At 38.4% G+C, this 144,179-nt stretch overlaps 3 protein-coding genes and 2 long non-coding RNA genes across 5 annotated transcripts; 3 read left to right on the forward strand and 2 right to left on the reverse strand.

Annotated features, from left to right (window-relative positions):
- Positions 1-3,229: 3,229 nt before the first annotated feature.
- On the reverse strand, positions 3,230-4,481 carry LOC109404581 (uncharacterized). Its single transcript, XM_019677480.3, has one exon. The coding sequence runs from the start codon at positions 4,444-4,446 to the stop codon at positions 3,574-3,576; it is 873 nt and encodes a 290-aa protein (XP_019533025.3). The 5' UTR covers positions 4,447-4,481; the 3' UTR covers positions 3,230-3,573.
- Positions 4,482-10,339: 5,858 nt separating this feature from the next.
- Positions 10,340-12,793, forward strand: LOC134287797 (uncharacterized). Its single transcript, XM_062850724.1, has 2 exons — positions 10,340-11,197; positions 11,521-12,793. The coding sequence occupies exons 1-2, from the start codon at positions 10,340-10,342 to the stop codon at positions 12,490-12,492; spliced, it is 1,830 nt and encodes a 609-aa protein (XP_062706708.1). The 3' UTR covers positions 12,493-12,793.
- Positions 12,794-16,795: 4,002 nt separating this feature from the next.
- LOC109398599 (uncharacterized) lies at positions 16,796-26,796 on the forward strand. The gene has a single exon (XM_019670988.3). It carries the CDS (start codon positions 16,820-16,822, stop codon positions 26,696-26,698), a length of 9,879 nt encoding a protein of 3,292 aa, XP_019526533.3. The 5' UTR covers positions 16,796-16,819; the 3' UTR covers positions 26,699-26,796.
- A 10,531-nt stretch (positions 26,797-37,327) lies between these two features.
- On the forward strand, positions 37,328-39,237 carry LOC134287793 (uncharacterized). Its single transcript, XR_009997551.1, has 2 exons — positions 37,328-38,781; positions 38,841-39,237. It is a non-coding gene; the product is annotated as an uncharacterized LOC134287793 (long non-coding RNA).
- A 17,367-nt stretch (positions 39,238-56,604) lies between these two features.
- Positions 56,605-74,491, reverse strand: LOC134287800 (uncharacterized). The gene is made up of 2 exons (XR_009997554.1): positions 64,127-74,491; positions 56,605-59,563 (listed from the first exon to the last, which is right to left on the reverse strand). It is a non-coding gene; the product is annotated as an uncharacterized LOC134287800 (long non-coding RNA).
- Between the last annotated feature and the right edge of the window lie 69,688 nt (positions 74,492-144,179).

Below are 144,179 nucleotides of genomic sequence, written 5' to 3' on the forward strand. Positions count from 1 at the left end.
CCTCCAGTGATAGTGACGGTGAAGCAATATCAGTAGTCAACTAATATGACTGTTAGTGCGCAGATCTGGTTCCAGGGAGTTTCAGGAGCGTTCCATGGGGTTACCATGGGTTTTAAAGGCTATCCAAGAGGTTTCCCGTTGCGTTCCTGGAGTTCTAGTGCGGTATCAGGGCTTTCAGGGGGTCTCGGGAGCATTTCAGGGGTGTTCAGTGGGGTCTCAGAGGGCTTCATGGGCGTGACATGGGATTTGAGGGGGTTCCAGAGGTGTTCTAGGCGATCTCAGAGAGTTTCATGGGCGTCCCATGGGATTTCAGGGAGTTTCAGAGGCGTTCCTGGGATGTTCCAAAAGGTTTTAGAGGGTTTCCGGAGCGTTTCAGTAGTTTTAAAGGGGTTTAAGGAGTGTTCCAAGGCTGTTCCAGAAGCCTCAGGGGGTCTCAGGAACGTCCTAGGAGAACTTTGAAACTCTAGGAACCCTCTTAAAATTTTCAGGGAGTCTCAGGTATCCAATGTGATATCAGGGTGCGTCATGGTTGGTCCATGAGATATCAGAAAGTTTCAGAGGCGTTCCAGGAGAGTTCCAAATGATTTAAGAGGGTTTCAGGTGCGTTTTAAGGGATTTCAAGAGCGTTCCAGGGCTTTTATAGAAACATCATGGAATGAGAATCTTCTAGACGTTGCAGGCGTTTCAAGGGATTTCGAAGTCGTTCCAGGGACTTTCAAGGAGATTCAGGGACGTTTTATGGTGTTTCTGAGGCATTCCATGTGTGTTCTAAGGGTTTTCAAGAGCATTCCTGGAAATATATTCCTGATACCACCTGAAACCCTAAAACGCCTTGTAACTCCTTTCATAACTACCTAAAACTTCTTTGACAATTCCCTAAACCCCCTAATTCTCCCGGCAAGCACCCGGAACCTGAAAGCCCCTGAAAAACCTCGATATGCTTTAAACTCCTGAAACATCTCTGTAGCCCCCCTTAGAAGCATCAAAGAACCTTCGCGAAATTATCCGAAACCTTTCTGAAACTCCCACGGAGCTTGAAAATGTAAATCTGACAAATTTGTAACAAATAAGCTAGTTTAAGCAAGACGTTCATGTGATATTTTTCTAGAATAATGCTCGAAAATACAAATGAAAACAAAAGCTTCAGTACTAACCGTTCAACAATTGGCACGTTATAGGGTTTAACGCCTATTTTATGTAAGCTTTCATTTATCTTCTGTCGAACTTACCTACTTAACAAAAATGCGAAGCATCGGCATTCAATCAATCTTGAATTCAACCCTGTTTTGACGATACACTTCAATCAATTATTCCCGCTCAAGTAACAGCGATCACACAGTAATCACCGTTATAAAAGATTTCTTTCTTCGTTTTTGCACTAGTAGTGCAAGCCAATCGAAACAATGAGTCCCCTTATCATTCTGCTGTTGCTCACAGCTCAATGGCCGGAACGAGCTCGGTCCAATACTGTCGTCCGCTTGGAGGATTTGCCATCGCCGACCTGTTTCACCATCAAAACCTTCCTACACCGGTACATCGTGGATTCGGCGAAGTTCTGGCGCAACGATCCCAAAAAGCGACGGGTGTTCCGATACAACACCCTGTCGCGATACATGCCAGACGCAGCCATGTGGGAAGCCACGACTGTCGATCCTCAGGCGCACGGAATCCACCTGATGAACATTCGCACCACATCGTTCATGTATGCCAGCTCGAACGCTGACAGCCTGAGTGCCAGCTGCCGGAACGTGTTCCTGAGGAGCGATGCCAGAGAGACACAGGGTGAAGCGTCTCGGTTTTTGTTCCACTACAACAGTACCACGCAGGCCTATCGGATACAGAATTTGGCCACCAAAGAGTATCTGCAGAACCTACCTTCGGCTTTCCAGAATAATCTAGCTGTTGTGTGTCTGGACCGAAGGGGTGGAGTGGAGCAGGGAGCCGAAGAAAACTACGATTTTTGGCTCAATTCTTGTGACGATGAGTATTTCGAGAACAAGAAGATAACGGCGGCAATAAATAGTAACTATGGCTTGATGTGATCTGCAATGCGGGGTTTCGTATCGTAATCATTTATTTAACTGTAATGGCTGTTGCTTTTATGTCCAAAGAAAAAGTCGTAGATTGAAGCTTAGACTACTTGCTGATATCACAGCGTCCCACGGCTGGATCGCGCCCCGAGTTTAGGTTAGTCGCGAAGGATAGTAATATGTAAATGTTCTCACTAACCTATAGAACTGGAAACGTGTGCTGAAAAGGTTTAGGAATCCCTACTATATCATATTTGATAACACTAGTTTACAGCATTTCTCCTTTCCCTTGTCCTTTCCTCTTTTTGGCGTAATATCACAACTGGGACAAACTCTGCTTCTTAGCTTAGTGTGCTATGAGCATTTCACAGTCAATAACTGACAGTTTGCCAAGGTACTTCATCTGCCAAAGACAAGTTAACATGTGCATATCGTGTGACAGGCATTCTATGCCTGAGGAAGTCAAGCAAATTTCCTTTACGAAAAGTTCCTGGACCGATCGGGAATCAAAACCGTTACTCTCAGCATGGTCTTGCTGAATATCTGTGTTATTACCGCATGGGCTTCTGAAACTCGGTAAGTCATGTTTAGCGTACAATCATGCCTTGAGTTTGAAAACGTGATGAAAAAATACGATAGAGCAGCCATTTCTCCGATTTCTTATACAATGCTGGCGATTTGCAAACGATTTTTGTTTTATTTTTAAGCAAAATTTGATTGATTGGTTTAGCTTTATTATAGAGACTTTCAGCCCTTTGCAAAATTTATCCATCAACCATTCATGCATTCATTCTCCGTAACCTTTGCTTCGATTATGTTGAAATTTTCTATGCAACTCGTCAATATCTTATATTTTTTTAATATACACTACCCGTCATAAGTACGGACTCACAAAAAGTATTGCAACAATATTGCATCACCCTGACTCACCTCGGTATCTCCAAAACCTGAGGACTTACAAAGATGCTGTCTTCAGTAAAGTTATTCAGGAGCCCAAAAGCAACAACTTTTCTGAAGGCGGCATTTTTGTAACTGATCTTGTTTTAGAGATATCGAGGTGAGTCAGGGTGATGCAATATTGTTGCAATACTTTTTGTGAGTCCGTACTTATGACGGGTAGTGTACGTTGAAAAAGACTTTTCAAGTTGTGTTTGCAGTAGAAAAGCTGAAAATAAATAGATGAAAGAGAAGGTATTTTTTTGTATTTTGAATTTACTACTTTAGCTTTCAAATATATTTGACATGACGTTCAGAACTTATTACACTCTGTTAAATAATAGTTGTCTAGATTGTCCTGGTTGATGATTTCCACAACATCCAATAAAACAAGTTTCGTAAATGTGGTCTTAACTAGGTATATGTATTTTCTTTTTTACATTTTTTTAATTAAATTTAATTTTAATGTATTCATACATTCTATATGTACCAAGATGTATTGTGGGTGAAACATCCTTCGTGAACTGAATTATTCTAGCACATATTTCACGTGTTGGTGTAGATTTGAAGAACTACATATCATTTACTTTATAGATATCCTTTTTACTCATTGCACCTCACTTTTGAATTTCCTCAACAATTGTTGCGCACGCCGCGTATTTTCATCATCCGCTTTCGTCATAGCCATCAAATGTAACAAAAATCTTCGCCCACTAGTACCTCCAAGCTGATTATTTTTCTTTATCAGTGGATAAAGAACTTCATATCCGACAATTGGTTCGTAATTGAGATCAACTGCTTCCAAAAAGTCCAACACCAGCTCCGCATTTTGCGGTTCGTCTTCAAAAACATCCGTCACAATTGGATCGTATGCACGGTCACCCAGAGTCACAAACTCGTTCACAGCATCCTTGATTCTTCTAGCTCGTACGTTTGCGATAACCAGCCGCACCGAACACGACCGTATCTTGGCGCGTTCCTCTTCCAGCTGGGCCAGATAGTCGTCCACTTGGGACTTGAAGCCTTGCATGTTGGTGCGTAGTCTTTCCACTTCACCTTTGTACTTCTCCTCGACATCCCGCTTCAAGTTATCCACCCTTCGCAGCAAACGTTGAATATCACCCTGGTAGCGGGCCTTTGCAAGGTCGTACTGGCCTTGACTCATTTTGTTCCGGTCGATAGATTTATAGCTTTCGAGGATATTCGTCACAGTGTCTCTGAACTGTCCCAATTGTTTGGAACACCGATCACGGTTAGCCGCCTCCTCGTCGAATCCTGAACGAATATCCACTTTGACACTTTCTAACAGTGCCGTGTTCAGGTTTGTGGTGATCCGGATCAGTTCCTCCACTTCTTGGTGCGATACGGTACATGATGGTAGTGCTCTGAACTGCTGACGTTTGACCCGATGAATAAACGGAACTCCAGTGGAGAAATGAGTAACTAAGAAAAGTACAAGTATGGAGTAATTTGAATGCATCTTCTCTCATGGAGCACTTGAGTATGACTAAATGCATCAACGACTACAACTATATAAAGATGAACATTTAGTTGTGAGATAATGCTATCGCTTCGTCGATGAAAGTAATACATTAATTATCACCAGTGAAACAGTATTGTATTCACAAATGAAATATACAGGGTGTTAGGTTCCTGAGTGCAATTTTTTTAAAGGGTGATAGAGGACCATAAATGGTGAAAAAAATTGTTCTACGCATATGGTCAAATCTCAACCGTTACCTAAGTTATTGAACTCCCCATGTTTTTTACTCTTATTTCCTTAACTGGCTATAACTTGAAAATGGTCAAACTTATCGCATGTTTTTTACCCTTATTCGAAAGTTTATTGAATTTTCTACCAAGTGGCATTTTTTAACCGATCGGTTTAGTTAAATAACTAAGTTTTCTAGAGCAAATAGCCTAAAAGTTGTGTGTTTTAATTTGTTTTTGTCAATTATCTTTGATAAATGCGTAATAATTTAAAATTCTTTCTTTGGCAAAGTTGTGGCCTCTGATCCGCTCGCTCTACAATTCGCTCTTTGACATCAAACTTCTATCTCTTATCATTTTCTTGCAATTTCGATTTAAACGTCGCATTTCAGATCATAAATTTGCAATCGTCATGGTAAGCACTTTTTTGCGCACTGTGCCGAACATTTAAATCAAAATTGTAAGAAAACGATAAGAGTTAGAAGTTTGGCATCATAGAACGAATTGTAGAGTGGAACAGGGGCCACAAATTTGCCAAAAAAAGAATTTTAAATTATTACGCATGTTTCAAAGATAATTGACATAAACAAATTAAAACACACTATTTTTAGCTATTTTGCTCAAGAAAACTTAGCTATTTAACTAAACAAATCGGTTCAAAGATGCCATTTGATAGAAAATTCAATAATCTTTCGAATAAGGGTAAAAAAACTGCGATAAGTTTGACCATTTTCAAGTTATAGCCAGTTAAGGCAATAAGAGTAAAAAACATGGGGTGTTCAATAACTACGTAACGGTTGAGATTTGACCATATGCGTAAAACATTTTTTTCACCATTTATGGTCCTCTATCACCCTTTAAAAAGTTTGCACTCAGGAACCTAACACCCTGTATAATATAAAATCATTGTTAAGAAGCAATATATTTTATAAGCCTGCTAGCTGGATGAATTCAGAAGAAACATTTTATGTTTCAATAGGTCACATCAGCTCCCGGCACGCCGTCAGCAGGGAATTCCCCATAGTGCGTGATAAACGCTACTCCTAAAGTAAAAAAAATCGAGTGAGGTTGTGGGGTGAATTCAAATATGTTTTTATTCTTTCTGTTCTCTGGCCTGATCTTGCTATAGTTACACGTCTACCTTCTTAGCAATATGGGTCCTTTCGAAAATAGCATTGTTTTTGTTTATGTCGAATGGGGATTTTTCAGTTTATTATTTGTAGTTATCTCATTTTGTGGCTTTTCAGTCTGATTGAAAGATCATAACAATGTGTTCTCTCATACCGACGTTTTGATGATCTAAATATTCAAGTATCTTACGTTTTTTTTTAACTCTTATGACTTATCATTAGTTGTTTTCGTAAGTAAATACAGCTCTGAGGCCATCGTATGCTTCATAAAACGTGCTCTTTGTACCACTGACTGCGTTGGAAGTCGCTGTCCTGAGTATCATCACACGGACAATACTCTCCTTTCCGTGGTGGAGCTTGGTGATCCCCCCATCAGCCAGTTTGTTGGCGGAACGTTGTCCGCCTCGATAGCGACCGGCTGGTTGCAAACTTTAGTTGAGCGAGACAGCAGTTTCATGACTCTGGGTACAAGCGGGACAAGATCTGCTGCAGGTGTTTCTTAGTTCAGTGGTCCTGGCGGGTGTTGCCGGTCTGCGATGATCTTGAGCAAGTAAGTTATTGTCGACTTACTACGGCCACACAGAGGCCTCCTTAGTGTGGTGCTCTAGCTGAACATTAGGAAACTTCGCATGTAGTGGCGTTCTTAATTTCAACGATCCTTCGACGGCAGGCAACGAGCCGACGAAAAACAACTAGAAACGCAACTGACAGGTTTTTAACTGGCTCTAGAATGGCCTCGTAGACTTTGGTAGAACCACGGTTGCGAATTGCTGATTTTACGTAGAACGATCCACAGTAAATAGTTGGCCTCACATACGGAAAACGGGCGCATCGGCGCAAAGACCGGCTGTGCTCTGCTGGACTAGAGTGGGCTTGGATCGTAAATATGTGTGGCATTGATGAAAGACGGACTTTACTAGATCTCTGCCGCCAAGGATCCAAAGTTCTTGCGGAGAGTGACGATTTAGCAGAAGATGCGGCCCAGCGTGCAGCAGGCTTACGTGTAAACTGATAACCTGCAGAGCAGACAGTAAACCTTTGGCGGACAGAACGAGCGGATGTTTATTGGCGATAGATTAAGCGAAGGGTATCGTATTCGTCGATGAAAGGTTTCGGCCTTTTGAGTGATGACTGGGCCACGTGAAGATGGTGTCGCTATTAGCTAGGTCCGAGAGAAAATGTTCAGCGTATTGGAGCCCAGCGGTGGTAAGTGCTGAAACAGCTGTAAGTTGTGATCGGTTGCTGATCCGTAATACAGCGGTGTCTGATCCGTAACAGCGCAGTTGTACGCGATCTCTTAGTTGTTGCAGAATGGCGACTGCACAATGCTACTATTATTTGCGCGGCATTCGTCACAACTGGGAGTTTGCGTCCTTCCTCGAACGCCATGGGAGAGATTGCTTGGTCATTGATAGTCTGGGGCCACTAGTCCGGAACCAGGGAGAGCCATGACAAGGCCTTGCTACCAATGAGGTGAATTAAGGATGTCTGTTGGGTTTAGTTCGAGAGAAATATAATCTGCAGGACGTCAGCGATAATATACATCTGGATCTTCTGGACAGAGTTCTAGTCTGACGTTGGAATGGGGTGTAGTGTGTAGACAACAGAGCAACCTTAGATGTCGGTATCAGGAGAAGAGATTAAATACCGTCGAAGCCATGCCAAAAAGCACCAGACTCCATACCTAACGGAGGATGCATCGGCGAAGAAATGGTGCTGAATACTGTTGTTGCCGCCCCGGGATTTTTTTCTTGGATCAGCATGTCGGTTTAGATTTGTTTTGTTTTTTTTATGTTCCTCAGTTGCGTTTCTTCAAAGCGCTAATTGAGGATGAATTTTAATTTTTGGATCTTCTTCATTGACACACCATTTACCGTGCTGTGAAGATCCATTCTGAATGTCATTGTATTTGGAATACTGGAGAATAATAGAGTCCTGGGTTCAATCACTGGCTCGTCCCTTTCTCAATACTCTCTTCTATACATATACATCTCAAGTAGGGTTTGTGTGCCATCAGTAATCTCATGCTCCCAATTTCATCCTATTCGAAAACAAGCGATTACGGCACCGATTGATTCCGTTCTTTTTGTTTTCATGCGTGCTCACTTCTAACAAAAAATACAAAAATAAGAAACAAAACAAACGGTGCGTAAATCCTTTGATTTTCGTAGGATGAAAATGGGAGCCACATGCTTAATAAGGGAACCAATACCCTATAAATGTACGTTTAAAGCCTTCACTAGAGCAAGAAACGGATTAAAAAAAGCCGTTTCCCTTCCTCACAACTTTCATAACACAGTATAAATTATTATATAATGCCTACAAGTTATGAAACCAAACGAACTGTGCCGCTTCACAATAATCTTCATTTTAAGTGTGGCATCCACGCATCAATGCGTGAACCACTATGGCAAAAATAAACATTTCCCAACAACACTACGTCATCCGCATGAACTTATGCAGGTGCAGTGAACTCCGCGGTTTGTTGGCAACAAGCGATTGTAATAATCACTACCCTCCCCAACCCCACATTGACCTGCACCCGTAGCAGGTGCTATTGCCGCCTAAAAATAGAAGACCATCAATACTCGCACACTGAAGATGCTTGTTCTTCCCAAATAGCTATCTCACTGGTTCATTGTGTAAGCGGTCAATAATTTTTTTAGAATGGTCGTGTCAGTTCTGCATGCTGAAGTTTACCTTCATCCATTCCCTCTGACTAAGAAGCTTTGCATGAGTTTATTTTAATTTTATTTCACCCAATTCACAGTCTTCTGACAGCAATTCCACGTAATACCATATATCCCTCTCGTGACGAACCAGCACAATTGTGTTGTTCAGCAACAACAGATTTACATAATTTTTTTATCTGTTTAATTATTGTTTTATGTAATGTATATTGTTCTAATAATTGACCTTTTGTTTGTGTGCAAACAAACTTTTGTATAAATGTTGCATGTGAGATTTGCCACAACAATGTAAAAAAAAAGTGAACAAAATCCATAAAAAATGAAAAACTTTTATCTGTAAATTTTTTTATTTCTGAATTTTCTAGGTTGGCAAAGCTAGAAATCGAAAGATAAAGAGTAGGTCTTCCAAATGGGGAAGAAAAAGTGATGTTTTGCAAGAAATTCTAAGAGTTGTGTAGAGCCAAACTTTAGCCTTTTCTATCTAAATTTCACAATAGATGTATCTGTTGGAAACCTCAACAGGAAATACGTTTATTGTTCGGTTTATTTACCGCATGATGAACCATCCCCTACGGATGCTTTCAAGCAAGTCATTGCATACTGCACTTCAAAAGGCCTTCCGCTAATTGTTGGTAGTGATGCTAATGCTCACCATATAATCTGGGGCAGCTCAGACATCAATTTGAGAGGCTCCAGTTTGATGGAAAACTTAAGTAGTACAGATCTTGGATTACTTAACATAGGCAACCGCCCAACCTTCATGGTATCTGGTAGAGAGGAAATGTTAGACATAACGCTTTGCTCTAGCAGAATTAGTCATGAGCTGACCAATTGGCATGTGTCAGATGAAGAATCTTTATCTGACCATCGTTACATCTTGTTTGAACATGTGAATGTTACTTCGCAAACTTTGCGTTTCAGGAATCCCCGGTCAACCAACTGGGATCTCTTTACCGATTTGGTTGCAGCCAAATTTCATGGATACTCACCATCAATTGACACTCCAAGTGATTTAGATGATGCCGTTGATACTACAACGGCCTTCATCATGGAAGCTTTTGAAGAAGCCTGCCCTCTGCGGTCTGTGAAGACCACAAGAGGAACCCCTTGGTGGAACTCCGATCTGGCGAAGCTCAGGAAACAATGTAGAAAGAGTTGGAACAGACGACGTTCGGCTGGATCGGAGGCTTTCAGGTCGGCTCGCAAGGCCTACCAGAAAGCTCTTCGGTCTGCTGAACGATCCGGCTGGAAAAACCTTTGTACACATGTTTCCAGTCTGAGTGAAGCCAGTCGATTGAACAAAATCCTTGCGAAATCTAAGGATTTTCAAGTGAACGAACTTCGTTTGCCAAATGGTGATTTCACTTCCAGATTTATCCTATGGGATGGGATTTATCCTATTTTGTTTCAGAAGGGATTTGATCATTTCAAACATGTTTTGAAACAACTACTTGTTTGCAGTTTTGCTACAGGGTATATTCCCAAATCCTGGCGGGATATTACTGTGAAGTTTATTCCGAAAGTGGGTCGCGCGTCGTATGAAGAAGCAAAGAGCTTCAGACCTATCAGTTTGACCTCTTTTCTTCTGAAATGCTTAGAACGCATAGTCGATCATCACATCCGTGATGTTCATCTGGCCAATGTGCCTCTTCATGTGAACCAACATGCTTACCAATCTGGAAAGTCCACTGTGACTCTTTTACACAAAGTTGTTTACGATATCGAGAAGGCATTCGCTCAAAAGCAATCATGCTTGGGTGTTTTCTTAGATATCGAGGGTGCCTTTGACAACGTGCCTTTCGATGCCATATTGGAAGCCGCACGGGGTCATGGTATATCTCCAATGATTTCCAATTGGATTCACCAAATGCTCAAAAACCGACATCTCTTCTCGACATTGCGTCAAGCGGCGATTAGGAAATTGTGTGTTTGTGGATGCCCCCAAGGGGGAGTCTTATCACCACTTTTATGGAATCTCGTAGCAGATACGCTATTGAGGCAACTCAATAATAGCGGTTTTCTTACTTATGGTTTTGCCGACGACTACCTAACATTGTTAGTCGGTATGTGCATCAGCACCCTTTTCGACCTGATGCAAAACGCTCTTCAGGTAGTTGAGGGTTGGTGTCGCCAATATGGCCTTTCGGTAAATCCGAGTAAAACATCTATTGTTCTTTTCACGGAAAAGCGAAACCGTAATGGTGTTCGAACTTTACGTCTCTTTGATTCTGAAATCAATGTGACTGAACAGGTAAAGTACGTTGGAGTCATTCTTGATTCCAAGCTTTCCTGGACACCTCATGTTGAGTTCAGAATCAAGAAAGCTTGTATGGCCTTCGGGCAATGCCGGCGAACCTTTGGTACAACTTGGGGTCTAAAACCCAAGTATATCAAATGGATCTACACAACTGTTGTTCGGCCAATATTGGCCTATGGATGTCTTGTGTGGTGGCAAAAGGGCGAAGTGAGAACGGTCCAATCAAAGTTAGGCCATCTCCAAAGGATGTGCTTAATGGCGATGTCTGGAGCGTTCTCTTCAACTCCCACGGCAGCGCTCGAAGTTCTCTTTGACGTTGCCCCACTACACATTCATCTCAAACAAGAAGCACTTTCTTGCACTTACCGCCTATGGGTACTCGGTTTACTAGAGGAAACTCCTGTGAACCGCAGTTCAACACACACCTCGTTGTTTCCACTTTTGGTGATGTTGACGCGCCAGTGAATACTGGTCACCTTAGTTGAGTGAAATCGTTGAATGAATAGGAAGAAGATAGAGAGTAAAGTCAAAAGAATAAGGATTGGCAAAGGTGAATAAAGTTAGAAGTTATTTTCGGTTATTAAACGGTTTGAAACCAAAATCAAAGTGTATAACGGCACTGATAATTGTAAGTAGGATAAAATAATCAATTCGAATATGTTTTATAATAAAGAATTTTCTAGTTCAAGCTGATCATCAAATAAAACGTCTTTCGATCTGCTTTGAAACCCAGTGGCCGGCTTGAGAAGGTTGAACCATCTCAACAGGTGAATTGGGACAAAGTTGTCCTTGCTCCAAGTGATCTTACAATTGCTTGTAATTTTCCATATAGGACATTTTCCACGAAATTCCCTTCCCGGGAAGAGTGGACATCTGGTTATCAGGAGAGAAGTATTTCAGACGGCATCGTATGTTACACTGATGGCTCCCTTCTCGAAGGTCGAGCAGGTGCTGGTGTTTATTCTCGTGAGCTAAGGCTGTATCAGTCTTATTCACTTGGCAGACACTGCACCGTTTTTCAGGCCGAAATCTTTGCTCTTATGTGCGGAGTGCAATCAGCACTTCAGCAGCACGTAATGGGCAAAGTAATATACTTCTGTTCAGATAGCCAGGCTGCTATTAAAGCACTTGCTTCGGCCAACTCCAGGTCGAAGATAGTTATCGCTTGTCGAACTCAAATTGAGGAGCTGAATTCAGCAAACGCTGTTCACCTTGTATGGGTACCTGGCCATTCTTCCATCGCTGGAAATGAATTGGCTGATGAGTTAGCTCGCACTGGAGCATCACATGACTTCATTGGCCCTGAGCCAGCTATTCCGGTATCCAAGTGTTGGGTGAAGCTTCAGATTGACACCTGGGCTGCCACTCAGCACAAACAATACTGGAATAGTTTGGAGTCATGTCGTCAAACAAAATTGTATTGTACTGAGCCATCTCTAGGGGTGGCAAAGTATCTAACAAATCTGTCAAAGCAGAATTGCAGCATGCTGGTCAAAGCATTGACTGGCCACTGCCGACTCAGTTATCACATGGCGAATATTCAGCAAGCTGATTCATTTGCATGTGATAGCTGTGAATCCGATTATGGAACTTCGTATCATTTAATATGTAACTGTCCAGTTTTTGCGCAATTGCGTTTCCGAGTACTCGGGAAACACTTATTAAGTGAAACTGACTTCAGAAACCTGAATCTTCAGGACGTTCTGTTGTTCTTGACCCGCTGTGGTAAAGAGCTATAGGCTCTCTTTACGCTTTATGCATTATCACAGTGCCCTTCTCAGGGCGCTGTTCGAACCCATTGTGGCACGCTTATGCGTTATTACAGTGTCCTTTTCAGGACGCTATGTGAACCCATTGTGGTACGCTCTTGCGAGTATGACGATCCTATTCCCTTACCTGTCCTTTCCCATGTCCTATCCTTTTTCCTTCCCTTCTCCGTCAGGTAAATGATGAATAGGCTCGTGTTCATGGCGATGGCACAAATTTCCCGAATGGAGGAGAACGTGCCTCTAGAGCCGACCTACTGATACCTGATACCTGATGTATGGGATACAGATTTTTTTTAAAGAATTTTGTATGGGATACAGATTTTCTAAAATACTCATTCAATAAAACATCTGGCAGCCCTGTATGTGACATATAACTGCAGTATACCAAAGTTATGTATCATACCTGAGTTTGATATTCTAAAACTATTTTCTGCTGTTCGGGTGGAGTACTAAATCGTTGAACCCACATTGTTGGTTTGCAGAGTGCAATACCTGGGATTGACATGAGGTTTGATCTACTTCTGGAGTCAGCCTTCAGGGCAAGGTATTTTGGAGTACATAGAATACCTTGTCCTTCAGCAGACGTTATATTATTATCCCTTTGCATTTTGTATTACAATCTTTTTGCAACTGAATCGAACTGAAGGGCGCAATCGAATCAACACTCAAACGTTTTCGGGAGGATAATTTGATTCAGTGTACAAGAACGGGAATCATAGCCTCAAAGACAGTTAAATTTTCATTTGCATTGTAAATAATCACTACGAACACAAAATAAACTTAACTCTGGGAAACACTTTTTTTACTAAATCATTCATGATTGTTTCTGATCGTAGTAAGCTTTGCTCGGGAGTGGACGCGTTTTCGTGACAGCAGAATTTTTCGCGAAAATATGAAAGAATTGAAATTACTTGAACTGAAAAAGATACCTATACAAATGGAATCTGTAATAATTCCGAAATGTGCTTTTTTTTCAGTGAGATCAAATGTTACAGATAAAATCATAAAAGGACATGTGTTCTGTTTTTTATGGCTTCCGCGTTTATTATTGATCCGGCCGGTTAGAGAGCAATATTTTTGGTGGTGCTACGCCATCCGGCAAAGAAGAAAATTGTTACTCCAAGAAGTGATTCTGCCGGGTGAATTTTGAAAAGAGTTTGGATTATAATAGTATTAATAAGTTTCTCTTTCCATTTATGCGGCAGTGGTATGAAGTGATTTTTTTTTCTTTACAATTTGGCTGGTGGTGCTGCGGTTTGATGCCAAGCTAATATTTTTTCGCGTACGAAAGTGGTCCTGTTCCGTGTATTATTTTATGGTGTAGATGGGTCTATCGCAATTTGTGTTGGTTTCACCGGATCCCTGTAAACTGAATACTGATGAGAGTTTGAGTGCAAAGGGACTTCAAAGTGGTCATTTTTGGTTAATGAGAGAAATCGGCCACCCACAAAAGTGTTTTGAATGAGTTTAAATAAGGTGAAATTGCTAAAGTGTGGTGCTGATGCTGATTCTATCTGAAGCAGCTTAAAAAACCTTGCCGCATTTCCGAGGATAATCCCACCGATTGTCCGTGATAAAAGGATAATTCTCAGGGCTTCAATAAGAATCAATATGGTGAGATCTTTCTGATTTATTTTTATTTATACCCATATCAGTAACATCCAAGTATTATAGGTAAATTATTATTTGGGGAGGTTTGGATACCATAACTTTTGATCTCGTTTCAGAGAGCGGGTAAAGGCGTTTAAGCCTAGGCTTGAGAGCCAGGGCATACGGGGTAAATACCGTTGTCCCATCCCAGGATTCCCAAGGACATGGAGTGACATTAACATTCTTAGCATAGTCACTCCCAACGATGCGGTGCATTATTATCACTTTTCAAGAAACGGTTGGTACGAGATGTCCCCGTTTTCTGATTTCAATAACAATAACAACGCTGCACAGTAGGCCTGGCCGCTTTAATGCTTGTAATGCATCTCTGATGCACTGCAACCATTAATAATGACAACAAAAATGATAGGACTAGTCGATCCTATCATTTTCCAGGATTCTTTCAATGAATGGCTGTGTGTGTGTAGACTAGACTAGACTAGACTAAATCATTCATGATTGTTTCTGTCATCGAAAATGTTCGAGAAGAGAAAACCTGTACATAATTTACCATTTGGTCACAGTGATTTTTTAGATTAAAAAAAAAAACAATAAAGTGTAATTGTGTACGTATATAGGGTATAGTACCATTTGGGCAGGTGTATCTATTTTGGGCACTTGCCGTTATAACTAAGTCAATTTCAAACCGATTGATTTGAATTTTTGTATAGAGTTAGTCTCGTATAGTGTCTAACTCTATACAAAAATTCAAATCATTCGGTTTGGAATTGACTTAGCTATAGCGGCAAGTGCCCAAAATAGGTACACCTGCCCAAATGGTACAAGACCCTATTACCAACATATTAGCATTTCTGGAGCTCGATTTGAATAGGTCGTATGTGCTTTTGTCGATGTAAAATTCGATCAGTTTATTTTAGTCATTGTAGCAATATGGCAGAGATTTCGCAAACTTTTAATGATGGAACAGAAAGCTTGTTTTGTGAGGATTCTGCTGTATGTATCAACTTTGCTCAATTTCAACGGTTTTCGCTATAATAAGCGAATCAAACTGATCGAATTTTTAATCGACAAAAGCACATACGACCTATTCAAATCGAGCTCCAGATTTAACGAAGCGTAAGAATGATAAAAATGACAGAAAATTAAATGACAAGATTTCAATTTGAAAATGCATGTAGTGAATTGTGAACAACAAAACAGACGGGCTTGGTGGTCTAGTGGCTACCGCTTCTGATTCGTATGCAGAAGGTCCTGGGTTAAATCCCTGGCCCGTTACATTCCTTCTACATTGCATCTTTCTGTGTACTTTCTCCTTCCAGTCAACATATACAACTCATGTACATACATTCATATCTGAAGCTCGGTTTGAATAGGTCGTATGTGCTTTCGTCGATATAAAATTCGATCAGTTGGATTCGCTTCTTATGGCGGAAACTGTTGAAATTTAACAAAATTAATACATACAAGCGATTCCTTACAAAACAGGCTTTCGGTTTAATCATTAAAAGCCACTGAAATATCATCCATATTTCTACTATTGCTAAAATAAACTGATCGAATTTTATATCGACGACCACATACAACCTATTCAAATCGACCTCCAGATATGTTCGTTCATAGCCATCGCTAGAACCAGAAACAGGTGAAAAAAAAATCCGTTTCCCTTCCTTTCAACTTTCACTGCACAACAGTATCTATCAGATAACGCCTACGAGTAATGCAATCATGCGAACTGTGCCGCACACCTTCAAAAAAAAAATTAAAAAAAAACACAGTTCTATCACTTTACGCCTGGTATCCACTCATCAATGTGTAAGCCCTCTGCCAACCATATCTTACCAACACTCTGACGCAGAGGTATATTCGGTCTGCAATCATCATTTCCTTCCCCTTCCCCAATTGACCTGCAACCTGACGTGGCAGGCGCCATTGTAGCTCACACACCTAAGATGCCTGCTAATCCCTGACAGATATCTCATTGGTTCCTTGTGTGAGTATAGCTGGACCGGCGATACTGGAGTAGCACCTACGGACGGTCAATAATGCTCATGCTCAAGCTCAGTGAATTGTGAACAACAAAAGAGGAATGTCAATTTTCACAGCGGATGTTTAGTTTTTAACACTCTGACCAACAGATACACCGAGAAAAAAATCTACTCAGTGGCTGAGTACTAAGAAATCGAAAAATCCTTTGTTTTCTTACTCAGTTTCTGTTAAAAGTGGGACAACCCATTGCCAATGGGTTGTCCCACATTTGGCCGAAACAGAGTAAGAAAACAAAGTTTTTTTTTTAGATTTCTGAGTAACACTAACTTAGCCACTGAGTAGAAATTTTTCTCGGTGTATTATTTATAGGCAAAAGTCTCCGTAGCTGCCGGATCATCGACCTTATACCGTAGAATAACCCTATTGTTACCAAGTCGTGGAGTACTGGTTTGTTATGAAATATGTAATATCTATTGACAGTTTGATGTTTACTCGATCCTAATGAATAATTATAAACGCTTCGATTTATTTACTGTGGAAACGTTGTACAGCTGTGTATTATTGTCTTATAGTACCATGATAAATGGGTGTATCCTCGGGATATATCAATCAGGTTGCAATTGTTCCTATAAAAACTCAGCTCCAGTCGACTAGAATTCAGTCTTGTTTAGAAAACTTTCCGGTTTTAATAAACGAGAAAATGCAAACCACTACGGAAATCGTCGCCGATGCCGAACAGCAGCCCAAAGTGTTGGAGAAGGCCGTTTTGGAATTTCGGAACTCTTCGACTCTCGTGGAAGAGCTTCAGGGCCCGATTGAGGCGGTTCTTGTGCCGAACGGGTCAACTTCCGGTCAATCGATGGTTGGTGTGAAGTACAAGCGGCATTTGTTGGTTTATCGTTTCGACGACGATAGAAACAGATTGACTTTGTTGGACGGAAAGTACGACGTGTTCGATACGGAAACTGAACGCCGATTGTGGTGGTTGACGGAGAAAAGATTTATCGGGGTGCAGAATGGAACGTGGGTCGACGTTTATCGGGTGAATGAGCGGATTGATTTTTTGAATCGTGTGAACGGAGCTGTTTACTTGGGACATTTCTTGAAGGATTCGGAGCTAGGCGCGCTGGTTCGAGATGAAAATGAGTGGAGGTTTATGTCGTTCAATGGATCGACGTGGAATAATCAGACCGTTGAGTTTCTACCAGAAATGAATGAAAGGAAAGTTGAAATTCAAGTGATTAGTGATTTTGACGATGGTAAAAACGTATTTGTGATTAGAAGCAATGAAGATCTAGGCATTTATGAAATCAAGGAGTCGAAGAAACTTGAACGCATTGTAAAGTGTCAGCACATCCAGCTTCCGGAAGATGCCGAGTATGACCGTATCGCGTTCGCTAACTTTTCCGATGCCAAGTTTAAGGACATACTACACTTCAACACAACAGGATTGAACGTGTACCGTTTTAATGACACTACGGGGGGTTATGAACCACATTTGTTCAGCACCATGTTCTCAAAGTATCGCAATTGGAATACTGATCTTGTAAACTCTATGATTGTGCATGATACGGATGGTGATCAACGTGACGAACTACTGTTCACTACACCAGCTGGATTCCAAGTGTTCAGAGCAGTTCAAAGAGAGGACGATTTTTATCTGGAGGAGGTATTGCTGAAAAGTGATAATAATAAGCACCGTTTTATGAATTTGATGGCTGTTTTACCGAACGGTAAAAATGGAATACAGCGCGTGATTTTTCACGATGGCAACAAGCTTCTACTAACGGACGTTGGCAAGGATATTATGACAATAACGTTTCCGCAGGACGTCAAGCCGAAGGAGATTTCGCCGAAAATCACATTGATAACACCGGCTGTGCAGTACTCACGATGGTTGCACGAACATCTGGATCTGTCGGAGCTGCTGCAGCCGCTAAACTCTCTGACGGGGAAAGTGGAACTGTCCATTCCGTTGGTACAGGTGGATAATCCCTTCGGGATCAGTGTACGGAAGTATTTTCAATATCGGGATGTCCCCGGAGATGACTGTTTGGCGCGAGGCTGGACATTTCCGTTGGATTACATCGTAGTGGATACAGTGGGCAGCATTTTTGAACAAGATTTCCGGTATTCAATTGTGAGAAAGAACTACAGAATTTCTTTGTTTCCGAGTTTTGAACAATCTACCGAAGACAAGGTTGTCTTCGAAGTTCAGCCAGAATTGGAACTGACATACTTCAAGAACGACCAGAAATGGGTAATGGAGGACAAGGAGGAATCGATCAAGTATATATTTGGAAATTTTGATTCTACAAAAGGATTAAGATATGCGGAACAGGATTCTGAAAGGAAGTTTCCCATTGAATGGTATTTGGTACGAGAGGAAGATGCCACAGGCAGTTTTGTGAACTATCTGTATGATTTGGAAAACAACAGCGCAAAACTGACGAGCATTACCACTGATCAGGATGCGACTGTGAAATTTGTTTATAACAAAGGAAAAATGCAGAGTTTTGCAATTCAGACGCAATTTTATAAACAAGTGGTTACTCTGGAAATGACGAACGATAATGATAAATTCTATTTAACTGGCATTAAACAGGACAACTATCCACTATTCGAATTCAAATATGAATCTGATAAAATGACAGAAATTATCTATCCCAATGGTTTGAAATCAACCTTAGAGTATGGAACAGTTATCACAGAATCTGAAAAACGTAACGAACTAGAATTACCTAGTGAAGATTTCACTATTGCTTACGGACCAGATTACAGCGTTATTGCTATTGCCCATCCTGATAAGAAGCACGCGCAAATCAGTGTACGTGATGTACTCAGAGGATCACATACAATCAAGACATTCAACACCACGTTATTTAATAACGAAGAACCCTTCAAAGGCTATCAAGTCGTCATCCAGGAAAAACTATTCGGAATAATTAGATCGTTCAAATTGACAAAGATTTTGGATTTCTTCCAGTTCAGTAAGGATAACTGGAACATAACTCAACATAATTTAACAGCTGATGCGATAATTACAAGCAATGTAAACTCAATTTATATCGCTGATGCTGGATCACTGCAGATCATAAAAATAGGCGCCAACGACACTCTGGTCTCCCACGTTCAAAACATTACCAGCAATTTTGTTATTCGTGCTACCAACCGGGGACTTTTGCTTTACGACGACCAAAAATTTGTTCTGCAATACACTCCCAACCGCCAGTATCTGAAAGGATTATTCAGCAACTATGACAGCAACTACATCAAAGAGACGATTGCCACGGTGAATCGTTTTGAAATGTCGGAAGATGCCAAAGCTGATCTGATACGGGCCCTGAAGCTCAATATGATTCAGATGTACGGAAAATTTATCATACTACGAGCCTTGGAAATAAAGCACGGGGTTTTAAAAGTACTTCTCAGACTGAAAATATTGGACGAGAAAAATGAGATAAAAGATAGTGATCGATATAGAATTGACATTCAGAACGTGGAGGAAATGAAACGGAATGTGAAATCGAAGGCCAACGATTCTTGCAATTTGCGATACATATTGTACTTGGAGAAGTACGCCATCAATATCGACTGTACCGGACCTACTGTAGATGGCTACGAAAACGCGTTGCAAAGCGAGCTAAAATCGATCGCCAAAGATCAACAAAAAGTTCAAAAAGCCATGGGAACGATCATAAATTTTAGCAATAATATGGCAACCTTAGAAAAGGAGATTCTGGACGCGAATCCTGTTGCTTTTGACGTATCACTGTTGGGTATATCCATCGATGAGAAAGGTGTTAAGACCGGAGGAAAAGTCATTAGCTACAATGGTACGGCATGGAGTCAAAGCGATCAAAATTCGGATTTGGATTTGGTCTTGCGAGATAAATTAAGGCTTGTGAAAAAGGCGGGCGAAGCATGCAAGATCTACAACGATACTGAGGTCATCCATGATTCGAAAACTACTGATTTCGGATCCGTAAAGCTGGTTTGGCCACTGTATTTCGCATCACAGGCTAAGGAAGGTCCATTATTGTACTTTTTCGACGAGAACAAACAAGTGCAATTGAATGAAACTGAAAAGTTAAGTCTCCTCAGTAATAATGTGGCAATAGTTACAACAACTGACAACAACACTAAACTGTCGATGTTACCAGTGAAATCCATGCTAGAATCAGACATAGCTGTTTTGACCAAACAAACATTGCAACTGAGTCCTGGAGTTCGGCGTGTTACCACCTACGAGAATGGCGGAGTAGAACTGGATGGTCTTTCGAATGCATACGTTTTCACCAACAGCAAAATACTTCCAGGCGGTAACAAGAACAAATATGGCTGGTACCAGCACAGTTACGATCTGAAAACCAGACAACTACAACGCAGTGTACGGGACAGTGAAGGGAAGTTGATCAAATATATAGATCCAATCGTCGACGAAGAGCAAGAAAAACTCAACTCTACTACGGTTATTACTGATAAGGCTGGTCGTTTGCCTATTGTAGACGTTGCTCCCATGAACGTGCTTGATGGCGATTACTCGTACTATGGATTTGAGCAATACGAACGAACATCATTTAATAATACGGTTCGTTGGACGTTTGACGATAAAAAAGTAAAAACTGAAGGAGGAAATCGATTTCTTCAACTGGAAACTGGAGATTCTTTCGAAGGAGTTCTTCACATAAGAAGTGCTAATGAAAAGTATCTGTTTTCGTGTTTGCTGAAGACAGAAGACATCGGAAAAATGAGTGAACTAGTTACCATCGTAAATATCAAGCAAGAAGATAAAGAAATGCTTCAAGTTGGAGAACCCATAGTTCAGCACTCAATTGCAGCACGCTGGCATTACGTCGAGCTGAATATAACTACGACGAACCTTTTGAATCCCACATTGGTAACCGTCAAAATATCTCCCAAATCCGGAAAATCCCTCATTCTTGACCACGTGAGATTTTCTCCCATGAACGTCGACTTCCGGGCCTACGCCTACCGTCAACCATTCTGGGGAGTCAGCAGAGTGATGCACAACAGTGGACTGATGACCCAGTATCTGCTGGATTCGCACGGTAATCGTGTCGTGTACGTGTCGGAGTTAGGGAAAGTTACGGACTTCTTGACCTACTCTAAGTCATACAACATCCGAGGCTCGGACAAGTTTCCCCATGTCATGGAGGTGAGACCTAGCAATGGGGAAATCGAATGCTTCAACGATCCGAAGAGTTGGACCCCTGACATTGATAAGCAGAAATGGAGTATGGAAAGGGGAACTTTAATGCACAGTTCGGACACGACAGACACAATTAAAAGAGCTTTATTGTCAAATTATGATTCATTCGTTGTCAGATTCGTATACAACTTGAATTCTAAAGATGCTGTGATCAAGGTCATAGTTAACGATATGACTCTTGATGTTGTATGCAAGCCGTCTCAAGGCACCTGCGCAAACAAGGGAAATATTTCTGATTATGGTGAAATCGTCGTATTCATATCGAAATCGCACCGAGCAGTATGGTTTGAGGGCAGTCTCGTCTCCGAAACATCGCACCACTTGCCTAAATTTGAAAATATTGGCTTCACAATATCCGGTTCGGTGACGATCAACGAAATGCTTGTGCTGTATGACCCTTCAATGAAAATCACCTACTACAACCGGCTGGGATTACCCAGGCAAACTCTTACGATGCAAGACGAGAAGTTCGTGAGGATTAAGGAAGTTCTGTATGATGAAATCGATCGATCTATCGTTACCACAAAATGGACCACCGTGGAGAAGAAAGATAATTTATTTTTCGATTTCCACGATAACTTCATCGAAATTGTGGAGTCTAAGCGGTTGACTGGGCTCGTCAACGATTTGAATAAAAATTGCGAAGGATACCCGTATTTCCGAAAGGACTATGCAGACAACCCCATCACAGAGGAAGTAACAATTTCCATGCCAGGGAAAACATTCTCGGAAGATAGCAAATATTCCAGACAACTGGCGAGGCGGTCTAAGTATCAAGCGTTGGATAAACTTTTCCCTGCAGAAGATGGTTTCACGCAAATGGTGGAAATCAGACAGAACAAGACCTACCATATTGTTGTTAACGATGCTAAGAACAAAAAGGTGGCATACTTTATCGCAGCTGCTGGTACCGATCCACGAATAACTACTTACGAATACGACGACGGGGGTAACCTTGTTCTGGAATTGCCTCCTGTGTATCACAACGTTACAACTACATTGAACCAAACGTTTGCCTTTTGGGGTAGAAACTTGTCGGAAACAGAGTTGCGTTTGCAGTCGGATTGGGGCATTCGATATTCGTATAACAGTGAGGGACAGATCCTAAGCAAAACCACACCTGATTCCGGTACACAACACTACTTCTATGATGGCAACGTTGTTAGATTTCTGGTTCACACGGATAAAGAAAACAAAACGGATAAAACTGTGTTCTACTCGTATGGATCAGCTGGACAAATTGTAAGGGAAGCCATAGTAGATATCCCACCCACGGAGTTCAACCAATACCTCGGTGGCAGTACAATGATACCCAATTCAACTAACTTCGTAGAATTCTACCATGGAGAATATGATGAATCTCCTACTGTGAGACACAGATCACAACAGTCGATCAGACGTATTGGTGATAAGCAAATGATGGAGAGTTTGATCAACGATAACGCCAACCGAATCGTAAAAAAGATATTCATCGTACCGGCGCTGAACACTTCTTACGCAATCGACTATGAATATCTTAACGATAAGCTCTCCATGATCCGGTATCCGATCGGCGTAAATGGAACCGATTTCAAAGTCAAGTACACCTACAACAACGCTGGGGATATGATCACCATTGGAACCGTAGATGACCCAGAGAAGTTCGTCAAACTCCAGTATAATGCAGACAGCTTAGTGCAAGAAATGCAGTTCGAACCAGGTTCCCCTTATACCTACAAACGCGAGTACGGTTACAATGAACCGGGCTATCTGAACCGGATCGCTGACATGTTTTTAGAGGAAACCGTCAGCTACCTGGAAGCAGACGGATACGGCAATGCATTTTCCATGATTTTCGAAGGCTTGATTTCCAGAACCACTTTCAACGCTACTTGGTTTGAGCGGAGTAATCCAGCTTTGTCGAGACTCCAGTTAAATGATATGCATCCGATCAACAGAACACTTACCGCGTTTTGTATCAAAAGTCTGCAATCGGAAGGATACTTCGACAAGAGTTCCCATCCATTGAAATCGTTTTACCCCGAATTGGATGATTCAATTAGTGAAAAATGCCGAACCAAGCAGTTTCGTTCTGCGTTCCATGCACATGAGTTTCCCCAGTATTACGGCCACTCGTACGATTATGATAGTCACGAACAAATGATAAGAGCTAAATACTTCCAATCTCCAACCGAAGCTTCGTGGAAACCATTCAAGGAAACGAGTTTTATGCCAATTGATGGCATTGATAGTACCGCATCAAAGGAAATTTGGAACATTCTTCTGAGAAATAATTTCATATCAAGAAATTGTTATAATGTTGGAATTTGTGCGGGATTACCGGGTAATAATTCCTTGCTTAAATCAGACGTACCGAATGAATCGTACGCTCAAGCCTTAATGCTAAATGCTATATCTACAGAGAAAACATTGTCCGATACAGTTTTTGAACGTAAATGCTTAAAGTGGTTTGAAAGTAGAACAAGGAAACCGCTTCACAATTGCACTACTTTGAAGGATATTTTTGAATCCCGTAACATTATAGGTGAGAATACCAATCAAACACAAAATGCTTTGAATAACGATTTCCGAGCACAACTCCACAAATATACCCGGTTTATTCCTCACATTGTCAGAAAACTCCACAAGCACTTTGCCACTCACCTCGGAAAATCACCGGCTGATGTACTGTCATGTAGTTTTGACGCCAACGGAAATCATCGGTTGTTCAGAAAGGGCGCCGTTCGGTATTCTTTTGAGTATACCAATGGGACCAACCAAATCCACACCATCACCAAGAGTGACAATGATGAACCGGACGCTCCAGCCAAAATATACAAAATGAAGCATAATAGTGAAGGAAGCGTCATCGTAGCCCAGCATAAGAATATAAGCAAGATTGAGTATGACCCTTTGCTGAACAGACCGACCATTATACACATGGACAATGGACGAAAGTTGAAGTTCGAGTATGACGTACGAGGCGAACGAACGTTCAAACAAGTCATAGAAAAAGATAACCACGTAAGTAAAGAAAAGTACTACATCAGAGACTTGAACAGGAATGTGCTGGTAGATGTTCAGCTAGCCTACGTGGCCAAAAATAAGGTACCGGATATCCAGATAACCAGCTACGTCTACTCCGATCGAGGCCTCATCGGGTTCGTAAGAAATGACGAATTCTACAGTGTGTTCACCGATCACGAAGGCTCAACGAGGTTGGTGATCAAAAATGGTGAAGTCAAAGCTGCATACGACTATCTGCCGTTTGGAATCATTTTCCGAAAAGCCGAGCGGGACTTGGATGGTGCAATTTCCTACCTGTACACTGGCCAAGAGTGGGACGAGGAAACCGGTCTCTACAACTACCACACCCGATTGTATGACCCGGAAATCGGACGCTTCTATCAGGTTGATCCAAAGAGTCAATATGCTAGTCCTTATCTCTACGCGGGGAACAGCCCTCTGGGTTTGGTAGATCCAGATGGTCAGTTCTTCATGACGTTGATCGCAATCGCGTTGGCAGTCGTAGGAGCATATCTGGGAGCTGCGGCAGCAAACGGATCATGGAATCCAGCGGAATGGAACTGGAGGAGTGTAAATACGTGGTTGGGATTGTTTGCAGGAGCATTAACGGGAGCCACGCTACCATCTACTGCTATTTCAACATTCACTTATCTCACGGCAACCCTCGGACTCAGCGTGAGTACATCTCTAAGCGTTATGATCGGTAGTGGCATTGGACTTTCTTATTTCACCATGGCTGCAGCGAACAATGATTGGAATCCCGACCATTGGGATATGAAGTCGCCTGCCACGTGGAATGCCTTCTTCGCTGGCGTTGCTACGAGCATAAGTGTCATAACGAATCCACACAACTTGGTTACCTCGTATGCCGCCATCACCTCTACGGTTGGAAAAGGGCTATTCATAGCTGGAAAGTTAATTCTAACAACAGGATTTGCCTATATGCTAGGAGTGATCCAGCAGAAAGGAGAATTTGATCCTTCCAAATGGGATTTCACAAAACCAGGATTGTATATGTCTTTATTCAGTGGTTCAATACAGGCTACGTCAACAGTCAAATTTATTAGCAATTTGCCGGAAAACTTTAAATCAGTTGTTAAAAAGATCAGCAATTTATTGAACAACAAACAATTGAGTGTAGTGCTCTCGAAGTTCAAGCAGCATCTGGGCAGTGACTTTTCAAAACAGCTTATGAGCGCCGCTCACTATCTAAACACATACAGTGGGAATCTGAAAACCGTTGGTCAAGGCACATTTAATGTTTTTCTTTACACAACGGTTTCATCATTAAGAATTTCCACAATTGTTGACAAAGACAAAGTCCCGGAGTTTGGTGTCGCAATGGAAATTATCAAACAGATACAAAAAGTTGTTTCGATTTCCGATTACATGGCGAATAATTTGGATCTCATTGTGCGTGTCAAAGCAGTGTCGGATGCCCACCGCAAAACTCGGAGTATAACGGTGGAATCAGAACAAAACAGCACTTCATCGGGGGCATCAAGTTTCTCTCGCTCATTTCTAGACTTCATCCGCTTCCGCTTCGGAATACCTAATCCGCCAATAATTCCAAGTTCAACAGAAGTGAACCCTTATTCTTCTGAAACAAAAACATCAACGGGCAAAGTTTTTACAATATCCAACTGCTTCCGAATGTATGATTCCACCACCAACAAACCATTCATCAAATGCTATGGTCACCGATCCATCACTTCAATACACTCCAAATTATCCCACGGTGGTGGAATCACTGGAGATAGCTTCCAGAGCTGTTACCCAATCAGTTACCACCACATTCCGAGTGTTTCCTGCGATGGATCACAATCTACAATGTTGTTCTCCGGCTACGACGCACCCCGACTGTTCGACTACACTGACGGATGGATTCTGTTGGCTCGTGTTATGCCGACTGCAATCAAGAGCATCGTTTCCGGTGTACGAAGTGTTTTCACCGGTGGTGATCGAACTCCATCAAGAGCTTCCGCATCGGAAGCGGAACTAGCTTCGCTGATCAATGATTTAGCAGGATTGAATAGTTGGATGACGTTGTGCAACAATTCCGGATGGGCGACGAAAGCTGTTGACGAGCTGAACAAAGACATTCGGGAATTTTTGAGTGAGTCAACGAGAAACCACCACACGTATTGGATGTTAAAGGAAAGAATAGCGGTACTGCGGGAAGATGTTTTGGAGGAAACTGTATTTGCACAGAATGGGGGTCAGATTGGCGTTAACCTGGATGTGCCAATGATGCGGATGCTGGAAATGTCGCAGTCAAGAGATATTCAAGGTCCGAAGCAACAATCATTACAGTATGCTAACGTTGGCCTCCTAAAATAACCGATGAAGCTCTATAGAATACAGGATAACAAAAGAGCTCTTATTACGGATAGAGTAAGACTTAGTTCAATATTGTTTGTATACTTGCTCATAGAGAATGTAGCATATGTGATATTTCAATATTAGTTTAAAGTGCTTCGTAAATTTATAAATTAATGTAGTTTATTATACATCTTTTTATTATTTTCATTATTATGGTCTTCTTATTTTAAAAAATGTGCAACTAGAAGTTCAACATCTTACCTTGAAGAACTTTTCTTTTTTCGGCTTCTCTACCTTTTATGATATCGAACTAATGAACCCAGAAACAGTATGAACATCTAGCAAACATTTTGGCAATCTTCAGAAATTTTCTCCTTTGTTCCCCTAGTTAGGGACTACACAACATCGCTCATTTCTAGCAACATACTTATTGGTTTCCCGGGAAGATTTACGGCCAATTCTTTTAGAAAAATTTTCCCAATATTATATCGCGAAAATAATCACGCTCAAAACTACCATCCATATAGAGAACAATTATTGTTCTCTATATGGATGGTAGCTTTGAGCGTGATTATTTTCGCGATATATTAGTTGATAAGTTTCTGGTAAGATCCTTGATCAAAAACAAAAATCAGCAATTCAAATTATTCCTTAACAGACTTACACTGGTGCATAATGGATCGGGCAAAAGCAGATTTTCATATAAAATTGCCAAGTTTGAGATGCTGTAACTATGGTTTGCTTTGATGGATTGAGCTCAATTTGGGCACCAATGTAACAAATAAATTGGAACCTTATAAATGCACATTTTATTTTCCGTATCGGGCCCCACGTCAAGGAACTAGATACGAAAAATAAAATGGAACATTATAAATGCACAAAACACAAACATGCAACACATAACATAAATTATGCCCAGTCATTCATGTGGATGACGAAGTCCGAACCCAGGATGACGAGGTTTCATTATTGTTCTTGGTCCATCAGTCAATCCTGTAATCTTTTTTTTTTCTGGCTGGTTGCCTTTAGTTCACAGCGAAAGTTGCTTGCATAGCTTGTGTCTAGGAGTTTCTAATCCTAAGGGGGCATCCTGATTCGGGCAACGACATAAGACCGTCTATAATTTGATGTCCGTGTAAGGGTACGGCTTGCGTGTTTTGTACTGGATCGCTCCTGAAATGTTTGCAGCGCTACAAATGCACATTAAATTTAGGGACAGTTTCACAAGCGGGAGTATAAAATACGATACGAAAATTCAAACGTAACACACTCCATGCAACAATCGAAGAATTTTCCATGAATTGCATTCTCCAATTCATGGAAAATTCTTAAAATTATATTACAAATGTAACAACTACTTTATAAAACGTAACAACTACCTTACAAACGTAACAACCTCAGTGTCGAATTAATGATCTTTGGATTATCGAGCCACATTTTACACTTAACACCGAACACTACTTATGAACAAGCTGATTAATTTAACATGAAATTCTAACTCACCTCCGTGTTTGTTGAAATGCACTCATATCAAATCGCATTATGTCAACAGAAACGATTCTAACTTATACGAGTTTGTATGCACACTTTAACGAGTTTATACATTTATCCGATTCCACTAGTACACTAATGCGAGTTAAACTGACATAATAAGAAAAGTATCAAGTGGAGTCGTAAAGTCATGACAGTACGCATTTTTTTCGATTTCATCTGGCACTTCGCGAAACACACGATTTTGCGAATAAGTAAAGGTCTTCGTAATAAAACATCAAAATATCCTTTACTACGATGTAGCAATACCCTGTAAAAGTTGATTTGTATTCTTATATTCCTTTATCAGATACATCGCAATAAATTCAAAAAATCGCATCATACGCGATTAAAATTGTCCCTCCGTCGTACATACACGATCAAAACTTTGGGGTCACCCCCTTAAAAATATGCTATTTTTTCGGCCCATATCTGCGCCAATTTGCGTCCGATTTCAAAACCCTAGATCTCATTCAAAAGATAATGTCAAAGAAACTTTGAACATGATTTAAATTAAACCTTTTCAAAAATGTTTGAATGTAAACTTAACCGAACTGCCCATGTTCGCATAGTTGACGTAATCACCATTGCCAATGTCAGCATACTCAAGTTAATATCCAATACGAGTGCATATTTCTGACCAGTTTGATCACCTGGAGTACGAGATTCAACCGTGAGTAAGATGTCAACGTTGAGAAAATTTAGAACTTCGTATTATTCATTGTTAAAATTGCAAAAGTGTGTGGAAAACTGCAGTGGCGCTTACGTCGACTACGCGAATATGGGCAGCGAAAGTTGCCAAATTTTCTAAAAAATTAATATAAACTTACGGCAGTGTCGCTGGAAATTGGGTTGACCAAATTTTATGATGAGAGTGGTAATATAACCTCATATTTCCTATTAACTTTCAGCTGCTTTTTACCGAACTTAGTTAAACAAAAGTTTTGGGTCACCCCTCAAAATGGTGTATCGGCCCAAAGTCACTATCGTAAAACATGGAAAAGTGAGTAAAAAGAAAATCGAGTTAAGTACTGTTCCTTTTATTTCCACTAAGAATTTGCATCCTTTGACAGATACGTATTTCGACCTCAACTGTAAGGTCATCTTCAGTGTCTTGTGCTCGACTCCAAGTACAAGACACTGAAGACGACCTTACAGTTGAGGTGGAAAGTCAAAGGATGCAAATTCTTAGTGGAATTGAAAGGAACAGTACTTAACCCAATTTTCTTTTTACTTACAGGTATTCCACTAACAAGCCAAGGTTCATGGTTCACCATGGATAAGTGATTTGTTGATATCTATGTCATCTTCTATTCAATTTCAATTTTTCTTGGCTTATTTGAAACATAATGATTGATATTTACTGCATAGACATCCCAAGAACAACTCTCAGAAATCCCGAAAGAACATCGAACAAATCTCGGAAAGAACTTCTTATCAGATTAAATGCGTATAAACCTCTGGATGTAAATTTGCGAATCCAAAGTTGGTTTAACTAAAATTTTTAATAAAATCATGAAGAGAAACTGCAAAAAAATAAAAGAAAAAATTGCGATAGCTTTTGGAAAGAATTCAAGGAAAAACATTGCCAAACCATCAGCACAGGGAACAGACATCCCAAGTAACAATCCTAATTCTATTTGGTTTTATTTGTTTTTATGATAGTTTTATCGGAACATTGCATATTCTAGTTGATCTTATCGGAGTTTCAGCTGAGCATAACTATTCTTCATCAATATGTGGTTTTAAAAACACCTCCAAGAATACTTGAGGTTCAGTTCATAAAACCATAAACACAACAAGAACTGTTGAACTTATTTTCAGTTTTATAAGGTTCTTGTAGTTATCTTCAATCATCCGTTCTTGATCAAGAGCAACTGTTCTCGCAAGAGAACAGTTTGGTACATGAAAAATACAAGAAAAAACTCAAGCATCAGATTTTGATTCTCACCGTTCCATTATTGCTGCCAATCAAGAACACTTACCCGGAAACCCAACCGCGACACGGTGCAGTGCCAAGTTCCTCCGGTTGCAGCATCCGAAATGAGGTTGATTTGGTCATCCAGGACGTCGATTCCCTTGTAATCGGGAGTCAAATAATCGACCTGCAAAATCACTTACCTGTTGGAAATGCTGACCGGAGGAATAAGGCGCTGCACCACATCAAGGGCGGTTCCCGAAAAAAGGTCTGCCTGGTTGGCAACGGTACCGGGGATGATTAAATTTATCGCACGAAGTTCACAAAATCCACCGCGGTGCGATAATTTATTATTTGTTTACAATTTGGCGCACATGATTTATGACGTTCTCGGCGGAGTTTGCATAAACCTACATCAAGAACGTTATAAACCTGAGTACTCTTGAATAATACTTCTTACCCTTGCATAAGATGAAATAAATTTAAGACGTTCTTGATGGAGAACAACCAGGCTGCACTGAGAACATTATAAATCCTAGTATTCTTGTGTTATGCTTTTAGCTCTGGCATGAGTTGAAAGAAATTTAAGACGATCTTATGGTGATGATGATTAAAACCATCGATGATGGACTGACCACCGGCCTAGATTTCAATGGAAGCCATGTTGAGAAAACTCATGAGCAATGTTCGCATGACAAGGAATAATATTTTTAAATATTTTATTAGTGCGTAATAATGGAAGCGCGTTACAATTTTTGGAAGTATCTTGCAACATATATACGATGAATTTTGCTTGGCATTTGGCATCCTTGCTACATCCCGGAAATATTTCTAATTTGTGTGATAAATTAATCCCGATTACAATAATGTGTCATTTTCATTGTGTTTTAATTTCAATTTAATTCACCAAACTTTTCTGTCGACATAAAAGCTGCATCAACAACAACACTGACAAATTTATTATCGTTTTATCGTGCACTTGAAGAATTCTACAAGGAGAGAGCAATTCGCCTTGAGGACAACTTGGGAAGTACAACAAGTTTTAAGAGAAATTTGAAAACAACTCTCCAAGAGCATCTTAGGATGGGCCTCTTTGATCTTATGGCGGGTTTATGGTTGAGTTGATGTCGTGTTGTAGAGCAATTTGGTTTATGCATGGTTTTAAAGAACAGGTGTTGAAGAATACTTCAAAAGCATTATAAAATTAATTTTGTTACTTGGGATCCAAGTTTAGATTAGTGAGCGAGGAATCATAGGGTTTATGGAATTACTTATTGGACTCTTGTTTTTGTTGAATTAAACATGCATAATCTTTCCCGGAAAACCCCATGAAATTTTATTTTGTCGTATGTTACACCGTGGTTACGTACTCCGCGTCGTTCAGATGCGCATCAAAATGCTGCTCAGGTCACCCTTGAGAGTATCTCAACCGGAATGTGCTAGGTAACCAGTGCTGAAAATTTTATTCCGTCCTATCTAAATTCAACCACCTATAGCTCATTTTAGAAGCTGAACCTGAGAATATGGTATGCGAAAAACTTGGGCGGCTAGACCAGTTCTGCAAGAAAATTACGGAAAAAACGCTATTTTTCGAATATTTAAGGTAAATGTCACGGACTATCTTTGAAATATGCCAAATTATATTCACCGTGAATATCACTGGCATTTTTTGAAGGTAGTTCGTGACATTTACCTTAAATATTCGAAAAATAGAGGTTTTTCCGTGACTTTCTTACAGAACTAGTCTAGCCGCACAAGTTTTTCGTATACCATATTCTCAGGTTCAGCTTCTAAAATGACCTGTAGGTGATTGAATTTAGATATGATGAAATGAATTTTTCAGCACTGGTGCTCAAGGATGTTTTCACTCAGTTCAAAACCCGATCAGTAATCACTCTTTCCCCACTCAATCAACACCCACAGCAAAGGGCCTGGTATAGGTATACCTCGATTTAGTGGACATTTCAGTTTTTGAAATGTCTATAAAATCGAATTTTACATAAAATCGAAACAAAATATTTTATTTTATTTTTATTTAATTTTTTTACTAAAATGTACCAAAATATATAAAAACTGCATGGAAATTGAGTTTTCGATAAAAGGCTCGGAGTTTTTGGCATATATGAGTAATTCTCGCTAAATAACGAATACACCACTATCTCGATATTTTTTTTACGATCAAAATCTTTTGTCTCCAAAACTATGTATGGTTGATTGAGAAGCCAACATTTTGAGCAATGAACATATGGACGCTATTGGCATAAATGTCCCAAAAAAAATCGAAAATACATTCAGGGATTCATTTGAAAATGTCTCTGAGGATTTATTTACCCTGGAATTTGATTACGAATTGCTTCATAAATTCTCCAGGGATTCAATCTGAAATTCCTCAAGCGATTTCTTCGGAAATTTAGAGATTCGTGACAAGCACTTGATAGAGCATGGTTACTGGTTGTGCTGTATTTGACGAACGATCTTTCTGTATGAGTAGTGTAGGTTTGTGCCACTATCTACTCGGTCGCCTTTTGTGGCAATTCTGAGGCGTTAAATAAACCTAAGGGAATCCAGAATTTTCGGCCTCCGAAGTTCCCACCTCAAATCATCAGCTGATTGAATACTAAAAAAATACCATTAAAAAAAATGTACATAAAATCGAGGTAAAATGTACATAAAATCGAAGTACATAAAATCGAGGGTCTATATAATCGAGGGTCCACTAAATCGAGGTATACCTGTATCACATATACGTTTGAAAACTGGCACAGTAAATTCTTTAAGAATTTATCGAAAATTTCCCATGTGTTCCTTTATAAGAGTCACAAAGAATTATTTAACGAAATATGACAAGAACTGCTTCACCAATTCCTACATGATTTTTCACAAATCATTTCAGAGACTGTTTGAGAAATTCGTCCAGGGATTATTTCAGAAATTCCTCTAGTTATTCATCCATAAATTTCTCTAGGCATTCGTTCGGAGAATCTTTTGGATATTTCTTTAGAAGATCCTCCAAAAATTTCTTCAGAAATTCTTGTTGAACTTCTTTGTATTTTTGTTTGCGGAACTTGTCCGAGTACTCGGCCAAAAAATCATTCACGGACTCTTTCAAAAAATCTTCCCTTGATTCATTTGGAAATTTTCTTCAGAGATTTGTTTAGAAACTCATTCTATTCTTTAAATATTACAAAGCATTCTTCCAAAGCATATTTCATTATTTACTTCTGAAATTCCTCAAATTTTTTCTCCAAAAAAATATTCATGAATTTGAGTAGAAATTCCTGCAGGGATTCTTACAAAAATGCTTTCAGAGATTCCTTCAGAAATATCTTTAGACATTTGTTCAGAAATTTCTCCTGAGATTCTTTCAGCAATGCCTTCAGAAACTATTTTTCAGAAAATGTTTCAAGAGTTCCTTCAAAAATTTGAACTGTGGGGGGGGCTACTTTGGGAATTCTTCCAAGGATTCCACCAAAAATTCCCACAGCAACTCCCAATTTATATAGAAATTCCACTAGTCACCAGTGATTTCTCCAGAAGTTTCAGAATGAGTTATGTATGATTTTTTTTAGGAATTCCTCCAGGGATTTCTTCAGAAAATCCTTCAGAGATTTACCTTTTTTCATCGAGTCTTTTTAAGATTTTATTCTAGAAACTACCCCAGAAAATTTCCCAACACTTTTGTTTTAAATTCGACTAATAATTTCTTTAAAAATATCTACAGATTTTCTTCCAGAGATTTCTTTACAAATTTCTCCATTATTTTAAGAAAAAAACTTTCACAGATTTTTCAATAATTCTTTCATGGACCGTGGTGAAATCCATCCTAGGATTCGTTTAAAATCTTTCACTAGTTCCTGAAAAAATCTTTGGAAACTGCTCATAGATTTACTTCAAAAATTCATCCAGGAAATCTGAAAGAAATTCAGTTAGATTTTTTTTTCTCTGAATCTTCTAGGGAATCCTCTAGACTTTAAAATATTATTTAGAAATTTCTCCAAGTACTCCTTAAGAAACTTTTGCACGGATAGCTTCAATAAATCTTGGATAGATTCTTACATAAATTCATCTACGATTTTTTTTTGGGATTTCTTTAAAAGTGATTCCTTCAGAATTTTTTCGGAGCATTCATCTAGAAAACCATCCTTGAAGTTTCTCCAAAATATTCCATGAACTTTTTTTAAAATATGATTCACGGATACATTGAGAATCGAGACCTAAAACTTCTTAAAAATTTTCTCAGAAGCTTTCGAAAGAACTGTCTCCAAGGATTGCTTTAGAAATTCTACAAGAGATTATTATTGTTAAGGACTACCAAATTTATTCACATAACTTTAGATATTGCTTTAAGACATTTCATTTCCAGAAATTGCTCCAAGGATTTCTTAAGAAGATCTTAGGAAATCCTCCAAGGATTGCTTCAGATTTTTTTTTTACATATTTTGCAGATCTCCACAGAGGATTGCTATGGAAAGGCTGGGATTTCTTAAAAGTTATTCCATAGATTCTTTTAGAACTTGCTTCAGCAGATCCTTCAAGAGTTGCTCAAGGAATATAATACAATTCTCGGTGAGGAAGTCATAAAAATGTTATAAAAAGTTTGTAAAAAAACTTTGAGGGAAAGTCTGGCGAATGAGCAGTTTGCATGCATCCGCCAAAAATGTTGTCATTACTAAGGGATCCGTAAAAAATATAGCCAGAAAAACACCCTATATATTCCGCTAGGGATATTTATAAAAAAAATGAAGTCAGAAAGGGAAGTTTGAGATTACGGTAAATATATAGAACAAAGTATGCCATAAGGTATGTTTTGGCGCTAATATGGGTGCTCCACAAACAATTTATTGATATTAAGTGCTCCGCGTGTCAAAAGGCTGAAAACCCCTGCATTATAAACTTTCGTGATACAAACTGCAAGTTTTTAAGCTGATTGAATACTAAAAAAATACCATTAAAAAAAATGTACATAAAATCGAGGTAAAATGTACATAAAATCGAAGTACATAAAATCGAGGGTCTATATAATCGAGGGTCCACTAAATCGAGGTATACCTGTATCACATATACGTTTGAAAACTGGCACAGTAACTCAAAATCTGAATGAATACTGAGTGATCTTGCACTGCTGTCATTTAAACAAATGTTCATCATCGCATGTATTTGTAATGAACTGATAGAATCGTCTCTGCCAATCGGTAGTTCATTATCACTTTCCGATCCGATTGCGCCTTTCATGTTTTGTGTCTTGATCGAATCAATTTCTATCGCAGTTTGATAATTTTCGGAAGCTCAGTTTGCATCTGTTTGTCGACCGATTTTCAAAATAAAAACATTAATCAACTGGAAATACACACTGTATCTCATAATTGATCAGGCAAACGCCGATTTTTAATCAAAATTGTCAACTATGGGACGGGGGGGTCTGGTCAATGTCTACTGTCCTTACAAATTTCGAAAATTTTGTATGGACGAAAGTCTACGAGGGGGGACGGGGGGGTCTGAGATTGCCAAAATTGAGTCTACGTAGTTTATGGACAGCGCCCTTAATATTGCATAAAGTTAGTATTGAAGTAAGTCATTTGAACAGTAACCGACAAATCGTTTCACTTATGTTTGCTTCTAGTCATCTTAAAACGATTTCAGTCAGCCAGCGCAACCATCTAACAGGAAGCGATTCCTTGCCATTTGACAAAAAAATGTCACTTAAATGACTAGCTGAGCACGGAGCACCAACATTCCGCCACACTGAAAAATGATCGGAAGTCGGGTCATTTTTTAACGAATGCTGGGCCACTGCTGGACGCACATCGGATAACGGTTGGGACTATGTTGGGTTTGACGTCATCAATGATGACGAAACCAGAACATATGCTTGCTAGCTGGGGCAATTAAATGATACCTATGTGCCGGTCGTCAGTCATCGGAGAACCCTGACTGCTGCTTGGGTTGGTGTAAATGTAATGATCAGAGGTCAGTCAATTATCCTGATTGTAAATGGAAAACGCTTGATTCGTTCGTGTGGAAAAGTGTACTAATTTATGATTTAGTATTTGGCTTTTGGGACGCATTCGGGATTCGAGTGGTTTCCAGGGACTTTTGGGGAAGGAAATGCTGCTGATATATTAGAGGACAATTAGAGGACAAATGGTGGACTTGCATGAACATGCAGTGAAAACCTCTTATTTAAACGAACATTTTTCACGCCTTTTATTACATTATTGGAAATCCAACTGGTTACACCTACACTTATGCAGAAATAGAGTGCTTTGGGAGCAACAGGAAGAAACGTGAAAAAATGCCTGTCGATTGCTGCCTAATGCTACATCAACAAGAACTTGTGGAAGAAACTGATTCGATCAAAATGAACGCACTCAGCAATCTTCTGCGAAAACTATCGCCAAGTGATTGAGCACCGCAATGTTTACAACCGACTTCGATCAATGCGTGAGAGAATCACGGCCTTGCTGCCCGACTGTCCATTCGGTTGGTGAGGCTGAATGAACTTAGCCATTAAACGTGTAAACTTGTTCATTTCCCGAGTGGCAGTGTATGTAGGCTGTACCAACACACCGGTCGAAACGGTTGTTTCAAACAGAGAGAAAATATCAGTTTCTCTCACTGATTCTCTCGGAACTCAACAACACTGCTGGTGCTATAACTCTCAAAAGAGATTAGCTAAGGTCCATTTCAGTAGCGTTTAAATAATCTCGGGGAGAATAGATTAAAGATATTATAAGAAACCCAACTACCACATCTGAGGCCAACAGAAGGCGCGAGAAATTTGACTAGAATTTCATCAAAAATCTTCTTCTCTATGGAACGTGATCCAAAGATCTGTTGAAAATTCTTCAGGTTTGAAAGAACCCACTGAGCACTTGATACACACTGTAAATAAAAACATAAATAGGTCAAAAACTTGCCAGAAATTCAAGCATAACACCGTGAAAGTTACTAAACAGCTAGAGAAAAGTCACCTGTATGTGATACGTTTCATCTGTTATATTTTTGAAGAGTTTTTGCCTGGTACATATATTTTCAACCTAGCTTATTTTTATCATCAACAGTACTGAGCAAAAATTGTACTACACTCAAATTAATCGACTGATAAATTCTATGTGCACTAACCACATAGATTGCTGTCGGAGGAGAAAATTATCGGTTTATGTGCAGACAATGAAAATTATATGTTAGAGAGAGATCGTAGTAGTCGGTGGTGACGAACGGAAGTGTTTTTGCTTTTGGCAGTTTTTTTTTCTCGTTGAAAATTTTGAGATTCCGCTGAGGATTCGACGGGTGTTACGCTTCGCAAGTGAAACTTTTATCATGGAATAGCTGCTCAGAGGCTTATTTTTAAGATCGCGAGTGTGTGACCAGTGGAATATAGCGAAAAAAAATGAAAGTCAAGACGATAGCTGTGAAAAGAAAATGAAGTGTTGTGTTGGTTAGAAAGATAAAATTCCTGCCGAAGAATGTGAGGATCGAATAACAATGAATCGAAATTGGTCACGGAATATGGAAAAAGTTGAAGATCAATCAAGGAAGAAAAGTTATTGGCTCAGAAGAGATCAGAAATTGGATCATTGCCAGCGACACAAAGGGAAAGTCGCAAGGCACAATATTTATATTCTTGACAGTTTCAAACTGAAAAAAAAACAGCCTGCTGGGATTTTCAAGTGATGTATTCCGGTTCAGTCGTTAATTTCAAAATTAAAACGGAATAAAGTGCAGTAAAAAGCAAGCGAAACATTGAATTGAAAGCACGTGACAACGGCATTGTGTAGAGAATTTTGTGCACCGGAACGTTCTGGAGCATGTGTTGTTAGTGCTTCATTTGGAGTTTGACTGATCGATCATGGCATCCATTTCATTATCGATGAATGGAACATTCGAATATATGAATTTGGTGAGTTCGTTCTGATTTATATTGTGTAGTTATCTATATCACAATCACGATTGTTATGTGGATTTCTTTTGGATTATTTTCCATATTGTCATTTTTTATTATACGTACCTACATACTTGGGGAAGGGATCATTCTACTTTCTGTCTCGTTTCAGAGAGCGAGTAATGGCGCTTAAGCATAGGCTTTCGAGCCTGGACATAAGGCTGAAATTCATTTGTCCCATCCCAGGAAGAAGAGCATCGACGGAGTGACATTAACTTTCTTAGCAAAGTCACTTCCAACGTATTTATTGTACATTTAAACTACATACTGTACTGAGCGGTTGGTACGAGATGTCCCCGTTCTGTAATTTTATTGTATCAATAACGCTGCACAGTAGGCCTGGCCACTTCAATTCTTGTATTACATCTTTGATGTGCTGCAAGCATTGATAATGACAAGAAAAATGATAGAAGTAGTCGATTCTATCATTTTCCAGGATTCTTTCAATGAATGGCTGTGTTTGTGTAGACTAGACTAGACTAGACTAGACAATGAAAATTATATGTTAGACAGTTAACCTACATTATTCAAAGAATACAATCAAAGTGCAGCAGCATAGCAAGCAATAGCTCTGTGTATACGAATTTTCAAAACAAAAAGAGAGATAGACGGCCATTCCGAACTATCCGCCGAGCAACTCGCTTTGTGTATAAAAGTTGTTTCAAGTGAATTATATTCAGCGGTCAAGCTAATTCAATTGGAAATTGTAAGGTAAGATAAACGTCCTTTATAATGTGAAGTAAAGTAACGCGTAGTTTATTCCTTTATAGCATCGTCGTCACTGTTCCGCGGTCGAGAAGAGGAACCCGTTGATCTTGTCGTTGCAGCATCCGGATGATATTATAACTGGGAAAGAATTGTTGGCAGGATCACTGCCTGGACCTGGACTAATCTGCAGTGCCCGATCAGACGATATAGCACTTCCGATCCCACTTCCCCGAAACAGCAACAGCATTCGAGGCTCATTCCGGATTGCCATTACCATAAGCTGGAAAGTGTCGAACTGGAACAAGGGGAACAAGCGCAAGTGGCGCAAGCATACTGGAAATTCCACCACATCAACATTAGTATCCGATGCTGCAGGAATTGGACAAGTCCGCAACGTGAATATTCCATTTTCTCTGTATACAATAATAAATTCCTCGTTTATTTCTATTTTGAAATCAATCCCGTGTGTTATTAATTTCATTATTTATTATTATAGTAGCCAGGCTCCATGCTATTGAAAACCAATTGCTTGGTTATTACAAAACAAAAGCGCCGCATATAGAATCTATCTTGATTGAGTCGGCAAAGGTTCGATAGCGGTGCACATATTTTTCAAGAGAAAAAGCAACTGGTTACAATCTAAGTGCAGAACTTTTAAATTCAATATGCATTTTTTTCTGAGTGTAGGTTTTTAAAACGAAACTTACCTTGTCATCGATTGCTTTTCAATCCTGTCATATATAAATGGGCTTGTTTCATTTGTTGAATAAAACAACGGAACAATTTTAGAATATTTATTTTAATTTCTGTTCTTTATCGATGCAATTATGTAATGACTTTTACCACATTTGTCAGCATAATTAGGTCGGAACAAATCTCATTTTCTTCTTTTCTCACTTTCCGCGTTGACTCGTCGAGGGGGGGGGGGAGATACATAATAAATGTATTTGATGGAAAATTACCCAAACAATTAGACAAAAGCGTCAGTTTCCTCGGATTTGTTAAGACACTTTCTAGACGACACTTATTTTACTTGAAAATTGTTAAAGTTCTTCAATAACTTATTTGTGTCCCCCTCAAAATGTCGAATTCCGACAAAAAAATTTCGAGGAGGGGAGGGGTGACATAAGAGAAAAACTAACTTTGTGTCAGCCTTTTGTATAACACAACGTAACCTCAGTTTTTTTACGTCAATTCTGCTCTTCGTCGGCTCAATTCATGTTGCAAAAATTGCTTCTAGTAAGTAATTAATTTTTATTCGTTATCGTCTATGCAGAAGATGTTTCGATAAACTCGGTGTTCGAATTACATTTGTGGTTCTGATGCAATATTTATTGAACAGGGATTCAGAGGCGTTTGTCACGAAACCCTAAATATTTGTTTTGCATCTTATTTGGGTGAAAGAATCAGTGCCGTAATTGTCTGTAAAATGATTCCTAGCGAGTTGAGTTTCCACCTTTTTCTCAATTATTAAATATAAAAAATAAAACTGAATAGAGTAGTATGTATTGTGCATCATTTATAACTTAGTTTTTTATATTATCAGAATTTCAGCACCATTTCTTTATTCTCAAAATGCATCTCAATTTGGTTGAAGATTGGCCTATCTATCGAGTGTAGATTGCGTTCCTCTCCATTGTACGAATATTCACTCGACAATGTATCAAAATAGTAACTATCCTTGCGATTTCCTGTAACCAAAGACATTTCAGCAACTTCTTCTTCCAGCGCATCCATACGATCGCTCAGTTCATCTAAACACGACATGCCCGCATTCGTAGACAGTTTCCCAACATCATCCGCAATGTCCTCCCAAATATTCATCAACCATTTGTTATTCGCTTGGAGGTTGATTCTTTTTTCAATGTCTCGTAGTTTGAATTTAAGGGCATCAATTGCCTGTGGATTTGCGCGATCTTTGAGATATTGGCTACGTCTGGGCGATTGACTGAAAAACCCGAACACAGTTTGCTTGATAGATTTAACGGCGCTAGGAGTTACTAAAGCCAACATCAGCCATCCGTTGAAAACGTCTAACACGTTAATGGATTCCCTAGGGGTGAACAACAAATTTGAATTTTTACCACGGCAAACAACCGACGGTTGACCGTCATATTCTATTGGGGAACAGCTAGAGTAGGAATCTTCTGTTGCCAATTGGTCGATATTTTTGGAGAAAATTTCGTATCGAGCGTCAAAGCCGTAGCACTCAACTTTCGTGGAGCCATCTGGCATCACGAAACGGTGGCAATTGTTCAACGTAAATGTTTTTTGGAAGTTTTGTAAAGGTTTCTTACTTTCCAAATGTGTAGGTTGCTGATCGAATTGTTGAGCTGTTTTGAAGAACAGCTTGTAATACGTGAAAATGTTTTGGAACACATTGTTCAGTGTTGAAAACTGTATTGCTGCATCGGATGTTAACAAAGTTGAATGATCTTCATTGGTTTTGTAGTCGAGCAACTGTAACTGGCAACAATTAACATCTCGCTTTCGCCGTAGCCCTTCGCGGTTGTCCAGCCGCTCTACGTCTTCCAAAGCTTCGAACACTCCAGTCGTGTTTAGCTGGGTAGCGATTTTGGAAACTTCGAACAAAACTGATTGGACAGTTGAAACAGTTTTCGAAGCTGAACCGCGCTTTCCAGCAGCAATAACATGAGCCAACCCAGCGCCCTGCGGAGTCAACACTTGCTTCGACAAATCTTTCAATGTAGCTTTGATCATTTGATATAGTTCACCCGTTTCTTGGAACTGCACTCTAGCTTCAGATACTATCTTTTCGATGTTTCCTACCCTCATAGTATTGATGAGGTTTTTAAAATCTTTGATTTTTTTAGCCACCTCGGTTTGTATTTTTAGTAGATCAGGAGAGATCGACATTCCAAAACTTGCTCCCATGGTAACTTTCCAGATTGTATCCGGACTCTTCCAATTCCACTCCCAAAAATTCGCGTTCCAATCGTTTGCAGACGATCCCGAGATAATGGCAACTCCGATCGTACCAGTTGCGACAACACCAACAAACGCAAGTTTATCAGTGAAACCAACCAAAGATATAAATTTTTCGTGAACTTTTCCTATACCGAATAGTGTTACTCCCGTTAGACCACCGGAAAACAAAGAATTCCATGTGCCGGGACTGGACCAATTCCATTCGATTGGATTCCAATTTTTGTTCATCGAAGCCCCACTCAAGTAGGCAAACCCGATTGTTGTGGTGGCCATGATTCCTCCTGCGGCAACTGCAGACAAACCAGCAGTGGTCGTAAGAAATGCAAACGATGCTCCAATGGCACCCGGAGCTAAGGCTCCCGATATTCCTCCCATAAGACCACCTATCAATGCAGGTTTTAGCTTCCATTTCAGAGGGTTGAAGGAGTTGTTTGCAGCCGAGGCACCAAGATAGCTGCCAATAGCTGCGAATGCGACTATGGCCAGAAAGGCAAATTGGCCGTCGGGATCGACTAAGGATATGGGAGAATTCCCCGCGTAGACGTAAGGACTGGGATACTGCTCTTTCGGATCTATTTGATAGAATCTTCCGATTTCTGGATCATACAGACGGGCATGGAAGTTGAACAGCCCGGTCTCTTCGTCCCATTCTTGTCCCGTGTAAAGGTATGCAATCGTTCCGTCTGGATCGCTGTTATACTGCCGGAGCAGTTGTCCGTAGGGAAGATAGTCATACGCAGCCACAACTTCGCCGTTTTTCACGACGAGTCTAACGGATCCCTCGTGATCCGTAAACACACTATAGAACTGATCATTACGTATGAATCCAACAAGCTTTTCTTCAGCGTATATGTAGGCAGTACTTTTAATATAAGGTTCTTGACCTGTTTGTAAATATGTCAACTCGTAATCGGCTAAGCATCGGCCTGTCACATCACGCATGTAGTATTTTTCTTTTGTAACGCGTCCAGTTTGATCTCTGACTTGCTTAAACAGTCTCTCGCCTCGAACGTCGTAATGGAAGATCAACTTTCGTCCATCTGTCATTTTGATAACGGTAGGACGCTTCAAGAGACGATCATAGACAATTTTACTGATAGATTTGTGCGTAGCTTTTGTGACGCTCCCTTCGGAATCGTGATCCATAGAAAATTCGACTTCTTTTAAATCTTCAGAAGCTAGATTAATTACAAATATCTTTGATATTTTGTTGGTATTCTCAACGTATTCCAATCGGTATCGTTTGAATCCTGTATAGAAATGCACGTGATTGCCGTTTGGATCAATGTCGTAGGACTGCACATCTCCAGCGGAGTTACCTAAAGCGTACAGGAAATGATCATACAACACCCCTACGATATCTCCGAGATGCCGAACGTGATTTCTAAGTGCTTTTTTGAGTTCAGGATTCAAAGCGTTTATGGAACGCTCGGATCTATTTCCGACAAAATTGTTAGTTAGCAATTCTCTCCATACGGCAGCGCACAATCCTTTCCTATTCACTAAGTCATGTTGATGCCAAGTTTCACAAACTGCGTTGAATATCTGCTGGGGAACATCCTTCCGGGACTTGATTCCATTGGCAAAAAGTGTTTCCAAAGATGCTGCATTGATGTGATTTGCAATCACTGGATGAAAAATAGATTTTCCCGGAACGGCATGACATTCCTTACTATTACTGCAATCGGTTATGATGAAGCCTGCTGAATTCAACACAACCCAGATGTTTCGAGATGTAGCATCACTTATTCCTCGAATGTTCTTTGAAAACGTATACTGCGAAAGGGGTTCCAAGTTTCTCTCCTCCAAATTCTGGAAATATTTCGCTTTGATGAGCTGTTTGTGATTTTCGTAATCGTATCGATGGCCATAGAGTGTTGGAAACCCTTTTGTGACCAAAAGGGAAGCAATGCGATTGGCTCTGCTCCCTGTGTTGCAAACAAGTGGTAGTTGCAGGTCAACGGATGGATAAAACGACTTGGTTGGTTGGTCCCATTTGTCGAAATAGTTCAACTTTTGTAGACTTTCGTAACATAGCTGAGCGTATTCATTTGAAGTTTCACTGGATGTAAGGGTTTGCCACTTCAATTTGATCCGGCTGATGTCACTGAATTCATGCCATGTGGCATTGAACATTGTACAAGAGACAGTTCCGTCACCGTAAGATTGACCACCATAACTGTTGGAAGTATAATCTACTGTTTCAGATAGAAATTTATCTTTGATTGTGGATAAATATCCAGGCTCGTTGTAACCGAAAGATCGATTATAGGCAAACCTGCTTTGAGGTTCGAATTGAACTTCTTGGATGCTTCCCGTTGCGGTGTAATCCATGTTTGCAATAATACGATCACCAATTCGAACAGTTTTGATATTTCTATCCATATGATAGTCGTAAGACAGTTTCAGTTGCTTTCCTTCGGTAAAAAACGGATATTCAATGGATTTTATTTTATCATTATGATATTTGTAATTAAACGACAATGAGTTATTTTGAGATACAAAAACTTGGTTCATTATTTTCTTCTTTGAATCGAACAGTAACGCTTCCGTAACAGTTACGCCGTTTGTGACTTTTTTGGACATTTGTAGCAAGTTTCGATTTGAAGGCAGCACTTCAGTTCCTCCGTAATCAAATGCTACGTAGTTATCGGATTTTGGCATTGTTGCATTGGTTGGAAGATATTTGTACAACTCGGCTTCAGGTATATCGACTAGTCCACGCTTAAGTACTTTTCCATCGAACGTGTACGCGTAAAACGTGGTACTCTGGGCGGTAGATCCATCACTTTGAATCATAAATCGTAGCATACCTTCATCCGAGTACATGAATTCCTGTTTTCCTGAGTCAGGAGAAAGTTTTTCTATTAGATGACCATCATTATCATACCTGTAAAATTTTCCCCACTTATTTCTTAGCAATGCCTCTTCCGAATTTAGAGTGAGAGATTTGTACGGATTTGTTTGTGACAACGTTTTGGCCTTATAATGGTATGCAGGAGGCAATGAACAGAGTAAACGGTTCTGATCGTCGTACTCAAAAGTAGTCAGTCGATGATCGTGATTCATCACCTTTCCCAGCTCAGCGACTTTATTATCACGTTTGTCAAAAACCTGAACCAACAATATCCCATCAGCACTTTGTTCAAATTCATGTCTATATCCCATCCTAAGCGGAAACAAAACCTTCAGTGTGGAAATGTGATCCGTACCGAATTTGGTTGCAAACGGCCCTTGAACCGAGAAGTCCTTCCCTGGAAGCCCAGTAACCGTTTTCACTTCCAATGGATCGTTCCTGTAAGAAGTTCTCGTGAAAGGATATCCCTGGCAGTCGGGATTCATATCGTTGGCTAGACCTTCGATCTTTTGCGTGGTCAAAATGGTATCCGAGTTCGTGATAACTCCGGGATTGTAATTGAAAAAGAAATTGTAGGCTGGTTGAAGACTAATCCATTTGGTTTTTAGAACGGGTCGATCGATGGCATCGTACACAATTTGACGAATGTTAATCGTGTCCTGAGTTTTCAGAGCGATTTCTTGGGTTACGAGGCCAAGTTTGTTTAAATAGAAAACTTTGACGCTTGGATCGTACATTTGCAAGATTTCTGAAAACTCTCCCTGTCCAGCTGATATTACCTCGAACTGAGACCAATTTTGAGCTGATGAATCAATTTTCTTCTCTTCTATTAAGTGACCTTGCACCCACACGGAAATCCTGGTTGGTAACAATAACGCAGTGATTTCACCCTCGGTATTGATCACTTTTGATTCGAAGTTGTTCACTTTCAGTTTTGTAACTGTTGATTCCCGATAAATGACGACCTTCATTCTTCCCAAAGAAGCGGTGATTCTTCCGGAGCTTGTCAGTTTATACAAAAACCGGAAACTGAATGATTCAGGTCTGTATTTAAGATGCGACTTAAATACATTGCGGTTTAATGCAACAGCGGAGATTTCACTTTCCAAGGGACGCATTTCAACACGGGAAATCAGGTGACCATTTTTCCACAGAGCACAGTTCTTCGAGGCCATATTGAACACCTCTACTGCACCTTTTTCTGAAACTTTACCTATTTCGTTGCCATTTTGATCAAGCAGAACGTGTTCAAACAATCCTGAGTTCGTCAGAAATGCCTTGATTTTTCCACTGTGATGATCTAGTACATTCGCCCGGAAATTGAAGTCCAACGGGCTCAACCGAAGATGATCTACGTCCACGGAAGTAGACAGTGGATTGTGTACCTCGACTTCCAGCTTGATATTCTCATATTCAGGAATTCCGCTGAGGTAAACTTCCACGTAGTTCCAGGCACCGATTTGAGTTTTGATTTCGCCTTTGGCAACAGTTATCGCTTTCCCGTTGCGATCAACAACACTCACTCTAATTGCTTCTGAGTTGATTGTTTTTTGGTTCGCACGAATCCAGCAAGAGAAAACGAATTCCAGCCCTTGAACTTGCGGCTTGAATTGACCTCTAATAGAAGATCCCGATTTCAATAGTAGGAAATAGTTCGAATGTTCTTTCTTCACCAAGCTGCTATCAAAAACCCATCCTTTATTCGTTCCTATACGATTCGACTCGTATGGTTCAAATCCGTAATAGGACACCACTTCTTGCGAAATTCGAAAGGGCCTAAAGTCTACGATTTCGAATCTTTCGAGTCGATCAGTGAGAATGCCATCCTTATCGAAGGATCCCTTCTGATCTTCATCTTTTGCCTTGATTATCTTCACGGTGGCACCCTGTGAATTGTGAACAGTCTTCGTACTATTGCCCATGTCGACCAGATTGAAGTTATCTTCATACCAGCCATAAGTCTCGGGCTTTCCATCGGGTATTGTTTTGGATTTAGAGAAAGCGAACCCATCGGAAAAAGGTACCACTTTATCGGTATCATACTGAAAAACGGTAATTCGAACATCATTTTCGCTGTGACTCAATTGCTGTTTGGAAATTACGCTCTGACGGTAGTTAGTGAAGGACTTCATGGATCGTATGATGGTAGACTTCTGATCTTCGGTTGTTGTTACGACAGCCACAGGGTTGCTCAATCTACTGAGAAATTCACCTTCTGGAAGAAGATGTATTTTCTTGTTCTTGAAAGTGTAAATTTCCGCTGATCGGTTGTGGTTGACGCCAATGAAGGCAGGATATTGCAGTACAATGTCATTACCATCGTGGGTGTTTAAATTCCATAATAACTTGTTATCAGAAGATGCATCGTTAAGTTTGAATGTTTCATTTTTACCTAATTTGTTCAGCTGGAAAGCATTGCCGAGCTTTAGTCTGAAATCTGCCATAGTGATCGCAGATTGAGGAACTTTTTCGTTATTCCACCGGCTACCATCAAACCGGAATTTGTGAGAAGCAGCTATTATGCTGTCAGTGTTAATATGAACGCCGAATTTCGCTGGATCGATAGCAAATGGAATGCCAGCTGTCAGGTTCCTATAGATAGCATTTAAATCGTTGGTTAGTTTGTCATGACTTTCTTTACGAAACTTGTTCTTTTCCTTTTCACTGGCATAAGGATGCTTGCGAATTTCTTCTTCAATATTTCCCTTAATCTTATTAACTTCGTCCATTATTTTTCCTGTGTGCCCCTTCACTACAACTTTGAATTTGCCACCGTTCAATTCGTATCCGATTTTGAAATAGTTCTCGTCTATCGGCGGGAGCTCAAGCACATAGTTGTCCAAGTCTTCCACCAAGACCGAAACTGTTTCATCATTAGCTAATTCGTGAGATTTGTTGAATATTTTGCAATGCAGACGAAGGTACAGTTTTCTTCCTTCAAAATGTAACGATCTTATTATGATTGCATTGTGGTATGTATTCAATATTCCGTCCATGAAAATTTTCTTCAAACCATCTACAGTTTTTTCATCGGTATCGAATTGATCGAATACCGTCAAACTGGAAGCTATCAAGTTAGACCCTATCGGGATCTGCATGGTTTTCCATGTACCATCATCACTTTGGAACCCGATTGTCATACTTGTATCCTTGTAAACAACGTATGCGTAGGAAAAAGCTCTGACAATGTCCTTATCTTCGATGTTGTTCATAATCGGCTTGACATTCCAACGCCCAGCAGAATACTGCAAAACAGCCAATCGCTTTCCACTGCTCACCAAAACAAACGACTTCCCGGTCTGGAATGTGCTATCTTTTGCCAGCCGCATATAGGATGCCTCTGAGGACCACCCTTGAGACGTTTGCCGAAACATGCATGCTTCTTGATGGTTTTCGTGAGTCAATACCACAACGAAGAACTGTTCAGCCGTAAGCATCTCGAAGCTTATCACTGGTTCTTTGCCGAGTGCCGGGAACACCAGTCCGGACATTTGCGTTGTGGCCGATCCAACTACATCACGGGCCTTGATACGAACTTGGCCTTCCTCTGTTCTGTCTCCAATCAACATATAGCCGGGACCGTACGTGATATGAACCTTTGACGTGGATTCAAATCTGTTTTCTGTAAGTCTTGATTCGAATTTGTGAAAGCTGTACGAAAACTTCGAAACCAGTCCATTTGGATAGACGATTTCTGTCATTTCGTGCTTTGGGCCTCCATATTTGAATTTCAGGACCGGGATGTCTGATTGAGATATTGACATCAGATAGGATCTTCCATCTACCGTACTGTATTCAAACTGAATACTTTGGCTGTAATTTTCAGTTCGAACTTGATACCCTTTCAGAAGCTTCAACTTTTTCTCGCCATCGTAATTAAATCTTACGAAGTTACCATTGCTACTGGTGATTTTCAGTAAATCTAGTTTTTGGACGTACGGGTCGCCATTCGCAAGTTTTCCATATTCTGGTGCATAAATATATCTTAAATAATTTCCGTGCAAATCTTCACGTTTGGTCAAAAACCATGCCACCGGTTTTGCCTTAACACTAACTGAGGAGCTGTGTTCCACTGGCCATTCTTCCGAGCCAGGTTCCCACTGTATCCAGTCAACATTCTGCAGATTACCATAAACGTACTCTTCTTCCTTAGTTTTAATTTCCCACCTGTTCTGTTGTTTGTGATACTGAATTTCAACTTCAGAAGAACCCTTCAATTCGAACGAAAGAAATCCGGAAGAGGTTGCCTCAAGTTTGGGATGCAACTGAGATAGCAAACCATTTTTAATCAAATAGTAATTGTGATCGATTGGGAAAATGCTTCCCTGTCGATCAATGTAAATGCAGTCCACGGGAAGTGACCATCCGGCTCCAAGAACATTTGGTTCATCATATTCCTTATATTGGATCGATTGAGAAATTGGTATGCCAGAAGAATTTGGGACTTTGATTAGAGGAACAGCGAAATCAAGTGTTCCGAGTAAGGGATTTCTTGGATGAAGGAACTCTTTGAAATCGAGCTGATCGTGCAGATTTAGAACTGACAAAAATTCTGATGATCCTGGTAGTAGCGTGAGAGGCTTGTACGTTACATCTGTCGATGTTTCAATGTTTGATACACTATTCGCGAGCGATAACTGTTCTGAAAGCAATTCTAATCGTGACACAGTAATCCCTTGATAGTTTGCTGTCATGATCTGTCGCACACCTTTTGTCAACGGTAAAACCATAAATGCGTTTACATGCCTGTGGGGAACATCAAAGTCCTTATCGCTAACAATAACTTCCAGTATTTCTTCTTCTGAGAACTTTATCACATTTAACCCTGTTGGACCACTGAATACCATCTCATCCAAACCATCGTTGTCAATGTCATCCAGAACTACAGATCCAACATGCGTGCTCGTCCATCCTAATTTACTAGCAAACTGTCCAGCATACATGATGGGCTGAAGTTCCCTATTGTTCGACTCAAATCGGTACGCAGTCAGACCTGTTTCGTTGAAGTGCAGCACATTGTTGACGAGTCTTTCTTCCGATGAAAACTTTCCGAAGTACAACATATCACTATTCTGGCCAGAATATACCACCATGGGAGAAGTCATTAGCACTGTTATCAAATGGTTGTTATCGAATTTGAAAACACTTAATCCTTCCGCATTCCGCACTACCATTGCTTGTTGTTCCGTTGAATCCACATACGCCAATGATATATCTGTATTCAGATCTGTCCACACCTTCGGCACCCTCGGCTCACCTTGAATCTTCCAAACAGGCATCGGCGACCGTTTCAGTGCTTCTTCTTTCATCACAGCCTCCAACGATACTTTCCCCTCAGCATCACGGCTAATAACACCGATCTTGCTTGAATCGTAAAAAAAGTATCCCAACAGTAAGATGTGATCTTGCTGGCACCACCCGTACGCTTCATGATACCGGCCGTCCGTAGCCAGATGTTTCAGCTGGAACTCCTCGTCAAATTTGTAGATGTGCAGCCCAGTTTTTGTTCTGGCCACAACGAACCCATCCTGGCTTATTAACCAGGGCTCTTTCCGTAAGTCTCCGTTCCCAGAGAAAAAGGACTCCTTCTGCCACAAATACTCCCACACCTTCGTATGCGGGTTGTACTTGTAGCACAGTAGTGAGAAATCTGCTCTAATCAGCAACACCTGAGTTTCAGTTCCGTCCAGTTGAACTCTTTGCGTTTGAATTTGAACCACGTCGGCATCCAGCTGGTCCAGTAACCGTTGATCCACAATAGGTTTGTAACGCTTCATTATTAGCTCATCGAGAAAACAATAAAGCTCCTGTTTCAAGCACGGTTTGCATTAAACTGAAATTAAAATTGCTTGCATATGTGATTTTATTTAAAAATAATTCTTATCATGGGGGTTTCCCTTTGACACATGTTTGGCGTACGTACAGTGTATATGCAACAAAAAGTAATAAAAATCATCACGAGAGTGATTCTTATGGCAGGATTCTCGTTCGAAGTGATAGCTCTATCGTATTCGGGTATTCGGTCGCATTTAAGCACAGTTTTGCCATTTTTTCATATGTGATTGATAAACGCTGCACAGTGGAAAAAATAGGTATAAAACGCGAATAAATTCAATATCTCTGTTCGGAGTGGATGGATTCGAACGAATTTTTGACACAAACTGCAAAAATCACTATAGTTTTAGATAAGGAGGGTGTCGTTCGCCGCACGATGCTGGAAATCAGTGTATTGTGCTCGTTTTGCCCTTCTCTCTTACACGCCTTTTTGAGAATATCCTCATCAATGGATTACTGCACGAATTTAAGATGGTCTGCTTACTCTCACATGAAATTTGACGTTTGAGCGGTGTCGACACCGCTCAAATTTTCTGTGAGAGTAAGCAGGCCAGCTCAAATTCGTGCAGTGAACCATTCCCGACTGGCGTGCAAAATAAATGATTCATTTATTTGTTTAAATGATGTTTAAAAACTTTGCGTCCACAAATGCTGTGTTATAACTTTTCATCATTAGAATAATCCAATAATCCACAAAGGTCAAATGAAATAAACAAATTAATACAAATACAAATATAGTGTAGCTGTGTTTTGAAATTGACTGAGTTATAGCGAAAAAGTGTCCAAAATACCAGCCAATGCCCAAGTGGCTCGGTACCCTACAGGGAAATTATAAGTATTTTGTCTTCGTTCATTGACGTAGCTATCTTTTTCTTTTTTTTTACTCTCATAAACAAACGAGAAAGGAAAGGATGGAAGAGGCCCCACTGCATCCACAAATGACGTAGCATTTTTTGACCAATTTTCTACAACTCCTTCCCCGTCCCTCCTCGTAACCTATTTTCACATGTCTAATACATGACTCGTAGCAATTCCAGACATTTATAAAAAATCTGCAAACAGGAGTTTTACCTTTTCAAATTGCATATCATGTACATATGGCTTTATAAATTTCATGTTTTTTTTCAAAATTGCATTCCTTTATTTTATTATTTTCTTGTTACTGCATTTCACATGTGGGTTTTGATTTTTTTTTTAACCAACCCATATCCGCTCAGCCTCCTATTTATAGAACATACACCCCGAACGCCCAGCCAGCGTCCTATTTATAGGACAGTACTTTAGAACTAGAAGTGAATATCTTGAGAATAATACAATACTTTAGCTTACTGTCTTCGGAGAAGTTGTTTAGAAGATCCAGTACATGGCTCAATAAAGTTCAAAATTGGCCAAACATTACTGCAAAGATAAATATACGAACTACAGAATATTTGAATAGTCCGTTAAAAATGGGAACGATGCATCGTTCCATGGTAGGTGGGTAGAGTGAGACGTCTGTTTATCTGTGTTCAAATGCTTATTGGGTTTCGACTGTTATGATATAGAACTTTGGGAGATGGCTTAGCAGTCTTGGTGGGAATTAAAAACGAGTTGTTTAAATCTTTCCCGATGTTTCAATCCGTTTGGGATCTTTTTCAAGGGTTCATAAATAGTTTAATGGTCAACTTTAAAAATAATGTTGTATTGTAATAATTTAACTTTAAGTTACCGATTTGTTACTGTTTTTTTTCATCAAGATTGGTTTTGCATAACGTGAAATTGTCATATGAAAAAATGGTCTGTTTCTGGAAGAGTCAGTAGTTAATTTTAGTTTTTTGTGGTCATGATTTTCTCAGTGTGGAGCGGACCTGGTGTGATGGTTAGAACACTCAACTATCACGCCTAGGACCTGGGATCGAATCCCACTCCCGACAAACTCAAAAAATGTGAGTTCTTCCTTCGGAAGGGAAGTAAAGCGTGGGTCCCGAGATGAACTAGCCTAGGGCTAAAAATCTCGTTTATACAGATAAAAAAAAATCTCAGTGTACTCACTTCGACTTGGTCCGACTAAGTTTGGCGGTTTGTGCATCGGATAATCTGCATGTGTTAAAATGATCTGTTGTCACGGCGCCAGACGTAGAATAAAATCACGGTTCTTGTAGCAATTTCTTGTATTTACGAAAAGGCTTTAAAGCTAACAGATAATTTACTGTTATTGTTGGTCATGTTTATTATTGTCTATACTCACAATTCTGTGACTTCAGTCTATGATCTCTACGTCATCAACTGTTCTGTGATAGTACGTCTAGTCCAATTACCTAGTTCAGTAAGTTTTGAAGTCTAAGTTATAAGTTCAACTTTAGTATTTAAGTTTTACTCACAGTTTGCGTCCGTAGGAAATAGTTTAGGAATCAAAGATAGTCGTAAGTAGTTCATTAAGCTATCCTAAAATGCTTTGTATGTGTGGTTTGTATAAGAGTTATTAGTTTTCCAATTCATTTGCATCTGTAACTCACTTAATCTCACTAGTAGCAACTAATCCAATAAGAAATTATGTCTAGTTTCAATAATTTAAACAACTTTCAACAAAATTCAAGCTAATCATTTGCGTAGGCTTCGTCCACATTCACTTTCCTTTTCGCGTTGTTTTGACATGAATCTTCGTCCCTACATCATTGGAGCCGATGGATGACAAGCAATCCGTCAGATCGGCAGCATCCCTGTGGAAAATTTCTGTTGTAGTGTCGACGGATGTAACGCCTCCCGTAACATGATCATTAGTTAGATTTTTTTCAGGGAGCATCCATAAACTACGTAAAATTTTAGCCTTTTATGGGGGAGAGTCTCTGTTTTGGCTACAAATTATGTAGGGTCTTGTACCATTTGGGCAGGTGTACCTATTTTGGGCACTTGTCGCTATAACTAAGTCAATTTCATACCGAATGATTTGAATTTTTGTATAGAGTTAGGCACGCACAGAATCCTCAAATCAATCGATTTGAAATTGACTTAGTTATTGCGGCAAGTGCCCAAAATAGGTACACCTGCCCAAATGGCACAAGACCCTATTACCTATGAGATAATAATTTTCTCTTTAGATTTAATCTAATCGACACAAAATGCTACCTTATTTATGGACGCTCCCTCACTAGATGGTTCTGTAGTATGATTCGTTTGATTTGATAATATCTCAGTTCAATAGAATGATGCAATTGTGGCGTTTCCTGTAAATTACTAAAAAAAATCCTTCAATCAGCGGTGAAAAAAGCTGCTTTTGCTAATATCTCGACACAATGAAGTGATGTAAACATGGTGTCTTCAACAAAATTGTTCAGAACTATCACACTAGATGGCACTGGTGTAATTACAGATATTTTGGTCTACTACATACAAAACATCCTGCAGCAATGGATTTCATCTAGGTTTCTCACCAGGTTATATCTTGTAATTATTCCCGATAATCCTGAAGAGTTTCCTTCCAGGATTCCTCCTGAAATATAAAAAAAAACAGTATTGCAGGATTCAGGATTCTTCCCGAGATCCCTTCTAAGGATTCGTCAAAGAATTCCTTCCGCGATTCCACTCGGGGTTCACTCATTGATTTCTCTCGCGTTTCTTTCAGGAATGTCTCTGGCATTTTTCCAAGTGATCCCTTCAGCGATTTCCCTCGAGATTCCTTTCGAGATGCACCCATTGAATCTTCCTGGGATGCCTTTAGGGATTTCTCATAGGATTCCTTCAGAGTTTTGTTTAGGATTTTTTTTAATGAATTCTTTCAGGATTTGTTTCCCAGGGACTCCGTATCCATTAGGAATACCTCCCGAGATTCTTTCATTAATTCCTCCTTAAGCGGCATTCCGGAATTATTTCCGGGTTTCCTTTGTGTTTCCTCGCGAGATTCCATTATTTTTTTACCCAGGGATTCCGTCCATGGATTGTTCTCGAAATTCCATCAGTAAATTTTCAAGGATTCTTCTTAGGTTATCTCCCGGAATTCCATCAGTGATTTTATTCGAGCTTTCTTCAAGGTTTCTTTCCGGAATTCCTTCAGAACTTCTTCATTGAAGCTTCCCGGGATTTCTGTTTTGATTTCTCTCGGGTTTCCTTCAGAGATTCCTCCCAAGATTCACTCAGAAATAGATTCAAAGATTCTTCCCGGGATTCCTTCAGAAATTTCTCCCGGGATTCCTTACGCCATTCCTTTATTGATTTGTTACTGAATTCCTTTAGGGATTTCTCCCGGGATTTATTTAGAAATTATACCCAGGTTCCTGTTAAGCATTTGGGATTGTTAACACATTTCCCACCAGAATCTTTTAGGATTTTCTCCCAGTATTTTTCCCTAAAGAAAGATTTCTACTTTGATTTCTTCGGGTATTTATCTGTCAAGGATATCTTTCTGGAATTCCGTTTGAAATGTCTACCATGTTTCCTATAGGAAGGAGTTCATCCCGGGATTCCATCAGGGAATTCTTTCGGGATTCCATCAGAAATATTTTCCAGTATTCCCTCAAGGATTTCTTCCTGGATTCCTACATTTTTCCCCCGGATACTCGGGCTTCTGGGATTTATCACGGTGTTTCTTCCGGGCTTCTTTCACTGATTATTCCCGGAATGGCACCAGGGCTAACCCTTCGATTCATCCTACGTTTTCTTCCGAGAATTCTTCAGGAAGTCCTCCCAGAATTTCTTCTGGGATTTTTCCATTGATTTTCCCAATTTTTCTTTAGAGAATCAACCAGAGATTCCTTCAGGAATTTTTTAAAGGATTTTACCCAAGTTTCCTTCATAGATTTCCCCCAGGATTTCTTCCGGCATTCTTTCTGGTACTCCTCTAGAGATTCATTTAGGGATTTTTTCGGGGATTTTTTCTGGGTATCCTTTAGATTTTTTTCCCCGAGATTTCTTTAGGGACTTCTCCTAGAATTTCTTCATAGTATTCTTCAGTGATTCCTTCCGAGATTTCACTCATGATTCTTCCAGGGATTCATCCCGATTTTGTTTTACTTTAGTTTTACATTAGTTTCTCTTAGCATTCCATCATTGATTTCTTTAGGGATTTCTCTAGGGAATCCTCCAGGATTCTTCGAGATTCTCTTGGTTGGTTCTCTTGGAGATCTCTTCCGAGATTTTTTAGGAATTCGCCCAGGCTATTCAGAGGAACTCTTCTCGAGATTTTTTTCTGGGATTACTCCAACATTATTTTAGGGATTTCTTCAGAGGTTTCTATTATTCTACCATCACATTCGATCATATGTAAAATTTGAAACAAATTATTTAAACCAGTATCGTCTGTCAGAAAGATATCGATTCTCTCGTGTTCTGAATTCCTGTTCTATTCATTTATTTTTTATTATATCTAAAATTAAACAACACAATTTAAAATAATATGTATCATAGTTTTATGTCGCAATTTTCCATGAATTGTTATTTCTTTTTCATTATCTATATTATGTCGGATATCGTTATATCACCAGCACTTCAACCTCATGTCTCAGCTGTTGCAAGAAATGGAACCACGTGGAGTGCGTTCACGATTCGAGACCACTCACCGGATGCCCCAGACCAGTCTTTGCAATCCAGCAGCACTCAGTCCACAGTCATTCGTCGACTACGGTGGTGAGCGGTTCGAGTTTCTCTGGCCCCAGACGGCGGAAGGCTTTCTACGCGCGGCTGCTCTACAAAGGAATCCCGAATTTCCTCTGTTCCCGACTTGGTCTCCCTTTAGTTATCCCTGGAGTTTTGGGTAGCATTGCCATTATTGCCAGTGTTACAGTGCAGAAAAGCATAGGAAAAAAAAACATACATTCACTCTCAGGTGTACCCCCTAGAGGAAGATTGGGAGAACGCAAAAAGTGGGCGAGGAATAAGTGAGGGGTGGAACCGAGCTCGAAGGTTTATCGAAAATAAGTGAAATAGCAATCGAATCATTGGACTGTTTTCGGGATCGCCAGTTGTAGAATTTCGACGTAGACAGTTTTCTCAGCAGTGAAAAGTGAACCTTTGTAAAGCAATCTGATTGGTGGAAAGTTGTTTTGTGCCCCAGAAGGGAAAAAGATATTAGTGACAATTGTGACACAGTTCCATAGCTATAATCAAGCAAAATATCATAAGAAGACATTTTGAATTGCAAATATTATAAAAATCGAACAAGTGAAAAAGTTTCAGTGACACAATAGAGAAAAACTAGAGTTATCGATAGAGAGAAAAAAAAAACAATTAGGAAAAATCGCTTTCTTTGTGTTGGTGCAACTCCCTTCGCCGAGGTGACCAAAAGTGATTGTGGAAAAAAGCAAAACGGTATACGATAGATACCAGCCACAGCTACGGACAATATGTTGATTAAATTAGTGAAAAAGGATTTTCCGTGCTTAAAGAATGGATTTATATAACATTATCTTCGTTTGATAGAAATTTTCCGAATTTACTTCAGTAAGGTAAGTGGCCCACCCTTCTGTAGTATTGGTTTCAGTGTCCGTCCAATCAGACGTCATTTTGCAAATCTCCTAAACATGTCTGTTTTCATCTGGCATCCGTGGTGTTAAGCTGATTGATTTATAGGACGACAGAATCCATTTTAGAGCTTTCAACTCTTGTCGCAATTATTGATTCATGCCAATGATGAATCCCCTTTTTCGAAAAAGCAATTGCTAATTATACGAACCATGCCCATTAGGGTGTGACATATTTTTCGAAAATATTATTGAATTCTTCAAAATTTGAATTCTTGTCCTCTTTTGAATTTACACCATTAAATTAGCTTGTTTAATCTTTTTTCTATTCTAAGTTTTATTCTATGAAACACTTTTTTAAACTTTGAGGAACTTCTTCACTTTTGAAAAATTTGTGGTATGATCATGGCATTTCTCAAGTTTTCTTTTTATCGTATGAACCGTCATTCTTTTTTTTTTTGTACAATATTTTCTTAATCCATATTTACTCCAGGAAAAAAGTATATCCAAAATATGTCGGGTACACAGATCATTACTCAATTACCAAAAAAGCATACTTTTTACCAGAAACAACTCAAAGGAAATGTTCCAGTCCTCAAAATATTTGACAATATTACATAGAAAATATTCAAAAAAAAATCAAAGGGTTTTGCCAAGAAATATCCACGGAGGTCCGCTGTAATTTCTTCTGAAAACTTCGCCAGGCATTTTCCCAGAAATATCATCGAAATTGTATAGCGATTTACAAAAAAGGCATCCAACAAATTGCTTGCATATAATTATTTTTTTGTGTCTAAAGCTGCAACTAAGTCACTTTTCTCACAAACAAAAAAATAACTGTTTTCTCAAGAAAAAATGTGGAATTTTGCAATAATGTGCTTTGTTTCAAGTTCGCTAGAAATTTTGCCACACTTACTTCGAATGAGCAACCAACAAACTGCAGTTATAACTTGATAAGGTTTACTGAATTGGGAACGTCCATAAATTACGTCACGCAAAAATTGGTCATTTTCAACCCCCCCTCCCCCCTATGTCACACTTTTTGTATGGAACCTCTGAAAGTTTTGTATGGGTCGTCACACTTTGCTGAACCCCCCCTCCCCCCTTAAAGCGTGACGTAATTTATGGACGCTCCCATTCATGATCTTGAACTTTCAAGTAGAAAACAAGGTGGCCATGTTGGTTGTCATTTGCGGATTTCAGCAGTGATGCCCAAGCCCATAGAGCCCATGTATATCAATTTTCCTTGTGAAATTAAACAAGTTTTCAAGCTTGTATTGTGTAGGGGCTGTTTTTCCTCTCCATGTTATTTTTGATGAATGTTGTCCATGCAAAGTTTTGAAGAATTGTACCCTACCCAGAGGTTTATTATAGTCCCTAATTGAAATGAGTTTTTCTGTCCAGAACACAATAACAAGTCAAATTCAGCAACATTGATGTTTCAATTTTTTTTTTTCACGTGAAAACCCGTAGAAACGATATAGAAAATGTGATAATTGTTCTTCAGGTATTGTGTCTAAGACTTGCTAAAATATTCCTCAAAAGGATTTATGTTTCATTGATTACAGAGTAAATTTTTATACTTGAGAAAGATAAAATCATAGAGAGTTACGTTCAAACCTCATACTTATCGTGAATCAAGATGAAAAAAAAATTCCGAGATATTTTTTTTTTTCAGAATTTCAATAGGGTCCTAAAATTAAAGACGAAATCTCGCTTATATTAAATAATACGATCAAGCATGGTATTCTAATCGGAATTGTACTTTACTCGAACTTAAAAAACAAAGGAATAATGAGAAAATTCAAAATAAGTAAAATGGTAAATAGTTCTACTTTGACATTTGAGGTCAACCTTGTGTGACTGAGCTCGACATTTTTCGCATTGGGATTTCAAAAATGTTCCTATCTGACATACACGGTGAAAAAAAATCACTCAAAGTATGTGTTATAAGCTAGGGACGAGACAAAAAGCTAAAAAAATAAAAATTATATATTTTCAACTACGGTTAATAAAAACGTCAAAAAATGAGTAAATATGTACTCTTGAACCATATATTGTGGTTTAAAACAAGAATCCCGATAGGACTTTAGGAGCCTATTCAAAAGAGATTCTAATTCGATTATTCTCTCATGAGTTTGGTAGCCACATTTAATACTCTTGCATCCTATTTTAAGGTAATAGCTACATTTTAACATTTCATATATGTACCACTAAGTTTGCCTGGTGATGTGTTGTGGTCAGAAAGCCAAACGCATAAAAAAACATAAGCCGCACCCTAATGTGCATACATGTATTGCGTATTTTTCCTCGGTAATACGGACAGTGATCTCTGCTCTGCCCCTTTTCCTCTTTGTACGCATCAGCCCTCCTGCCGTAATGTATCTCTAATCTTCGTTTATGACAACAACAACAACAACAGCAGCAGCAGTAGCAGTAGCAAAATAACACAAACGAGGGACTGGACAGTGAACTGTCAACAAAATCAGCTGTCAGCAGCCAAAGCCATAACTGAGTTCCACTGGATGGGCACTCGACACTCGCAGTCAGTGGCTGAGTGAGCGAGTGGTTGTGTGTTGTTGCTCCGAGGATGGTTTGAGCTTGTGCGGGTGGTAGCATAGGCTCAGGTTGGCTGCTGGCCTTATGCTAATAATGGTGTTGGTCCGATGAAAGTAAATGTCTATCCTCTTGTAGGGAGATGAAAATTGTATTTCTGTAAAAGAAAAACATTGAAATGATTGGTATGCATGAATTTGATATGGAATAAGGCAAAATTGGCCCAAAGTTTGGATGCAGTCATAATTGATACACATTCTTCATTGAATTGTTGATATGCTCTAATTTAATTTGTGTAATGTCGATTAACTTCAAATATCAGTACATAAAATATAATATAGATAATTTTGTTGCTAAATTTCCAGTATGAAAATAGCTCATGTTAGTTTTGTGTACATTGCTCAATGATGCAGGATCTAGATTAGGGTGTTCCAAAAAGTGTCGAAGAGTCACTTGCTCACCCCTAGAGTGATAGATTAGGGTCTTAGCAACAAAAGTTCCTTACACGAAAACGATGGTTTCGAATACGATGAATATGGGAGCGTGAAATTACTGATGGCACACATACCCTACATCAGTTCATTTCAAGCAAGTTTGCTTGAAAAAGTTTCGTGCTCATATATTGACCGATTTATAGCAATTTTCCTTAAGGAGAAACTTCAGAGAATACAAACATGGCTGCCACAATGGCTGACTTGGTCCCCTACTCAAGTTTTCAAGAGCACTAATCTTGAAAATTTGTAAACAAATGCTCTCGACTTGCAAAAGCTGCCTCTTTTTGGAAGTGAGCAAAGCCAGGAAAAACAAGTGCGGCTTGGCTCGATGCTTTGTTCGTCAGATTTGTGCCTCTAAAGTTTGTTTGAAAATATGCAATGGGATTTCTTGATGTATCACCTTAACACTTATGTGGCCGGCAGGGTACCCGGGTACCTTTTTCAATTTCAAATCTCGATATTTTAATGGTTATTGAGACTAGGATGTTGGAACTCTGTTAGATCTTAGAACTCGTGAATATACATCTATTACTGGGGTTGACCAAATTTTAAAGTAAGGAGGAGCACGGGGAGGGGCTCCTGCTTTTTTTTATTACGTGGAAGGCCAGCAGGGTACCCGGGTACCCACGAAATTGAAATGATCATATCTCCGTCAATTTTTCATCGATTTTGGAAATTTTTAGCTCATTCAATTCAGAAACTCATCATCTATCGGGAAAATATTTGGTTAGACCGATCTAATCACCGTGGTTTTCGGAAAATCCATATTTTTGAGAGCATGTCCTTATACCATATTGAAACCCACATTGTTAAGGCTAGGATACCTTAAAGTGTTTATGGTCAACCATGGCCTCACGGGAAGCGTGTTCCAAAATCACAGTTTCAAAGTCAGCACGTTTTATGATTCCAGGCCAGTCAGATACAATGTGCCAAAGCAATTTTACGATGCTTGGTACCGAAATTGCTACTAACCTACCGAAAATCCCGTATATTGTATTGTATAAAAACACGGATCTGGAAATCCGGATTTTCCGGTACCTATGGTGATCGGACCGGTCTTACCAAATACGATCTCGATAGATAATGAGTTTCTGAGTTGAATGAGGCAAAAACTTTTAAAATCGGTGGAAAAATCGCTGAGATATGATCATTTCCATTTCGTGGGTACCCGGGTACCCTACCGGCCTTCTACGGGTGTTTTTTTTGCTGGCCACACTACGGTTAATTAGTTTAGGGTGTTTTTCTAGTTATATTTTTTTCAATTATAATCTCTCATCATTGGGTCTCCACTCTCCAGTTAGCCTTGTGGATAAGGCTATGAATCGCCAATCCGGAGATGGGGGGTTCAGTTCCCGTTCCGATCGGGAAAATTTTCTCGACTCCCTGGGCATAGTGTATCATTGTACTTGCCTCACAATATACAAATTCATGCAATGGCAGGCAAAGAATGCCCTTCAATTAATAACTGTGAAAGTTCTCAAAGAACACTAAGTTGAAGCAAGGCAGGTCAAGTCCCCGTGGGAACGTAGAGCCATAAAGAAAAAGAAATTTCGTAGCAGTAGTCATATTTGCTTTACAGATTAACGTTACATAAATCAACTGAGGGGGTCAGAAGCAAAAACCCACTTTCGAGTAAATGAGGTTTGAAGTTTTTCACCAATTTTTCTTCCCATACAAAATGTATAAAGTTTCAAAATCGACCTAATTTTCTACGATTTATTATAATTTTTCTAATCATCGTAAAAATAATCTTAAAAAAGTTCCCGAAAGTTTAGAATCTGAATTTTTTTACATGCTCAGCTCAAAATCAACAAAAAGGTCACTTACACCCCTTTGATCCTGGGCCCCTCAACTATGGTTACCGGCAGGCATGGCATGCTCCTCAGTTTGTGTGCAAGTGTGCGAGATTTTAATATGAAAACAAGCTGCACTGTGCACATTTTAAGTTCAGACTGCCATCCCTGGTTACCGGGCCTACTGGAAAACTGATTTATGTTGTTGTTTACTTTTTAGGATATTCCGGGTCCTCCGAACTATCCTGAAGTTTAGTCCTTGACGTCTACAGCTGTACATTAGACCTGTTCACTTTGAAACTTGTTTTCTCCGATTCTCCGTGACACATCAAATTATCAATCCAAATTCAAATACAAGTCTTCAGTCCAAAATTGAGTCAAATTGATGAAGATTTAAAGGTGTATCAAATTGATTTTGTGTTTTTTAGTCGTTTTCTCAGAAATTTACTCAGAAATTCACAAAACTGCTCCGAAAAGGTGCCGGAGATACCGTTCGGATAAAGTTAGAACAATACTATTTTTGTGTAACGAACATTTCGTCCATACATCGTTTTTGTGTAGGAATTCGTTTTCATTGATTAATTATCAAAAGTATGTCACGTTGATACTAAAAATCGCACAGAGTTACCAGCACGAATTTAAACAAAGTTACCCATGATTAAGACGTCATGCCATCGTATTCTAATGTCTTTCGATTTAAGCATCAGAAATGGTGCAGATGATAAGGCTCGAGCCTGCGGATCAGAAGGTCCCAGGTTCAAGCTCAAATACACGATAAACTTTTTTTTCTTTCTTTGTAGCAGTTAGGATGATGAATCTGTCATGACTTAAATGCAATCTCCCTAATAATAATGATCGGGACCTGCCAATTAAGCCCACTCCAGGACAAGCTAGATATTTAGTTTACTTGTTGGCAATAAATCGTGTCGACGAGATCAGCTGGGCGAAATATTGAGCATCTGTTTGATAACGATCAATTTAACTAAAACAATTCAATACGATGATAGAACTGCTTCTGGATGCAACATTTTCCAGACAACTGTGGGTGGAGCTTACTTGTATCTATCTACCCACAAATCAATACAACTAAACGATGAAGGAAAACTTCATTCTTACTATGTACTCTACGGTTTAGAAACAAGGCTCTGATGCCAAATTGCAATGAGATGCAGTGCGTAGTTTCATTAACTTGTAGCTGGATCGAGACGCAAAAAAATCCTATTCCAGGACTCGAACCTTGAATCTTCGAATCGACAAGCTCATGCTCAACCATCTGCACCAATTTGAAACTGATGCAGATGAGACAAAGAAGTGTAATGACGTTTAATCATGGGTAACTTTATAAAGTAAATAGGGGTATTCACTAAACAGATTAAATTGCTGCGTAAGCCATGATTTTCTGCTTATTTGAAATGTTTCATGATTTTACGAATGAAATAATCATAGATTGCCTTGGTGATCGCGACGTTTAATCAGTTTAAACAGTTTACGCTGTTAAGTGAATCCCCCTAATATATTTTGTGCTGGCAACTCTGTACAATTTTTAGTATCAACATGGCAAACTTTTGATAATTAGTCAATGAAAACGAATTCCATCACTAAAATGATGTATGGACCAAATGTTCGTAACACATAGGATCAATAGCTCATTAAATTAGTCACGTGAAACAATGAAAAATTACATGACTTTTTAATAAAAAATCATAAAAATATTGTATTTTTTCGTGATTTTTTAACGAAAATTGTTGAATAACTTTTAAATACGCAATTTAAACTTCGTACTGTCTTCGGCAAACTGGTAGAGTATTGTTCAAACTATATTTTGATGGTATTTTCGGTACCTTTTTGGTGCAATTTTCTGGATATTAGAATACATTTTCGAGAAAATGCTCGAAAAAACACAAAATCGATTTGATACACCTCTAAACCTTTATCAATTTGGCTTATTTTTGGACTGAAGCCTTGTTTTTGCATGTGTATCGATAATTTGATGTGACACGGGTAGGTAAAAAAGTGAACAGGTCTACTGTACATTAATTTATTTTCGCGATGAATTATTATCTGATTATAATCTATGATCCTGTTGAACTTGTACGAATCATTCAAACATTCTTTTGGGATACTCTTGAACGCTACAGTAGTTACAGTAAAGTAACGCCATCCGCTGCAGTAGTTATTTGGACTGTAAACTGTAACGTCACATATCCGACTATAATCCAAAACCCCCTTTGAATCGTTCGTCCTTTTTCAATTTTTTTTCAGGATGGTCCTACCAATCAAACTACTCCGAAGACTAGTTCTTTCGATCTACACATAACAGTGGCAGTTCTCATGAGAGTCTACATTCTAATAAACTCATGAGTTTACTGAAGTAAACATGATGAATGCAATACATCTGGCAGAATTATATGATGGGAATATTAATTTCATTACCTTCTAGTTCTGAACTCAAGGATAGCTTTGTGCTTCCCAAACTGTGCGCCGTGGCGCCCTGGTGCGCCGTGAACATTTTGCAGGTGCGCTGCAGGCCTAGAGAAAACAAAACGAAGGATTATATATTTGTTCTTGTTTAATGGAACTTGGAAGTATTGCTTCACGGCATTTTTCCAAAATGTATCCCGAACCTCGAATATACTATGGTAATATAATTTTTGGTATCCTCTTAAAACATTATCAAATTTTCAAATTTTCGGAGTTTAAACAAATTTTTGTCAAGATTTTAAAATTGATTTTTGGATTTCCAAAACTTTGGTTGAGTTTTCGATTCTACCAACAGCTTTAAATTTAACCCTTATGTGACCGACAGGGTACCCGGATACCTAGCGCCCATTTAAAAAAACACGGTGTAGAAAAAAGCTAAAAGTTTGTCGGACACATAACGGTTGAAAGTGAATATTTTTAAAGTCGTAAAAAGTTTCTTCTCTTTCTTTATGTTGTCTCCTGCTTTTGGGGACAGTTTTTTTACTAACGTCATTATCACCGAATACTTCTGCAAATTGTCGTTTTTTTTTGCAAGTAGGTCACATCTTGAAATTAATTCTTTTGAGATCTTGATGGAAAATGATGGAAAACTATGCATCTTTTAATCTCATTAAGACCCGTTCCGAAGTTCGAGGAACGCGAGATTGAGACATTTTTTTTATAAATTTTACCATCCAGTTAATCAACTTGTTCGTTCGTTGTTCCAAAATAGTCATCCAAACTTCATGCGAAAGATGGTCCTTCAAGCTTTTCTCAAGACAAAATGCTCAAACGCATGGTAATAAATGATTTGTCATCAGCCTAGTCCTCAACATCCTATTTTTGTATCTAAGTTTGTTGAAAAGTTGTTGAAAAGTCAGGTAACTTAACATCTTTTAATGTTTTGTTATTCCCGCAATCTAAGATTTTCATAAAATTATGTGGAATCATTTCAATTCACCGTGAATTTTCAAAGTATTGCAACAGTTTTACTGTTTTTGGTTGAATCATTAGAAACTAGCAGCTTGCTTTAAATGTAGAAGCTTCTGTTACATTTGTTTAATTTGTGCGAAAAAAATATGATATTTGAAATCTAACAAATATTTATGAAATCCTTTGGCATTTTTTCTTAAAAAAAACTTGTTGAGAAACTTAAATTTATCTGGATTTTGAGAAAAATGGTACTGAAAATTACCAATTTTGCATTGAAATTTTTGAACAGAAGGTTGTTCTGAAATAATGAAAAATTCTCTGTAAAAAATGTTGGTGCGCCGTGACATATTAGAAAATTTTAAAAAGCGCCGCGATAGCAAAAAGTTTGGGAACCTCTGACTTTATGAAGTTTCAGCAATTTATAATGTCACTTGAGTTTCCCGGACAGTCTTTACAACTGGTAATGTTGCGTAATAACAAAAACAGTTGTTGTTGCGGCTGCAGATCCCATGCTCTGAATTGCAGAACAATTTTGATCATCCTGAATTTCTCGATAGTACTCATAGTTTCTTTTGAAATACTATGAGCACCAATAAGCCCAGTTGACCCTGTAACATAACTCTAGGCAACCAAAAAAATATTGCCTTATCGTTGTATGTAGATTATATAAGGGGGATTTACTTAACAGCGTAAACCGCTGATTAAATACCTCCCTGATTAATCGTCGCGATCACGGCAGTCTTTGATTATTTCATTCGCATTCAAATAGCAGAAAATCATGGCTGACGCAGCAATTTATGCTGTTTAATGAATCCCTGAATTCTAAACTAAATAATAATTTAGATGACCTAGTAAAAAGTTACTATTACACCAAAAGACTTCATGATGTAAATCTCAAGAACAGTTTGAACTTCCTTAAGCATCCGAATAAAATAACTTCCACAATCTTTTGTTATTTTTATGTTTTTATACACTGTTGTACTGCCGTTCTACGCCCGATTGTCCCATGTTATATGGTAATCCCATATAACATGGGACAATTATGCGTAAAGCGGTAGTGTATGTGTTGTTGAAAAAATAATTAGACCAAAATATGACTGATGATACTCTATGAGGCTAGTGTATATTCCCAATGACTGTTGTAACCGTGAATTTTTGATAATGAGACAAAACGACTTGATATTTTTTTACACATTTTGTAGAACAAACTTGTAATGTTCATTTGGGTGGATGAAAATACTGATGAGTTGTAGATTATTCTCGGTGTTAACTCAATATTGACAAAAACTACAAATGTTACAAATATGCAGTTATGGGCAGTACAGCAAAATTATAGAAATAGGGTATGGGATCATTTGGGCAAGAAGACCTATTTTGGGCACTATTCAAGTCAATAGGACAGATCGGCGAAGTACTAGATTTGTAGTAATGAGCTAAATTTTAGTATGGTGAGAAGGTCAATTCTCCGTTTCTGCATTGAAATGGTGCAATATGCGTGGGTATTATGATTCCTTGCCTAATTTGATGCTGTTTGAGCAAAACTTTGGGTAACGGTGTTGTTGTTTTGTCCATTTCTTGCAACATAAACAACATAGTTATCCAAAGTTTTGCTCAAACAGCATCAAATTAGGCAAGGAATCATAATACCCACGCTTTTTGCTCCATTTCATTGCAGAAACGGAGAATTGACCTTCTCACCATACTAAAATTCAGCTCATTACTACAAATCTAGTACTACACCGAACGTGCCCTATTGGATCAAAATTGACCGAGTTATAGCAAGAAGTACCCAAAATAGGTCTCCCTGCCCAAATAGAATGCACCAACGGGTTTAAAATAATCGTAATATCTTATTATGTTTTTTTTTCGAGTGTTTTTACTACTGTATGAGAGATGTTTTCGAAGTTATGAAAAAAAATGAGCCAGTGAAAAAATCATGCCGATTTCTAGGAACTTACTTTCAATTCTGAGCACCCACGGTGGTGCAGAGGGCCGAATTGAAAGATCGCCATCCTGGGCGATTGCCAGCCATCGCCTTGACCTGTGGCCAGGTCAAATTTCTTGATTTCGTTGTTGAGGCTGCGCCACCATGAGCCTCTGGGTCTGCCTCTGCTGCGATGTCCTACTGGGTTCCAATCTAACGCTTGCTTGCAGATTTTGTTTCCGCCCTTGCGTATAGTAAGGCCGACCCATCTCCACTTTCGCTCCCAAATTTCTGTTGCTATCGGCTTTTGATGGCATCCACGATGTAGCTCCACGTTGGATATCCAATTGTGGGGCTACTATGCACGAATCATTATATACCGCAGGCATCTATTGATGAAGACCTGCAGCCGTTGAGTGTTCTCCACTGATACACACCAGGTTTCACTGGCGTATAGCAGCACAGATTTCACGTTCTAGTTGCAAATTGGGATTTTTTTGCGTCGACTAATCTGGTTGTTTTTCCACACATTTCTTAAACTCGCAAAAGCAGCCCTCGCCTTCTTGATCCGTGCACCTATATCGATCTTGGTGCCGCCATCGGCCGCCATTTGGCTACCAATATATTGGAAGCTTTCACCATTCTCCACTGCCTGCCCAGCTACCGTGAAACTGGAAGGGTTGACCGTGTTTACGTCCAACGATTTGGACTTGTTGACGTTGATGTTGAGACCAGCCGCCGAGAAGTGATCATCGAGCTTACTCTGCATATCAGAGCGCCGTTGTTGAGCTAAAAGAGTAACGTCATCCAGCCAGTTCGAAGACATTTAGGTGCTCCATGGTAATGAGAATGAGCTGTCACAGCAACCCACGATTTGTTTCGCGATCAATCGCTTCTACCAGGATCTCGTCGATTACGAGAATGAACAGTATCGGTGATAGGATACATCCTTGCCTCACTCCAACAACGACCCGGATGGGACCGGACAAGTACCGTTGTGCAGTACTCTGCACGAAAATGCCTTGTACTGTGCTTCAATGAGGTCGATGATTTTCTCAGGGACACCCTTGCGCCGTGGTGGGGTTACCACCTTAGGTATAGCTTCCGGTGGAAAAGCATTTCATACTTAGCCGCTGGATGCTAGAACAGACGCTGTTTGAGCCGCACCTCCTTGGTGAACAGACGCTCGGGTCGTACCTCCTTAATCTAGCTGATGTCAGAAGTGCCAAGGCTGCACCGCCATCAGAAACATGAGTTTTCACTATTTTTGTAGTTGATATCGCCGTTTGTACGTGCTTGGTTTGGCTAATGCGAATCCTTTATGTGAATGATAGAAATTTGTGTCGTTGCTTTTTTTTACTCCAGCTAGTCTGGTCTGGAGCTTGTACAGCTGAGAGTTTGGAGATGGAACGATGGTTTGCGCATGCCACCACACACATCGGCAGCTCCACAGACCGACCCATCCACCACCGACACTGCAGCAGAACCAGATGTTGATGGCGGTCTGATGTGCTTTTTCGCCGATTACTTCTTTGTGTGGCTGCTGGCATCAGGCAGACGTCTGGCTCGGGAGGCGACCAGCAACCATCACCACCATCAACCAATTCAGTCTTGCTGCATTTGAAGAGTCCAGTTATTGGTGTCTTTAGGGGAGAGGAAGGAGGTAGCTCTGATGTGTCAAGTCAACGCTCCATTCATCTCTTGCTCCAAAATGTTGTATGTATGAATAAATATCTGCAAGGTGAGATGGCTTGATCTGTCCAAGACCCTACCACTCCCCAAAAAAGTCGCACGAGATTTATTTCCATCGTTTTGCCCTGCGTGGTGTCACCGTTCCATGCTTGTGCATCAGAATAAAAGAAAGTTCCCCAACTGGTCTCTCTCGTCTCACTGATCAGCTGCATCCCACCACGAACAACGGCGTTGTTGGCTGGGTTAGATTGGGTGGGACGCTGCTAGTGCATTTTCCATCATGTTTCGCTGTACCCAGGGCGAGGCAGAGAAACAAAGAAACAAACTTTGGCACCCTTTTTTTGGGTGGGGCGTGGGGGAAACCCATCAGCAGCTCGCTGCAATTTGGTTGGGATGGGTTCGTCGATGGGAGTTCCTTTGTGCAAATTCATGCAAGAGTGGAAAATGTGTAAGTCCCTGTTCAGACACCGAGTGACTGCGACTATGGCTCTGGATTTAACTGGTGATAGGATGGCCCCCGACAACAAAGACTCACTTGGGTAAGGTAGTTTCCGCTGGCACCGAGATGGATGGTACCATGACCAAGACCATCCTCTTCATCCAATCCAAACACAGACTGACTGATGGTCACATAATATTGTTTTTTTTTCTTGTTTGCGCTCACCAGACAGGTTCAATCGCGTTGCGACTGGTTCTCGAAGCGTTCGAGCGGTTGAAAATCAGTGGACGGAAAAAAAGCGAATATTATTAACACTCCTGCGTCGATGCTATTTTTCACTTACACGAACGTCTATGCCTCAAAAAAAGTTGGAACGCTAATTTCAACCTTCTATATCTCGGCCGTTACAAGTCCGATTTCAAAAATTTTTTTAGCAATGAATTTTTTAGGATCTCTGGATGAGTATACATGTTTTGAAAATTTTCTCTGATCAAAATTCTAATTTCTGGTACTTAAAAACCCGGAGCAAGTCGTTATAAATTTCGTAAGATTTTTATGTTCGAGCAGAACTTTAAATTTATCGCGATGACCACATGATTTTTTGATGATGAATAGCCCACACGAGTGTAATAAAGCTATCAATGTGATTTAAGTGTTTATTTATCACTCAAAGCACTGCAATATATTCACAAAACTACGTATAATACAGAGAAACCCATATTTTCTTTTGTAACTTTAAATTTGTCGCAATAACCAATGTATTTTTTTATTTTAAAATGTGCGCATATACTTAAGGAAGGTATTCTCAGAACATTGTTGATACTTTTCTCTTCAAAGAACTACAACAAATTCAGAAAACTACAAATTTTTCAGGAAAAATATACAATTTCGTTATAACTTCAAACTAATCTCAAATTCCCATACGTTTTATGATTTTAAAATATTTGTGTATTTATCCAGAACAAGTTTGCTGTACATTATTGATATAAATCTGACCAAAGAACTACAAAAAAATCAGAAAACTACGATTTTTCCAGGAAATATATACAATTTTGTTATAACTTCAAACTAATCTCGAATTCCCATACATTTTATAATTTCAAAATATTTGTGTATTTATCCAGAACAAGTTCGCAGAACATTATTAACATAAATCTGGCCAAAGAACTACAAAAAATTCAGAAATTTACGATTTTTTCAGGAAAAATATACAATTTTGTTATAACTTCAAACTAATCTTGAATTGCCATGCATTTTATGATTTTAAAATATTTGTGTATTTATCCAAAACAAGTTTGCAGAACATTATTGATATAAATCTGGCAGAAGAACTACAAAAATTCAGAAAACTACGAATTTTTCAGGAAAAATATACAATTTTGTTATAATTTCAAACTAATCTCGAATTCCCATACATTTTATGATATTAAATTTTTTGCGTATTTATCCAGAGCATTTTCGCTGAACATTATTAATATAAATCTGGCCAAAGAACTACAAAAAATTCAGAAAACTACGATTTTTTCAGGAAAAAATACAATTTTGTTATAACTTCAAACTAATCTCCAACTCCCATACATTTTATGAAATTAAAATATTTGCATATTTATCCAGAACAAGTTTGCAGAACAATATTGATGTAAATCTGGCAGAAGAACTACAAAAATTAAAAAAAACTACGAATTTTACAGGAAAAAATACAATTTTGTTATAATTTCAAACTAATCTCAAATGTCCATACATATTATGATTTTAAAATATTTTTGTATTTATCCAGAACATTTTTGATACAAATCTGGTCAAAGAACTACAAAAAATTCATAAAACTACGATTTTTTTCAGGAAAAATATAAAATTTTGTAATAACTTCAAACTAATCTCGAATTCCCATACATTTTATGATTTTAAAATTTTTGCGTATTTATCCAGAACAAGTTTGCAGAACATTATTGATGTAAATCTGGCAGAAGAACTACAAAATTTCAGAAAACTACGAATTTTATAACATCTTATTGATCACAAAATCTTAGACATTTAATGATTTTAAATATTTTCGTTTGTATCCAGAACAAGTTTGTTGAACGTTGTTGATATAAATATGACTAAAATACTTCAACAAAAATCAGAAAACGTCGAGTTTTTCGGAAAAAATATATAACAATATTGTGACTTCAAATTGATCTCGATTTATTATACATTTTATGATTTGAGAATTTTGGCGTATTTATTCAAAACAAGTTTGCAGAACATCGTTCATAGCTTTCTCTTAAAAGAACTACTAAGAAAACTAGGAATTTTTCAGGAAAAATATTCAATTTTGTTATTATTTCAAATTGATGTCAAAATCCCATACGTCTTATGATTTTTAACTAATTGCGTATTTATGCAAAACAAGTTGCACAACATTGCTGATATAATTCTGCCCAACAATAATTTCAAATTGTTTTCAATATTCCATATATTGCGTATTTATCTAAAATATATTTGCAGTACATTGTAGATATTATTCGGACAAAAACACTACAAAAAATCAGGAAACTATGAATATTTCCGGATAATTTATAATTTTGTTATCACATAAGATTGATACAGGAGATACTCAAAATAACTGGGACAGGTAAAATTTTCACTTTGTTCAACTCGCTGTAACTTTTCGAAAAGGGCATCAACTATTCTCAAATTATTACTGTAAGTTCATCAACTAGCTGTGTATCAGTGGTCAAAATTTGGAAAAGATCGGACCATTTTACATAAAGCTATAAGGGTTCTAGAAAAAGGTATAATTATCCGATAGCCAACTTTGAGTTGTTATATCTCCGGATTCAATGAACCGAATGCAATGAAATTTTGATCATTTATGGCTTATATGATGACTTTTAAAAAACAATTGACTTAATTTGAAATTATTGATAAGAAAAAAAGTTATGGCGATTTAATTTTTTCCAAGTTCCAGTATAATTCTGGTCAAAGAGCTACAAAAAATCAGAAACTATGAGTTATTCAAAAAAAAATGTACAATTTTGTTATAACATCAAGTTGATCTCAATTCTTAATCCATTTTATGATATTAAAATATTTGCGTTATGCATCCAAAATTTATGATTAAAAATGCCCATTTTTCCGAAGCAAACCATTGTTGATATTATGCTGGCCAAAGCACTACAAAAATTCAGAAAAATACATTTTTTTTCCGAAGACGTAAATATTAATTATAACCAATTATAATCAATTTTAAGATTTCAATATCCCATACATATTATGATTTGAAAAAAGTTGCATATTTATACAGAACAAGTATTTTTAAAATTCGTAGCTTTATGATTTTTTTGGAGTTCTTTAGAGAGAAAACTATCAACGATGTTATGCCAACTTGTTTTGGTTAAAAACGCAAATATTTAAAATCATAAATTGTATGCGTTATGGAGATCAATTTGAAGTTACATGAAAATTGTATATTTTCCTGAAAAAAATCGTAATTTTCTGAATATCTTGTTATTTTTTTAAGAGAAAACTATCGCCAATGTTCTGCAAACTTTATCCAAAACACAAATATTTTAGAATCATAAAATGCATGAGAAATAGAAATCAATTTGAGGTTATATCAAAATTGTACATATCTGCTGAAAAAATCGTAGTTTTCTGAATTTTTGTAGTTCTTTGGCCAGATTTATACCAATAATGGTCTGCAAGCATGTTCTGGATAAATATGCAAATATTCTCAAACCATAATATGTATTGGAATTCGAGATTGGTTTGAACTTATAACTTAATTGTATATTTTTCCTGAAAAAAATCATAGTTTTCTGAAGTTTCTGTAGTTCTTTGGCCAGGTTTATATCAATAATGTCCTGCAAACTTGTTTTGGATAAATACGCAAATATTTTAAAATCATAAAATACCATCGTACTTCTTACACTTCTTACACTTTTTCGTGTTTTTTTTTTCAACTTCGAGACATTATAACTCCCAGAGTAGTGAATCGATTTCCACAATTTTTACAAATAATAATCGTAAGTATTGTTGGATGTATGCTAAATTTGAACTAAATCCATCAATTAACAAAAAAGTTCTTCATACACCAATCGGACACATCTCGGATGGGGGCTACTTTGGACATTTTTATCTATAACAAAACTGCACTTCAAATTCCAGGGTTATTTAGAAAACTACTTTGTACCAATACTGTAGTATACTATATTAGACATGATTTCAATAAATATATGCGTTTTACGATGGTTCTATGTAATTTTTGGTATTATGGGCAGCGTGATATTGCTATATAGATAGCCTGAAAAAAGGGGCCATCAATCCTTTATTTAGGAGAAACGGTCATTTATAATATAAAACGATACAAATATTCGATTGTATATGCTACGTTGATACATTTTGAATAAATTGATCAATCCTTTGAAATTTATGAACTGTAGAAACAATGCTTACAGACCAAATGTTCTGATACGTTATGTATTTTTTATTGTTTTTTTTTATGTTTTTTCGCCTCCTGACAAGCAATAAACGATCTGTCTGATGAGAAATATGAGAAATTGAAATCAATTTGAGCTTATATCAAAAATGTATATTTCTGCTAATAAAAATCGTAGTTTTCTGAATTTATAACGAAATTGTATATTTTTTCTGAAAAAATCGTAGTTTTCTGATTTTTTATAGTTCTTTGAAGAGAAAACCATCAACAATGCAAACTTGTTCTGGATAAATACACAAATATTTTAATATCATAAAATGTATGGGAGTTCGAGATTAGTTTGAAGTTTTAACGAAATTGTATATTTTTCCTGAAAAATTCGTAGTTTTCTGATTTTTTGTAGTTCTTTTGCCAGATTTACATCTATAATGTTCTGCAAACTTGTTCTGGATAAATACGCAAAAATTTTAAAATAATAAGATGTATGGGAATTTGAGATGAGTTTAAAGTTATAACAAAATTGTATATTTTTTTAAATTAAATCGTAGTTTTCTGAATTTTTTATAGTTCTTTGGCCAGATTTATATCATTTTTTTTTATCTGTATTAACGAGATTTTTAGCCCTAGGCTAGTTCATCTCGGGACCCACACTTTACTTCCCTTCCGATGGAAGAACTAACATTTGTGAGATTTTCGGGAATGGGATTCGATCCCAGGTCCTCGGCGTGATAGTCAAGTGTTCACACCAGGTCCGCTCCACATATATATCAATTTTGTTCTGGATAAATACGCAAATATTTTAAAACCATAAAATGTATGGGAGTTCGAGATTAGTTTGAAGTTATAACGGAATTGTATATTTTTCCTGAAAAATTCGTAGTTGTTTTTAATTTTCGTAGTTCTTCTGCCAGATTAACATCAATAATGTTCTGCAAATTTGTTCTGGATAAATACGCAAAAAAATTAAAATCATAAAATGTATGGAAATTCGAGATTAGTATGAAATTATAACAAAATTGTATATTTTTCCTGGAAAAATTCGTTGTTTTCTGATTTTTTGTAGTTCTTCTGCCAGAATTACGTCAATAATGTTCTGCAAACTTGTTTTGAATAAATACGCAAATATTTTAAAATCATGAAATGTATGGGAATTCAAAATTAGTTTGAAGTTATAACAAAATTGTATATTTTTCCTGAAAAATCGTAAATTTCTGAATTTTTTGTAGTTCTTTGGCCAGATTAATATCAATCATGTTCTGCAAACTTGTTCTGGATAAAAACACAAATATTTTAAAATTATAAAAGGTATGGGAATTCGAGATTAGTTTGAAGTTATAACGAAATTGTATATTTTTCCTGAAAAATTCGTAGTTTTTTTAATTTTTGTAGTTCTTCTGCCAGATTTACGTCAATAATGTTCTGCAAACTTGTTTTGGATAAATACACAAATATTTTAAAATCATAAAATGTATGGGAATTCAAGATTAGTTTGAAGTTATAACAAAATTGTATATTTTTCCTGAAAAATTCGTTGTTTTTTTGAATTTTTGTAGTCCTTCTGCCAGATTTATATCAATAATGTTCTGCAAACTTGTTTTGGATAAATACACAAATATTTTAAAATCATTAAATGTATGGGAATTCAAGATTAGTTTGAAGTTATAACAAAATTGTATATTTTTCCTGAAAAAATCGTAAATTTCTGAATTTTTTGTAGTGTTTTGGCCAGATTTATATCAATAATGTTCTGCAAACTTCTTCTGGATAAAAACACAAATATTTTAAAATTATAAAATGTATGGGAATTCGAGATTAGTTTGAAGTTATAACAAAATTGTATATTTTTCCTGAAAAATTCGTAGTTTCTTGAATTTTTGTAGTTCTTCTGCCAGATTTGAATCAATAATGTTCTGCAAACTTGTTTTGGATAAATACACAAATATTTTAAAATTATAAAATGTATGGGAATTCAAGATTAGTTTGAAGTTATAACAAAATTGTATATTTTTCCTGAAAAAATCGTAAATTTCTGAATTTTTTGTAGTGTTTTTGCCAAATTTATATCAATCATGTTCTGCAAACTTGTTCTGGATAAAAACACAAATATTTTAAAATTATAAAATGTATGGGAACTCGAGATTAGTTTGAAGTTATAACAAAATTGTATATTTTTCCTGAAAAATTCGTAGTTTTCTGAATTTTTGTAGTTCTTCTGCCAGATTTACATCAATAATTTTCTGGAAACTTGTTCTGGATAAATACGCAAATATTTTAATATCATAAAATGTATGGGAATTCGAGATTAGTTTGAAATTATAACAAAATTGTATATTTTTCCTGAAAAATTCGTAGTTTTTTGAATTTTTGTAGTTCTTCTGCCAGATTTATATCAATAATGTTCTGAAACTTGTTTTGGATAAATACACAAATATTTTAAAATCATAAAATGCATGGGAATTCGAGATTAGTTTGAAGTTATAACAAAATTGTATATTTTTCCTGAAAAATCGTAAATTTCTGAATTTTTTGTAGGTCTTTCGCCAGATTTGTATCAATAATGTTCTGCAAACTTGTTCTGGATAAATACACAAATATTTTGAAATTATAAAATGTATGGGAATTCAAGATTAGTTTGAAGTTATAACAAAATTTTATATATTTTCTGAAAAAATCGTAGTTTTCTGAATTTTTTGTAGTTCTTTGGTCAGATTTATATCAATAATGTTCTGCAAACTTGTTCTGGATAAATACACAAATATTTTAAAATCATAAAACGTATGGGAATTCGAGATTAGTTTGAAGTTATAACGAAATTGTATATTTTTCCTGAAAAATTTGTAGTTTTCTGAATTTTTTGTAGTTTTTTGAAGAGAAAAGTATCGAAAATGTTCTGAGAATACCTTCCTTAAGTATATGCGCACATTTTAAAATAAAAAAATACATTGGTCGTCGCGACAAATTTAAAGTTACAAAAGAAAATATGGGTTTCTCTGTATTATACGTAGTTTTGTGAATATATTGCAGTGCTTTGAGTGATAAATGAACACTTAAATCACATTGATAGCTTTATTACACTCGTGTGGGCTATTCGCCATCAAAAAATCATGTGGTCATCGCGATAAATTTAAAGTTCTGCTCGAACATAAAAATCTTACGAAATTTATAACGACTTGCTCCGGGTTTTTTAGTACTAGAAATTAGAATTTTGATCAGAGAAAATTTTCAAAACATGTATACTCATCCAGAGATCCTAAAAAATTCATAGCTAAAAAAATTTTTGAAATCGGACTTGTAACGGCTGAGATATAGAAGGTTGAAATTAGCGTTCCAACTTTTTTTGAGGCATCGGCGTTTGAGTGTTAAGCATCAAACTCCGCGTGTACTTTTCTTTTCTCGAGGGGGGTTTGAGTCTTGGGGTTTGGAGCGTTCGCGGGGAGAAATGTTTCGAAACTTGCTGAAGGTTCATAATGCAAGGGCTGGGAGAATCGGTAGGAAACTGCGAAATATGCTTGAAACTTCGTTTGAGTTTGTTTAATACTGTAGAGTTTCATTATAAGTATCGGGAAGTTGAGAACTAACGTTAAAGTTTGTCAAAATATCACAGAATTCTAGCATAACATGTTGTAAGTGCCCAAGTCTAAAATGTGAACAACACTTCCTCACCCACGCACAAAATCCATTTTCATATAACTTTGTTAAAAGAATTTTCAAAGGGCCTACTTAAGTAGATTCATAGTTCCGTTTGGGCTTAAGTCGATGTTGTTCTGGCCAAAGCCAGAATTTCAAATTTCTAAATTTTTGTAAGTGGCAAAAATCTAGGAGGGGGAGGGTGCCAATGAGAGTCTAATAAAGGTGGGGAAGAAGATACTTAGTGTGCGTGAGATCCGTGTCTGGTGCAAAACATGTCACTACTACAAGCAAAGCGAGCTCCCATAAGAACGCGTGTCAAATAGTGACGTCACTATTTGTGTTTACATTTTTCATTTCTTACTAACACATAGCCATCTCTTCTTCTTCCCCACCTGTAATATACTCTCATTGGGAGGGTGCTGGTGTTTTTAGATGACCCAAATCTGGTCTACGTGGTTTATGAACAGTCCCAAAGTACGAAAGTTAATCCGTAGTACATTGTTTTAGAAAGTTTGGAACAAAGCAATCAGTTTATTTTATTATTATGTTTGACTTTGGGTAAATACGTCTGCGTCGAAATGATGTTTTCATGCTGATTTAACCATGTCAGAAAATAGCGAGTAGTTAAGGATAATCGAAGCTACCTTAGATGTGGGAATAGTTATTTATGCAACAAGTTGCAAAATGATGATTTTTTCAGCACGAGTCGTACATTTATCCAACGAGGCTTGCCGAGTTGGGTAAATACGACGAGTGCTGAAAAAATCGAGTTTTGCAACGAGTGGCATACAAAGTTTTTTGTAATTACGAAAAATATCCATTTAGTGAGATCTTTTCTAGAGCTACACATGTATCAGTAGGAGCCACGTGCGCGCGCTCATGCTTGTCGGCGTAGTTTTTTGTTTTATCAGGTAGGCTCTGATGTAGTAGGCGTCAACAATGATCAAGCTCCCGTTGTCAAACAGTTTTGCGCAGGAAAAAGCAAAAGCAGATTCAGCAGCTGCCTCTACACTTGATTTGTAGTTCGAATCCGAATTGAAATCGTCCTGATTCGGATTCAAGCTGCTCAGTAGGTGTAGAAGCAGAGGCTGAATCTGCGGAAGGCATGGTGGTAAGTAAAAAGTGCGTACAAGCAAAAGTGTCGAAAAGTGCTGCTTTTCAGCACTCTTAAGAGTGCCGAAAAGTAGTACTTTTCGGCACACTTGCATTGGGGGTGAAAAGTAGGCCATTTCAGCATACTTCAGCCAACTGAAATGTTCTACTTTTCAAATCGTAATTACAAAAAAATATTTAGACTATCAATAACTAGCCGCTATAGCACTGGAAGTTAAAAAAAAATACGCAAAATTTCACTTTTCAATTTCACTCCACGACCTCACAATTGTCTGGTTTTGCGTATGCCGAAGGCAACCGCACTAAAGCAGGAGCTAGCCGAAATGTTGTTCATCACCGTTCAATTTTCACTTCGTCATATTATCGTATCGTACTGACATTCAAATCACACCCCACAAAACCTTTGTGGCACTTCAAAGTTGATTTTCACTGCTGCAGAATGCTGTTCAATTAATCAAATAAATTACTAATTTCCATCGATAAAGTGTAAAAAACTAGTTCATCGTATTTCACAATTACAGAGAAAGATTTCGTCATTACTCTCTGATAGCTTATTATTATACGAATCAAAATAAAATCTACTTTCGCGACTACTTTTACCCGCAGGCAGAGATACGCGCGAGACAGTCGCCTAAGAGATCAGACCTGTTTTCAAATATTCCATCATAGCTCTCTTTGATAATTCTTGAAAAAAGGTCGCCACGTGGACGGGTGATATGATGACTGCTGCGACTGCACGTGGCATTTGCACTGCGATTACATTTTGTCCATCATTGAGGGCCTTGGAAAGTAGTCGCCATAATTGTGTTTTTATTGCAACGCACAATATGATCTGGTGGGCAAAAATAATAATTAAAATATTTTAGTCTTTAGGTATTATAAAGCTATAAGTATCTCAATTCAAAAGCTTTTGCTCAATAGTACTATGAAAACATGATTTGATTTGGATTGCGAAGAATTTGACCAACTTTTCGAATACACAATTACGCTCGAGTAATGATTTTTGACCATCCTACGTAGTGTCACGGAAATTGAATTGGTATTGCGACCGAAAAAGAAATGGAGCAGACAGAAAAAGATCCCTGGAGACAATTATCCATGGTTGTTACAAGTTACAAGGAAATACAAGTTGTTTTACATCATTTTTTTGCAAAGTATGAAAGCTAATTAATGCATAAGTAATTTGGTATCAAACTAGTAATGAAGCATTAGGCGAGGTGAATGAATAAACTCATGGTTGACGAGTATGACGGGAATTAGATAAAAACCCTATAAATTGGGGACCCGATTTTGTCAGCCTTTTTTTAAGTAGAAAAAATAAAAGTGTTTTTCACTCAGCATTGCCATTTTATAATTAATATTAATTCAGTTGATGTCTTTAGGGGTTTTATAAAGTCATGCAATGAACAAATCTCGTGTAACGTCTGAAAACTAACACATTTATGCCGTTTTAGAGCCTAGCCCTAGCCAAATGTACTAAACCAATATCATTCTAAATTTCTGAAAGATTTTCGCTCTCTCTCTTCTTGGCGTAACTTTCCAACTGAGACACAGCCTGCTTCTCAGCTTTTATGAGAACTTTTACTATTATTAACTGAGATCCCCTACTACCAATGGATATTTTGCATATTTTTATCGTGTGGTAGCCATGAAGATATTTTATTCACAAGGTAGTTAGATAAATTTCCATTATGAAACGTTTCTGGGCCAACCGGGAATCGAATCCGCCACCCTCAGCATGGTTTTGCTGATTGCACGTGCGATTATCACATCGGCTATATGGGCTTAAAGGTTATTCTTCTCAATCTACTTTGGTACAGAACAAACAATAAACGCTGTCTGGTATTGCGATTATAAGTCTACCAATTTACATCTTTTTTCTGGCATCTCTGGGAATCCTCCAGCTTGATGGAATTGCCACAGAAATTTATTATGAAATATATGTTGTAGATTTCCTGCTTGGATTGTCGGAATTCTTCCAGGGATTTATCTATTAGAAACCCTTAAGAAATTCGAGGTGGGATTCCTCCAGCAATTCTTGCATTGATTCCTTCAAAAAGTTTAGAGCTCCGTTTTTCTTGTAGGTTTTTTGCTGGTGTTTCTTTAAGAATTCCGCCGGAAATTTCCTTCAGAAATTCTTCCAAGAAATCTTCCGATGATTCTATAACAGGCCTGGTAGCGAGTCACTATTTAGTGACTTGGTCACTATTTTTGTGCAAGTCACTATAAAGTCACTATTTTCAAGACCTTTCAACTAAAGTCACTTTTTCTGTTGAAAAGTCACTATTATCAACTATTTTCATCGCCCTGAAATCTTGCCAGTAAGTAGAACAAGAGTTGATATCTAAAATAGTGTCTAAAGCTATGTGTTTATTAATGACAATACAATGTCTAGTCCATAAAACTATACGCAAATTCATTAATCGCCTTTATAGAGTAACTTATTAGTGCATTTTTTTTTTTATATTTGAATCATGTGACTACACTTCAAACAGGAGTTTGTAGTGCTATTCTCGAAAAAAAAATCTATTTTTTTTGTCTATAAATTACTGGCAAAGTACTTTTAGGACTATTGATGAAACTCTTGGAGTTTACGTTAAAATGTTCAGTGAGCATGCTGAAAGCATTGTGCTTCTTTATGCATATGTAAGAACTTTTGTACGAATTCCTTGCAAGATCTTCCATATGATATTGTGGTACAGTTTCTGAAAAAAGTACTGACAGATTTCGTGGGCCTGATAAAATTCTATAAAAAAATAAAAAAATACAATCCTGAAAATGTGTGGTTTTTTAATCTGTTTAGAATATCTGGAATAGTTTTTTTTACAGTACTCCTCAACTATTTTTTGACAAAAAAAATACCTTTGAAAACGAAAGAATTGATGAGTCTTTCAGTATGTTTTTGTAGTCATCCTTGAGATAACTCCGAGATGATACCTCCCAAAAATCTGCAGAAAAATATTTGATTTGTTTCAGGAGACCGTAAAATAAACACTTTTTATTCAAAGAAAACTTTCTCCAGTACTTTTCCCAGAGATAAATCGACAAAGTCCTCCTAAAATTACTCTAAATTTTTTTTCCTAGGATCAACCCAAAGTCGAGAACATGGCTGTGCTGTGTCAGGCGCAATCCAGTCAACATATTTTCTCTCGTATCCAATAAGATCAGAGGAAAGGAAAGATATAACTTATTGGACCAGAAAATGTTCGTAAGGTTCAAATTTCTTGTTAACACATTTCTAGTTCAAGTTTTCCAAGGATTTCGTTAGGAAATTTCACATCCGGAACATCGCCATTCCCTCGGACACCGCCACGAAACATGAAAATTTCAAAATTTTTATTTTCACTCTTGGTAGAATGTTCTCCAGGAATTTCGGCATATAGGGTAACGGTTGAATTTTGGACCCCTAGAGGACATTGGTTTGAATTTAATTCAAAATCAAACAGATTCAGAGGGCATTTACACATAATGATGATGTTAATATGTTCGTAAAAGCCTCCACTACTGTCCATTAAAAATACTCACAAGGCTGAAAATTTGATGAAAATAACTGATTTTTGAAGCATCAGTTTTCACTGTTTTGGACACCCCAATATATTTTGGACCCTCTTCAGTATATATTTTGGACACCCGGTGTTTAAACTCGTTTGAAACTATTTTCGAAGAATTTGCCGCTTGAATATGCTGGACCACATCCTAATTACTTGATTGACAAAGGCTGATTAGACGAACTTTGCGAATTTAATGCGCTAGAATGAGAAACGTTTTTGTTTACAACTGCAAGTTTCCTCAGCACCGCAATCTCTTTTTGTAAACATGATGCGACACTCACACGGATGACGAGATTGGCAAAAAATAATTTCAAGGCAAATAAGGATATTTCCAGTGAAGAAAGGATTGCTGCCCGTGCAGAGCGATCTTATTTAGCGAATGATTCTAAAAATTTCCGTCATCTCATCATTAAACCTGTGTAAGTTGTGATAATAGGACACAGGGGGTCCAAAATATATGGGGGTCCAAATTATATTGGTTACCCTATCCCTCAAAGATGTTCCCCTGAAATCTGTCTTGAAGTACGAAAAAACACCCGGCAATTATATTCATAGAAATCTATTCAGAAAATCGTCTCATAACTTGAACAAAAATTAGGTATTGCAAATTTACTGAATTTTTCAAAATCAATAAAAAAAATGTTTTGTTATAAATCATTAGGTTTGTGATTTTTTATCATTAGTACTACTATTGAAACAGGTAGCACAGACAAACAGACGTAACACTCTGATAATTCCTATCGTACACCAATTTATCGGTATTTTTCAAAATATGATAGTTGGCCAACTGCCCACCCATGGCGCTCGCATCGTTTTTGTTCGAGTTTGACGTTTGCTCACTACCGCCACCTAGTTGATGGTCGGCCAAACTTAGTCCTTTTAGCACTGGGCGAATATGTTTCCGTGACCATGATTTGAATCGAAAAATGTTCGAAATGTTACGTCTGTTTGTCTGTGCAGGTAGTTAGTAGTTGGGTTAACTTTATAAAATCACAATCATATTCTTAAAATCATTGCATCCTATTTATCTAATTCCGTTTGTCCCGAGTTCGTCGAAAACCGATTGTGCTCTACACGGAGAAACAAAAGTACCCAAAAGTGAGTTCATTCTACTCAACTTCGAGGTTGCGTGTGGGAAGCCAATTTTGAGTTGATGGAGTTGATGTTGAGGTAGGTAGTTTGCATTTAGGCGTATACGGTCAAAGTACCTAGAGTCACAGAGAACAGACATCCAAGTCCAGTTCCGAAACTGTGTAAGGAATTTAACGACCATTTGAAATCGGCAACACAAGTGGCAATAGCGTGGCGCTGCAATCGGTTAATATCCCATACTAATTTAATTCACCACTTGAAATGTTTCAATTCACCACTGACTGTGGCAATATGGGGTTTGGTGGCGTTAATGTTGTCACCGTGTATTGATTTGCAACCTTACTCAAGTAAAGATTCAAATCCTTACACAACTTTCCGAATGAAATTTGTTCTAGCCTGGATGTCTGTTCTCTGTGCTAGAGTCGAAGTTCTTTTTACTGAACCGACCGGGGGGAGCGACACTAGTTTTGCCAAGACGAAAAACCCCAAAAAAAGCCAAAAAAAGTCGAAAAAACCCGCAAAACTTTTGTGGGTTTTAGCGACTTTTTTGAGCTTTTTTTGAGGTTTTTTGGCTTGGCAAAACTAGTGTCGCACCCCCTGGAACCGACAGTTAAAATTACTCAACTTTCGGTACTATGTCACTTACTCACTTTTGGCTTCCCGCATCGAACTCTCAAAGTTGGGTTGTTTTTGTTGGAAATAAAAACACAGGCGAGGCTTTGTTCTCCAAACCCAGGCACTGACTGATATCGCTACCAGCGCAGTGTCTCTCCTTTATTCAATCTAGGTATAACTTATTTACAATTCATTTCCATCATACTTTACCTACCAGTTGATACCTAGCTCTCCACTGAGCTGTGTGATGCACCTCCAAGGATGTACCTACCATTCAACAGTTTTGCTATTCATTCTCTGACAACAGTAAAGGTAGCGAATGAAAGGGGATGCAAAAAACAACTCAAAAGTGAGTTTAAAAATACTCAATTTTGGGTTCTCTTGTTTTTCAGTGTAGAGCAACCATGGGAGGTATAGTGTTTATGTTGATCAACATATCTATTGACGTTTATCAGCCTCATGCTCATTTGTACCCATCTAGTTGTGCACACTTTGTACTAGAAAATTGAATTTACATGCAATAGGCTCCTAAAGTCCTATCGGGATTCTTGTTTTAAATCACAAAGTATGGTTCAAGAGTACATATTTACTCAATTTTTGACGTTTTTATTAACCGTAGTTGAAAATATATAATTTTTAGTTTTTTAGCCTTTTGTCTCGTCCCTAGCTTATAACACATACTTTGAGTGATTTTTTTTCACCGTGTATGTCAGATAGGAACATTTTTGAAATCCCAGTGCGAAAAATGTCGAGCTCGGTCACACAAGGTTGACCTCAAACGTCAAAGTAGAACTATTTACCATTTAACTTATTTCGAATTTTCTCATTGTTCCTTTGTTTTTCAAGTTCGAGTAAAGTACAATTCCGATAAGAATACCATGCTTGATCGTATTATTCAATATAAGCGAGATTTCGTCTTTAATTTTAGGACCCTATTTTGTACAATTTTTGAAATGCGTGAGTTTTTTTCTTGAAAAATTTTAAAATTTAATGTTCATTATGCGATACTCCAGGGTTATCTGAATCAAGTTCGTCTAACAATTTTAAATCTCTAATCATTTATTTTTGTGCCAAAAGTCACTATTTAGTCACTTTTTTGCTATCTGTAAGTCACTATTTGGTCACTATTTTCGAGAACTTGGTCACTAAATTAACTATTCTGACCATCAGATGTTGCTACCAGCCCTGCTATAACAATCCATTCAGATGTTTCCCTATACGATTTTTCAGGCATTCCTCCTGTGATTCCTCCAGAAGTTTTTCTTGAGATTCTTTCAGCAACTCCTACTGGTATTCCTCCAAAAATTCTTGCTGGTATTCTACAAGACTTAAGGGCTGTTTGCAGTTCAGAAGGAATTTCTCGGCCTATCTTGATGCATGGAAAATTCCTTGCCTGAATCGCCCAAGAAACCGTTTTTGTTCCATCGCAGTACGCAGTTGCGGAGAAATGATAATTCAAATGGCAGTCACCGTAGAAAGTTTCTGCCAGGAATCGCTGAAGAAGTTTCTTGAGCGATTCCTTTTGAACTCGAAACTGCGCTTTAAAAAAAAATCTACATGAACGCCTACAGCAATGCATCCTTTCCTGCTGCGATTTCTCCATTATATCTGCTTTGATTAGTCCAGGAACTTCTGCTGGAGTTTGTCCAATGCTTTTTTACTCTGGAAACTGTTATAAGAACCCTTTCAGATATTGCCCTAAGAATTTTGCATGCATTCTTTCTATCATACCCCCAGGAATTCCATCAGGAACTCCTGTTGGGATTCCTCCAAAAATTGTTCCTGGTATTCCTGCAGGACTTCATCCAGTAATTTCTACAGGGACTCCTCTAGTGATGTATTCAGAGATATCAGTAGATGTTTCTAAAATAATTCCTACACGAAGTACTCCGTGCATTCATCCATGAATATATCTACGAATGTCCAAATTTCCCAAATGTAGGAAAACTGGAGCCGAGCTGAAATAATCTAGCGATTTTCCTAGGGATTTTTTCAAGAATTCCCCTTAGGATTCAAGGTCCTTCTAGGAATTTGTTAAAATGTTCCGCTGTTAATGCCTTCAGTTATTGCTAATTTAGGAATTCCTCTAGAGATTTCACTAAGACTCCTCCATTAGATTTCCACATTGAGCATCCTCTATGTATTTCCAGAGGGTTCCACTTGGGATTTTTGCAGGGTTACCTCATGGTATTCCTATACGAAAATCTATTGGTATTGCTTCTGAAATTCCTTTAGAAATTCTTGCTGGAAATTCTTCTGGAATTCATGCTGGAATTTATCAACAAATTTCTGCTGTGATTCCTCCTGGAACTACTCGAGATATTTCCTCAGTACTTTTTCGGGAATTCCTCTATGGACTTCTGAAGGAATTTCACCTGATATTCTAATATAAATTTCTTTAAAAATGTGCCTTTAGGGATTTCAGTAAGGAGATTGCAGTAAGGATTCTTTCAGAAATTACTTAAGAGATTTATCCGGGCTCCTGTGAAGGTTTTTACAGAAACTACTTACTGGATTTCTTCATGGAATGCCTTGAAGGTTACGTCCCGTAATTCCTCGGGTTATTTCTCCAGAGATTTCATAAATTAGGCTCTGGATATTAAAAGGGAGAGGCAGCGGAACGACAATCAGATGTCGATTCATTTTCATTGGTTCATTCGTAAGCTGGGAGAAGGCTGTGTTCCAGTAGGAATGTTCTGACAGGAAGAAGAAGTAAAAGATTTAATATTTCTGTTGTAAAATGCGAAAAAAAAATCATTATGCCAAAGAACTGAATGTTCACTTTGAAATCCTATCGTTTCTGTGCCCTTAACATCCGCTCGAATTTTCTACCATCTGCCGGGGACTATCAGGCATCTTCAGTGCGTGAGTGTTGGCGATCTTCTATTTTTGGGCGACAATGGCGCCTGATACGTCAGGTTGCCGGTCAATGTGAGGAAGGGGAAGGAAGTGTTGATTGCAATCGTCTGTAACCACAGCAGACCGAATATGACACATTCTACCGTGACGTTACAACGTTTTGACGCATTCGTAGTCAGATTTTCCTCCATAACTCATGAAAACGAGCGTAAACCTCAAAATATTTTTTCATATTCGGATTCCTTGTAAAATTTCATATATATTTGACCTATTGAACATTTAGTTTTCATTAGAAAAACGTGTTCAAAATACTTATTTGTGGCGTGACGTTACAACCCGCTAGAATCCGACCCTCTCTAACGCGCTACCAACATCTTAAATAATCTGCTCGGATTTTTATGATATTCTGAATTTTTTTTTCCACCATTGAAATTTATTGGTTTGTTTTTCAATTCAATGGAATAAAACATTTAAATTTCGGATTTGTTTTTGAATAATCGACTTTTACATTTCGTGACGTTACAACGCCCGTTCAGTTTCAAACAGGGTTCTGCTCGGGTTGTAACGTCACGAAAATGCACATCATGTTAGAATCAGAATAATCACCCAAATTTACCCAAATTTGTGAATACATCATTGCATTATCTTCACTGCTTCAAGGGGGACTTTATTCTATTGAAAATCCGTTTTGTGAATGGCTCGGAGGGCCAAGTTATCGCTATCAATAGTATGAATACTCCTTCAAGAAGGTTAATGACACCGGCACCCATCTTTGGTTTAGTACCACCCATATTCTTCTAGTTTTGTTCCAAAGACTAGCGCGTTGAGGTCCATTATTTTGCACCGCCAGATATTTAAATTTTTCAGCATATAACTCATCACGCCGTCGAGATAAAGGCACATTCTACCGTGACGTTACAATTTTTCTACTTTCGTAGTCAGATTTTTCACTATAACTCATAAAAACGACTGTAAACCTCAAAATATTTTACATATCATATTCAGATTCCTTTTAAAATTTCCGTTATGTTGGACCTGTTTAACATTTGCTCGGATTTTTATTTTAAACTGAAAATTTCTCCCACCATTGAAATTTATTGGTTTGTTCTTCAATGCAGTGAAATAAAACATATACATTTCGGATTCGTTTTTGGATAATCTACTTTTACATTTCGTGATGTTACAACGCGTTGTTCTGCTCGCGTTGTAACGTCACGAAAATGCATATCATTTTTGAATCAGAATAATCAGGCAAACTTGCCCGAATTTGTGAATATATTATCGCATTATTTTTACTGCTCCAAGAGCAACTTTATTCTATTAAAAATTCGTTTTGTGATAAATGGCTCGGAGGGCCAAGTTATTGCTATTAGCAGTATGAAAACTCCTTCATGAAGGTTAATGGTACCCATCTTCGGTTGAGTACCACTTATATTCATCTAATATTGTCCCAAAGCCTAAACCGTTGATATTCATTACTTCGCACCGCCAGATATTAAGATTATGCAGCATAAAACTAATCACGCCGTCTAATTAAACATTTTTTCAATAATTTATGCAATGACATTGATTCAATTAAAAACGCTTTAAGATGTGCGAGCAATTATTGAACCACTTTGAGGCATCAATTTCTGTGATTCCAGAGACAAATAAACCTAATTCTGACAAAAAAATCCATCCTAAGTATGTCAGAGTCATAATTACTTAGAGAGTTAGTGTCTTTGGCAAAGTTGTTTGATAAGTCAAAAACTTCCAGCTGATTTACTATTGGATGTGAGATTCAGACACACTGGGCGACGCTTATTAAAAGTTTACAATAGTTTAGAATTCCTCAAAAAGTTTTCAACAAATTTTGATTAGTTGAGAAACTATTTTTTGGCAAAATCTTTGGGCACTTTATAAGAACATGTTGAATATTTTTTGAATAAATATGAAGTGCATTATTTTTCAAAATTACAACTATCACTAGTCAGTTAGAAACTTGAACCAAACGGCTATTAAACTGAAAATTCTTGACAAGATAAACAACTTTTCCAAAGACATCAACATTCTAAAAGTCTAAAGTCTAAGTAATTAGAGTCCCGAGCTATATGAGTTTCAATTTCGTAGGTGTTACGTCTGTTTGTCGGTGATTCTTGTTATATCAAAAATAGATGTAACACTGACGTTATATCCATCCCATATATTTCAAGATCCTAACTATTTAGACAGTTGGTGTCCTCGACAAAATTGTTTAGCTGGTCAAGAACTTTCAATTGATGGGCCGTATGATTTCAAATCCTTCAAATAGGAGGCGCTAGAGGGCATACACATTTTTAGTTTTACTTATCTCAGGATCGTGATTAATTGGAAAGATGGTAGCTTCATTAAAGTTGTTTTATCAAAAAAACACATTCTACAAGCCGTAACTTTTTATAAAATATATCAAAAATTCTCAAATTTTGACTGATAGTTCCTCATCTTGTTATTGTAATTTCTACAATTTTGGACTTAATTGGTAAGCTCTACACAAAGATGGAGCGTTTTAAGCAGAATCGTATTTTTGACTGTGTTCTATTGACTCTTATATCTAAGGAATAAGTGAATAAAATCAAATGAAATTTTGAAAGTTAAGAATTATATATTGATCTTTGATTACAATTTGATTTGAATACAATATGTCTAAAGTGAAAAAAGTTTCAGCTTGTAGAATACTTATCAAGAAATTATAATCCCTTGCCTGCTTTTGCAAAATGGAAACTAACGTCTTCTAGTGGCAAAATCTCGCATCTCTTGGTAAATCAACTGCAAGTCCTTTACTTACCAAACAACTTTGCCGAAGAAATCGTATTTCTATGTAAAAGGGATCCTGAGATGTATGAATTTTAAATTTGTAAGTTCTCTAGCGCCGCCTGTTGGTGGAACTTCAAATCAAACTATTCATCAACTGTAAGTCTTTGACCAACTTCCTCCTCTCCTCTTCTCTTCTTGGCGTAACGTCCTCACTGGGACAAAGCTTGCTTCTCAGCTTAGTGTTCAATGAGCACTTCCACAGTTTTTAACTGAGAGCTTCCTCTGCCAATGACCATTTTGCATGTGTATATCGTGTGGCAGGCACGAAGATACTCTATGCCCAAGGAAGTCAAGGAAATTTCCTTTTACGAAAAGATCCTGGACCGACCGGGAATCGAACCCGTCACCCTCAGCATGGTCATGCTGAATACCCGTGCGTTTACCGCCTCGGCTATATGGGCCCTCTTTGACCAACTTAATAACTTTGTAATTTCGTCAGTGTTTCGTCTGTTGGCCACTCTTATCACAGAAATTTTCGGTTTGAGTGGTATTAGATTACGATTAAAAAAATTTACAATATCGCAGTACAATTACATCGTAGATTTTGGCCAAACACCATCTCCCCCGTTCTTCAAAAGTCTACGTAGTTTATTAACCGGAAATGGTACGCAATTTATAAACGATATTTCGAAAAAGAGATCATACACAACGAGAACTAAACTGTTTTGAATATAGAACTAAGTTTGTCCAATTCAGAAGCCGTCCAAGCCAGAAAGATTTGGTCTTTTCCACAGAACTTTTTTTTCGTGACGTTACAACGCAAACTTCAACCAGGTGAAACTCAGGCTTCCGTGAACCGATTTTAATTTTTTTAGTCTCATTTGAAAGATCTTTTCGAGTACAAAGAGCATACAAAATTTCATATTTGTAACGTTTTCCGTATTTGAATAAAATTTAAAAATGTTGATTTTTCGTGACGTTACAACGCAATAAAAAACCCATACTATGATCAGCCATATTTCAGAGCTGTGAAGTCTTCCGATTAAAAATCTTTTTATGCTAAAAAACCTACATACATTTATCTACAAATGATGGAAGACTTTTGAAAAATCAGTGTGTTGGTGTTCAAAATACGATAGTTTGGATGAAAAGTGTGCTTAAAAGACTTAAAATCACGATTTTAATGCTAATCTTAATCGTCGTTCAATTTATATTTATTGTCACACTAATATCATGTCGAATACATTTTTGGATGACAAAAGTAATGTAGAATGTGATAAAAATGTCAAATATGCCATAACTCAACTTTGAAAAATTGGTATTGATGATACGGGGCCCGTAGAATGTGTCATATACTTCTGCATCTGCACAAGTTCATGGGGATGAATGTTGGTGGGATATGGTTGGCAGTGCGTTCACACATTGGTGCGTGGATGCCAGGCGTGAGGTAAAAGAATTGTGTGTTAATTATTTTTGAAAATAGTGCAGTTCGCGTGATTGCATACTCTTAGGCATTATCCGATAGATTAACACTGTGCTATAAAAATTGTAAGGAAGGGAAACGAATTTTTGTTTTCAACCCGTTTCTGATTCAAGCGATGGCTATGAAAGAGCGTACCGTTAAACGGGGTGACTTTGATAATGCGGCAAACTTTTATAGCACGACAGGCATTGCATAGTTGACCTTATAACTATGATTCCTTCAATCAGTTAAGAAAAAGGCAAACGCAGATCAAAACTATACATATGAAAGTCCATCTTAGACATATTTTCATCAAAACCAAGCTTGTTTTAAACTTTTTGGGCAAAAAATAAAATTTTTGGGCAAAATAAAAATAAAATTGATATTTTTGTGCTGTTTGAACCTCTTCAAATAATCTGCTGTACGACTTCGTTTCAACTATTTTTTCCATGAATGGCCTCTTTTTCTCAATAGATCCATCATTGTAGATTCCAAATCTGGCCTTGAAACTCTTAACGAAGTGTGCTCTTACGTACTGAAATCAATTTTGTTAATTGGGACATAAATCTCCATACACCGATAAACGCCTAAAAGTATGCAATGCCCTTGTTATTTAATGTAGTTAAATCTGTTGTGTTCAAAATTTGTTTATAAAACATTCAAAAACAACCAAAAACAAGAAAACTCGCCATGAATAGTATGTACATAATGATATGTTGATTTACCGTTAAAAATATTTTTTTACAAAGATAATGATAATTTGATAACTAAATTCACTGTGTTTTTCACTCAGTATACCGAAAACTCACTTTTATATGTAGAATTTTGTGTGTTTATATTTTGATATAAAAATTCATTCTGATTTGTTCCACACGGTTTCTTTTATCATGTTCATACTTCTAAGATTTCAATCTGTGATCTTTTTTCATTGATATGATCTTTTTTCAGAGCACTATCAAAGTTACCGCAAAATGAAAATTTGATTCTCGTATAAAAAATAAATGTCCCCCAAATTATTCAAAATTATCGCATCTTCTATTTGCAATCGATAAACTGATACCCCAGTACTTGTTTTAAAAATATAAAACTAAAGAAAATACTGTTACATGGAAAAATATTAAAGAAAATTTGCTGAAAAACTATCAAAGTTACCCCGTTTTACTGTACGAATATACATTAGTTGTATACGTAAGAGAGGAGAGAGAAAGTACATAGAAAGAGACAGTGTAGGAGGGAAGGGATGGGCCAGGGATTGAACCCAGGGCCTTCTACATACGAATCAGAAGCGGTGGCCAAAAATATTAACCCTCTAATACCCAACCCCGCCTTTAGACGGGGTATAGTTTGAGCATTTTTGTAACTTTTGTTTCTTGGGAAATCCAAATTTTTATATTTTTGATTGATATTTAGAAATGTTCTGTATATCTCAAAATGGTTTTTAATGTATTTTAAAGCGTATTTACATTTTTTTAAATCATTGAAAAATTGATGTTTTAGTCACCTTCTAGAAGTCATTGTTTATTTTGTATTGAATCGCTACAAATAACATATTTTTAATTTTTCCAAATCATTCTAGCCTAGTTTTATAGTTTAAGGGAATCGAATACACTCTAAAATTATTTTCCTTAAAATTACATGCAAAATAAAATTTTCTCTGAAAAAAATTTTAAATAAAAATATTTTAACAATAATCATAAAATCTCAAAATGTTTTCATCTCAAAAAATCCGTACCCCAAATTGGCTTCCAGGAAAAATATAAAACTGTGGAGATGTTCAAAAATAAAAATTAGAAAAATCAAAAACTGAAATTCACGAAATCGAGAATTAAAAAGAATCATCTTCCAAAACATGTTTAAATCGATTTTAGATGACGAAAAATAATATTTAGATCAAAATAAAATTTTTGGGTATTAGAGGGTTAAAATTATATTTTCAAAAACTCATTGCAAATTCAAATATTTTCAATATCTTCGAAAAGAAGTAAAATATATCCTGAAATGAAAACGAACACTCAGTCAGTGAGTCATCATTTCAACGCCTGAAACTATTTGACCTAACCCGACGCGACGGCGTTGAAGTGGTCAACGAGCAGCAAAGCTATGAGAGGCCTGTTATAATGGCCAGCGAACGGAATTCGACATTTTAATTTCAAATTTTCAATTTCCTTCCCCTTGACCGAAGTGAAGGTGGCCATTAGCCCAGACTGCTGGTAGATACCCATGGCACTTCCTTGCACTCGCACTCGCAGTGCGTTATTGCAGTTTAACTGTATTTCTACTGCTGTATTCAGTTATATAAAAGTAAGTTTTTTGTTTCTGTAAACTGGTGGATCCTCCATATAAATGTAGGGACGCATGTGATATTGTGGTCGATTTTCAGCTTTCGAGAAGTACTTTCATATGATTATAATTATAAAATTTATAAAATTATAAATAAAATCCATTAATTTATATTGAAAACATTGAAGTGTTTAATATTTTGCACTCCTTCCATCTATTCCTCAACTTATATTGCATAGATTGCTTGAAAAACAATCTGTGTTCAATGTTACCGAAGAGACGATTCTACGATATCTGTAATGTACGATAACAAGATGTTACGTTACATTCAACCATTGACCGTGTGGCTTTGCGGTTCACTGTACCAGGCATAACGTATCAAAGATGGGTGTTGGTTTTTTGGGTTTCTCGTGATAAGATAACACTACTGATTTAGCTATATTGTTAAATGTAGCTTGCGGTGGCTGGGTTATCAGCTGTTTCGCTTGCTGTAGTTGACAGTTTTAGGAATTATCCCAAACCACAATTCTTTATATTGAAATACAACTCGCTAAGTAAGATGATCAAATAAGTCGATAGCTTTTATGCGTAGATTGCAAAACGTTCATTGGGGGTTTATGACAACACTTTTTTCATCATTGAACATCAGGTTATTTGCTCATTACTACTGATGACGTCGTTGTTATTTCTGCTCTTATGTAAAAATGAAGCCATCTACGTTGACTGTTTCTGAGGAATGATGGCGTTGTTGATGACTGCTGAAGTGCTGAGCTGATTAGCTGTGGTGGATGAATCATAGTTATTCCTTTTTTATAATATGATAAAATTGAGCTCCTTACTTCTGCAAGCTATAATTGGTGGACTCCATTTTGGAGACGTTTGCATCCGCAAGCAGGTGATATCATTTTTTCTCCGCAATCGATTGAACATGTCCTAGGTACGTCAACGTCGTCACCGATGGCCAAGTCTCCTGGTCGTTCAGTGACCTGCGTCGTATAGCTACATATCTACGCTGTGAACTTTGTCCCGTTCTATTTGGGTACATTTCCATAGAATTTTTCCACAACTCCAAACCATATCCAACCTCGTGCGCGGAAGGTGCGTAACAAGAAATTGCGTAGCAAAAATATTTCTTTACGCACAACAAACAAAAAAACCGTGCCAAAAAGTAGGTTCATTGGGACTGTTCGCTCATCGGAGAGCGGCTCTTCCTCGGTCGTCATCATTTGGTCGGTCGGTCGGTCGGTCGGTGGTGGATCGCGGTAGGAGAAGAAGTGATAATATCATCGGTTCGGCTGGCATGGGGAAACCAGCGACTTGAATACATATGCTGCCGTTGAATTATGTACATGATCCGCTGCTGCTATGTTTTGCTTGTGTAGTACAGTAAGTGATCCAGAAGTGCGTGTGCGAAAAAATAACGTTTATTTTAAGCGGATTTAATGTTGGTTTTGATACAGACGACATTCTAGTCAAATTTTAAAATGAACGTTGATTAACCTTCTTCGTGCATTAGCTTGCGCTCACCTCGCTGACCTAGTGCACGTTTAGGGGTCATAATGACCCCAATGCACGACGAGGGTTAAATCCAACTTTTTTTTTCAATTTTAGAGTAAGATGAGGCAAGAGTTGGATCTGAGTTCACCTTTTCAAAAAAGTTCGGAATTGATTTGCTTAGGTAAATTAGTTTTTTCTTTTATCTGTATTAACGAGGTTTTCAGTTTCAGCCCTACACACTTAGATTTTTTTACAGTATACTATACTAGCGTGGTTCAAAAAATCGTTTTTGTAATTGCGTTGCGTATTCCCCTACTTTTCACTCGCGGTAACAAGAATAAAACGGCCTACTTTTCTTCACTGAAGCAAAGGTGCCGAAAAGTACTACTTTTCGGCACTCTTAAGAGTGCTGAAAAGTAGCACTTTTCGGCACTTTTGCCAGCACGCAGTTTTTGTTAAGTACCGCTACTTCCGTAGATACAGTTGCTGCTTCTACATGCACTGAGCAACTCGAACCCGAATCAGGACGATTCAGATTCTGATTTGAACTGTCAATCAGGCGTAGAAGCAGAAGCTGAACCTTCTTTTGCTTTTGCTACTGCATGACGACGACGGGACTTGAAATTTTGCTTCAGTTGGCCTACCATAGCCTACCTGATCGAAGTAAATACTATACACGACGTCCTGTCGCGCATGGAGGCTCGCACGTGATTGCTGCTGATACACGTTTGTGTGGCTAGAGAAGATTATACTGTACGGGTATTTTTGCAATTACAAAAAACTTTGTATGCAACGCGTTGCAAAACTCGATTTTTTCAGCACTCGTCGTATTTATCCAACTCGGCAAGCCTCGTTGGATAAACGTACAACTCGTGCTGAAAAAATCATCATTTTGCAACTTGTTGCATAAATAACTATTTTGCTCCACACCGCTTATTCGATTCCTAACCAGATTATATGCCTTCTCCCAAAATTTGAGCTCATTTGGTTGAAAATTGAGACTGCACAAGCCCTTCAAAGTTTGTATGGGAATTACTATGGGAAAACGATGTTTTTCATCCAATCCACCGTAGCATTTCCCCAAGTGCCCTAGTCGGTTAGTCGACCCTTGGTAATCCTAGGCTACTTTATCAGCTACAACTTTGCCGAAGACCGCATTCAAATCGAACGCCTCATTAATTAGTTACCGATTTTCATTCAGAATCGAAATCTTTACTCATGATGGTTAAACTATTCGGTGGGCATCACTGCATTTTGCAGTGAAACATAGTAGCCATGATTTCAGTGTGCTATCTTTGGCGCCATATACAGCAATGTTGCCTGCTGGAAAGCTGGAGGATCACTGTTAAAGTTTGCCCAGTTGGATACAAATCGATAACTAATTAATGAGGCGTCCGATTTGAATGCGATCTTCGGCAAAGTTGTAGCTGATAGAGTAGCCTAAGAGCGCCAAGGGTCAACTAACCTTCTAGGGGACTTGGGGAAATACTACAGTCGATTGAATGAAAAACTTCGTTTTCCCATAGTAATTCCCATACAAACTTTGAAGGGCTTGTGCAGTCTCAATTTTCAACCAAATCATCTCAATTTTTGGGAGAAGGCTCAGAATCTGGTTACGAATGGAATAAGCGGTGTGGAGCAAAAACGATTTTTTGAACCACGCTAATACTATACTGTAATTTGTTACCGAATTGTCAACAGCTGAATTTGTTCGGTAATCGAAACGAGTACCGAACGTACGGTAATTAAGATTTTCGACGAGCTGTCGAATTTCTCCGGTAATTTTGAGTCGTGGATTACCGTAGAACTCCGGAAGTTTTTTATTTTCTTTTGAAGGTTTACAGTATTTCGGTTCATTATTGAATGAAAAAAGCAAACAAAGTTTGAATTTTAGTACTTTATTGAGCAGAATTTCATACAACGTAGTTAAGGAACATTCTTTCCGGAACATATTTGCTGTAACATTGATGGATTGCTTGAGCGTTTATCAGCTAGCCAAGTTTTCGTGTTAATGGAACGCAAGAGGACCTGGAACGTCACGTTGTTCATTTGTATGCGCAATTATGAAAATTAATTTAATTATAAATGCTTAAGCTATTACTGCGGAGACGATGATAGGATCTGCTACAATCGCTTCACTTTTATTGAGTCACTTTACTTTTTATTAACAAATAACACCAGCTCAACTTCACCAACCAAGTCAACTGGAGTAGAAATCACATCAACAATGTGACTACTTTGACAAAACAAACAGTTTACCGAATTTCGGTCATACAGCGTGAGATGTACAAACTTTTTCGGTGCTTTTTTACAGGATACAGTAATCTCTCCATTTCACAGTTCGTACTGTAAAATATTTGACAGATGCTGACTAAATCACAAATCTATCGGTAAGAAAAGTACCGAACTCTTGTAAAACGAACGATAATTACCGGAAAACGGTTGTTTTTTTCACTTTACCGATTTTTTCCTGTAAAATAATAACCGAACAGCGAATTTGAATCTGAGTGTGTAGGCTAGTTCATCCAGGGACCCATGTCTGTACTTCTCTTTCGAAGGAAGAACTCTTATTTTGTGAGTCTGTCGGAATTGAGACTCGATCCCATGTCTTCGGCGTGAAAGGCATCAGCTTTAACTATCACACTAAGATCGCTTTTGGCAGAATTGTTAGATACTTCGTTATCACAGGGAATGGCTCAGTAAAATGAACTTTTGGTGATTTAAGACACGAACACGATTAGTGCTTTCAGTAACTATTTACTCTTTGAGAGTTAAAACGTTTAAAGGAAACACGACAGTAGACAATGGACTAGCATGCGACGCCCAGTGGCACAGCCGAAAACTTCTTCTGACAGCTGCGGCGGGAATCAAACCCACGTTCCTCAGCACGATGCGACTAAATGTTTGGTGGCACTAACCGCACGACCAGTAGCCACACAAATTACGCAGCGAAACAAAAATTAACTATTGGTCTGTCTCAAGAACAAACTTGTGTGACTCTGACAAATTTTGGGCCGCTGAATCCGAATCTGGGCTTAGATTTGCTCCAGCATTTTCAGCAACAATTTTGAGCTACACCTCCATTCATAGAGCAAAATATGCGATTTTGGGCTTTTTTTATTGCAAGTTATTAAGCATGGAAAGGGTGAATTGATCAATTAACATCTAAATTAACAACTCATGCAAAATATTTCGTTTTACAAAATCGAATGTGATAGTTTTAAGCGATTTATGTTAGGTACGATATTTCCCATACAAGTCACCCTCCAAAAGTTGCAAGCAAGTTTACTTACTAACATAAAATACTTCCACAAAAGTGGTGACAAGACAAGACCCCTCCTTGAAGGCGTTCACAAATACTCAGTTTCCTAATCACTGTTTGTCGAGAAGAGATGTCAAGTTTTGGACGTTTGGTGATTTCAATTGGAAATTATTGGAGAAACCATGACTCAGCTTGACTTAAAATATGTCATCGAAAGGTACGTTGTCAAAAGCATCAACGATGCCTAAGAAAATACCAAAACATGATTGCTTTTGAATAAATGCTTTTTGTATGAACTTGCTAAGTCGTAAAAGAGTTACACTGGACTTTCCAGATTGGTGAGCATGTTGGGTCACACAAAAAGGCATGTTATTGTGCGTTTAGCACTAAATTGATTTCCGAAAAAACTTCATCGACTTCCGCTGCCTTTCCTATGCGTTAAACATAACATCGGAAGTAGTGCGCTGTACAGTAAATCTGGTTTTCTATACAGCGCACTACTTCCGACGTTATGTTTAACGCATAGGAAAGGCAGCGGAAGTCAAAGAAGTTTTTTCGGAAATCAATTTAGTGCTAAACGCACAATAGCCAGATGAACATCACGGCATACTGCATCTGCTAGATACAGATAAGTTAGATATTGCGTCACCCCTGGGGATGGCTCAGTACAATACCAGTTTGTTTGACGACATGATTCCCAACCAGGGGCGTACAATTTCGTTTCAATGATACACTTTCATGCAACATATGAATGAGTCACTTCAAGTGTTTCATACATTTTTCTAATGACTCGGTCGTTAAAAAAAACTTTTCCACTCATCGTAGCACTCGGTAGTCTCCCACCCGGTCGCATTGCTTGTGCTTCACCCGTCAGAGCATTAGTGTCTCACTGGTGCGCGCTAGTCTCTCAATGGTTACGGGCGCCGGTTAATTGGATTTAAGTGGTCGAATTTGTTATCCTCTTTCATAAAACATAATTATCATTCTATTGGCGTGCACCACTATTTAAAAATGTGGTTTAAATAGTGTTTTTAGCATGTTGAAGTATTTCAATGACTCATAAATGAAACGAAAATCCAAGTGTATCATCCCATGTTTCATACACACTTGTTTCTGTAGCAGCAACGAACGAGTGTGTTGCTGGGTGAGAGATGAAGCATCACAGCAGTCCGTTCGCATGGGAAACGATTTGCTACAGTCGTCGTACGTCATGTTTTCCTTTCGAAATTGCACGACCCTGTTCCCAACTGTTCCTGAGTGGCAGCCCAGGTGTCAATCTGAAGCTTTACTCAACACTTCGATACCGGAATAGCTGGTTCAGGTATGACATTTTCAGCACTGGTTATGATCATAAAATTCTTACTTCATCTAGTTCATAGATGTCTAGAGAAGAGTGTGGACTTTTCAGTTTTTAAAAAGAGATAGTCTTGTATTACTTTTTATGGGGTATTCAATGTCATTCTTACATCGTTGGTACTAAACAATCGATTGCCACTAGAATTATCTGTAAACTTTCTGTGTTCAGGTTTTTGTGGAACCTTGATTGTGTTGATTGTGGCTCAGTTACAAAAGTTTCAAGTTTATTTGTTACGTAGTTTCATGGAAATCAACCCGAAACTGGTTTTGTAGAAATTCGTTTGCCGATATTTGAATTGCTAGAAATGCCATTTGCAAAACTTGTTTTGAAGTGTTCAATTTGACTCCGGATTAAGGTACATTACTTTGCCCATCACGTGCTCATTGAGTGTAAATATTTCAGCCTGAATAAATCGGTACAGTGTTTACCAAGAGTGCAAGACTGATGTAGATTTACCTCATAAGGGCACCAGCTCAACTCTCGAGAATAAGGCCATCAGAGTTACATACGATGCCGTCTGAAATGCTTCTCTTCAGATATCCAGATGTCGATTCCCCTCTGGAAGGGAATTTCATAGAAAATGTCAAACACTTCGAGTGCTTGCCTGTTCTTCTCGAGAATAGTCCAGGTCTCGTTTCGGTAAACAACCACCGGTTTTCTGCAACCGCAGTTTCTTGTGGAGCGCATATAGTTCCAACTTTCAACTGATTTCACAGCTAATGATGTTGTCTGTCGTTTATAAGGATCTGAAGTAGACGAAGTCCTCCGCCACCTCGAAAGTGTTCCCGTCTATCGTAACACTGCTAGGCTTGTCCTGTCGTTCTCGATTCTTCCTGTCTGGACTTTGTCTTTGACGCTTTCACCATCAGTCCGACCTTTGCTGTTTAACTTTCAGGCGAATATACAGTTCTGCCACTGTACCAAATGTTCTAGCGTCATTCGCAAAACAGACAAATAGGCCGGACTTCGTAAAAATTGAACACCGGCTATTGAGCCCGGCTTGTCGTATAACATCATCCAGGGCGATGTTGAACAGCAAAGATGAGTGTCCATCATTTTGTCGGAGTCCCCGAAAGAAACAAGACAGATCACCCGAAAACCTTACGCAGTTTTTACCACCGCGTCCATCGCCGCTTTGATCGGTCTAGTTAGCTTACAGGAGATGCCGTTCTCGTCCGTTGATAGCAAAAATATTACTAATAGTTTGATCAGATACGAGTGTAGTAACAATTGCGTTATTGACAAGTTCACATACTCGAGGTATGACACGTCAGTTTGTCAGCTTAGCACCACAAATAGAAAACTCTGTTATAGTGATTAGCTGGGGTCAGTATCAAATGCAAATATTGCATTTATAGATTTTTTAATGTTTTCAATTCCATAACATCAATATACATTCAATCTGAGTCGTAGCTACACAATAGCGGCGCACCTGCTACCATTGAGGGTAGTTATATTTGCCATACACAAATTTCACCATGTTGGAACTTTTTCTGATTTTCTGAAACCATCTTTAAAAAGGTAACATAAGTTCGTCAGACAATTTGTGCATCAGAACAACAAATCTGTTATTATCGTAAAGTTTGTTTTTTTTGTTGTATTTGTTAATCGCAAATCAAAGATCGGCTCTTTTCGAATGATGACTGTACCAGTCCGGTTGACTGGCATCATCAGTCGAAAGCGAACTCGACTCGAACGGTAAAGAGTATGATGTGGTTTAGCTCTGCCATAGGCTGGTTTGGTAGAGGGCAGTCAGTAGTAAGTTGAGAGAAGGCCACCTTGATGCAGGATTTATAAAGTAGCAAAATCGAACATTGTTTCGAAAGAGAGACACGATATGGTTGTAGATGTTTGTGTGTATGGTTTTATAAGACTGATTATTGAGCATTGGACAGTAAAGTAGAGTAATTCGAATGAATGGTATATCTACTGTTGTCATCTATCAAAATAGGATTATGCATGATACGCAGTCAAATTAATTCGTCATAATCTGCAGCAGGTTGGGTTGTAATATAATAACAACAAAATTATCAAATTTTCATGGGAAAATTTTTCTTCATATCAATCATTAAAATACTCGAAACCTAGGATCAAATTAGATACAGTTAGAACTCATAAACACTGTGCCAACCTTTTCAAGAACACCTTATTTTCTCAGGTATTTTAGAATCATTTCTGCTGACAGGGTAGTGGACATATTTTGGCACGCGCAAGCTATAACTCAGTAAATGTCATAGCAATTTATTTATTTTGTTTATGCACGATGAGAAATGTGCAGTATTTAGTTGTGAACAAAAAATCGTGGCAAACGATATGAATTTGTCTAAGTATAGTAGAAATTGCTCATAATGGTCTCAGACCATATCATCAAATCATACACCATTCAGCTCCTTTTTCCAAAAAGTTCCTTCCATTCTAAAAAAACAATAATGAACCGAGTCATGATCTCCATATACATAATATAAATAATTGCTCGTGTAATTAAATTAGATCTAACGTCAATTGAGTCTTGGCATCACTTTCACGTATGTACATGGCTTTTCCAACACGACAATCAGCAATTCACTCGTCTAATACTAATGCATTTACATATCACAATCATCATTGAAAATACTTTCAACAACGATACGGTTGTATTGTACTTCTGATTCCTTTACATAAATTACGAAATCGAAACATAACGTTCCCATCTCCATGTGTCTCTCTCAACCCTCTCAAATGTCTAGCCTTTCACACCTACTATCCATATCAACACTATCCTATAATACGCGTGTATTGGTGTCATTTTTGACCAGCTGATCGCGAAACTCCAACACCAACAAAGTCAATTATCAAAACATTGTGCGCATATAGAACCTGGCCCACTGAACGAACGGCTGGCATCCGACACCGTTGTGTATGATGATGCGAAATGGTGAATGTAAACAAAGAAAGAAATAAATAAGCATGCGCGCACCAACCAACAACGGGAGCTGCTGGTGAGCGAGCATGCCCCAAAGGGAGAGAAGAGAGTGGTTTCGAGTGAACGTTGTGTTGTGGAGTGAGCGGAGGCAGTGTTGCCACATTTTTTTCGGTTTTCATCTGTGATTTTGGTCAAAAAATCTTTTTCATCTGTAGAAAATTTCAGAAAATCTTAGTAAAAATCTGTGATATGTTAATGTCTCCAAAACCGAATATTTTTGAACAATTTGTTAAAAAAAAACGGAAAAAATGTTCTTAGAATAACGTCGACTAAAACACTCCCAGGTTGCATCTGAAGAGCATCAGAAACCACAAGAACGTTGAAAACAATGCGCCTGAGGCTTGGCCTAGGCCATCCAACTAGAAGATTTAATTTCTATTATTTAAATTTGAGTACCTGAAAATTATAATAAAGCTTTTTTTCACAAAAATCATTGTCACTGTTTTAAAAATCTTAAAAATCTTTTTTATTGCAAAAATCTTTGATCTGTGATCACAGATATCTGTAGGCGAAAATCTGTGTAATTCTAGGTAAATCTGTGTATGTGGCATCACTGAGCGGAGGGTAGGAGGTTTCCTTTGTGTGTGGGCATATAAGTTCGTACAGAGTATCAAAAGTTGTACGAACATTGGTTTAGAGAATTCTTAACCAAAGAATTGTTTGTAATTCGTTGTTTTTATGAAACACTTAGATCAATAATATGGAACGAGCTCACCAATTTCAAACAAAACTTTGAATCAGAACTCCAAGAAGCTTTTTATAAAATTTGCCCACTCAATACGTTCTACAGACAATTTTTCGAGACACTGTGTACGCTGAGAACAACACTGAGGAGAAGGTGTCTATTTCGCTCGGCGCGCTTGCCAAGGGTGGTTTGTATGGTCTGGTCAGGCAGGGCAAGAGAAATCCCATATGGGAGGTTCGTTCAGTTCAGCTAGCTAGCAGTAATTTAGCTGGTTGGTGAGCGAGCATGTTAGGTAAGTTCCACTGACGACGCGACGAGTTGCTGCTTAGCCGTGGATGGTGTGTCGATTCGATATGAACCTTGAACGGTGAATTCAACAGGTGTTTGCGTATATGTATGTAGGATGTATGTTTGTGGCTGTGTGCTTCCTGTGTGGTTCCTGATTCTATTGATCTTTCGGTAAAGATGATCATATTCTAATGGCGATCGTATAGCCTGATGGAAATTTATAATCTACGCAGCTTTATAGAACGTAGCTAGAGTGGATGCACAAGTAATGTTTTCCAGGTTGACTTGCATCGCTTCGATATCTCTGAAACATTGCGGGACGCGAATTCTGGAAATCAAATATCATGGCCTGATTGAAATTGAAACAACTGTTCGGAATCAGTTTTTGAAGTTGGTCAATGGTTGAGTTTTTAAGATTTGAGATTGTCCCAGATCAGATCTGATATGTTGATATGTATACATGTTGATTTTTGATGATTTTTTTTGGGTCATAACAATACAATTTTATGTTTCTACTTTTTTCTATACTTTTTACTTCTTGTTCAGTTCATGGATAAAACAATCCCTCTTGGGCCAAATTTCACATGCATTGCATCATTCCGCCCAGAATTTAATTCCATGCCTAGCTTTACAAATTCTCTAATTTGGCTGAAGAATTTCATAATGATGCAGCAAGGAATCATAAAATGACATTATTAAATCATAATCAAACTTAGATGAATGCGTTAACTCATGTTACGGTTCCATAATGTTTCATTTGAGACCAAACGAGAACATTTTGTGTTTCATAATGTGAGCTAATGAAATCATGTGTGCTTCTTTATGATTCCATAACGTAGTTTTTAAAATATCGGTCACTGGAACTGATCCATTTTCACGTTTTTCATAATGATTATTTATAAAAATCTTATTTTTAAGACATGGTTAATGCGTTTTTGTGTATTCCTTGTGGTTATTTGCCAGAGTGTACTGGTTGTATTTTGTTCCACTAAATACAAATTCATGCAAAGGCAGACAAAGTTAAGCCCTTCCATTAATATTTATGTTTCTGTGCTCATACAACACTAAGTTGAATAGAGGCAGTCCATGCTCCGGCAGGAACGCGTGACCAAAATAAGAAAACATTGTACAATAATGATGCTAATACGAACATTTTTTTTTATTTTCAGGTATGTGCGATTTGGACCAACATGCTACTTAAGGTACTATGTATGTTTCATCTTTATTTCCCTAAATTTCATTATTTCAAAGAATAGCGTTTCTCACAAAAGAGACAGTTTTCTGTTGGAACACCAATAATTTTCACGATCTAATGGTGGCAGATCGTGACGATAGAACCCGAGTTCCAGACCGCTGGTATGTGCCGCTGGAGAAGAAACAGTTTGTCCGCATCACGATGATGGTCCATACTCAATCGGACTAAAGCTAAACCAAGACGAACGTGTTACACCACAGATAACAGACGTTCATGCTAATATACGAAATGTGTGTAAATAATTTCAATCGCCATTTCAATAAGGATATTGCGTATTTCCCACCCCATTGGACCCCTTTTGCAGTTAGTTTAAGTGCGGGGTCTCCAGTTAGCCTAGTGGTTAAGGCTATGGATCGCCAATCCGGAGACGGTGGGTTCGATTCCCGTTCCGGTCGGGAAAATTTTCTCGACTCCCTGGGCATAGTGTATCATTGTGCTTGCCTCACAATATATGTACTAATTCATGCAATCAATGGCTGGCAAAGAAAGCCCTCCAATTAATAACTGTGGAAGGGCTCATGGAACACTACACTAAGTTGGAGAGAGGCAGGCCAAGTGGGAACGTAGAGCCATACAGAAGAAGAAGTGCGGGATCTTGAATAAACCTGGGATTTTGCATCGAATTGTTTCGGTGTCTTCTGCGCACTTATTCAGCACCTTGTAATACATAAGTGCGCAGAAGACACCGACACGATTCGATGCAAAATCGCAGTTTTATTTACGATCCCGCACTTATACTAACTGCGAAAGGGGTCCAGTGGGGTGGGAAATGTGCAATACCTAACTAGCAACCATTTAGATATGACGCAACGATAGTACAACGCCTGAGTGCAAATGACAAATGCAAATAAGTGAGTAACGTATTTGGTTTTTACAGTTTTTACACAGGTTTTGAGTTACACTTTGTTCTTGATTTCTTTGTATTACCCCGTATTACCCCGCTAATTTGACAATTACTGCTGTCGAAATACCGGAGCGCCGATTATATTCACCAAAACTACTAATATAGGGTGAAATGGGGCAACATATGCCACTTCTTGGACTAAATATAGCATGATGTCATCGTCATTCAATTTTGAAGATGTAATAGCATGAAATTTATTCATTCATGTACAAAAAAATCTGAATCAATTGAAATTACAGCCATATATTTATTAAAACTATAAATTAAGGGTAAAATAGGGCAAAATGGGTCACTTATTAGGCACAGCACTGCATAAACTCTTCATCACTCTATTCTGTAAACATATTAGTATCTGGCAACGATATGTTGGCGGCGTAGCAGTCTTTTCGCAAATCAAAAACTAATTTGTTTCTATGTCCGACGTTTCGGAAGTTTTTTGGGATATTTGTATGTTCTGTGACTACTGCTCAGCAACTAGAGCCACCTGACAAAAAAGCTAAAGTTTCTGTAAGTTTTGTAAAATTTCCTTGACCACATAACGTTAATGTTTAAATTTGTATTAATTATAGAATCTATTCTATTCTATTCTATTCTAGTGCTTGCACAGCCAGTATTGAAAAGCATCCTGGAAATTCCAGAAATTCTTCTGATATTTTCTTGTCAGCATTAATATTTGCAGCACATCGGAGATATGATACAAATATTAAAATGGCCAGGCCCACTGTGCAGACTAATGTGTTTGAAGATAATTCGAAGAAAATACGGCAATCAGACTATTCACTTGTAATAATTATAGAATCCTTGAAAAAGATGTTAAATATATCGAAACGTCGGACATAGAAACAAATTAGTTTTTGATTTGCGAAAAGACTGCTACGCAGCCAACATATCATTGCCAGATTTCCTCAGTCGATACTATTCCCTCCATATTAGTACACCCAAACCTCATTTTACGTCCACTATTGGCTTAGCGAAATAAAATTCTACTGCCAAAATAATAATTAAAATAGACATTTTTTATATTTTTGTACACTTCTCCTAATCAAGGTGATGTTTTAAAAAATATAAAAACGTTGAGTTTGCTCATTGTCTTGGCGGTAGATTTTTTTGTCGCTTAGCCATGCATGGACGTAAAAAAAAGGACGAGGTGTATCATATTCGTCAATTTATATACATCAAAGTTAGCGGCGTGTAGAGTTATGAAAGTATACCCATTGAAAACGGCTGATTTAGGGTAAAATGGGATAAAATGAACCCCTTCCTGAGATTTACACAAGATGAAACCATCACCATTCGATTTATCGGCCCATTTTCCGTGGAAAATGCATCAGTTCGAGTTTCAAAACCAGCGGCTTCTAAATAAGTCCGATTACGGGCCCGTTTCTGCCCACTGTGCATCGGTTGAGCGCCACGTGGTTCGGGTAGCACGAACTCTAGACTTCCGGAAGAAGCGACTGCCAGAGGAGCTGCTGTAGGTGCAAGTAAAATCACAATATCAGATCGTTTGCGTTTACAGTGTAGATCTCTGTGACATTTGAACAGTACACTGTTTAATTCGTCAAATGTCGAATGAATGGGGTACGAATAAAAAAGTGTTGAATTAGCGCGGTAAAGACGTGAAAATGGCGTATAGTCCATTTTAGTGATTTTTACAAAAAAAAATGTATTTAAGCCACATTTATGACAATATAAATCAGTTTGAAGTTTGGAACCCTCCAATGCATTGCATGAATGGTTGCCAATCAATGGGCAAAATTGCTAAAAAACTGAAAATATATTCATAATGTGCCCTGAATGAACAAACATGTTGCAAACATGTTCAGCTAAACTCCTCACGAACTGTTAGCAGGCTTATGCAAAAAAATGTCGATTTAGCGTTACGTAATAAATAAACGCTGCCTTATACGCACAACCAACGATGGTGTAGAACACGTGCAGCGAGCCTGTTTGGGACATATTGACCCCAACATCCTACTAGGCTTAAACTTCTGCTATATTGTTGATACAATATTGTGAATTGGGCAAAATTTCTGTTTGGCGGAACATACAAAACATCATTTTGCATCCAACCAGAGTTAACTGTAAACCATTCGATAGAATCAGCGAAATATTTTAGTTTTGGTCCAGGTGATGAACAGTTCAAGTTCTCCTCATCGCCGTCAGATTTCTAACTTCTAACCGACTCATAGAACCAATCTGTGGGAGAAATAAACACGTTATTAGAAATATGGGTGTGGGAGGAAATAATTACGTTTCGATGGCGCTGATTGCCAATTTTCCAAATCACATTCAGCCAGACCGATCCAAGTCCACAGCATTTTAGAATCAATTTATTCTCAACGATACAAAAACCAACTGGTTTTTAATACCAGCGTTATGTCGATACACCTCATACTGGTAATTTACCACAGGAGCCGTCATTGAACAACAAGCCTAATTAGATTAATAAAGCTTGAAAAAAAAAAAATCAAACACTTGGTTCGCTTTGGCTGATCGAAAAATGGCGTTTTCACGAAAACCATCCTTGAGAAGAATGTTTAGAACTTGATTCAGACTTAACGACTGACCATCAGCAAGGTAATATGACCTAGAGGTAACGCGCTTGGTTATCACTCAGATGATCGAAGTTCGAATCTCTTTCATATTTTTGAAAACTTTTTTGTACTTAGTGCACTTTGGCAGAACATTTTCATGGTTTTCTTCGACCAGCATAAATTTGAAGTACACAAATTGCTCCACATTCACACCTCAGGACCTCAGGGTATGCAAGGACATCGTTTGACATAATCACTCTTGTTCTGTGCCTCCACATGCACCGCTTATGAAGAAAACGCATGGCTGGGAAAAGCTGAGCTGGGAGGGCTTCCGCCGTTCATATTTCAAACTATTTTGAGACCTTCGTGCTACCATACTATACGCGTCCTTTTTGATTCATATAAAGAATTGTGAGTGATATCGATTTCAACTTGATAGACGATGGAAAATCGAGACAATGTCCAACTGGTTTTACCTGATACAAAAAAAAAACATTCAGCCAAACTGAACTATTAACCATTTTCTAATGTTTTTGATCAGCCAGAGTGAACTGAGTGCAAAGTACCAAGAAATAAAATGTAATTATATCAATGATTCCAAATAATTTACATGTATTCTTAATTTCTGATAGTTAATGAAGGCTTGTAAGTTACATGTGTGCGGAAAAGTTTCAAATAATCTCCGCTGTTGTTTATTTGTGAGTGGTTGAACTTTAAGCTTAATTATCTCGGAATTATTTTTTTGACGCTTAGTTCGGTTTAGCAGAACCCCGGCCAATTGATGATATGTGCCGGGCATCAGTCTGTTGCTGATGCTGGGGTTGGTGTAATTTAAATAATCAGAGGCCAATCAATTGATATTCCTTTTGTAAATAAAAAAATGAGTGGTTATCATGTGGTGTCAGGCCATTCGGCCGAAAGTCATTAGGCCAAAGGTCATCAGGCCGAATGGTCATCCGGCCGAATGGTCATTGGGTCTTCTTCTTGCCGTTACGTCCCCACTTAGACAAAGCCTGCTTTTCAGCTTAGTGTTCTATGAACACTTCCACAATTATTAACTGAGAGCTTCCTCTGCAAATGACCATTTTGCATGTCTATATCGTGTGACAGGCACGAAGTTATTTTATTGATGCTGAATCTTCTGATATTTTACCCATGAATTTTTCCTTATTTTAAACAGGCTGTTCTTTCTAGTATCATCGCTAAAATAGTTTTTTGGCGCTGAAACTGCTGATATTCAATTCATATTTTTTTCCTTCTTTAAAACATAGGTTATTCTTTCTAGTTTCATTGTTAAACTAGTTTTTTGGCAAAAATTGGAAGAAAAATGCTTAAATCTATCAAATTTGATTTGGTGAAATGAAATATTTTGCAGAAGTCTTTAATTTAGATGTTGAATGATCAATTTATCTTTTGATTACCTAAAAAATATATTTCAATTCTTAATGGCTTGCAGTTAAAAAAGCCCAAAATCGCATATTTTGCCCTATAAATTGAGATATAGTTCAAAATTGTGACGTGCTGGAGCAAATCTGAGCCGCTATACAGCGCACCACTTCCGAAGCTAGATCCGACGCACGGATTTGGAGAAAAATCCAACTTCGCTAGTCAAAAATTCCGTGATTCAACTGCACGGATAATATAACCTGCAACAAATGGACTCCGTTACATCGTACCAGTCTTGTTAGCGTTCACAGTCTTTGACACCTTTTCGTCGATATTCGGCTGCCTTTGTCTCCAGCATTCGCAACACAAGCGATCAAACTACAGTACGGAACAAAAATGTCGAATGAATGCGCTAGACCACGATTGCGTCTTCGGGAGATGGTTCGGGTTTTGTTATTCCTGTCTTTCCCATAAAGAGAGCTGTTTTGGATAAATGTATGTGTCGTAATCGATTTATCACACACGAATGAACTAATATTATACCAATCTTAATCAAAATTGGCTGAAATCTTGCAAAAAGCTGGAATTAGACAAATGTCATCGTGTCAGACTACGTTGATTTGATCCACTTTTTTGTTTATTGATCTTCGTTCTGCCGCTCGTGTTGTGTGCAAGAGGTAGCGGTCGCGCTCGAATGAAACAAAGCAAGCTGACACCCGACCGCGGCAACGAAACGAAGGTAGTGAAAAGTGTCGAATGTTTACAAGCCTGCATCGTACACATTTTTTCTATCAGTTTATAAATTTACAGTTTGCTCTCAGTATTAAGCTTGCGTTCAACATTCCATACAATAAATTGTTTAATGTAAAGTTCAGTGAGATGGCATAGAAATTTATATGTCATATTCCTTTACGGTCTCCAGAAGAAACTGCGGTCAAAAAAGATGCAGCCCCGCACCAAATGTACCATGTACAAGACGCTAATAAGACCGGTGGTTCTCTACGAGGACCTGCAAGCACTCGGAGTTTTCGAGCGACGCGTGCTAAGGACGATCTTCGGCAGCGTGCACGAGAACGGTATGTGGAGGAGAAGAATGAACCACGAGCTCGCTGCACTCTACGGTTAACCCAACATCCTGAAAGTGGCTAAAGCTGGACGGATATGGTGGACAGGGCATATTGCAAGAATGCCGGACAACAACCCTTCAAATTTGGTGTTTGCTAACCATCCGGTTGGTACAAGAAGGCGTGGAGCGCAGAGAGCACGATGGGCGGACCAGGTGGAGCGTGATCTGGCGAGCGTTGGAAGTGTATCTTATGAAATTTGTCATAACAAGCACAATCATTTTTCATAAGGTATTATTATGACATCCATACGAATACCTTATAACAAAAATTCATAAGGTATTTTGATGAATTTCGTTAGTTGTTTTCGATGATTGCAGGCCTGGCGTGATGGTTAAAGCACGTGACTGTTACGCTGAGTATCTGGGATTGAATCCGACTAGCCCTAGGCTAAAAATTTCGTTGATAAAGATATTCAAAAAAAAATCAAGGCAGCGGACACAGCTTTTCCAACCTTTCCTTCTACATATATTCATTAATATTCAGATAGTGTATTAACATAGATTCCAAACCATAACAGGAAAACAAAAACAACATGCGTTTCAGAAAAAATATGCTACCAAACAAACAACCATGTAACTACGTCGTACAATACAATCTCCAAATGCTGGCTTGTCCAGCACGGCTAGTGCTTGTAACCTAACCTTGGTGTACGATTTACCTTTTCGTATTTCTCCCTCAATAATTAAATCGTACAAATAAGCAGAAAAAAAACAACAGTAAATAATATATTCACCGCGCGGGTACGCTTCTCAGTCTCCGCAGCAACTGAAATCTGCTGGGCTCTACTGCTCTCTGTTCGATTCGGTACCTATGGAAGCGAAAATCGACGGTACACAAAGACTTTATGGATCGGCCGAAACCCCGAATAAAGTGACCCGTTTTATGGTGCTTAAAACTGTTAAAATCCATCCATTTCAAACGATAATAATAACATCGGCGGCGGCGGCGTGTACAATATGTACCCTTTGTCGAGTTCGGATCGGAGCACATTACCGTCTCATCATCCATCGTGTGCAAAAGATTCCGGATTTTCTCCACTACCAACCCAACGCCAACAACGAGTGGATGAGAGTACGGAAATAACGAAATTCAACTCGTTTTGTCTCTGTAAAGTATAAAGTAGCGATGGAATAGGAGGTAATCTACCCGAGCAGCTGATCTGGTGGCGGGGCGTGATGGTGGAGACACGTTGCGCTTGCGAATACCTACTGATGGATGGATGGTAATTCTGCCCTGTGTTCCCTCTTTGCTCGTTCCAACCTTCCTCTTGACTTGATGGGGGAGAGCTTTATGAGAAGTTAAATTTGATGCATTTTTTTGTTTTACAAGTTGAATAGGACTACTTGTTTGCAGAAGTAGCTTAACAGTTTAAGCAAATTCGGAAGATGAGTTTGAGTAGTGTTCAAAAATCTCAAAAGTTTCCACATGTTTTGACACAATAGCTCGTAGATGAGTTATGGCTGGACTCTAGACTCTGGGAGTACATGTGATCTTAAAGTCATATCGATTCAGATCCCTCTGGCCCCTCTCTAAAATATAATTATAAAAATACTAGCTATTAGCGTAGCTCACAGTTTTCATATTAGCGATCCAAACAATCTAGAAATTCAATAATCTACAGTGACAACTGAGCGGTTGATGATGTTTTAGTTTCTAGTATTCACATACACTGAAACAGACTAAGTCTTTAAAACCCACCGTAGGTGCAATCTGTACCAACCTCCCTCATGGGCCCAGTATATGATGAGGAAGGGGCACGCATGAACTCGTGTGCAAAAAAACGAGCAAATGGACAACAACAATGTGATCTTGTCACTCGTGGTGGGGCTCCCAGATTCGTTCACGATATGCCTCGTTGTTGGAAGTGTGGCGATGGTGTGTGAACTAGTGGCCTACATTTTTTAAGAGGTAATTGCTGTTTTCGTTTACGATCAGAAACGATTCCTTTTTAATAATTTACGTTCATTGTTTTGGATCAGGATAGTCCAGGATTTTTTTTGCAATAGGAATAACCTTGGCTTACACAAATTTATTATTATCAATTGTGATTTAAAAATAATGAAAAATGCATTGATTTTTTTTTTATTTTATACGAAAGGACACCGTTTTCTGAGCCACTATGATTTATATCCGAATTTTAGAACTTTATTTTGATACCTAAAACCAATTTCGAAGATTTTTTTTGAAATCACCTTTTGACAGCTGAGCAACTCTTTGACAGCTCAGCCCAGTACAAATTGCGACAAGGGGTGATTCGACAAATCGCTCCCATACAAACTTCAAATTGATTCTTAAATAGGTTCCCGGGCACCAAAATTGATGAAAATTTGGATTTCGGCTCAGTTTGACATGCAGATTCAGAATATGGAATTTTCTCAACACCGCTAATAGAAGCCAATCGCTCGAGAAAGCTCTCAGATATAATTAACAGTAGAAGTGCACTAAACTACAAAAGGACCAGGTTATGTCTCCGTTGAAAAGTTAAATCAAGACTCTTGATTCAAGAGGCTAAATAAACTCCATAGAAAACATTTTAGAACAGCATAGAGTGTAGATAATATAGATGATCGTACAATTCGTAGCTGCTACTCCGTGATTGACCAGAATAATCGAAATTGTACAAGGAATCAACAAACGAGGCTTGGGGTTACCATTTTAGATGTTCACCTTCGAAAATTTTAAACTCATTAAGTCAATAACGGCGCCGGCCACGTCTTTACAGCCATATAGGAAGGGAAGCAATGTTAGTGATGTGCGTTTCTACTAGAGACCGAGATCACATCTGCTTCTCTACCTTTTTCACGGGAAGGAGTTTATGTTAGTGGGGACGGGGAAAACAAGATTGTTATCCAATAGAGTATCGTCAGTTAACTTAACTCCGATTAGGTAACGATAAAGTTCGATCGATACTCTTTCGATAAAGATAATCAAACGATGAATCAACGAGCACAACAACGTGCCTTAGATAATTGTGGGATAAATCTAGTTACTCTAACGATGACGTCAACAACAGTCCTGTACGCTAAAACAATTTTTCGCAGATGTTATCATTTTGAAATTTTGACACTGTATTCCTGATAATGTTGACGTCAGAATACTTTATCGTTATCGACGACAGACGATGACAGATATACAGGGGATGGCCAACATGTTTGGGATAGGCTACTTTTTTTCTCCCACAAAAAAAAAATCAACATGCTGTAACTTTTCATAGAGTGCATCAAAAAATCTCAAATTTCGACTGTTTGTCAACTTATAATATGTGCATCATTGGTACAAATTTGGGCTCGATTGGTCAATCTTTCGCGAAGCTAGAACTGTTCTCGTAGAACACTATTTTTTAGACTTCCAATTTTTGAAATGTCATATCTTCAAAACCAGTGAACCGAAATGAATGAATTTATTAACGTTTATTCACAATATATTGATACTACATACGACGTTTTTAATTTTAATATTTTCTCACGGCGAATTAAATTATACCGGGTTGAAATTTTTACTTATATAGAGGAAAATAAGTCAAATTTACAATACCACACAAAAATTACTAAATGTCTTCTTCCTTCAATCTAAATAGGCTCTAATATATCTGATTAGATCTGATTAAATTGAGTACAGAAGTGAAAAATCTTTGGATATCAACACTAAAATTTATTGACATCGATGTAAAAAAATTACATTTTTTCGAGAAAAATCCAAAAATTGTCAATTCATGATAAATTTTTTCAACGTTTAAAAAGTACCTATGTTTTAATAGTTTGTGAAGCACTCACATATTCTTAGTGTATGTTCAAAATTTCATTCAATTCGGTCTACTCGTTTCCGAGATATGACAGCTCAAAAATGAGTTGTCTAAAAAATAGTGTTTTACCAAATCGGTTCTAACTTTGCGAAAGATTAATCAATCGAGCCCAAATTTGTACCAATGATGCACATATAATAGGTTGACAAACAGTCAAAATATGAGATTTTTTTATGCACTCAATGAAAAGTTATAGCATGTTGAACTTTTTTGTGAGAGAAAAAAAGTTACCTATCCCAAACATTTTGGCCACCCCCTGTAAGTTCGGTTCTAATCAAACTATTGATTTGCCAGGTGTAATGTAAACAGTAGATGCTATCCTTTTTTAGTTCGATGAATGATATGTGCCCATACAAATGAAAGAAAAATTCCTGCCTATGTCAGAAACTGCAAATGGAACCAAATTTGTCATTGGGAGTTTGTGAAGGCAAGAAATGTTTCTAGGGTGGTCAGGTCAGCTGCTCGGCCGCGTAAATAGACACCGCGTAAAAAAACGTATTTACATGAATTTTTTTTACCAAATGAGCATGAGCATGAGCATTAGCCTGGTACACGGTTTATATGGGAAAATTCAAAAAATGGAAAAACTCTAACTCCTGTATACTTTTTGAGTTCCTCTTTGGTCCCATATCAACTGTGCAAAATTTTAGATCGATCGGAAAAACTATATTTTAGCGCCCACCATTCTTAGTTTTTCATACGATTTACTATGGGGAAATTTTACATCTGCAAAGAAAAATCGCTAGGAGTCACCCCTAGATCCAAAAAAATAATTCGATGAATGATTTCTGTACAAAACTTCACGAGGAATCAGACCTTCGAAGACCGCAAACCGATGCGACGTTCGTGGAAAAAATTATTAAGCCTCATCGTCAAAATGACGAGATTTTATTATTTATTGTTATTCCTTACATGTTAAACAGCATTGGCATGCCATTCGGTTTTCAGTTAATAACTTTTTCCACATGCCTTAGAACGCTTTGCGGTCTTCGGAGGGTTGGTTCCTCGTAAAATTTCCAACAGAAATCATTCACCGATTTATTTTTAGGGGTTAAGGGGCAACCTGTGGCGATTTTTCTTTGAAAAAGTGATTTTCCCCATAGTAAATCGTATGAAAACTCAAAATGGCTGGCGATAAAATATAGTTTCTCCGATCGAGCTGAAATTTTGCACAGTTGATATGGGACCAAAAAGAAACTCAAAAAGTGTACAGGAGTAAAATGTCTATCGGTGTCCCACTCTAATGAGCATAGATGACCGTACAATTCGTAGTTGCTACTCCGTGATTGACCAGAACAATCGAAATTGCACAAGGAACCAACAAACGGAGCTTGGGAGTAGCTACCGCTCTCAATGTGCACAGTTCGAGAACTCCAAACTTTATTAATCAATAACGGCGCCGGCCACGTCCTTACGGTCATCGAGGAAGGGAAGGAATGTGAGTGTGACATACGTTGCTACTAGTAACCGAGATCACCTCATCTTCTCCACGACTGTCACGGGAAGGAGTTTTTGTTAGTGGGGAGTTACTCAACAACAAATAAGTATACCAGAATTTCTCTCGCTAAATTTGCTTATTTTATGTGACGATTTTCTCTTATTATCAATAATTTCGGTTGGGTCTTCGAGATATAGAACTCATTCAGACAAGTTGGTTTTCAAAATTGTTGCCAGGAGTTCTTCAGCTTCACCAGATTTGTTCAATTTTCTGCCTGAAGTTTCTGCAAAACATTTTCGGATAAGTTTTGCAGAACTGCAGTGTGAACAATATAATGAATAAGGTTCAAGTAATTAAAAATCAAAAATACTGTACTATGTATTCAGTAGATTAAGTAAAAAATATCTGGATATTTTGAATAACCTGTGTAAAGTTATCTTACAGTTGCAAAATAATATAACTCATTTATGTCTCATAGTCACAACCAAAACAAAGAGTTTTATGCAGTTTCCATTGAAATACATCATTTGTACATATATCTTAAAATCCACCGCGGAATCGAGTGAAAACAGTTTATATATAGCTATATCTCCAAAATGTTCTATTATAACATAATCTCCATATATACATTTGAGAGCTCAACTAATCTATTAAAAAAAACGTTTTTGTTATGAAAATCCTCTTACTTGCTCCAAAAGTTTGAAAAAAGTATGCAAAAAAGGTGTTCAGGTCCTTTAAGAGATAAGCAGGATAATACGGTACAATTTTGTCAAGCACATTCCAAAATTCGAAATTTTTATAGAAATCTAGTATGAGTTTTTTAGCTTGAATTATAAATCTTCCGGAAAATCCGCTACAATATTTTCAGGAGTTCTATCTTTGAATATTTTCCATGAAGTTTCGCTCGAATTCTTCCAATTAATCTTTCCGAACATTTTTCCTAAACTTTTTCCAAAAAAAAACAGGCAACAGGCAACAAAAGTTTTCAAAATTAATGCCAGCAGGTTTACTGCACATGTCTCTTACTTCATGGGAACTTTTTCATAAATAATGTTAGAAATACAGTTTAATATTCCCTCAAGACTTTCCAGCCAGAATCTTCAAAAGTACCTTACATAATTCTCCTTAGAATCCAGGTAAACCTGTAAAAGTTGGTTTATATATAGACTGTTTCAGAAATTATAAATACACTAACGGTTAACTGCCATTTTAATTTGTGCACAATATCCCAAAAAGTTTCTTCTAGCTCTTATAGTACACATGCTAATGAAGCAAATAATACTAATTTTGTTGATGTTTTTGGTAAAAATTAAAAAAATATGGCTCTGTAAACTAGATGATTAAAATTTGAAGTTGCACAAAGTGATAAAAAAATGTAGCATTGTGGAAAAGAAAAAAATCTCACAGATGAAATATTTAATTTCTTAACACAATAAAAATTGTTGTATCGATAATAAAAGATATTTCTCGATTGGTAAGAGTAATTTTTACTGGAATATTTTATCAAGAACCACCATTAATGGCCTTCTCAATACATTTTTTTTTGTTTCAAATTTCTCAACAACACCAGTAGCAACAAACGTTAAGCAAACGAATGTCTTAATTACTGCTTCCTGCACTCGTTTTTATGGTATGACAAGCTTTGCCATCTGTAGGATCGAATGAGCTGAAAAAATAAGTTTGTTTAGATTGAATGCGTTCAGGATAGCTAAAATACTGTTTGATTTTTCTTATGTTCCGTAGAAAACCTTAAAAAATAAGAAACTTGAACTCCGAAAAAATGTCGTGGAAATGCCTTTATCGATTTTTCCCAAAGTTTGATCAAGGCATTCCTTAGACAACTTGTTGAGAAAGCGCATGTGATAAACATTTAGATAATTTTTGGTATTTCATGATAAATAATGTTGAAATCATTAAAAAACACCTTACTGCAAATGCAAATTTAAAAAATTAAGACATTTGTTAGAGAACTCGACTGTTCTTCAAAATATCAAGACAATTTAAACAAAATATAAAAATATGGAGTACAATATGCTATACTCTAAAAGAAGTTGGTAAAAATCATTAGAACAGTTCATTTAATTTAATAAACAAAGTGTATTTATAATTTCTGAAACAATCTATAAATGTATCATTCCATGTAGGTGCCATGGCAGTACATGTAGTAAGTGTGATGATATTTTTCAGCTGTGGAAGAAAATAATTAAAATAAGTTGATTTTGCTTAGGCTAACCAAACTAAGTGGAAATTACAATGTGGAAAATGTTCGGGCATCCATGTACACAATGAAAAAATGTCCGCGCGATGTTTTTAATGTCAATGTGAGATTGAAATCCATGTGCTCCGGAGGGAATCGAACCCATGACTCCCAATCCGCTAGACGGGCGCTTCTATTCCTCCAAGGTACGGAGCCACATGACCATGGTCGTTATCTATTGGCGTAGAACAGAACTCGATTCCACGTGGATTTCTTTTCGCTATTCAAATATCAATTTGCTCATCGGACACGTGTGTCTGTTAAGTACATAGATGTCAAACCATATTGAACACAGTAATAATAAGTTCTTACATCCACCGTAATCAACCCAATAGTCATCGATATCGAACACCTTCCAGCACTGTTTGCTAGGAAGTGGCGTTTTGTCCTTGGCTGGTGTCATAGACTCGTTATGAAATATAAGTACCTAGTTGCAGTAGTAATTTGCAACAATAGCGCTAGCATTCCGACTCAGACGATACACAGCTGATAACACGTAAACAGTAACTAACGGCTATGCACACAGAAAACTCCGCGGTAAATGATTGCTCGGTACACGGTACATATGCGCATTGCACGCGTTCGATTACAGTGCACCTCTCGTAGGCGCAGTCATGCACCATCTGAGTGATTTTTATTATTCATTTGTTGTAGTCCCGAGCGGCGTTTTACATCTGCTTCTGCTGTAATAGCAAGGGAAACAACTTCAGTGCTCCTTGAACTTAGGCAACTCTTTAGAGAACACCCATCCCAATAGACACATGCACTGAACACTGACGTCAAGAAAAATGATACAACCAAACTGGACCACCTCCAAGAGTAACTAAGCGAACGATGCCATGAATATAAAATGTCAAAGTTGAACCATCCGAGTTTCAAATTTCCTCGAACAAGTTGTGCTCCACCAAGCCTAAACTAAGCAAATTGTTAAGAAAACTGCTCTAAAAAACCAAACGGCCTAGAGATAATAATGGACAACTCCGGCGGCCGCCGCCTCATGGGAGAAACCGTTTTTCCGATCACTCAACATTATCTAACGCGAAAATTGTTTTCCCCCTTCACCGATTGTATACCTCGGTAGGTATAGTAGGTATACCTCTGGGCACTTGTCGACACAGAGAATGACGACTTTGGCAGCATTACTAAATAAATTATATCCAGCCCTTACTAGAGAGCTAGAGTCAGGCAGGCACGCATTCGAGCACGATAATTCCCCAGCTGGTTGCACGGGTTGGAGGCAAAAAAAAGTTTCCACGTGATTCATATTAATTTCAATTTACCGCACAAGGCTTCTACCGAGTATAGGAACTCTTCTAGGTGCTGCTGACGTTGGACGGAACGTGACCTTTGTGGAGACGGTTCCATTGGTCATCTGTCCCACAAATGAAATCTAGTTGAACTTTATGGAATTGGAGGTTGTGGCGTCGGTTCGCAATTTGAATGGGGTATCATTGAGTGTCAATGTGTAATTTGATTTTAGTAAATTTAAGTGCGTTACTGTGTAGTATTGAATTTGTATCAACTGCAGCTGACGTTTTGCAACCGCAAAATATTCAAGTTGCAGCTACCCAATTTGTTTCGGTAACTGTACCGCAGTCGAGATGCATTTTTAAAACACTAATATTATTCATCGATATATATGAAAGCTTTTATCTGTTAGAGTAGTAAAACTGTCCAATTATCGAACGTTTGCTGAAAATCTCAGACTGTGTGTAGACTTTTTTGTAAAAACGTACATATTTTGGTAGTATTAATTTTGATTTATTTCATTTTTTTTCCTTCTTTATATCGACACTGAATAAATACCCTATGGACAGTGTATGTCAGATAATAACTTCATACTATTAGTATAGCAGCCAACCAACGGCGATTCAATTGACCTACAAAAACAGAAACTTTGCGCGACGTAACCGCTTGTCGATGACGTGCAAAAATGTAAACTTGATTGGTTGCGTGAGCATAACAGCTTCGTCAACTTCATGGTCATAATCGGGTGTATGAAAAGTGAATCATTCCTTCCTACTTGCTACCGTCAAAAATCTTGGAAATGCAGAGGTAATGCCTGTCAGAAACGAACAATCTCTATGAATTAACTTGTTAACGTCCAAAAAATCAATTTGTTAAAATAATCAAATTCCAATAAATTAAAAAAAACAACTAAAATTAAACTAAACTAAAAACAAATTGGAAGTCTATGATGAAGATCCAAAAAAGCACATCTGATAATTTTATGAACTTCTATTTCCACACAACAATCCAACTATCGTTACATTATGAGCCGTACATAGATAAGACAATTGTAAACGAGTGAAAGACGTGATATCTAAACAAAAAAAAATGAAAAAAAAACTGTAGATGTCATCACTTTATAGCCAGTGATTGTTTATCTGGCTCAAAAATATCCCTCGCTCTCTCTCTCCCACTCTTATTTAACTGATTAAAACTTCTTTTGAACAGGACAATGCTGAGAGTACTGGGTTCGACACCCGGTCGGCCCAGGATTTTTTTTACGAGGGAGAATTCATAAATGAGAGATTTCTTATCAATTTTTAACATTTGGCTGCCTGCTTCCTTGTAGTAGGTACATTCCCTCAATACATGGCGATGCACTATCGAAGAATCGCCTTCCACCCATAACATGGAGTAATTTTAACAGCAATCTCGAGAAAATAATCTGGGAGAATGCAAACTCAGAGGAAAAAAATCCGAGGGAAACACTAGGAGGAGTACCCGAAGGATTTTTTTAAAGCATTCCGGGAGGAATAGCTGAAAGAATCCCGGGTGAAATTCCGGGAGGCATTTTGGAAGAAATCGCGGAAGGAATGCTTGAAAAGAGAAGAGTACCAAAAGGTATCTCGGAATGAATTCTTGGAAGTATTATTAAAAGAATCGAAGGAATTTCAGGTTAAACCCCAGGGAAACTTTCCAGTCGAAATTGAGGAACGATTTCCTTGAGGATCCTCGGGAGGAATTACGAAACGAATCCTGGTAGGAGTCCTAAGAAAAATGCCAAGAGAAATCTCTGTATATTATCTTAGATAAATCCATACACGAGGTTTTGTATGGAGACTAGATATGAGTGACATAGATTAATCAATTGTGTCATCTAGTGGACCTCTTTTTAACCCACGGCATTTATGCACTCGAATGGTTTGGTTGAAGACGTCATCTTCATATATCTTCACTGTGTCGATATAATAGGAACTTAGTTTATGTTTTCACCCCACTGTCACCTGTTCGAAGGTTTTAATGCTAATAATTGCAATACCGGTCTAAGTTTGGCCAGATGAACAAATTTGAAGAAAACACACAAAATTGTATCCTTTTTGTTGAGTAGAGACATCTATTGCATCGCTAAATCAAATCAATTAAACCACTGAACTATCTAGTGAGAAAATTTTAAACTACAGATCATTTAAATAGAAGACTCGCATCCCAAGAGACATGTTTAAGTCAAATAGGTTCGGGGAGGTTCTTAAAACTGTCATGAAACCAAAATACGTTCATTTTGGTTTTATGACAGTTCCACAATGGTCGAAAAACTAATTTTAAAGTTATACGTTGTCTAGATGTGGTGTATAGTCTTTTTATAGCTTCAATAGGGAAATTCACAGTAATTCCAATAGTTTTAAAAATTGTATGAGTCAGTACACCCAACATTTTTTGCGTGTTTTTTATGAGAAATGCAATTAACCCTTTGGGGACGGATGGGTCGTATGTGCCCAGCCGAGAAAAAGGACCATCACAAACGTGTTCTAGACTAGCGAGGTTGCAACTAGAGATGAGAAAATGCCGCCTCCAAAGGGTTAAATGATCAATTTTCGCTTGAATTCAATCAATTTGTTCAAAATGTGTACAAACATGATGGAAGATAAATTATATTTTAATTTTGTTCTTATTTTGAACTTTACTTCTTGTGATAGGCACTGCCGAAGACATTAACTTCATAGTTTAATCAGGAAATCCAATTTACATTTGAAATTGGACTCATAAATCATGGCCATATGTAATCTTTGCCGCAACATTTTCACCACCTAGGCGCCATCCACAAATTACTTAACGCTCTACAGGGAGGAGGGGAGTATGACTGAGCCCATACAAAAATGTTCGGGGTTTCATACAAAAAAGCGTTACGGAGGGTGGAGGGGGGGTCGAAAAATATCGATTTTAGCGTTACGTAATAAACGGATGCTGCCCTCGTGAGCCAGTTCACCGATCTTATCTTGATCTGAGAAAACCATCGCATTGACCCACCGTTATACACACCTACACACCTTCATAATAATATTTTATCTGAATAATCTTTTTATTTTCATTTCAGGTATGCACACTATAGACGAAAATAATACTTAAGGTAATAATTACGCCTAATTCCAGAAAGTGATATTGTCTGCTTTCTCTGAAACTTTTCGTTGTTTGAGAAAAAAAGTTTAGCATTTGCAAAGTTATGGAGAAGCTTGTCTGAAATCATTAAAAATATTATGTACAGCTCTTCCTAAAACTGTGTTCAAATATATTCTGAACATACCTATTGTATTATAGTTTTGTATAACTGTGAAAATCAAAACAATAGATGCGCGGGTGTTTAGTATTCAGTATTGTTTTGTTCTTTGCTGTGCATGCATCGCTCTTGTAAGGGGTGAGTATGGCAGCATAATCGATCGCGTTCGCTACTGTCTCGAGTGAAAATCAAAACAATAGATGCGCGGGAGTTTAGTGTTCAATATTGTGTTGTTCTTTGCTGAGTATTGTGTTGTTCTTTACAGAGAAGAACATTAATCAAGGCAATTAGATGATCGGCATTGAACCACAAAAACCCCACAACAATTGGTGAGATCATTCCAATATTATTCATTTATAAATAATTCTACTTCAGTATATTTACTTTATAACTGAATATAAGTTGAAAATTCGCTATTTTCAACATCCTTTCATCTATTGGAAGATGCTTCAGTTCTGGGCTCTTTCTAAGTTGATGAAGGGATTTATAAATGCTTGCAAGGACTTGGCCAGGTGAGTGGAGCTGAGTGAATCTATGACATTGTAGATAGTAGCAACATCAGCAATGTCAATGGAAATATTCAACTTTGCAACTCCATCCAAGATTTGTGCAAGTATTCATGCTATACTATGCTATGCTATTGTATTATAGTTTTGTATAACTTTATATCAAAGTATCTACTGTCTAAACTGGCATGTCTAACAGGAAATTTTGGGATTATCAGGGTATTTAATTTCACCTAAAAATCTTAGAATTATAGAGACCATCATGATAAGAAACTTCATGAAAAGGAATTTCAATTCAAAATAGGTTTAGACATACACACTAAGATTTTATTACCGGGCTCGCTTATCAAAGTACCGAATTCTCAACTGCTGAGCTCTCGGTAGTCACCTCGGTAATTGATATCAATTACCGATTACTCGGTAATATGCTATGCTTATCAAAATGTCAAAAATTACTGATCTGCTCGTAAAAAAAATGCTGAATACTTTGTAACAGGAATACCGAGTAATCAGTAAACATTTTTTTTGTTTTTTTTTTTCGTACGGAAAACCTTAGCAGTTTTTTTTACGATTTTTCCTATTTTTTATCGGGAATCAACAAAATGAAAATAATGAATGATTTGTCAATTTGTTTTCAAAATATTTATTTATGATGGCATGAAATTATATGAACAATACCTATTTGCAATGCTCCGAAACAAGTCCCAGAGCATGTGCATGTGACGGGAAGCCGTAGAAAGGCTAAGTTCTCGTTCGTGCTGCGTACATGTTGCTTTGTTGATGATTTTACATGTGGTTTTTCCGGATATTTTCCGAAGCAATGGAGCAAGCAACAACACTGTATTTATCGTCCAAATTACCCAAAACACTGCTGTCATCATGCGAAGAAAAACTGAATGTGGATTTCTTAACCTTCCGAAGGTGTTCAAAAAAAGTTACGTTTAAGGTGTTCGGGTCATATTGACCCGGATTTGGTACAACGATTTCACAGTCATTTCTCAATAAAATAATAAAGTTTTTGTACTCAAAACTATCGTTAGGGCTTAAATTTTGTGGATCCGTCTCAAAACTAAGGTTCGGTTGGATGTGGCCACTTGGAACCGACGCCAGAGGGGCCATGGTTTGGCCATTTTCGCAGGAGAGTATTTGTCGCAATAAGTTATGCAAAATGCAGCTGATTTGAATGTTTGGAGAGCTAAATGCACCGGAAAAGCAGCATAAAACTGCCCAGCCACTAAGCTAACTGACCAGATGAGTTTTGGCTAACAGGTGGCCACGGGACTAAATCTTGAGGCCTCGGAACAGCTTCCCGGGGACCCCCGATAGGTGACCATTTTACAAATATGGTGAATCCATGCCGTGCGACATATCAAAAGTTGCAGAATTTTTTGGAGAATACATCAGTGACCATGTCAGAAGCCAGAAGCAAGATTGGCCACTTGGTGGTCCCGGAACCGATTCCCGGGACCCCGGAAATGTGGTCAATTGTCGCAGTTTGTATTACCTTACCGTATGGCACATCAAAATTCGCAGAATTTCATAGATAATTCATCAGTCATCAAACCAGCAACAGAAGACAACATTGTCCGCTTGGTGGTCCCGGAACCGGTTCCCAGGGTCGGTTCCGAGGACCCCGGAAATGTGGTCAATTCTCGATTTTTTTTACTATGTCCTGCGATATATCTACATTTGCAGAATTTTGTTGCGAATACATCAGTGGCCACATCAGACACGAAAAGCAGGATTGGTCACTTAGTGGTCCCGGATCAGGTTCCCGGGACCGGTATTCAAAACCCCGGAAATGTGGTCAATTCATGTATTTTCTATAATCATGTTGTCTGATGCATCGAAATTTGCAGAATTTTTATGCGAATACATCAGTGCTCACATAGGATATCAGAGGCAGGATTAGCCACTTGGTGGTCCCGGAACCAGTTTCCAGGGTCGGTTCCGAGGACCCCGGAAATCTACATTTGCAGAATTTTGTTGCGAATATATCAGTGGCCACGTCAGATACGAAAAGCAGGCCCCGGAGGCCCCGGAAATGGTGCCCATTCTCACGTTTTGTATGACCGTCCCATGTGGCATATCAAAATTCGCAGAATTTCATAGATAATTCATCAGTTATCAAACCAGCAACTGAAGACAACATTGTCCACCTGGTGGTTCCAGAACAGGTTCCCGGGACCGGTTTTCATAACCCCGGAAATGTGGTCAATTTATGCATTTTCTATGATCATGTTGTCTGATGCATCGAAATTTGCAGAATGATGTTCACATCAGATATCAGAGACAGGATTAGCCCCTTGGTGGTCCCAGAACGGGTTCCCAGGACCCCGGAAATGTGGCCAATTTTCGCATTTTGTAAGACCATCTCGTGCGGCATCACAAAATTCGCAGAATTTCATAGATTATTCATCAGTCGAAATTCGCAGAATTTCATAGATTATTCATCAGTCATCAAACCAGCAACTGGAATCAACATTGCCCACTTCATGGTCCCAGCAGCGGTTCCGAGGACCCCGGAAATGTGATCAATTTTTGAATTTTTTGTGAACATACCGTGCGTTATATCGAAATTGGCAGAATATTGATGGGAATATATCAGTGGTCATGTCGAATATCAAAAGCACGTTCCGGGCACTCGGTTCAGGAGGTCCCGATAATGTGACCAATTTTGGCATTTTACATGACCATCTCGTGTAGCACATCAAAATTTGCAGAATTTCATAAAAAAAATCATAAGTTCTAAAACCTACTAAGGGAAGCAAAATTATCCACCTAGTGGTCATGGGACCGGTTCCCCGAACCCCGGAAAAAATCAATTTCCGCATTTTCTATGAGCCATGATCCGCCCGATATATAAAAAGTTGCAGAAATTTTATGTGAATACATCATTGCTCACATCAGATATTACAGGTAGGATTAGCCACTTGGTGGTCCTGGAACCGGCTCCCGAGGCCCCAGAAATCCCTGATTTTGTATGACCCGGCCATGTGGTGCATCAAAATTCGTTGAATTTCATGGATAATATTCCAGTTATCATACCAGCTACTGAAGAGAACATTGTCCTCCAAGTAGTCCCTGAACTGCTTCCCTGGCCTTCTAGCATTATGCCAGTTCTCGCATTTTCAATAACCATGACGTCCGATATACCACAATTTCCAGGTTCTTTAGAGAATGCACAAGTTTTCGAGCCAGCTACGGGGAGCAACATTGTTCACCTGGTAGTCCCAGAATATGAGGACCCCGGACATGTAGTAAATTGTATTATTGACTATGGTAATACCATGCAACATATCGAAATTTGTAGAATTATTGGGCGAATACATTAGTAACCATGTCAATTGTCAAAAACAGGTTTGGCCACGGTTCCGGAAGCAGTTCCCTAGACCCCTAGAATGCGAGTCCCCGGAAGCGCGGTAAATTTTCACATTTCGTATGACTGCATATGGGTCATTCCACGCCAAGTGACCGACCGCTTGCAATCGACCATCACGGATTTGAACCAAATTTGGCTGAAACATTTGTTTAGATGGAAAAAGAAAAAATCCAAATTTTGGTGCCGATCGGATCACCCCTCGGCCCGTGGCAGCACCCCTCGTTTTGGCCGATATGAAAATTATCTTCTCTTTCTTTTATTTTTATCATTGAAACGATTGCACCTACACATTTTCGACCTTCGGCTTTTTTAAAGGAAATCGTTCAGGGAAACCAGAAAAAATATTATTTTTTTGGTACAGTGTTGCCAGATATCATATTTTTCAATTTTAAAACAAAAAATCAATTTTTCTCAAAATACGTATATTTTGATTTTAAAAATTTTGATTCCATCGTGTTTATCAGACGTTTCTCTATCGAAAAAGCTTAACTCCCCAAAGTAATTTGCGTCGTTCCTGAGATATAGCGTTTTTAAGAAAAAATATTCATTTTTTTCATATAAAGTATCACATAAAATCAGGTGCAGTTTATAAATTCCGTAAAAAAAAACATTGTTCGATGCCATATAATCACGTTTTGTGCTGATTTGAACAATATCGAGTATAAAAAGGGTTAAAAAAATTGTGACAGTGTTGCCAGTTTACCTTTTTTATTATACCATGAAACCTAATTTTCAAGTGTTTGACAATGTACAGGTTATTCTGAAAATGCGCACCATGTGTGTTGCAAGATGTGTGAACAGGTTTATATACACATCTAATCTAACGACCCTGCTGTTGACCTTTTCTTCACAGACAAACAGACGTAACACCTAGAAAAATTTTCGCGAAAATCCATCGCCTAGTTCACACGTGAAACGTCTAACGCTTAGAAAAGTGATGTGCGCACCTCCGGTTGTGAAAGCTACAACTATAAAGGTTTAAAAAGATCGTTAAAACCGTGGTCGTTGGATTATTTTCCGATGTTACGTCTGTTTGTTTGTGTTTTCTTGTTTATGGTCCTATCTGACAAAATGACCCGATAATTGGCAGTTATTGTTAGTTTGATAGTTAGCAATAAAAAAATTGGTTTATTGGAAAAGATGAGGATAAATTGTTAAAATATAAAATGTATCTATTGTGAAGTTTACACAAAAGCTTTCGTAAATAGATAACACCAAATAAAAACAAATGATTTCTGTTTTTATACATAACGAGCACATTTGGCAGCACTGCATGAGTATGAGCATAGATGGCAACACAATTCATAATTGCTACTCCATGGTTAATCGCAGCGAACGATTGTCGCTTTAGTTTGTGTGTTTGCTTATCAGCGACGACAGCAGCCACTTCGATCACTCACCAGCATTCTTCACCATTCGCCATTCATTCATTCGCTTGCGATCAAAACTGCGACGAACGGCAACGAATATTCATGTCAAGCAACTTGCGCATGGCTTTCCACTGGTGATGGGGTTACGTGCTTGATCACGACAATCCGTTTGCTGCATCTTCTCGATTCGATTCAGCAAAAAGGAGTGAATATGAATGGAGTGAGGCGAATATACCGATCCTTAATATGATACTATACATTGTCGATCTGGGAGTCATCTATAATTGATCGAACAATCGATTTGATTTATCGGAATTAACATTCGCGTACGACCGATCTCTTTTCCATGCAAAAAAAGCCTAAGAAAAGTAGGCTCTAGGGAGCAAACGCCACTAATCCATTTCACTCAGAAATTTTTGTTCATTCTTCGCCACGAAGAACAAACAAAAACTCATACCATATGCAATCACATCAATAGACAACACAATACCCAACACTGTTCTTCACTTCTCTGCCTGGGACAATAAAAGACATGATCTATTATTCGGCAATCCAGTAAGAGCAAACGCAATACCCGCACCTATTGTTTGCGTTTCCGCTAAATACTAGCATACTTGGCAACACTGCCGTAAAAATCAATCAAAAGATATTTTTATAGGGATTTTTATAAGGAGTTGGACCTTCGAATATAAACTAAAAATACTGAAGTCTGAGCTACCAGTTGCGCGACGATGCGTAGTATCTAATATTATCTAATTCCAAAGGATATCATACTTTATATTTTATCATATTCCATATTATCAGGTTCAGCTTCTGAAATTAGCTGTGGGTCCTTGAATGTAGTTATATCGAAATTACATTTTCAGCACTGTTGCTCATAAATACACTCATCAAATGGTTTCCTGAATATATTTTACGTCGGTGTTGCCAAATGTACTAAACCTAAATAAAAAAAATACTTTTGGCTTGTTAATTAGATTTTATACTAATGTTCTAGTAAAATTAAGATTTCTACAATAAATATTACATATTTGGCAGCACTTCTGTTCAGATAATGTTAAAATATATGAAATTTGTTTAGAATTGATGATCTCAATCTCAGATACATTTTTTTAGTTCAATAGGTTATGCTAGTCCATTACGATAGACTCATAATTGATGAACTGGCAACACTGTAACATTTTTTTAATCCTTTTTATACTTGATATTTTTCAAATCAACACAAAATGTCTTTGTATGGCAAAGAACAATTTTTTTTGCGAAATTCATAAACTGCACCTGATTTTATATGATACTTTATATGAAAAAAATGAATATTTTTTCTTAAAACGCTATATCTCAGGAACGACGCAAATTACTTTGGGGAGTTAAGCTTTTTCGATAGAAAAACGTCTGATAAACACGATGGAATCAAAATTTTTAAAATCAAAATATACGTATTTTGAGAAAATTCGATTTTTAGTTTTAAAATTGAAAAATATGATATCTGGCAACACTGTACCAAAAAATAATATTTTTTCTGGATTCCCTGAACGATTTCCTTTAAAAAAGCCGAAGGTCGAAAATGTGTAGGTGCAATCGTTTCAATGATAAAAATAAAAGAAAGAGAGGATAATTTTCATATCGGCCAAAACGAGGGGTGCTGCCACGGGCCGAGGGGTGATCCGATCGGCACCAAAATTTGGATTTTTTCTTTTTCCATCTAAACAAATGTTTCAACCAAATTTGGTTCAAATCCGTGATGGTCGGTTGCAAGTTTTCACATTTTCTCGGTCACTTCATATGGAATGACCCATATGGTAAATTTTCACATACCGTATGGTAGAGTATATCAGTTATCAAGCTATTGGAAACAACATTGTCCACCTGACTCGAGGAACCAGTTTCTCGGTGATTGCAATCATCACTTCCTGACATTGTCCACCTGACTCGAGGAACCAGTTTCTCGGTGATTGCAATCATCACTTCCCTCTCCATGGGCGAAACTACGGATTTTTGCCAGGGGGTGCACTACAAACAAATATTCATTAGTTCATCCATTCATCATTCATCGCCTCATATCTTACTGCAATGCATTAAAATTCTAGGGGGTGCCTGGCACCCCCGGTAGTTTCACCTATGTTCTCTTCGTTCTCCACATTGACCTGCAACCTGAGGCGCCATTCTCGCCAAAAAATAGGATACTACCAATACTGGATACCCCGAGCAGCTATCTCATTGGCTCCTTGTGTGAGTGAAGCTGATTTGGTGATACTGGTGTAGCAACTGCGGGCGGTTAATCAAGTTGAAGCTCATGGCACATCAAAATTTTCAGACTTTCATCAATATTCAGAATTGTGAAGAATTAGCTTAAGTTACAATTCACGAATAAAAAGAATATTTAAAAAATCAATATTCCGAATGTAAAAGAAAGTTAGCATGTCAGTACCAGTGTTGGTAAAAACTCAAATTCTCAAAACTCATGGTTGAGTTTTTTCACGCGTGATTCTTGACTCGTCAAACTCACCGCCGTAAAAATCAAGCATGAGTTGAATCATGATTTTACTCATAGCTTAATTTCTCGGTCTGCTTATTATGTACAACGAAGTGTTTGCGGTTGTATGACAGAATGAGACCATATCTTGCATGTAATAACTTTAAATGTCGTTTAAATTGATTTGGATTCGTTTTACAAGCGAACGAGTTTTCGGCGCTTGACTCGCGAGAGCGAGATTTCGCATGAAAATCTCGCGCGTGAGAAAATGAATCAGTATCGCGCGCGAGTTTGCTCACGCAAGAGTGGTTCATGAGTGAGACTTGAGTGTGATTTTACCAACACTGGTCAGTACTACATGGAAATATTCGCCACCTAGCGGCGTAGGACCCAGTTTTCGGAAAATTGGAAATGCAGCAAATTTGCACATTACACATAAATGGGGGTTTCAGGTGAACTATCCAGATCATCCAAATTTCGCTTGGTCGCAAAGGTCGCAGTGGTAGTGAATGCGGCACAAACAAAGTACATGCTGTTAGGCAGAACGGAACACGACCGGATCCGTCTAGACAGTAATGTAACGAAATACGGGGATACCTTCGCGGAGGTGGAGAAATTCGTCTTCATCGGATACTTACTGACGGCTGATAACAAATCAGTCGTATAATTCGGAGGCGTAGCATCAGTGTAAGTAGCTGCTGTCTAAAAGGTTCACCCAAGCACCAAATGTACCATGTACAAAACGCCAATAAGGCCGGTGGTCCGCTATGGACACGAGATACGGACCATGGAACCTGCAAGCATTTGGAGTATCGACCGTTGCGTGCTAATCTTCGGCGGTGTGATGGAGAAGGGTGAGTGGCGGTAAAGGGTGAAACACGAGCTCGTTGCACTCTACGGCGAACCCAGCATTCAAAAGGTGGACAAAGCCGGAAGTATACGATGAGCAGGGCATATTGCAAGAATGCCGGACAACAACCCTGCAAATTTGGTGATCAGATTGACACAAAAATTAACAACATTTCCCCGGGAACCGGTTCAGGGACCATCAGGTGGACAATGATGTTTCCAGTTGTTTACTTGATAATTGATGAACTATCTATGAAATTCTATGAATTTTGATAAGCGTCACGGCACATTCCAGGTGTCCAGGGAACCGGGTTTCGAACCATCTAGTGACCAATCCTGTCTTTGGCATTTGACTTGACCACTGATGTATTTGCATCAAAATTCTGCAACACTTGATAGATCGGACGGCGTGATCAAAGACATTGCGGGAATTGAGCACTTTTCCGGGGTCCTGGTAATCGCTTCCGCGACTACTAGGTGGACAATGTTGTTTTCCGTAGTTGGCTTGAAAACTGATGAACTCATTATAAAATTCTGAGAATTTTGATGTACCGCACGAGATGGTCATACAAAATGGCCACATACTCGGGGTCCTAGGAACCGGTTCCAGGATCACCAAGTGGCTAATCCTGCCTCTGATACCTGATGTGAGCTTCAAAATTCTGCACATTTCGATACATCGGACAGCATGATCATAGAAAATGCGAGAATGGACCACATTGCCGAGGTCTTGAAAACCGGTCCTTGGAACCTGTTCCGGAACCACCAGGTGGAAAATGCTGTTTCCCGTAGTTGACTTGAAAACTGATGAAATCATTACAAAATTCTGCGAATTTTGATGTGCCACATGAGATAGTCAAACACAATGCGAGAATTGGCCACATTGCCGGGGCCGAGACCTCCAATCCTGCTTTTCGTATCTGACGTGGCCACTGATATATTCGCATCAAAATTCTGCATATTTCGATACATCGCACGGCATGGTAAAAAAATTCGAGAATTGATCACATTTAGGAAATCCTTGGAATCGGTCCTGGGAACCGGCTCCGGGACCACCAAATCGACAACGTTGTTTCCTGTTGTTGGTTTGATAACTGATGAAATATCTATGAAATTTTGAGAATTTTGATGTGCCATACGGCAAGGTCATACAAACTGCGAGAATTGGCCACATTTCCGGGGTCCTGGGAGCTGGTTCCCGGGAACCTATTCAGGGACCACTATGTGGCCAATCCTGATTTTCGAATCTGATGTGGCTACTCATATATTCGCAACAAAATTCTGCAAACTTAGATATGTCGCACGACATAGTAAAAAAAAATCGAGAATTGACCACATTTACGGGGTCCTCGGAACCGGCGCTGGGAACCGGTTCTGGGACCACTAAGCGGACAATGTTGTCTTCTGTTGCTGGTTTGATGACTGATGAATTATCTATGAAATTCTGCGAATTTTGATGTGCCATACGGCAAGCTCATACAAACTGTGAGAATTGACCACATTTCCGGGGTCCCGGGAATCGGTTCCGGGACCACCAAGTGGCCAATCTTGCTCCTGGCTTCTGGCATGGTCACTGATGTATTCTCCAAAAAATTCTGCAGCTTTTGATATGTCGCACGGCATGGATTCACCATATTTGTAAAATGGTCACCTATCGGGGGTCTCCGGGAAGCGCTTCCGAGGCCTCAAGATTTAGTCCCGTGGCCACCTGATAGCCAAAACTCATCTGGTCAGTTAGCTCAGTGGTTGGGGCAGTTTGATGCTGCTTTTCCGGTGCATTTAGCTCTCCAAACATTCAAATCAGCTGCATTTCGCATAACTTATTGAAAAAAATACTCTCCTGCGAAAACGGCCAAACCATGGCCCCTCTGGCGTCGGTTCCAAGTGGCCACATCCAACCGAACCTTAGTTTTGAGCCGGATCCACAAAATTTAAGCCCTAACGATAATTTTGAGTACAAAAACTTTATTATTTTATTGAGAAATGACTGTGAAATCGTAGTACCAAATCCGGGTCAATATGACCCGAACACCTTAAACGTAACTTTTTTTGTCCAGCCCTTCAGAAATGGCCAATATTATCGGTCAAAATTTTAAAAACAAGTTTTTGGCAAAAGGTTAAAAGTCACAAAGTTTCAAAGCTATAGCAAATCAGGATCAAAAGATATTGCGCCTGAAGAGTGCGATCCGGGTCATATTGACCAGAACACCGTAGGAAGGTTAATACAGCCCCGTCAAACCAGGAGTGTCACAAGACCCCATCATACATCATCATAAGCACTGACTTCCGGAGCGTGTGGAAACTCCGGAGATAGGAATGCTGCAGTGATTTTTGTGACCTAAAATTAAGAGAAAACATTTTACAAATGCGAAAGGTAGGTGTTTAAGTAAGAAACGTACCTACATTTTGTCTTGAGCCAAACTTTTTGTCCATAGGCCTTTTTTGTTCTGAATTATCACCGCTTCGCACTCACCACGCTTTCGTTCGAAAATACAAATGGCGTTACACATGTATACTCTAGGAGACGGGAACTGAAACCTCGTTTAAAGTTTTGAAGAGTATTCAGTACTTTTTTACTGATTGTACGGTACTTTTCATTACTGAGCTCGTCGAGGAGCTCACTTAAAGTACCGAGTAATGCAATAAGAATCTTAATCGGTATATGTTATTACTGAAGTTTGTAAAAATACTTTATCTTGCTGAGAAATCGGTAAAATTAATTACTGACATCGGTTATTTTTATAGCGTTTTACTGGTTCCTCAGTATAAATTTACTTTAACAGTTTAGACTCAGTAAAAATTATTACCGAGGAGGAATTTGGAATTTTAGTGTGTATACTGCCCTCATTCGCACAAAAGTGCCATGTGAATATGAAACCCAGCAAACATGGGACTGTTATGCGAATAGAAGCAGTATAGATTCGTGATTCATGTGCATTTTGATGTTCCATTGTTCTTCAATCGCTTTGTTTTTGAATGGGGCACGTTCGGTGTAGTACTAGATTTGTAGTAATGAGCTGAATTTTAGTATGGTGAGAAGGTCAGATATCTGTTCCTGCAATGAAATGGTACAAAAAGCGTGGGTATTATGATTCCTTGCCTAATTTGATGCTGTTTGAGCAAAACTTTGGATAACTATGTTGTTTACTTTGCGAGAAATGGAGAAAACAAAAACACTGTTGCCCAAAGTTTTGCTCAAACAGCATCAAATTAGGCAAGGAATCATAATACCCACGCTTTTTGCACCATTTCACTGCAGAAACGAAGAATTGGCCTTCTCACCATACTAAAATTCAGCTCATTACTACAAATCTAGTACTTCGCCGATTTGTTCTATTAGATGTACCGTAAAATGGGGTAACTTTGATAGTTTTTCAGCATGTTTACTTAATATTTTTTCATGTAACAGTATTTCCCCTAGTTTTATATTTTTAAAACAAGTACTGGGGTATCAGTTACCAATTGCAATTGAAGGATCCAATAATTTTGAATATTTTAGGTGTTTTTTTTTTTAATTTTTCATATGTGCGAGAATCCAATTTTCATTTAGGGGTAACTTTGATAGTGCCCTGAAAACACATCAAATCTTAAAAATTATTCACAGATCGAAATCTAATTAGTATGAACATGATGAAAGAAGCCTTGTGGAATATGTTAGATTGATTTTTTATATCAAAATATGGATTTTTATAGAATTCTACATTAAAAATAGGTTTGTGGAGTATTGAGTGTTAAACACAGTGTGTTCAGCTATCAAAAATTATTGTCTTTGTAAAAAATATAGTATTAACGGTAAGTCAACATATGATTATACGCTATTCATAGTGAGTTCTCTTTTTAGGGGGATTTTCAAAGTTTTATAAACAATTTTTGAACACAACAGATTTAACTACATTAAATTACAAGGGCATTGCATACTTTTAGGCGTTTATCGACGTATGGATATTTATGTCCCTATTTACAAAATTGGATCCAGTACATAAAAACACACTTCATAAAGAGATCCAAGACCAGATTTGGAATCTGCCATGATTGATTTACCGAGAATAAGATGCCATTCATTGAAAAAATAGTTGGAACTAAGTCGTACAGCAGGTTGTTTGAAGGGGTTGACAAATGACGAAAATAACAATTTTGATTTTTTCTCCAAAAAGTTGTATATAAACTAGTTTTTAATGAAAATACGTTTAGGATGGACTTTCATATGTATAGTTTTGATCTACGTTTGCCATTTTCTTAACTGTTTGAAGGAATCATAGTTATAAGATAAACTATACAATGCATGTCGCACTATCAAAGATACCCGCATTATCAAAGATACCCCGTTTTACGGTATTTGGTAACACAATATTACTGATAGTGATGACACAGTGGTCCTGCAAAGTTATCATAAATCATGAAAAATTTCTGGAGTCATTTTTGGTACCTCCTCGAGTTGAGATTCTGGAAAAATTGAAATTTTCGAAAGTATTCCGCAGAATATATTAGCGAAACCCTTGAGGGAGTTTCTGACTGCATTTTTAGCGGATTTTTTCCATGGAGACGTACTATGTAAAACCTAAAAAGTTACAGTTAAGTTACAGGCAAATTGAGGAAAAGGCAACAAGTTTACCCAGTCTCCCTACAATGTATTTATAATTGATTTCTATATTATTGTTTTTACAATTTTTATTGAGTAGATCAACTATTACACATCGACATTGAATTTAGTCACGTAAAACATTTGTAATCATTCTTGCTTCAGCAATTCTCAATTATAATGGATCTGATTATTTTCCAATCACACAGTTGCTGTCACACAAGCACCCACCCATCCAGGCCATTTGTGTTTAGTTGAAATATTCCATGTGACTTGAGTATTAAACTTGTTATTCGCCGCTGCGCTGCCTTGTTATACACACTTACAAATTCAACATTATAGCTAGTATACAACCGTAGCGACTAGCGTCAAACAGGCTGCCCCGTCTGCCATATCTGCGCCATCCAGCGCCATCATCGTCTCGTCGTCGTCGTCAGCGATGACGTCGGCGATAGTTTTGTCTGTTGGTTGATGGCGCATGCTGAAATTGCCTCGACTTGGACAGCATCTGCGCAATACCGACGAACACGCGGCGACGGCTAAACCGCGAAACCGAAATATTGACATTATGAGCCGCGCATATTACTACCTTCAGATCGTCAGACCATGGCCAACCAATTGGCTTATGGTGGTTGTTGCAATTGCGAATCGGGCCTTCGTCGTTGTATCTTGTATGAAGTACTGCATTAATTTCTTAATTCATATGCATCTGACAGCTTCTTCTGCCATATGAGCGCCATGCACAAATTTGTATTTACAGTTGTTTCTTCGCTAACGCGTAAAGCAGAGAATCCGCGTCATCTACCTAGTTGGCTACAGCGTAGCTTTACACCAGTGAAAGAACTCAATCTTCGTCCGTCATGTGCGATGTTCCTCCTCTGTACCTCCAGTTTCCCTGGATATTTAAGGTTCCGTGGACTACTTCTGACATCTGCCTGGTTGCCGTTTCCAAACATTTTTCCGACATTCGCATCACGTGACCAGCCTACTGAAGTCTGCCGAATTTTATTTTAGTTGCCCACCGAGAATTGTCCGTAGCTCAAAATCCTTGAAACTTGTTTAGTCTGTCTCTCTTTAATGTCTACTCCTAATGACCAGATGGATGATCATTTTATATGGTGCGACTTTCAATTGCTAGTTGTTACGGGATCTAAACTGGTTACGTAGATCATTAAAGACCCTAATGCGATATGCTTTTTCCCTCAATGTGAAACGTTACTGTCACATATCACAAGTGTTACAAGATACATACACAAATTCTTCAATACCTTAAAACAAATCCTCTTCGATCACCACCTTATCACTAATAGCACTAGACCTGCCTCTTTCTCAACCCGTAATGTTGCATTTCTTCTAGGTCGATTTTATTGTGAACTTGTTGACTCCCTCTTCAAAGGAAGACAGGCTCCCTTATAATTCATACTAATGAGTTAATAGCATCTGCAAAACCGAGCATTTTGCACTCGTAGGGTAAAAGGGTATAATGCGCCCCACCGGGGCAAAACGCCCCCATTCATTTTCTAGCGATTCAAGTGCTTTTCGCATGCGTGATCGATTAGAAATCTTGAATATTGAAGAATAATTGCCATCAAGCTGATCCATTAGTTAATTGTTATAGAAAAGCGACAAAAATATCAAAAAGACTGAAATCGAGGCTTTTGGCGTAATATTTTACCTCTTGTAAACTGACTTCATTGTAAACGAAGCTAACTCTGTTCGCTTGTGTTATTTTGCAAAGGCATAGTTTGCATGCAACACTTCACTGACTTTAGGAACAACGATTTGCAGTGGACAATAGATGGAATAAGGCACCAGTTTTAGATATATTGCCATTTCTGCTTATGGGGGGCATATTATACCTGTTTACCCTATATGATGTGACAGTCACAAAGATACTCTATGCTCACTAATATTCATCTCCTGGCGGTATTCTTCTCATACGCGTGAACTTGCGCAGACACCGTGTGATACATGACATGCGGTCTGCCGTGAGCAATCATTTGTATCATCATTTCTTCACCCTTTCCCACATTGACCTGCACTTTTACGCTTCTGGCGTCATTCTCCTCTAGTTCCCCAATGCTTACAACACACAAAAGATTCCTTGTTAGTTCAAAGCAGTATTCTAATTGTATCCTTAATTTAGTATAGCTGTTCTGATGATACTGGAGTAGCAGCTACGATCGGTCAGCTAGTTAATATGGAATACGAAGTGTTGTACAAACTTATCGTGAGTCATTTGCACAATACAGGCCGCTGAGACAGGTCTTTCCTAGATCATAGAAGTAAACTCATTCCATGTGATCCTATTAGTGAGGTCCCCACTATACACAGTCTTGGAGAGCTGTCTGTGCACACACACAACCAAACGAAAAAGATGATGTTTTAGCACTTAATGCATCCAAGATTGAGAGGTTGCATCTAGTGAGTACATGTACGCTGTACACCACCTCACCACACCGGTGAATTTTATAATTAGGTATAAACAATTCCTTAATAGGAGATGATCGGGTAAGGAGACGACGGATGGCAGCAAACCGTCGTCGTCGCCCCGGTTTGAAATATTGCTGAAGTGGTGGCAATGGGATGATGGGTGGGGTATGGATCGGTTGTGCATCGGATCAAATCTCGACACTGTGCACACTGCACTGTGTGCGCGGGTGCTAATTTTCAAGTTCAACGAAGGACTTTATTTCCGAATGAAGTTGTGCGATGGCGAATGGCATGTGTTGACAACGTCACGTCAGCAAGCGCGTTGGAAATGCGATGAAGAATTGAGATCTTCGCGATACCGTTTCTAACTCTAACGATACCGTTTCTATTGTTGTCTTGAAAAAAGTAGATGAATGCCCTAATCCAATCTTAATGATGTAAAAGTAATATTATTATTGATTCTCTGTTATGGAGATTTTTAAAATGTTGTAAAAATTACATACAATGGCACGTGGCGGAGGAGATTTGCTTTTATATCGAGCATGCCAATTACCGACCGTTGTGAGCAGGCAAACATATTCGCTTGAGCGAATTTCCGTCGCTGTGTGGAATAGTCGTGGACACGTGAAACTGTAAAACCTGACCGGATAGTTAATCTCCGGAGCCCTTGTCGTACCCCTAGAGCAGCAGGCAGGCGTATCCATCCATCCACTTTGACTTTGTAAGAGCTAGGCAAATGTGACCTGCTGCTGGCAAAGGCCCAGCCAGTTACAGTGTGGTGCTTAGAGGTCTCGTGTGCCTGCGTTTGACACTGCCATTTTGCCGCCACCACGAGACAGACTGAGAGAAAAACTTTTGTGCGGGCTGTCTGTCGCTGCTGGTTGGCTGACATTGGTGCTCCATCTGTCTAGTTGATACCCTTGATTTCTATGTTAAATATTTTTATTAATGATCGTTCGTTCCAATCACCACCGGTGATCACACTAAGGGAGGAGAACGAGAGAGTGTGCGCGACCTTAGTTTTGTAACTGCAACTAATCCTTTCGAAACCGTTTATGAAGGTTTGTGGTTTAAATAGATTTGGCTGCTAGCTGCTATACTTGCTTTTTTTTCAGATATCTATTTTACTAGATTGTGAAGGAATTGTTGAAACAGCTTTTTATCTCCCATAAACTAAATCTTACTCTAGTTTTCTTTCTAGGTTTCTAGGTTTCTAGGTTACATTACATTTCATTGATTTACATACCATCATAATGTGTAGTCCTAACATAATCAACAACAACTATACTGCCCCCACTCGCATAACAGTCCCATTTGCAAAAAGTAGGAATTGAGAAAACAGCGTTTAAAGTTGGACAACTCGTTCCCATATAAAACTTTGAAAAATCGTCATAACTGGAAAAATATTTCGATCATCTCGAAACTTTCACAGATTGCTTTGCACCCGAATACAGAACTGTGAAAAATATTAGGATCACTAAAAAAATGTTCATTTTTGTGTTACATGATACAAAAATCCATGATGGGACTGTTATGTGGGTACTTTCAATATGGGACGCTCATGATTTGGTATTTTTTTCGCACATTGACATAAAAATCCGCAATTTTTATTATGGGTTTTGAAAATACGTTGAAAATGATGATGATTCCTTACGTTAACTCAAAAGTGATGAAAAGTCAAATGGGACTGATATGCAAGTGGGGGCAGTATAGAACGCCACAATACTAGTATTCTGGGGCCGCTCTCCATCCTCGGTCACGCCAACCGGATCAGTGGCGAACATGAAGCTTGCAGGGTTGTTATCCAGCGATCTTGCAAGTTCACTTCTATATATATATATAAATGCAGTGGCATACGTGGGACCGCGCATAACTTGCGAACGGATGCTCCGATTTGGGTCGTATGAGTTTTGGTCTGTTAGTTTTCACCCAAAGAAGGTTTATGAGGCAAAAAACATGTAAAAATTGAGAATTTTTGAAAATCGGGTTTTTCATACGTTTCAAACGGGGAGCTGGACTTGACTAGGGACTTTAAACGTCAAAAAACGCAGTAGGAAGGACAAAGTTTGCCGGGTACAGCTAGTTTTTATATAGTTCATTTGGTGTGTTGATTCCACATATCCATCCATGTCGTCGTCCACAAAGCACCACAAATTGACCGGAAATTTGTACCCCGATTATTGAGTACAGCTCGTCACATTACACCTTCCAGAGCGATGTTGAAGAGTAGGCATGAGAGTCCGTCACCTTGTCGCAGTCCTCGGCGAGATTCGAATGAACTGGATAGTTCACCCGAAGCTCTTACGCAGTTTTGCACAATGTCCATCGTTGCTTTAATCAGTCTAGTCAGCTTCCCAGAAAAGCCGTTTTCGTCCATAATTTTCCATAGCTCCGTGCGGTTGATAATGTCGTATGCCGCTTTGAAGTTGATGAACATACGGTGAAGATCTGGTCCGATGTCGACCGACCGTTGATGAAGCCGGCTTGATAACTTCCCACGAACTATGTAATTCGTTTTAGGTGACAGATGACGGCAGATGATCTGGGATAGCACTTTGTGAATGGGGCAGATTACCCCTTCCTTCCATTCCTCCGGTAGCTGTTCGGTTCCCAGATCCTAACTATCACCCGGTGTCGACAGGTGGCCAACTTTTCTGGGCCTATCTTGACGAGTTCAGGTGCGATACCATCCTTACCAGCTGCTTTTTTGGTTTTGAGCTGGTGAATGGCATCCTTAACTTCCCTCAGCGTGGGAGTTGGCTCACTTCCGTCCTCTGCTGCATTGGCGTAGTCGTTCCCTCCACTGCCATGGTTTCCCGTGCCTACGTCATCCACGCCATTCAGGTGCTCGTCGAAGTGCTGCTTCCATCTTTCGATCACCTCACGTCCGTTCGTCACAAGGCCTCCTTATACCTGCATATTTCGGCTCGCGATACGAAGCCGTTACGGGATGCGTTGAGCTTTTCGTAGAATTCCATGGGAACGGTACAGCAGTTCCATTTCCCCGCACTTCGCTTCTTCCAGACGGCGCTTTTCTCCCGAAATAGTCGACTCTGCTGCATCCCACCCGTGCTGCGTTCTTCTACTTCAAAATAGCTCTACACTCCTCGTCGAACCAATCGTTTCGTCGACTCCTTTCCACGTACCCGATGATGCTCTCGGCTGCGTCGTTGATGGCTGCTTTTACTGTTCTCCAGTAGTCCTCTAGAGGGGCCACAACGAGCTCGCTCTCGTCTGGCAACGCTACCTTGAGATTCTGCGCGTATGCTGACGCGATCGGTTCGATTGCTTCAGACGCTCAAGGTGGTACCGTGGTGGCCGTCGGTACCGTACATTATTGATGACGGAAAGTTTTAGGCGAAGTTTGATCATTACCAAATAGTGCTCGGAGTCGCTGTTAGCGCCAGTTAGGTCCTGACGTACCATCCGTCAATCAGAACGTCCCAACTAACATTTATTGTGAATGTAAACGTCAACAAAGCGTCCTCAATACGGCTTGATGCTGAGTTACTGTGTTGTACATATGGACGGAAGCTTCTATGCAAGCCCTATACCAATGAATCTGGCGAACTTAATCAGCTTGTACATGCTGTGCGATCAGCTTCTATGCCACCTAGTTATAGCTCTTTTCTCGGCTCCTATGTAACCACTAACTGAATAACATCTTGAGAAGGCGCTTTTTCAGCCTTTTCGCAGTTGTTAAATAAAAGTTTTACGGCATCCCCAAATTTAACGAATCAATATAATTAGGTTATGGATACCGTGACGCAATACATGTGGAACTGGAATTATCACTTTTAAAATTGAATTATTAAAGTACTTGCCGCTACTTGGAATCGAACTCCCGGTCCCCGTATCCGCTGGTCCCGATGATGTCCTCGCTGCCACACTGCTATATATATAAATAACATAGAAAATAGCCCGTTTTGTTTTACTCCAGACAAGGTTTCATAATTGTACCACAAGAAACCTTACCCAACTTAATCTTGCTGCAAAAGCTTGCGAAACGTCAAACGCAATAATGTTTATATTGAACAAGCTATGTGGTTGCGCCAACAGATTCTTCACAGCTTCTAGCTGAAAGAGTGTTCTTTAAACGGCTACGAAGCGCTGCTGTTTTGTGTTTTGGCAACATTACAAAACGTACTGTATAAAAGCAGCTGTTGTAGTGGCTGGGACTCTTACTCGATTTGCACATCTTCCGGCAAATTTTCCGGCATTGAACTAAAGTGCAATAAAAGCAACCCAAATAATTTCACAGCACAGACATGGATAGCTGTAAAGAATTTGTGTAGTAGCTATATATCCCGCTTAAAGTTTGTTTTGACAATAATGTTTATATCCGACAAGCCGTGTTGGTAAATCAACAGTTTCTTTTTTACAGCTTCTAGCCGTAATGAAATCGCATAACGGCCTTTAAAGCGCTGCTGGTTTGGGGATTTGTCAGTATAACGAATTGTACTGTATAGTAGCAGCTGTTTTGTTAGTGGGGACTCCTATTCGATGTGTTCAAGTTTTCACATTTTCCGGGAAATCTCCCGGAGTTGGAATAGAGTGGAGTAAAGGCAGCCCCAGTGACAAGCAATGGATTTCTGAAAATCGAGTTTGGTAGCTGTGTGGTGCTTGTTTTGCAGTCGTGTATTAGCTTATGATTTATATTTGACTAGCTTTCCTTTTATTCAGCGTTGACGGCTTTTACTCGATGGTTACACAACAGAAAGCAAATGACTGAAGCTTATAGCGCTGAAAATGTTAGTTGGGGTGGTCGATTTGCGATTCCGTCTGTGTCTGTTGTGGTGATCTCCAGGTGTAACGATAAGGGAGGTTGTGTTGGAGAAAGGTGCTACGTATGGGCATGTTTTTGGAGGCGGCGAAATCAATGATTTGTTTTCGTTCGTCAGCTGGTGGGCGCTAAACTTTCCAATCGTCGATCTGAATTCCTCTATCTGGTCTACCTGAGCGTTTGTCACCTACGATGATCTTGCCGTCGTGGCTTGGACAGCGATCGTACTCACATTCGAGCTGCGCGTAAAATGCGTCTTTGTCATCATCAGGGCTTCCGGAGAGACTGTGCACGTTTATTTGAAATTGAACCATAGATCCTGTCCAGCACACCTCCTGCAGCGCTACGCTGCCGAACCCGCGGTTCTTCAGTAAATCGGCAAGTATAAGGGTGCTCTCAATGAAGTTGAGAGATCGGCAGTTCCACGTACCGAATTTCCAATCGCAAGTCCTTTTTGTTCGTTGGGTTCGTTGTCGTTGGTCTCGGTTCGTATTATTCTGTTGCTGATTTTCCGGTACATTGTTTTTTTACGGCTAGCTCGTATTGCCTTATAACGACCCCCTTGCTTTCCGCAGGACCATAGTTCACAGTTGAGCTTAGAGTCCTTCGCTGCAATTCGGACCATGATCAGCCGCCCCTAATATGGAGATCAGAGGCTGTTGTGAGCCGCTCGTCCTAGATAACAGACGCTCAGGTTTGGAGAAGCAATCCTCCCCCCTTCCCTGTCAGCTAACGGCCAAAGTTCCTACAGGAGTGGGTTACCCGATCTTCTCCAAGATTGCTCGCAGCCCGGCCGGTTCTACGGGGAGGTAGGGATAGCAGTTGTTGGGCAGAGGCTGGTCTCAATAGGATCTATATTGCGCAAATTTCCCAGGCGTTATTTCCGGCCAATAGGATACTCATAGCTATGAAAATGGCTTTTAACCTTTTTGGCCACTTCTGACACTTCCGGGGTGCCCTGCCAGAACGTGTAGTAGAAGACACTTGCATTTTACTCCAAATATGCTGTGCATCACCAAATTATTCATGATTTTCCAAGAATAGGATTGTTATAGCCCCTATCTGCTTTCCTACTCGAAAGTTGCTCCATAATTGCTTTGGTGCATTAGTTTTGTTTTATCCACCTCCCTCTCGATTACTTTTGCTTTTTTTCGCCCCTTCTACAACATGAGTGTGAATGGGTGCTCGATTCGCCTGACGGTTGCTCTGTTGGTCAAACTCAAACCGGTTGAGCCAAGATCCGCTAAAGAGCGCAGACAAAGGCGCAGCAACTCCCAAATTGAACACCTCGTTCTTTTCTTTACCCATGATGGGGAGGATTGTTGCAAATCGGTTTCGGTCATTTTTGCGTTCAAATTGCTCGAAGGCTAGCCATTTTTGTAAAAACGTCCTCGCAGCAGCTCAACTTCGGCCCAATTACGTTCGGCTGGTTATTACTGAACATCACTTGGTGGCGAACTCGAGTCTTGTCTAAGCAGAAGCGAATGGAGCAACGTTCGAGAAATTTAATTATTCAACTCCATAATGTCAGCTTAGCAACACCAGCAGAGTATAGCTGTGAAGTAAAGTATCCACTGCTGTCTGGTCGATGCACATCAGCTAAAGTTCGTT

This window comes from Aedes albopictus, chromosome 2 (genome assembly GCF_035046485.1).
Source record: "Aedes albopictus strain Foshan chromosome 2, AalbF5, whole genome shotgun sequence".
NCBI lineage: Eukaryota > Metazoa > Arthropoda > Insecta > Diptera > Culicidae > Aedes > Aedes albopictus.

Excerpts from the sequence above, each read along its gene's own strand:
- LOC109398599 (XM_019670988.3), top strand. The coding sequence starts at position 16,820 with ATGCAAACCACTACGGAAATCGTCGCCGATGCCGAACAGCAGCCCAAA.
- LOC134287797 (XM_062850724.1), top strand. The coding sequence starts at position 10,340 with ATGATTTCCAATTGGATTCACCAAATGCTCAAAAACCGACATCTCTTC. Across the intron at positions 11,198-11,520 it reads CCTCGTTGTTTCCACTTTTG|GTGAATTGGGACAAAGTTGT; the intron begins GTGATGTTGACG and ends CCATCTCAACAG.
- LOC109404581 (XM_019677480.3), bottom strand. The coding sequence starts at position 4,446 with ATGCATTCAAATTACTCCATACTTGTACTTTTCTTAGTTACTCATTTC.